At 38.2% G+C, this 144179-nt stretch overlaps 1 protein-coding gene across 1 annotated transcript; it reads left to right on the forward strand.

Annotated features, from left to right (window-relative positions):
* The first annotated feature begins 3778 nt into the window (after positions 1 to 3778).
* Positions 3779 to 106212, forward strand: LOC126372766 (neuropeptide Y receptor type 2-like). The gene is made up of 3 exons (XM_050018642.1): positions 3779 to 4078; positions 89791 to 91319; positions 103142 to 106212. Exon 2 carries the CDS (start codon positions 90019 to 90021, stop codon positions 91309 to 91311), a length of 1293 nt encoding a protein of 430 aa, XP_049874599.1. The 5' UTR covers positions 3779 to 4078; positions 89791 to 90018; the 3' UTR covers positions 91312 to 91319; positions 103142 to 106212.
* Positions 106213 to 144179: the final 37967 nt, after the last annotated feature.

The following is a 144179-nucleotide window of genomic DNA, read 5'->3' on the forward strand; positions in this document are numbered from 1 at the left end:
CTTAATTTTTTTTTTTTTTTTTGGGTAAGTTACCTTCTTGATTGCAATTTTAGAGATAATTGAAAACATTTCCATACAAGTAAAACATACATAAATAAGTAGGTTTTACCTAAATAAACTTTTTTATTATTATTTTGTGACGCCGAAACCAACTAAGTGTGGTGTGAACCAACCGGCGATTATCCCTGTATGCACTATGGGAGTGCACCCAAAGACCCGGTTCGTCCAGACTTTTAGAGATAATGGGAACAAAGGGAACTGGGCTATTAGGTTTGGGGGTTAGTGGACTTGAATACTAGGGCTATGGGGAACTATGGCGCCAGCTCGACCAACAACAATGACAAAGATACAATAAGCAGGCGATGACTTGCCATTCACTGGATGGGCCACCTATCTAGCCTTTTGCTTTATACATATACTCATGCTTTTTGCTTCGATCCTGATACACTTCTCTTGCTTCCTCCACATTCATCAATCGTTTCATACACGCACGCTGGTTCAGAGTAGATCGTAATGAACCTTGATCAAATTCGAACCTTTTCCAATTTGGTCAATGTACGTCCTTCTGGATCTTCTTCTGCCAGCCCTACCATCAACCTTCGCTTCACATACTGCTTTCGTAAACCTATTATCCTTCATCAACGTGTCCAAACCAACTTTAACATTCCCTTCTAAATCTTAGTAACTACATCGTCTTTTACACCACAACAAAAAATATATACAAGTACAAAATACGCAAAATTTATCAAGTTTCACAAAAAAATGCACTCGTAAATTTCGCTTTTATGGGTACCTATCTAATCTCTGTAAAAAAAACCGTTTACATACTGGTATTCATAACGCATCCTATCATCACAAAGCAACCGACGAAATTTTCCAAAAAAAAACTCAGCGAACAAAGACTAAAATTATTCAGTATTCTTCGTGCCTATGCATACGAGTAAAAGCTGTGGCAATCCAATTTTCTATGTAAGTATCCCTTTTATCTATGAACGTGTGAAACGTGTAAATGGATTGTTTTTCTTTGCATCTATCTCATTTTGCACATTTGGTGCGAAGAAAGGCGGTTCTACAAGTTCTATAATTTGAGTGGCATATTATATATATCCAGTGGCGTAACTATGAGTAGGTATACCTATTGTTGAGGAAGTGGGTTTCGGGATTGAAAACTCCGTCGCAAAAGTATGCAACTGAAAATAATTTAAAAAAATACAATAAAATTTTCCTGAATTTTCCCACAGGAAATTTTACTTGATATCAACTCAGAATTATTATTATGGTTTGAATTATACAAACTATTAGTGACATCGTAACGAAAACTTTGAGGGATGATGCAGGCCATGATTTTGAGTTGATATCAAGTGGAATTTTCCGTCGCAATCACACGCTTTGAAATTACTTCGTTGAAGAAGATATTGTTATGACAATATATATATTATATAAATATAAATACAGGGTGTTAGTGACATCGTAACGAAAACTTTGAGGGATGATTCCGACCATCATTCCGAGATGATGTCAAATGGAATTTTCCGCTGCAAAAGTATGGATCTGAAAATAATTAAAAAAATCGCAATAATAATCTGAGAGGAAATTCCACTTGATATTAATTCAGAATCATAGTCTGAAATTCTGAATCATCCCCCTCAGTATTCGTTACGATGTCACTAACACCCTGTATTTCTATATTACTGAATATGACTTGCTATATTTACAGACACTTAAATTGGATTGCAGAGCAGAATCTCGAAGGCCTTCTAACTTGAACATGCCCATTCTTCAGATGAAGATTGAGAACGCTATTTTGGAATCATTACAATAATGCTGAGTAATGTCCATATTATTTCCTGTGAAAACATTTCTCACTTCAGAGAAAAAAAAGGTAAATGAATATAGTCTAAAATAAAGTCAGACGCATATAAAAAGTATTAGGTACAAAACGTTGCAATGGTTTCTTTAAAACAAATTATTAATTTAAACTACCGGTTCTTGTCAACCAGGTCTCGAGGGTTTTTTTTAATACAAAAGTACACAAAAGTAGTAGTGTAGTAGTAGTAGTGTAGTAGTAGTAGTAGTAGTAGTAGTAGTAGTATACAAAAGTTCAGTCATGAGCAATATCATGTACCCACTTTAGAACCCTGTCGCACTATCATATTTGACATTTAATGAGACTTACGGTTTAATTTGTTAAAAAAGTTAATGTGACATGGTACTAAAGTGTATACATATAAACCACTGATATGCCGTTCTAAAAAGATCTTTATTACCTAGCCTTTCGACAGATAGCACCGGAGTAGAAGAAAGAATTACAATAGAAACATTCCCAAAAAAAAAAAAACCACTAACATTGAGAAGGGAATGTTAAGGTATGTTAAGGTATAACATTTTTTAAAAGAAATCATGAATATTCAGACTGAAAATTCCATTTGATATCAACTCAGAATCATGCTCTGAACCATCCCCCTCAGTATTCGTTACGGTGTCACTAACACCCATACCTATTTGTATGGCTACTGTATGTACTTGTGCGGGGTGTAAGTGACATCGTTACGAATACTGAGGGGGATGATTTAGCTGATTATTCTGAGTTAATATCAAGTGGAATTTTTCATCGCAAAAGTATAGAATTGAAAATAATTAAAAAAAAACTAAAAAAGAATCATGAATTTTGCGGCGAAAATTTCCACTTTATATTAACTCATAGTCTGAATCAGCCCCCTGAGTATTCGTTACGATGTCACTAACACCCTGTATTAATATTATACACACCTAATCCTTAGCAGCTATGTCCGAGTTATATAAAATTAGGGCGAGCCTATTGCCCATTAACCGGCCCAATCCTAGTAGTCACGTGATATTGATAATCTATGATCCAAAGATGAATTCAAACCCATAAAGTTGAATTCAGATCACTGGACAAACAAGCTTTAAATCTCGAGCCGGGATTCTAAACCGTGACAGTCTTTTATTTTATTTATTTTCTTTATTTTTAATATGTGAAAAATAGTTTAATTTTATCTACCAATACCCCTCATTTGTAACCTCTTTTTATTTTACCTACACGTTATGGATTCGCCAATCCCAAAAGCATAGAGAAACTTTGCAGAGCTATCAGCACTCTACTCCGGCGTAACACATGCATTTAACGGCTCGCGGTGGCCCTAACGTCCCTATCGCAAAAAACACCCCATTTTTCAAACCTCTCGGCTCACAGAAAAAGCAAAGAAATATTCACAATTTATTAAATTTTAGGACTGGATTAAAAAATATACTTTCATTGATCAAATAGCTACGACTCATTTGAAAATAGAAAATAGGCTACTTGACAACCTAGTCAAATTAGATACTTTTTACGAAACGTCAAAACGATAGTTTTCTTTGGAGTTTGCATGGAAATACTGTCCTGTGACGTCATCAGTAAAAGCGGTCAAACGTCATACTCATTGTTACTTAATAATAATTCATAAACAAAAATCGAAAATAAGTCGAAAAGTAAAATGAGATTAGTTTTTGATCATCTCAGACTGGCTTCTATTTCTAGATTAGCATTTTATAATTTGTCTTTGACCCTGTCAAATACCCTTTTGGCCATTAAATGGGAACCCGTCTTAAAAGTTGACTTAATTTTATATTGCATCTATATCAAAATGTTATCAAAACAAAACAAAAATGTACAAAGTGATTTCCTTGTACTATCAGTTGCGAAGTAATTTAAAAAACACTTGAACTATCTCGGTATCATTGGAGTGACGAGCGTTATCCAGTCTGACTCAGAACACTGAAGCGTGCACACGACTCGTATCGCTCTCGAAACGCGCGAAAACTCCCTCATTCAAAAAGTTTGTTCCATATTCAAAAATCAAATATCCAATTTCGATTTAAATATTATTCGGACCCCTTCGAAAATCCAAAGTTTTATATTCATAAAGCGAAGAACTTTTAATCAGTGCAGTTGAAACTTCTTAATTTTGATTTGAGTTGGAACTCCTTGGGTGTTTATTGTTTCGTTGTAAAACTGGCCGAAAAGTTTTAAGAAGTCGGAATTTTCAACCGATCAACAGCAATCGAATTGTTTTTGGTAAGTAATTCCAAACTTTTGTAATAAGAATTCGTTATTTTAATTTTGTTTTCTTTCATAATTAAATTAATATTTTATTTTTCATCAGCGAGTGGTGGACGCTCGCTGTTTTTCTTTTAGTAGTTAATGACGATGTTTGAGAATGTTTACAACATTAAAAGGTGCACTATTTTTAAATATCGTTCATAATGAATCTGGTGTATTTATTCCAGCATAACATCCCAATAGGGGTAGTCAGAGGAGGAGTAGGGCTAGGGGTAGCAAGATGAACACACATGATGCTGATGATGGTGTGTGCGATGATGATGATAAGTTTAAATAAATAAATAATGAACTTATTCTACAACAACATAAATTATGCACGTCTAGCAATAGGACTAACAAGTGATTGTAATTCAATACGTACCTACTTTCAATTTCTCAATAAAAATAAATAGCCTAATATACGTCCCACTGCTGGGCACATGCCTCCCATCAATCAACATTTATCTAAGTAAGTGTGTGTGTGTGTGTGTGTGTAAGTGTTGTAGTAGTTTTTTATTTATGTATTATTGTTTATTTGTTTGTTTGATTTATCTAAATGTTTTATAGTAATATACCTGCTTATTCATACTATTTAAAAGTACTGACATTTTAATGTGTCTTAAGCTGCGTAGACATCAATTTGGTGATGCACATTATCTTTTTTGATATAGTAAAAACGTCTACCTTGTAATAGTTTCTGATTACTAGCCTGAAACATTTTTATACATAAAAGACCTATTATTTTTCTTATCGTGTGGGTTTTGAGTCGGAATACCAACCTCATCAACTCTGGTGTCAGGGTTATTACTGAACCGCCAAAGGCCCCTGACATGACTCATGTAATGATTACATACTTACATCATAGTAACCGGGACCAACGGCTTAGCGTGCCTTCCGAAGCACAGATCATTTTACTTTCGGACAATCAGGTGATCAGCCTGTAATGTCCTAACCAAACGGGATCACAAAGAAATTTTTGTGATTAGCCCCACTGGGATTCAAACCCAGGACCTACGGATCGTGAGCACAACGCTCAACCACTGGACCATGGAGGCCGTACCTATTAACAATGAGCTATGATTACACCATCAATACTGATAGCTAGGTCAATCAGTGTGATCAAAAGAATGAAATTATCCGTATGCATTGGCCGTAGGGTTTATAATTAATTTATTAGAATTATACAATAAGATAGTTGAATGTTTTTCTTCCTTTTCATCAAAAAATATAATAATAAAAAAGTTTATTTAGGTAAAATCTACGACACACATATACATCTACAACATTAAAATATACACACATTACATTAATATTTAGTTGGAAAACAATCAACACAACAACAACAATCTACCAAAACAACAATCAACAACAACAACCAACAACAATCTAACAATCTACCGTTATATCACTATTACAGACGGCTTTATTACCTATTTATTTTTTATTTATCCCCTCCGGTTGATTGACGGGAGGCCTGTGCCCAGCAGTGGGACGTATATAGACTGTTTATGTACGGCTTTAAGCTGTTGGTCCGGTTACTACTTACTGATGTAAGTAAGTAGTCGTTACATGAGCCATGTCAGAGCCCAAACACAAAACACTCGTGGACGCATGAACGTGGGTGGATGCATTTTCTGTGTTAGACTGTGCATGTTTTCTATACAAACGGAGATACTTACAAGCATCAGAAGAACGCGCATCCACGCGCTACGCTGCATCGCGCTGGGCAGTGTGAGAATCGCCTTAAAATGTAATGTACATTTTATTTATAGGTAACTTTAATAATGTTTAACGCAACGTGCCGATACATAATGAAACATAAATTATTAGCATACTATCGGCTATTAGTGTATATTATTAGCTGTTTGTATTGTAGGTATATACCAGCTGACCGCGAGGTGTCAATCACATGATACACACGTGTATGGTATAATATGTATATTTTATCGTAGATAATGGCTTCTTTTTATGACATGACTTATTGTAGATTTGCCGCAAATGGCGGGAGCGCTGAGGGCTCTCACCCGGTACAAAATTTAAGACAACAGGCCTGAGGGTGCCCAATTGGGCGCGAACCTCGGCTCAGGGCGTCGTCTAAGAGGATGTTATTTGAAAGAATTAATCGACTCTGGTGGGTCAATAACGACAAGCTCTGAATGAGGGAAATCGTCGACCACGCCGGCGGAGCCGGTATCGGAAATATTTACTTACTAGGTATAAGAAATGTCCAAAAAATAGACAAGAAATTTCTTATTTACGTACATATATAAATAAACCCAAGCCCGTAGTCTTGGAAGGGATAGATAAGAGTACAAGCAACTAGAAAACCACTTGGCAATTTTGGTACGAACTCCTCAGATGGATATGACTAACCGTATGGCGACACGCCTGTCACACATCATCAGGGAGCGCAGGTCACTGGCTGTCCGATGTAAGTAGTCGTTACATAACATACCGCAGATTTGCACGGTGTACCGAAGAGGTTAAGGTAACGCTCTTCAGAGCATATTGCCAGTCCTTTTACACGTGCAGTCTGTGGGTGGATTACACGCGTCGGGCATACAGCGATCTGCGCGTCCAGTATAATAAAGCTTTCGCTTGTCGCCTCTCGTATGTTCACTGAGGCCCACACAGATGGTTTTGCAGCAATCATGCGGAAACGTTGTGCGTCGCTTCTCACGCGGACTCGAGCCAGCCCCTACAGTATGCTGAAGACGTTATGTGATAGGTGGGACTCCCCCCTTCTAAAAAGGTGGATGGAGCTTCACACCCTATAATTTGAACTTATGATCGCCCGAATAATGTCCTACTAACACTAGTTTATAAATCGTTTGTATACTAACATTCTATGGACTTTGTCCGAAATAAACGATTTTTATTTATTTATTTATTCAGCCCAACGGGACAAAAATGAAGCGGTCTTCCAGATCCCTATATATTTGTTAGTACTTATATTTGTATACTGCAAGCTTCACATCAAATCAATATTTCACAATAACCATCCAATTAAATCGTTCCTATAGTTTACAAAGTAATTGAAACTCGTTTCCATAGCGAATATTATCCAGCTAAATGATTAAAAAGTTGACTTTAATAACAAAATTGAATTTTAATCAAATATTTACTTGTTCTTGTAAACTCTCGTAATATTGAAATATTATCAAAGTGAAAGTGTTAGTACCTAAAAATCTAATGTATTGTTAATTTAACACATAAAAAGTATATCGTCATCTTATACTTAGTGAAAAAAACTACGTAAGCACCTTTTTGAAAAATCACTTGATTTCTTTCAATTAATTGAAATGCGGGTAAAAAATCAGACTACAAATTATTACCTAGATTGAAACTAGCGTGTCTATTGGGAGGTTTTGTTAACAGAAAGATATTTTTAATATGTTAATTTCTTTTGTTTGTTTTTTTATGCTTTGCTTGCTTGCTTTACGCAGGTTAAGGTCAGACAGGTAGTCACTTCTGTAAAATAATCGGACCTGGAAAATCTTCAGCTAAGGTAAGCGGACCCTGTGGAAACGGAATAAGGCTGCTAGAAAGATGGTGATAATAATTATGTTTTAAATTTCGATAGCTCTGGTACCATAGGTTTTACTTACATACGTACCTTAATAGGATCACGCCTTTTTTGGAAAGAAACCGCGGAATTCCATTTACTGTAAATCCTGACTTTAGCTTCATCTAGTCTTACTTTAGACTTCAGTGGTCTAAAATAAATAACATTCACTGAATTATTTAATTAAAACTTAGATAATTGCTTTTTAAAACGAATTCTTCAGTCATCTGCCGGTGAAATACCCAAAAGAAAATCGTGGTAAAGGCATGTGAAACACTAGATTTTTGCTTACCTTATAGGAAGGTAGTGTAAATAGGAAATGGTGTTATAATACTGATATGTTTCAGAAAATTTATTAAGTGGTGTTTACCTGAAGGGCACAGCTAGATGTTATAGACCGGTGAGCATGAGACAAAGAAAACTCCCTTGAATTGGTACAATGTATAATTTTCAATATACAGATTTGGTTAACCATAGGTAGGTCAAAAACCCTATGGAGGGAGACAGGTCGCGCTTTGGTCCGTCAGGTTAATTGTCACTCCGTAACAACCATGGGATATCACTATGTTTAAAACACTGCCCGTACACCTGTAGGCACCTCACTTACTCGAGGACCTCCGACTATCAGGCCTACCTGAGGCGTTCCGGAATACCATACAGGTGATGAGTTGAGGCCGGCTCAGGCCAGGGCGTGCTGGACGATGGCGGCGCAGCGGGCCAACTGTTACGCAGCTGGCGGGCTGCACGTCCACCGGTCAACCTCGCAGTCCTTCACCGGGCCTTATCCGGAGTGTTGACAAAAGGAGAGGCGCGGCACCTCCACATGCGCGCCGCACAAAGGAAAGCCTCGACGTGCAAACAACCAAGGCAAGCTCCGCCGAAATAAAGCTTGAAATAACTTGCAAACGCAGAAGAAAACAGTAGCAATCTTCATTCACAAAATTTGTTGAAATAGTCCGATCCAATCATAAACTTCTTCTTAGATTAAAACTTGCAAAAACGTTAAAACTTTAAAACGTTAAAACTTAAAGGAAAAACAAAACCCCATCTGCAACAAGGAATGGCAATGATTAGCATGTGGTTCAGCTGACAGCGTGGCAAGGCAACTCACGAGTGTAAAACAAAGAAAATAACTTACAGGTTCATCCGGGATAGTTGGGCATCGCTCGGATGAAACCTAAACCCACCCACTGGACCTTAGGCGATGGGATTTCAGTGATGTTGCTGAAAACAAGGACCTCGAGGTTATCACAAAGTTGGTGCAAAAATATGCACGAAGAATTGCGAGGACTCACCATCTCGGTTAAGTTGTTTATTTAAATCGAGACATCGGCTCTTGATGCCGCCGATAAATCGTGGCTTTTAATTTGCCCACATTATAGTTACGGCAGTGGAGTCTCCGGCGCTCTCGCGACGTCCCCACTTTCCATAACCTGTCTCTCAGCTCAGCCAGCTGTCAGTCTGACACAAGAACCAACAATGTTGCCAACCAAAATAAAATCTACCAAACCATAAATTCGCCGAATCAACGACAACAATCGATCGACTTGTTTGATCCCAAAATTTAAACAATATAATTATAATATAATTTCAATAAATGTTGCAGATAATTAAATATACCAAATTTAGAAGAAAATAAAATAATTAAAAATATTCGGGCCCATCGATAACCCTGCAGCGCCATCTGTGATTTCCTGCGGGTAAAATATAAAAACAACGTTATATCGCAAGAAACCACTAGATGTCGCTACAAGGCTCGTTGGTCCGAAATGCTTCGTTACAATACCCCCCTACCCACGAGAGGTTTTGAACTGGGTGAGAAACACGGCTGCCCTCAGCCATAGAGCCTGGAGCGCACAACCAGTCTAAATTTTATCAAATTTAAAAAAAAATCTGCCACAAAAGACAAGACAACTAAACAATTTATAAAAAAAACGTAACGAAGCACAAACCAACATATAAACAGCACAACCCTAAGCACAACAATTACCCCGACCTGTTATTCATCACCATTCATTGATCACCTTTCACTTCTTTCATATAGTAGCACCCAGTATCCATTTCACTGGGTGTCACCCACATTCATAACCCTGATGAGCTGACGACTATCTTAGTGTCACTCGATATCCCAATTCTAAAGACAAAGACAAAAAACAAAACAACAGTTGCTAGAGGCTTATTTAAGGAGTCACTACCCGCTCCGTCGAAAAGGAAAAAAACAATGAGTAATCTAATAAGGTTCCCTATCTAAAAATTAATTCCTAACAAATGGCTACTATAATGCCTAAAAAAAAAATGTTGACACGAGCAACATGAAAAAACTATACTTAAAACTTGGCTATAATCGCCTATACAAAAAAAAAACATAAAAATATGAAACGCTAAAGTGGGCGTTCATAAAAACGCTGCGTTGCAGACGCTAGTGTGTATGGGCCTTATCAGCGCACCATAAACACACTAAAAAAAACATATAACATAAAACATTTAATGGTAAATGTAGTTATTTTAAAATCAAAAGACTTAATTAATAGTCTTTAACTACATAAAAACGTGTTTGTTATAAAAAGGTTGTTACTAGGCCACTTACGACACAAGTAAACACACCAAAATTTTTTCTAAATTAAAATGTTATGAAAGCTAATTATGAAAAGGAAAAATACTGTAGCTTTCTTTATAAATGTAAATTTAGAAATTGAGCCAAAACAATGATCCAAGCCGGAAAAATTTGTTTTTAAAAAAATATGACATGGGGGAACACGGGGCAATTTGTAAATTAAATTTTTAAATCCTTTATATGCCAAGAACCTAAGTTCTTGCCACCAAATGAAACCAAATCGTACACCAAGGGTGATAATACCTTTTTAATTACGCACTGCTCGTATTTTGGGGCAAGTTTCGAGGCTTTAAAATTTGCGGCGTCACTCTGTACGTACGTTTTCCGCCACACTACTTGACCTTCGCGCAAAGTATTGACGTTACGGCGTCGCAGGTTGTAGTACTTCGCGTTCGTCGTGTGAGCCTTCTCGATATTAACTCGAACCTTATCAAAAATATCCCGAAGGACCCCAAATTCACCCGCATACTCGTCCCTTGGCATAGAGACCTCGTATTCCCTATCATCATTTTTATAAAAGGAACCGTTAATAATCGGTTCCCGGCCATGGACTAAAAAGAATGGACTAAACCCAGTGGTATCGTTCACCGCACTATTTAATGCAAACTGCACCTTAAATAAATTTAGATCCCATGTCTTATGATCGTCAGCTACATAAGACGAAACAGCTGTCATGACTGTTTTGTTGTACCTTTCCACCATGTTAATCTGTGGCGTGTACCTAGGCCCGTAGTGAACTCGTGGAATATTGTACTTCTTGAGAAGGCCACTGAATTCTGATCCCGTGAATTGAACCCCATTGTCGGTAATTACGGTTTCAGGAATCCCGTGAGCTAGAAGCACATAATTCTCAAAGTTTTTAGCTACTGCAGCACTAGTCGCTCGACGAAGTGGAAATAACATGGTGTACTTTGAAAAACAGCATGTTACTACTAAAAGGTGCATGTAACCCGAACGTGATCGTGGAAGAGGTCCTACCAAATCTACGGATACAGCTTGAAACGGCCTATAACACTGCTTAGGCTGACCCATGATCCCAGGAGTGAGTTTGGTCCTGTGCTTATAAGCGGAACAAATACTACATTTGTTGACAAAATCAAGCACGTCGCGGTACATTCCTGGCCAGAAATACCTCAAACACAACCTACGGTGCGTTTTAAACACTCCGAGGTGTGCCGAGGTCGGTGGTTCGTGGTTTTCGGACATGACCTGCAGACGGTTTGACTTTGGCACAACAATCTTCCAATCAAACTCCTGAGTCAGGGCATACTTACCCTTGCTGTATCGTAGAAGAGTACCATTTTCGACGCGATAATTGGGATAATTTTTGGGATAAGCCGTACAACCAGAGAAAACCTTATCATACCACTCATCACCGGTTCCTGCATTTGGAGCATCAATGGCATCCACATGCAGCAATCGTGAGAGGGCATCAGGGACGACATTATCCTTCCCTTTCCTATGCTCGATTGTAAAATTAAATTGGGATAACCTACAACCCCAACGAGCTAAGCGTCCCGTAGGATTCTCCAAATTCATGAACCACCTAAGTGAAGCGTGATCGGTTACGACGGTGAATAGTCTACTACCTAAATATGGTTCAAATTTCTCAACCGCGTACACAACTGCTAACGCCTCCCTTTCGGTAGCACTATAGTTACGTTCGTTTTTGTTAAGGGATCTGCTGATATAAGCGATAGGGCGGTCATGGCCATCAATATTCTGCGCTAACACACCTCCTACGCCAAAATTCGATGCATCGCAGTGAACTGAAAATGGTTTACTAAAATCAGGGCAGGCTAAAATTGGAGCTGAAACTAAACTGTTTTTTAAAGTGACAAAAGCGTTTTCTGCGTCTTTGTTCCAGATAAATTTAGTTTTTGAGCTGGTAAGAGCGTGTAAGGGTGCCGCAATGGTGGAGAAATTTCTGATAAACCTACGGTACCAAGAACAAACACCTAAAAAGGTTTTTAGTTCTTTCGGATTTTTGGGTACCGGGAACTCCAGAACAGCACGAACCTTATCGGGATCCGTCCTAAGCCCAAACTCATCCACTACATATCCCAGATATTTTAAAGAGCTACGGAAGAACTTGCTCTTCTCAAAGTTGATAGTTAAATTGGCGCTGTGTATCCTATCGTGAAGTCTCTTTAACAGAAGTATGTGTGTTTCCAGATCTTCAGCAACTACTATAATATCGTCTATGTATACGAATATCATGCCTTTAGTTATGTCACTGCAGAAAGGATGTCCAAACAACATGTCCATGAGCCGTTGTTGGCGAGCAGGAGCTCCGCATAGGCCGAATGGCATAACTTTAAATTTAAACAACCCCCTACCAGGCACTGTAAAACTCGTCTTCTCCTGCGAGCTAGGGTCGAGTGGAATTTGCCAAAAGCTCGATTTAAAATCCACAGAACTGATGTATTTGGCATTCTTGAGGCTATCTAATATCTGGGGTATGTAAGGAATGGCATAAGCATCGCCTTTCGTCACAGAGTTGAGCCTCCGGCAGTCCAGACAAAATCGCCATGTACCGTCAGCTTTAGGAACCATAAGGACCGGATTGTTCCATGGGCTCTCGCTCGGAGCGACGACGTCCAGCTCCAGCATCCTGTCCAATTCCTTATGTAGTTCCTTCTGCTTTTCCGGTGACATGGGATAAGGTCTACACTTGACCGGTGGCGCAACCCCAGTGTCGATGACATGCTGAGTAAGATGCGTCCTACCTAAACCCTTGCGCTCAAAAGAAATGTCATGAAATTTCGTTATCATAAGCTCCGCTAACTCCTTGTGATCATTGGGAAGACTGTCATAAGCTTGTATAGAGTTGACTGGCATTTCTACAAACTTTTGTGGACCTCTCATGTAGGAAACACTTTCAAAAATTTCTGGCATCAAATTGTATGCCTGCCAAAAGTCTACGCCTAAAATAACATTTAGTTTTATACTGGGTATTATAAAAAATTTCAAAATTTTGGTTACTCCATTAAATGTAATGGGCAACATTAAAAATCCTGTAGAGGTACACTGGGAACCATCCGCAACAGTCACATTAGTGTCTTTCCCAGATTGTACTGTGAAACCTAATGATTCAAAATATTTTTGTGCTCCATTACCTAAAATAGAAATTGCTGCACCTGAGTCCAGCAATCCAAAAATTGACAAATCCAGGACATTAAGTTTTAAATATGGTCGAACGTCATCATCATTGGGCTCGAACAAAACGGAAGCTACGTTGTTCAGCTTAAAATAATTAGTTACTACCTGTAACCATTGTTTCCAATCCCCATCTTCGACCTTCGATGGAGGATCGGCGTTATTGTCCGAGCAACCTAGTTTTTTGGGTTGTTACATTTAGGGCACGACCTTACCGTAAACCCTAAATGACCGCATTTGAAACATTTGACTGTCTTGTCCCTACACCTTGCGGTTGAGTGAGTAGACACCTTACATCTTTTACAAAATACTGATTTGTTAGCCGTTGATTTTGTATTATAACTACCAGGCTTTTCATTACTTGGCGGGTGTTGCTGCCTAAAAGTTTGAGCCTGAATTGGTGGCTGAACTGCCGAGACCTGTTCGGTTTCCCTAACATCAGGGGATTCGCTGACTGGCATAATAGGTTTTGTTTTGCCTTTGTACACGAAGTCATTGTTCAAACTAGACTGCTTAGGTGGTTCGACAAAGAGCTGTGTCATTTGTCGCGCAGATTCTATTTTTCGGCATTTTTCTTTTAATTCAGCTATCGTAGCTATGTCGTGCAGGTGCAATGCTAACTGCTCTCTAAAAACGGGCCTAATATTGTGCGTCAAAATTTCTAATTTGTCACTATCCGAAAGTGGTCGTTTCAATTGTGAAAACATACAGTTCATGACTGCAAAATAGATGTGTGTTGGTTCATCCTGTCCTTGGGTGCGAGCTCTAATCTCCCCCAGCAAACGATAATCGAAATCAACGGGTGCGAATTCCTGGACTAAAAGCTCACTTAATTCCTGCCAAGACGAAACCTGCTCCTTAACACCTCTGTACCATAGAAGACCTTGGTCCGAAAAGAAACAAAAGGCGGACTTGAAAAGTACATTGTCACTAACTCCGAACGCTGAGGCGCGTTCACTTATCGACTGCAAGAACGTATGCGGACTCGTACGGCCGTCGAATTTAATGTTCCACTTCATTAAATTAATTGCTGAACCATCTGTCCCTTTTCCCCTGTTTTCCTCTTCTGGGTCGATGACGTTTTTTGTTGACGACAATTTCTCCAATGAGTGACCGCAAGCTATAAGATTTTTATTCAGCTTCAATTTTATGTCCCTATCGACAGACTCCGTGCATACCACACGCTCAAGACGGTGATGAAGATGATTATATAAAGCCCTAGCACGCATAAGGTGATGACGTTCCCTAGACTTCACTGCTAAATCAAGTTTTGCCTGCAGCTCCTTCAGCTTTTCGGTGATGATTGGGAATTCTGCCTGTGGTCTTCGTTCATCATCCATTATTTCATCCGGAGAGAAACCAGTGATCAACTCCCTAAGCTGTTTCTTCAAATTGAGAACAGTATCTGCCGGTGCTTCTGCACGAATACTTACTTCATATATTAATTCATCACGGAGCAGTGAATGTAAATAAACCGTTTGGATATCCATGGTTGTGTTTCAGAGTTATAATTTCAAGATTGAAAAGAGGTTTGAAGTAAACTGAAGTAAATTTATATCTCAAAATGTACCCGTCTGCCTCCAAAACTTAATTTCTAAAATATATACAAAATTTCCATTAAATACTGATCAAATAAGTGTAATCATCACACAACATCAATTCTCAGTCTATCCCTGTAAATAATTTTCAAAACAATAAAAGAAACAACAGTGTTTTATATAAATTTTGTTTAAGGTTATGTTTACTATGAAGTAAATGTTTATTTTTAAGTTGTAATATGTTATCAATCAATATGTAAAGATGGTAAAGGAAATTTACTACTGAATACTCAATAAAGTTGATATTGAAAGACAGTTCTATAATTATTTCAATAAAAACAAATAAGCAAAATATTTGCCAAGCAGCGGCACAACTATCAATATGATGATGAAGCAAAGTTACAAAATATCTATTTCTACTCAATATCCTGTTGTAAATGTTATAAAATACTACCTTTATGTGTTTTAAGAAAGTGATAAATTATAATTGTTTTTAAATGTGAAATTGTTTTTTTAATTAAATCTATATGTTTACAAAACTCATTTAACATAGATATTTTTTGTCCAAATTTTACTTAAAAAAATAGGTACTCAATCCTGGTAAAAAATAATTGCTAGTAAGCATTAAAAAATTGGTTCAACCTGTAGTTTATACCTATAAAGGTTAAAAGAAAACACAAATGTAATACTAAAAATGACAATAAGCCCTAGACCAGTTTGGTCATAAAATTGGGTTTTAACTTATTGTACAAAAAAAAAGTATTTAAGTTAGGTCTCTGTATGAGGCCTAGAACCTTACTTATGCTAAGACAAAACACAACTTAACCTAAGATGCAAACAAAACACAAACAATTCACACAAAATCCCATCACTTTTAATAATAAAAAATACACTGTTTTCACTAAATTTAATCTTAAAGTTTATGCCAACACCACTTATATTCTAAATGGTTGTACAGAGCGACAATTTCACCAGAAGGGCGCCACTGAAACACTCTTCTTTTTACTTAGAGAATGGAATTCAATGAAAACTAGTGGGCCGTTAGGTAAAGTATCACTCTGTGACATGACCATGAGATAACACTAGGTTTTAAAATATCTTTCCGTCCATCTTGTAGGCACCTCACTTACTCGAGGACCTCCGACTATCAGGCCTACCTGAGGCGTTCCGGAATACCATACAGGTGATGAGTTGAGGCCGGCTCAGGCCAGGGCGTGCTGGACGATGGCGGCGCAGCGGGCCAACTGTTACGCAGCTGGCGGGCTGCACGTCCACCGGTCAACCTCGCAGTCCTTCACCGGGCCTTATCCGGAGTGTTGACAAAAGGAGAGGCGCGGCACCTCCACATGCGCGCCGCACAAAGGAAAGCCTCGACGTGCAAACAACCAAGGCAAGCTCCGCCGAAATAAAGCTTGAAATAACTTGCAAACGCAGAAGAAAACAGTAGCAATCTTCATTCACAAAATTTGTTGAAATAGTCCGATCCAATCATAAACTTCTTCTTAGATTAAAACTTGCAAAAACGTTAAAACTTTAAAACGTTAAAACTTAAAGGAAAAACAAAACCCCATCTGCAACAAGGAATGGCAATGATTAGCATGTGGTTCAGCTGACAGCGTGGCAAGGCAACTCACGAGTGTAAAACAAAGAAAATAACTTACAGGTTCATCCGGGATAGTTGGGCATCGCTCGGATGAAACCTAAACCCACCCACTGGACCTTAGGCGATGGGATTTCAGTGATGTTGCTGAAAACAAGGACCTCGAGGTTATCACAAAGTTGGTGCAAAAATATGCACGAAGAATTGCGAGGACTCACCATCTCGGTTAAGTTGTTTATTTAAATCGAGACATCGGCTCTTGATGCCGCCGATAAATCGTGGCTTTTAATTTGCCCACATTATAGTTACGGCAGTGGAGTCTCCGGCGCTCTCGCGACGTCCCCACTTTCCATAACCTGTCTCTCAGCTCAGCCAGCTGTCAGTCTGACACAAGAACCAACAATGTTGCCAACCAAAATAAAATCTACCAAACCATAAATTCGCCGAATCAACGACAACAATCGATCGACTTGTTTGATCCCAAAATTTAAACAATATAATTATAATATAATTTCAATAAATGTTGCAGATAATTAAATATACCAAATTTAGAAGAAAATAAAATAATTAAAAATATTCGGGCCCATCGATAACCCTGCAGCGCCATCTGTGATTTCCTGCGGGTAAAATATAAAAACAACGTTATATCGCAAGAAACCACTAGATGTCGCTACAAGGCTCGTTGGTCCGAAATGCTTCGTTACACATGGGATAATAAAACTGGTACAAAATTAATTACCAAGTATGTCTGCAAGTTGTAGTGAGTATCAACTCGTTAGGACTGCGGATTGCGGGCGCAAGTAAGCAGGAAGTTGCGCCGGCATCCTATCTATCAAATTATCATACCAAATAGACAAGAGGACAAGATTGTCCTCATAAATGTTTTGTCTTCAGAATCTTTTACGAAATTTCAAAACTATTTCTTTAGAATTTGCATAGATACACACGTAAGACGTGAGCGTCGTGGGCCGTGGTAGCCCAGATGATAGAACGCTTGCCTCTCGCTTTAGTGTCGCAGGTTCAAATCTAGCACAGACCTAAACCAATGATTGTCGAATTTGTTTTCGAATTCATGTTTAGAACATAAATGATTATAACGTGTTCAGAAGCGAAGGAAAACATCGTGAGGAAACCTACATTCCCGAGAAGTGTATTTTCGGAAATATGTAACCTAACCTCTATCGGTCTGCTATTTCAGTTCGCGAGTTGGAAAGTCAGATAGGCGACTGCTTATGTAAAAAACCGGACCTGTCAAATCTTTAGGTTAATTAAGTGGACTCTGTGAAAAACGGGATAATGCTAGGAAGATAATGATGACACACGTATGACGTGGGCAAACGTAGTATTCTTTTGTTTCGTAATTCTTAATGCAAATTCGTAAATGTGTCAAAAAGAAACATGAGATTGAATTTTTATTCATCTTAGACTGACTTCTATTTCTAAATTAGAATTTTATACTTTTTCTTTGACACAGTCATCGAGTCTAATGCTCTCGTTCTGTACGATTTACCGCGACTCCATTATACCATATTACAAGCTAACTTAATTAGACATTAATGTATTTACTATTAAAGGACGAAAGCCCTTCCATAACCTTATAGACAGAGACGCGGGCTGTCTTAAGATCGGAACTTGTTTAGCTAAGAAATGCCTCTAAAGTTTTAATAGTGACTGTCATCTCACCTTTCAAGCTCCCTGATTCAGCTCTTTTCGCTATCGACCCACTAGGGCCGATTTGAATCTTTCAAATAAGTAGGTATTCTCTCGGACGTCCTAAGCCGAGGTTCGCGCCCAACTGAGCACCCTCAGGCCTGTTGTTTTAAAATTTATACCGGATGATACTTTTAGCGTTTCTCATTTGTTTTGCCAAGTAGTTTTCCGTTTGCAGCAAATGTACAAGTACTTAATTCATGTCAAAAAACAATAACCTGGAAAAACGAAGGGAAAAGGTTAAGAAGGTAGGAAGGAAAGAAGAAGGGAAGGGATAAGTATTCGAAAAGTCATTTTTGATCATTTGTCTTCTAGGCACTTAAATCAATTTTTGACACATAACAAGACCTTAAAAACAAATTCGAATTCAGTAAAATAGTGTCCAGGATTGGACACTCTGTACCTTCGGAATTGACGATGAGTTCTGCTGACCACTGTGCGGCCACGTCAAAAAAAAATGCCCATGTGTAAATGTGTGAGTGTAAATGTCAGTGTTACAGTCAAACTAGTTAACATACCTACATACATAAACTGACGCCTATTTCCCACCGGGGGCAGCAGAGACTATAGAATTCCATTTGCTTCGATCCTGACACACTTCTCTTGCTTCCTCCACATTCATCAATCGCTTCATCCACGCACGCCGATTCAGAGTAGATCGTATTAAACCTTTTCTAAGGACATCTCCAATTTGGTCAATGTAAGTCCGTCTCGGTCTTCTTCTGCCAGCCCTACCATCAATTTTCGCTTTATATACCGCTTTTGCAATTCTATTATCCTTCGCCCGCTCAACGTGTCCAAACCAACCAAACTAGTTAAATTAGTGAACATCTTGGTTAGAACTAGAATTTGAGCCTCGCTGTTGTTATCAGCATACTAACCTAACCTAACCAATTTAGTAATAAATCACAACCTAATAGTATATCACAATTTTCACTAGAACTAACTAGGCCCATCCCCTTTCGTCATACGGTTTATCATTATTCACCTTATATATCAAAAGTGGCTGCATAGTTTCTTGATTATTTGCAGTTCTGCCCACCCCTTCGGGAAATACGGGCGTGAGTTAATGTATATATGTTTAACTAGAATATTCTAGTTATATCAAAAAGTATTTACCTAACGTAGACGGTGTAATTTATTATGTAAAGTAGAGCCATCCATGATGTCATTATTTGCCAAATTATAACCAAGACTCACTTAAACGTGATATGGTCTGATGTTACTATGTTTATACAGATTTCAAGTCATCACCATTAATATTAGAGCCACGCTCTTGTCGGTGTAACATCGCCATAGAGGCAGCCAATCAGCTCGCGATACCAAACACTTCAGGACCCCGATACCGACCCCGCCGGCGTGGTCGACGACTTCCCTCATCAGCGCTTATCGCTATCGACCCACTGGGATCGATTAATTCTTTTAAATATTTTTTCCTCCCAAACGACGCCCTGAGCCGAGGTTCGCACCCAACTGGGCACCCTCAGGCCTGTTGTCTTAAACGTTTTACCGGGTGAGAGCCTTCAGCGCTCCCCATTTTGTCCGGCCAAGTAGTTAATGCCATCTGCGGCAAATCTAGAATAAGTCACGTCAAAAAAAATGTCGGTGTAACATTCTCCATTCTTGTCTATCAAATGCCATTTCTTTGAAATTTCAAGTATCCACCTACAAAACTATTTTCCAAATACCAAAACCACAGATCATAATAATACTAACGTCCAAAACCAAGCTATCTCCAGAATGCACCAACTGAGTTCCGAAAGTCTAATTTGTAATGCAACTTTAGAAACGTTAGCTAAAACTGTTTTACAAGAACATTTATCCCAGGGATAATACGAACCACAAAACATGTTGTTCCGTAATGCGGAGTTAGACTAGCGTTTTGTATTAGCATAATTCAGTTGGTTAATATGTAACTAAACTTAACCTAAAGTGGGATAGCGCAAGGAAAAAGAAGAATAATTATAATGTAACTTCTTTAAAAAATATATTAACATAAACAGCCTAAATACGTCCCACTGCTGGGCACAGGCCGCACCTCAATCAACTGGAGCATACTCCACCACGCTACTCCACTGCGGGTTGGTGGAGGTATTTTTACGGCTAATAGCCGGGACCAACGACTTAACGTGCCCTCCGAAGCACGGAATCATCTTACTTTTTCGGACAGTCAGGTGATTCAACCTGAAAAGTCCTTACCCAACAAAGGACAGTCTCACAAAGTGATTTTGACAATGCCCCCATCGGGAATCGAACCCGGATCTCCAGATCGTGAGCCTAACGCTCTAACCACTATACCACAGAGGCTGTTATATATATATTATTCAAACAAAATGTTAACATTTATTGACGAAAATCATAACACGTAAGTAGTATTATTGATCACCCAATACGTTTCGCAGTCGTCAATGCAACTCTGTCATTATCAATCTAACCCTTCTACAGGATATTCCAGATTATTGATTGCCGCTCCAGATTTTGATGTGGCCAAGAAATTGTTGGTATATTTTGATGAAACATGCTGTGTGTGTCAACGGCTTGGTTGGGTGATTAATAGCGTGGTATGAAGGTATACTAAGTTACTATAATAAGTTAATAACATTAAGGACGGCATAGATCGAAAAAATTCGCATGGATAGGATGAGGACCCGCTGGTGTAAAACAAGTGGACACCCTCAGGCCTGTTGTCTTAAACGTTTACCGGGTGAGAGCCTTCAGCGCTCCCCATTTGTCCGGCCAAGTAGTTAATGCTATCTGCGGCAAATCTACAATAAGTCACGTCAAAAAAAAGAAAATGAAAAAAAAAGCTGGTGTAAATGTTCTCGTCCCAGTTTGAAAAAAGCTGCGGGTTCGAGTCAGATTTGTACGATTTAATTTTTTTAAAGTTACACGTAGCTGTGGCTGCGAGTTGTCTTCTGAGTACTTGTGATTCTGCCTACCCCATTAGAGATTACGGACGTGAGTTTATGTGTGTATGTAATAGAAACTACCGAATACCCTTGGCCCAAAAAGTACGTAAGAATTCATTCATACATAAATATTTACATGACACGAAATATTATTAACACTCTTATTGATATGCACAACAAACTCTCTTGTTGAGTGATGGTTCTGACACACATCACGCTGAGATATATCATACCCTTTCTGCCCCAGCAGCATAGGATACGCTATCGCGCGACGCGAAATGTATCAAACGTAAATAAAAATACATAGACTGACAACGGACCATAAGTACAGTGCTAACATAAGCAACCACTTGCCCTAACGTACCCTAATAAATCTGTATATATAGTTATTTCAGTTAATCTACTGGCAATAGGCACTACTCGTACTACTATACTACTCGGACTTTTGTCAAAATAAACTAGCATCTGCTACGTCTGCGATAACGTAACCCGTGCTGTGGGTGATCTTCACACTTCATGCATTAACGCGTGTAATTATTAATTACACGTGAAAATGAAATAAAATTGTTTTAGAATTATATTTCATTTTCGTAAATTAATCTACTGGCAATAGGTACTACTCGTAAATTACTTTTGTCCTAAATAAACTAGCATCTGCTACGTCTGCGATAACGTAACCCGTGATCTTCACACTTCATGCGTTAACGCGTATAATTATTAATTACACGTGAAAATGAAATAAAATAGATTTAGAATTATATTTAATTTTCGTAAATTTTTAGGTACCTATAACACTTTTTGTTCATATTTTTATGTCGCGTCGCCGCCATTACTGTGTCTCATTTGACGTTTATGACGGTTTTACGTTAATTTACCTTGGATGTACACTACTTGATTCTTCCATGTATCTGTACCTAGCGATTGACCATGGCCTGCGTTTTAACGAATACATTAAATAATTAGTTCTATATTTGTTTTATCGAAATATGTATAATACACAATTTGTTCCGTTTTAGTTTATATAAAAAAATACTTCTCCTGTAACAGTTAGCCAGCGATGTACTTTTGAATTACGCACTTTGAAAAAACAAAATCTAGATAGGCTATTAGTTCTACATTAACTCTAATTACTTATCTACTTTTTACTTATAAAATTCATTACTTTAAGTTAAAAAGAAAATATAAAGGAAAGTAAAGCTAGCGATGTATTGTAAAATAAATTATTATTATTATAATATGAATGATCAAAATTGTCTGTACGTTTTTAAATTATTTGTTTTTTTTTATTTATAAGCACACATTTTTAACAGAACCTGACAGTAGAAACTACCTACGCATAGAAAGAAGATTTTGTTTTTTGAAATTTTGTGAACTTCGATATATTGACATAACAAATATTAAATTAAAAAAATTGAAGCAAATCTAATTTGATTTGTAATGGGGACAAAACTGTCCCATTATAAGCGAACGAAATTCATTTACTTAGAAATACATCGCTGGGTTTAGTTCTTTGTATTTTCTTTTTTAACTTAAAGTAATGAATTTTATAAGTAAAAAGTAGATAAGTAATTAGAGTGAATGTAGAACTAATCGCCTATCTAGATTTTGTTTTTTCAACGTGCGTAATTCAAAAGTACATCGCTGGCTAACTGTTACAGGAGAAGTAATTTTTTATATAAACTAAAACGGAACAAATTGTGTATTATACATATTTCGATAAAACAAATATAGAACTAATTATTTAATATATTCGTTAAAACGCAGGCCATGGTCAATCGCTAGGTACAGATACATGATTCTTCCTCACCTCTGTAACTACTCCGTCGTCATTGTAATCCGCTTTTCTATGCAACTTGGTTAAAATTACGTACATACATAGTAAGAGAGACTTCATTTGCTTGACACACTTCTCTTGCTTCCTCCACATTCATCAATCGGTTAAATTAAAACTCGAATAAATATATTTTTTATTATTATAGACAGATTGTATTGTGTAGTGTGTATACATATTGTTTATTTGAGGGTGAATATGAACCGTTCATATTATTTTATGCATGCAACCTATTTGTTTGGTAGCTACTGGAATATTCCACTAACGTCAACTAAGCCTTTTTTTCCATAAACCACCATTATGTTGTCACTCGCAAATCCAAAAATCTCCTTATCTGCAATCAATAGCCTGTGTTGAAGTGAATGGGGCGAAATTGACAAAAGCCATGTCGTGTGTGTTTACTGTTTAGTATCGTCGAAACATACGAGCTTTTGTGGACCTGATGAACATTGGCGATTTTCATAGAATACGCACTGACGCGTTTGGCGACGAAGCGGTCGGCAAGGTCGCATTAACTTAGGGGATTCTCACACTCACAGTCAAACACGCACAGTCTAACACACAGAAAATGCGTCCGCATGAACGCGAATGGATGCATGTGTGTTTTGTTTTCTATACAAACGGAGATACTTACAAGCAACGGAAGAACACGCATCCACGCGCTACGCTGCACCATGCAGGGCAATGTGAGAATCGCTTTATGCTGTAACCAGTTGAGTGTAGCACATGAACACCCCGTCTCGCCTCGCTGTGTACCGCTACAAAATCTGCGTCGTGTGAGAATCGCTTTGAATCCGTCCCACGGAATAGAAGAAAGGAAGGCCCAGTGAACGCGAAACGCGCGCTATACAAGTATGAGCAACGAATACATTTTAAATACAAATGAATTTTAAATTTCATCGGAAAACTGAACGTAGCCCAGTCATATAACGCACCGAATTCTTCTGATGAATTTTAGAATTCCATCAGAATTTTTCATAGTCACAAAATATTTCACATAGTGCGTTAGGCCGGCTACACACCTTCAGTTTTAACTGTGCGTTTTAACTGTACAGTCGAACTGTACATATACGAGTAAATCGTTAGGTGTGTAGAACAAACAGTTGAACTGTACAGTTTAACTGAGATCTAATCAAAATATGAATAGATAAATCTGTACAGTTGGAACTGTACAGTTCAAACTGAGAGTGTGTAGTCGAAAACTGCGCAGTTTCGTCAGTTTTGCCCAAGTGTCGTCGAGTGAGCACGTATTCTGTTTCAATATTTTGGGTGTGACTAAATTAAGCAAATGCAAATAAGTTTCTTCATTCATTCTTAAATAATTATTATAATCATCTGGAGAAAATCTGAGTTCTTTCAATAAATTATTATGCGTTATACTGTTGTCTCAGTAATAACCAATGTTTACACCACATTTTTTTCCTTCTTTGTTTTCTATTTTTCAAAATGCACAATAGTCCAATTATTGCCACAACATCATCCGATGAAGTCATGTTTATTCCGAGAACGTGCGACTTGCGAGAACAGATTATTTGAACTGAAAAAACTATCGTGTGTAGGCACTAAGGACATCAGATTTAACTGAACAGTTAGATCGTACAGTTAAATCTGTACAAGGTGTGTAGCCGGCTTTACGCGTATTGTGTAAATACTACGTCAGCCATGCCAACTTAGCTGTCAGTCTGCTACCATGGCGGAATAGACTTGGACCTTAAACAGAATTCTGGTGTAGGTCATTGCGCAGTTACGCTACGCTATCGTTTTTATGAATTCTTTAGTTACTTACTCCTAAGTATCTATTATTAAATTGATTTATAATGTAGCTAATATTATACAATTTAATCCGCATAATTAATTGAAGAGCGACTGTTGATTTTGTAGAGACTTGGAAATGTTAAACTAAGATTCAAGAAAACGGATGGACTCAGAAACATACAGAATTAGATTAAATTATACTGTAGTTGATAATTATTTATTGAAGCACGCGAATTGTGTGTCGTGAGCATAGTCATGGCGTGTTTATAGTCAGTTACAGAAAAATGCTATTACTTATTTTGAATAGGTCGTGGTCTTTATACGACGCCTGCGACTTGCTAGGTTAGACGAACATTCTAAATTCTCTTTTACTCTCTACCCATACATACCACGTTTCGAGAACAAGCTAGCGCTCTATCAACTGAACTCGTTAGTTATCAAACTCCTTACAAAGACAAAGAACATGGTTACTTTCAAGTTACTTTTCTTCCAATTTCGCGGAGTTCTGCTTTCTACGGAGCAGTTAATTTTGTCTAGATACAAATTTCCCAGCCGTGACTTCATCCGTGTAGACTTCGGTTAGTTATATCGTGCACTTAGTCCGTCTCTGGAAATTATTCTAAAAGGCCGTATCTTGGATTTATATATCATTATATCTTGGACACCGCCGTAACACCACCACAGGCTTCTGGTGGTCTAAAAAGGTCAAATTGAAGCAATTCATCTGAAAAAGCAATATTGTTATTTGACATTGTAGACATTTCGCACTTTGCGTATGCGTATCTTTCAAATTGCAATATAGTGTCGCCTTTTTAACTGGTTTTTGTTGATAGGGCCACCAATAATTATTGAGATAGGGCCCTAAACCCGTCCCCAAACATTTTTCGTAGGTATACATATATTGTGTTAACAAGTTCACGGTGTAACTGAAAATTAGATACCAACCACTCACGTGCAATGTTATTTTTTGATAAACACTTGGTTCTTATGTACATAGACACATATGGCAAGAAAACATGTGCCCCACATATGGGACATGCGCGTATGAGTTTCTAAATTCCTCATATTATGTGGTTCATACAGAGTGAACGTGTTAATTCAGTGCTTGATCTATCGACATCATTATTAAAATTCACTCACATCCGTTCAGTTGTTTAGTCCTGAAAGCAGGACATGATGTTTACACGTTAATTAGACTATCCATTAATAAACTCTGTGCAGTCGTCCATCGTCATTGATTCCACATTCAATCTTTCAATCACAGAACACAAGTATAGACGCGGTTTGAATGGTTCAATCATAGAATCAAGCAAATATTGCAGAAAAATAGTAATAAATTCTTCTCAAATCTCAAGGGGTAATAAATAAGATATCGTCAATAGGTTGTGGATTGATAATAATGATGTACATTGAAGCGTGGTCGCGACAAGTGGTTGGAATTGGTCAACAAAAGCCGTAATGGTTCAACAAATACGCGGCGTAAGGTCGTTCGTCTGATTTATTTGCCTTATATGCCATTATATTCGACACTTTTATTTACCAAGTTTTATATCCAGTTGGATGGTTTGGTAAATAGTAGTAGTTCGGTTTGTGACATTCGATTTTACCGAATGAAATATTTACAAAAGTTTTTCACGTCGTCGCTTGTGGTGTTGAAATAGTTTTACGTTACAAAGTTGTTCCGTTTTTCACAGGGTCCGCTTGCCTAACCTGAAGATTTGACAGGTCCGGTTTTTTAATGGGTCTACAATTGGATAGTTTCCTAGGTCAAAGATAAATTATGAAATTCTGATTACTAAATAAATACAGATCTAAAGATGACAAAAAACTAAGCTTATTAGCTTATTTATGATTATTTATTAATAAAGAAAAGTGTAATAATAAGTGCGACGTTTTGTCACTGTTTTTCTATGACGCCACAGGTTGATTTTTCATACAAATTCTATAGTAATTTTGTGTTTTGACGTTAAGTAAAAAGTAACTGATTTGAATACTTGGAAACTACCCTATTCCCCTATGACGGTTGTATTGAATGACCTCAGACATAGGGGGTTAAAAAGCCACATCGAAGCAATTCATCTAAAAAAGCAATATTGCATTGCGCACTTTCTTTTATATGCGCAAATATGTCAAATTGCAATATTGCTTTCTTCGATGAATTGCTTCAATGTGGCCTTTTTAACCCGCCTGTTAGGTAACAGGCGGAGCGTGGAGGTCCACGAAATATAGGTAAAGATCCATAAAACCCATTTTCTAAGAGATTCCAAGACGCATTAAGAAGATTTATACTAATCAGTATGGTTATATTAAGTAGTAGGAGGAAAAACACAAATTGATTGTAACCTCATTGCTTGACACTGATAGAGTGAAGTTTGTAAAGTAAACGTTTTCTTTGCGCGAGTATTGGTATATTGATGCTGTATATGTTTTCAAGTTTGCAGACGGAGAAAACTGTCTAGAGCTGGACCATGTTTCTCGCTCAAGAAATGAAGGACTTTCCGTGCTATGTTTCCCAGAAACAATGTACTTGGCGCAATATGGATGGTGATTAATGTATGTATGCCTTATGGTGAAAACCACGTTAGCGCCTTTTTGAAAAATCACATGAAAAAAAAGAAAAAAAAAAGAAAAATGATTTTTTTACCAGAAAACAATGGGTACTTGTATTAAAAATATATGCAAAATTCTGCTGATGTTGATGAACAAAACTGTACAGTAATATTACATAAAAATTAAAAACTAAAACTCGTCTACGGAAAAATCAGGCTCATAAAAGTATAGTATAAATACTACGTATAGAACGGACACTCCGCCCCGCACCACTTTGTATCGTTGCCGAGCTAGATTTACCTCACCCCCGCTGGGTCTCATAAACATAACATAAACTGCCTATATACGTCCCACTGCTGGGCACAGGCCTCCCCTCAATCAACCGGAGGGGGTATGGAGCATACTCCACCACGCTGCTCCGCTGGGTCTCACTTTAGTTTATTATAATTTTTAATCTTTAGTTATTTTAGAGGTTAATAATAATAATAAAACACTTTATTGCACACACATTCACAAAACATTTACAGGGTAAACTTATTCTAAGGTGGGCAAAGGCGGCCTTATCGCTAAGAGCGATCTCTTCCAGACAACCTTCGGCAGAGGATATAGTACACTTGTACAGCTGCAGTGTAGCGCGCAAAAAAGTAAAATAGATTAAGAGAAAAAACATAAATAAATAAATAAAATATAATTATATATATAATATATATACATTACTATAAATATATATAGAGGTTTTTATCTATGTAGATATTTTATGTCAAACCCATCGTATCTAAAATTATTAAAATAGCAAATACAACTAGAACTAGAATATTATACACTCACTCTGAAAGGGGTCCCTGAAAATATTTTATTACCAAGTTGTAAAAAGCCACAGCCACCTCGGAAGTTGGATCACTAAGGTGGGCTTGTATTTAGTTTATTATTTTAAAACAACAAGTTAGCTTATACCATAGAATAAATACTACGTGTAGAACGGACACTCCGGGGTCTCACTTTAGTCTAAATGACCATAAGTCGTTTAAAAGTAAAGGGAGAGGACTGTCTGGATCTTGCATTATCATGTTTCAGTTCGTGACATATAATACAAGGACACGATAACGTCAATACGGCTGATTTATTTGCACGGTTCCATTTGCGTGCGTATTGACATGATTACGCGCACTTTCCGAATATATCTTTAGGATATTGTGCTAATAAATGAGGGATGGCGGAAATAAAACTTTGGTTTCGCAAATACGTAAACGTCTTCTTCTATTTATTCCATATTTAAAATCCGACCTCTGCACGCACACTCATCTTCAACCGCCATCACACTCCCTGTCCCTTTCGCACACAGCTCTCTTTCTTCCACGTTCCATTCAAGTTACGTTCCATTCCCATATAAATAATTAAATATTACGACAATGTGACACGAGAGTGTGTGCTATATTTTGAGCTAGTAACCGTGTCACCATGCGGATAAAAGAGTAGCAACACCCTCAGTGCCTGGACATATATTTGAATAAATAATAAAAAAAATAATATATTATTCAAAGTAACAATAAACATTTTACAATAAAAAATATGGCGTCTCATAAACCATATGGGTTGTCTATGTGATGTTATGTAATACACCGTCATTTGTCCGACCTAGTAGTATGTCGTCTAAGGCAAATCTACATGACCACGTAAAAAAAAAGATAAAGGCCCATATACAGGTAACGTGCACCAGAATTATCTATACCTTATAACGGGAAAAGTTTAATGAATCAAAATTTTATCCAAAGTAAACCGGGCGAGCTTATAATGGGAACCTTTTTATTTCATATTAATCATACTAATTAGTATAAATGCGAATGTGTACACATACACGTATCTGTCTGTTTGATTGTCCGTTTTTCACGGCAAAACAGAGCGACGAATTGATGTGATTTTTAAGTGAAGACAGTTGAAAGGACAAAGAGTGACATAGGCTATTTTTTGTCTCTTTCTAAGCCCTCACTTCCCTAAAATGGGGGGTGGATGTTTGCATGGAGCATTCCCCAATTTTCAACGTATAAAGCGAAACATTGATATACAGACTATTTGTGACTAACAAAAAAAAAATCGTGCATCATTTTTTTTTTCGGTAATCTGTTCCCAACCCCTTCAAAGATGAGGCGAAATTTTATGCGACATTTCGCAGTTTTCAAGTAGGAAGCTAAAAATTTGTACATTAACGCGAACGAACCCGCGGGAAAAAGGTAGTATAACATAATCCGGGAAACATATAATCCTCTCGCTGAACCCTAATGATCCTAAAGTTTCTCCTACTAACATCAAATCGTGAGCAAATTGTTATTAAAATGTCCCCATCGTACTCTTAAACTTTATTTTAAATTCCTTTTGTATTTCATTAGTGGCTGGAAGTTGTTTTCTGATTACCTTTCGCCCTGTTATCCCCATTTAAGATTACGGGCGTGAAGTTACATAAGGAAAATTCCACTTGATATCAACTCAGAATCATGGTCTGAATCATCCCCATCAGTATTCGTTACGATGTCACTAGCACCCTTTACATGTTTGTCGTTTACGAAATTTATGAGACCGGTATTCTAATCTGACAGCTCTGGGCAGCCCTGGTGCCCAGCCGTTAAAAATTACATAAACTGCCTATATACGTCCCACTGCTGGGCACAGGCCTCCCCTCACTCAACCGGAGGGGATATGGAGCATACTCCACCACGCTGCTCCACTGCGGGTTGGTGGAGGTGTTTTTACGGCTAATAGCCGGGACCAACGGCTTAACGTGCCCTCCGAAGCACGGAATCATCTTACTTTTTCGGACAATCAGGTGATTCAAGCCTGAAAAGTCCTTACCAAACAAAGGACAGTCTCACAAAATGATTTCGACAATGTCCCCATCGGGAATCGAACCCGGACCTCCAGATCGTGAGCCTAACGCTCTAACCACTAGACCACGGAGGCTGTTGAACATACCGGAAACATAAACTCACGCATACGTTAAACATACCGGACACATAAACTCACGCCTATATCCCACCGGGGTCAGCAGAGACTATAGAATTCCATTTGCTTCGATCCTAACACACTTCGCTTGCTTCAACAAACCGGACACTTCATATAAAAATGACATTTTTACCGTGAGCCACCTAATGCACTAGAGCGAGCAAGAGATATTTAGCCATTGCTCCTTAGCAGCTTACGTCCGTTTAAAACTAAAGCAAGACCCAGTAGGGGTGAGGTAAGCGACCGATACAAATTGGTGCTGGAGAGAGAGTTACCGTTTTACAGAAATATCATCCCACTAGCAATGTCCCGTTTTTCACAGGGTCCGCTTACCTAATCTGAAGATTTGAAAGATCCGGTTTTTACAGAAGCAACTGCCTGTCTGACCTTCGAACCCGCGAAGGGAAACCAGCCCATTATAGGTTAGGTCATATGCCTCCGATAATGTATTTCTCGGGAATGTGGATTTTGTCACGATGTTTTCCTTCACCGTTGAGCACGTGATAATCATTTATGATCCAAACATGAATTCGAAAACAAATTCGACAATCATTGGTGTAGGTCTGTGCTGGATTTGAACCTGCGACCTCAAATTGAGAGGCAATCGTTCTACCAACTGGGCTACCACTGCTGTTACCCCGCAAACATTACTTAATATACTTACAAAGACTTATTCCACCGCAAAACCGACAGACACTGCTATAATCAAAACGCTTAGTCGTTCAAATTCTCATTACATTTCCTTGACGAGGAGGTTATCATGGAGATATAATCCACAAGTAATTTAAAAGCCTGTCACATTTTGGCAAAGTTTCATTTAAATCTTAATGATCCGATGCCCCGGAAAGGATTACCTACGCCCTCCTGTAAGCAGGTGTGTTTCCGACTCAAATTATAATTGATATTAAATTTCTACCTTTGATCAATTAGGAAACAGCATTAATAAGCAAAAGTATAATGAGCGAATCTCCAGAACTTTAAGACGGTCATAATTATTAGAATACTTATTTAATTAGCGCGTTTTCAATTAATTTAAACCTAAGTTATAAATAGGCTTCAGCCACAATCCACGCTGCGTAAGGGTAAGCAATCGCGCGCGACTTGATAATTAATCACGGAATGAAAGAAGCGCTGAATGCTATCTACGTAGATAAACACCATTCGTCTATTTGTCGAAGTTATCGTATGCTGACATCTGACAGTGTGTAGGTATCCTAACCTAACCTAACCTAACAGTGTGTGGAAATCATCAATATCTATGGTTTAGTATGGTCTCTTTCTTATCGTGTTGGTTGTTAGGTAGAATACCAACCTCATTATCCCTGGTGTCAGGGTTATGATTGAGCCGCCAAAGGCCCCTGACATGGCTCATGTAACGATTTCTCACATCAGTAAATAGTAACCGGGACCAACGGCTTAGCGTGCCTTCCGAAGCACGGATCATCTTACTTTCGGACAATCAGGTGATCAGCCTGTAATGTCCTAACCAAACTAGGGATCACAAAGTGATTTTTGTGATATGTCCCCACCGGGATTCGAACCCGGCGCCTCCAGATCGTGACTCCAACGCTCAACCACTGGACTACAGAGGCCGTTTAGTATGGTTGCAAGTTTGAAGTTAATCGAAAAGAAAATCAGCACTTTAACTCCTTTATTTTATTTGATTATTATGGTAACTAGCAACATAGATTTGGATCTTTGCCAAGGAACGTTCGGGCGATCTTAAGTCTAGATCTTATCACTATGAACGGTTTCCTTACTAAAGAGGTAATATATTTTTCAGCTTTATCCCTCCTGGTGGCATTATATTAAATATTCCATTCTATATTGTCGAATGAAAATTGTGTGCCCATCAGAAAGACATTATATAGGTCAGCGGTTCCTAAAGTGGGTTCCGCGAATTCTACGAGTTCCGTAGAAAAGCCACTACGGTTCCGCAAAATGATTGACTCTCAGACATAACACTGAACAAAAACATAACTATTGACAAAACAGTGAATCAATTTCATTCATCACATTAAAATTTAAAAAACTAAAGGTTGCACTTTCAAAATGACATTATTTAGTTACTTATCATTTATGTGCAACAGTCATGAGCAATATCATATACCACACTTTAGAACCCTGTCGCACTATCATATTTGACATTTAATGAGACTTACGGTTTAATTTATCGAAAAAGTTAATGTGACACGGTTTCAAAGTGTATACATATTAGTACTCGTGACCGTACACGACCCATTTTAAATAGGGCTTCATAAAGTAACAGGCATTTGTTGGATATGCGCCGTTGCCTTCAAAGTTTGGCAACCTCTGGACCTGCTTATAAGCAGGATCGGATATTCGGGCGCTTGTTTACCTAAAGCTCGCTGGTTGACTGATATGAGAAGCACTTTTGTATTGAAAATATCTCGCAAATCCGGATTTGAAAAAAAAATATAGTCTCTTCTTCTTCTTCTCTTATCTGGTTCATTACTAAGCTGCCAAATGCAAGGCTCATGTCATTGATTCAAAAATGTTAAATTGACCTTCAACACCCCCACCAACCCGCGTTGGAACAGCGTGGTGGAGCATGCTCCATACCCCCTCCGGTTGATTGAGGGGAGGCCTGTGCCCAGCAGTGGGACGTATATAGACTGTTTATGTTTTTATATTTTATGTTTACGACCTTCAACAAGTTTATCTATGATAATTAAGTTGAATAAATATTCTGTTACTGAAATGTAGAGAAAGCAAGAGAAATATGTCAGGATCGCCGATCGGAGTAAATGGAATGCTATAGTCTGCTTACCATGGTGGAAAATAGGCGTGAGTTTATGTACCTATATATGTATGAAATTTATGTAATTAAACGCGCGAAGTCTTCTGTCGTGTGAGTTGTGAGGGTTATTATTGGGCCGCCATAGGCCCCTGACATGACTCATACTGACTTACATCAGTAAGTAATTAGTAACCGAGACCAACGGCTTAACGTGCCTTCCGAAGCACGGTTCATCTTAATTTTTGGACAATCAGGTGATCAGCTTGTACTGTCCTAACCAAACTAGGGATCACAAAGTGATTTTTGTGATTTGTCCCCACCGGGATTCGAACCTGGGACCTCTGGATCGTAAGCACATCGCTCAACCAGTGGACCACAAAGGCCGTCAGAGCGCACGAAGTAACCGACAGCTACGCACTGGTTATTACTGCTTAGGAAAGTTTGTGCCAGACAATGACATCAGACGTCTTTAGTGAAATTGCTACTTTCATTTACATAAAAGAAGTAAAGTAAAATATTTATATTCAATTAGAATTCTGTAGCAAAGAATCTACAGTAGAAATCTTCGAAGTAGACGATTGCCATCATCGACCTAAGTATCGGTAAACACTAACTTTATGACAATAAACTAAAACTAAGTCATTCATTAGGCCCTGCGCAGACGACAGACTATCCGTGACGCACTTTTTAGTCTGTGAAAATATAACCTATGCAATTATAATGCAGTAACGCACACGACGCGCAAAAAGTCCGGCGCGTCCGCCACCATCAGATGGGAATAATAAATGCCAAGGAGAGAGAGAGAGGACTGAGGGAATTATATACTTTATTGAAAGAAAGAAAGAAACGTACGTACGTACGTATTGCACTTAACAATTATAACTATAACATCACAAACATGAAATCGACGTTTACAAGGAAGGACAACAAGGGGGGAATTACAGAATTTTATTTAAATTCACATTCAAATTCAAATAATTTATTTCAGAAAATATAAATTCCATAGGTGTTAGTAATATGACTTATTCTATATTAGTATCATTAAATTATGCGAATAGTAAAAGTTATTGATTTAGCTCGTCTGTTTAGGGAAAATAATGAGTTTGAAACTAACTAATTAACATTTTATACAACAACACAAGTCAAATAAAATGTCAACAACAGCGAAAAAACAAAGAATTGCATTTTTTTACAACAAAATGTTTCAACCAAAAACATTATTTATCAAAGAGAAAACTTTGAATTAGCAGTTTACACAGAAACAAAGATAATTAACACACACCTACAAAGGAATGTCGGCTTGACATTCTTTCCTCATATTTTAATTATTTAAATTGAAAACTTTTCTTTAGAAAAAATAAATTGTCTAGCGAGAATTGGTATTTAGGTCATAATATTATAAAACTTTTGTTTAAGTACTTGTAATTTTATTTTCAATTACATTTTCTACCGAAGCAAAGTTTTTAGGTACCTACTGTGGGCACTTGCTATATTTGCTATCAAGATATCTTGCAGACACGTTTGATTTGAAGTCCTGAGATGGATATAATGTTGGCATATTATAACGGCCTAATCTCGACTGACGCATCACTATGCTAATGAACGACACAGCTACTTTGACAGATCTAACTAGTAGGTACTGCGCACTGAAACTATATTGTAAAACATTAATATTGAAATATAATATACGTCTCATAAGTAGTTTCCTTAACAGGGTTCTTTTCCTTAACATTTAAGTACACTTAGTTCATTGTTATTTATTTACATAACAGCCTATATACGTCCCACTGCTGGGCACAGGTCTCCCCTCAATCAACCGAAGGGGGTATGGAGCATACTCCACCACGCTGCTCCACTGCGGGTAACGGCTTAACGTGCCTTTTTTAGTGTCAAGTGAGAGTAATGAAGTACGTTAGTCAGTAATTCGCTTCATTTTCAATAATAAAAATTAAATATTTGAAATTTAGGAGACACCAATTTCATGGTAACGCTCATGTAACACTTACGTCAAGCGGCCGGCAATGGCGGCTTTTCATAGGATTGAGCAAACCTGGTTTTGTTAAGCCATGTTCTGTTCATTCCAAGTCCAGTAAAGAAACTTTTTAATACCCACTTTAATTAAAAGAACGGAAACTAATAACTAGAACCAACCAAAATATAATCCATAAGACTATCTTCAAAGTTACATCTTTGCACAAACTTGCCAACTTTCCCCCCGTACAAAGGATAATATTACTTACCGCAACAATCTTAATTACTAAATTGAATTGCAAAGGCTTCGCGGCTTATTCGGCCAGAGTTACTTACTTAAATAACTTTTGATGGAAGTTAAATGGAGCGTTATGGAATGATGGAGTGTGTCAAATATGACAAAGGGACTTTGAAGATTTGGTTGTTAAGAAGTTTGTTGTCTCCTCTTTGTTAATTTCAGACATGATCCATGTTTGGCTTTTGTCTTCTCTTTTCCGTCTCAAGCATGTCATAAAAAAAGTTATTTTTATCTCTTGTGACTTGTGAGATCAACAACCAACGTCATCAACCATCAACAGGGTTACTATATATTCTCTCTGTAACTATAGGGTTACCATTTTAATATTACTCTTCATTTCATTATTATTTTAATCCATCTAAGCACCGCATTTATTCCGAATCACCTTTCCTGTATTTAAAGTGTCAAAATGTATTAAACAATCACGCTAATTTCGCATTCATAATATCAATCTCATCAGTCATCCCGTGATCATGGCACTTGCAACAGTGTCGAAATATCGGGAGTCTCATATCCCCATTTAAACGCGGAAAGAACCCGTTATTATGTGTTTTAATTATTTTATAATATCAGTAAGGATAGATTCAAAATTTTATGCCAACTAAATCAGCAAACATAACAGATGATCGAAGCGGATACACTTCAAAAGCATATCCATTTTGGACCCGATAGCGGATAGCACGGACGAACTTTGTCAAACGAAGGGATTGCAAAGCATTCTTTCGGATTACCAACATAACATAGATTGGATTTCACGAGAAAGCTCCAATCACAAAGAGAAGTTTTAAATCCCAAACGCATACCCTTATCCCTGCAACTCTGTCACACTCCATATTTTGTCAAACGTATCTCGGCACAGGATAAAAGCGCGCTTTTCTTCATTTTTGCGTAATAATTTTGACTCTAAAAGCTATGCCAAAGCGAACAGCTGCAAAATTCAACCAATCACAGGTTTTAAACTAGAAGCAAATATTTTAAGGTATTTCTTAGACGAAGTGAAACGTGTTACAAAATGCAATATTGCAGAGAAGGAAAATTTATAATTTGAAATTCTGCAGAAAACACAGATGTGCTGGCAATGTCGTCTGTAAAATAATGAACTATCTATTTAGACGATAAATTGATAGCTGTCTCTTTGTCTGCGTGTGTGATGTGTTGCTGTGTCTGGCTGTCTGTGTGTGTGTGTGTGTGTGTGCTCTGTGTGAGGTTTATAATATCCATCATCATCATCTGATGGAGACAGCTATCAGTTTGTACGGGATGCAATTTATCTATTAGATTAATTAAGGTTCTTGTGATGTTACGAGTAAGTAGTTGCAATGGGCTAGTTTTCTCTTCGCGGGTTGGAAGGTCAGGCAGTCGCTTATGTTAAAAACCGGACCTGGCAATCTTCAGGTTAGTTAAGCGGACCCTGTAAAGGCTAGCGAGATGATGAAGATAAGCATCTGAACTCGTTCTGATGTTTTTACTCCCAGTCTATTAGACACATAATTATAGAATTTAGTACTAAAAACAACATAACAGTCATAAGCTCACGACTTTATCCCAATTTGGGTAGTCAGAGGTACATCCTTCGCAAAAATATCTAGGAGTGATAGTAATAAACTAATTTCAGCTGAGACTGCCCAAGTCCCTGTTTTTATTTAAGAACTGTCACATGGACATGATCTTGAGAGCAGTCTCGAAGCTGAGAATAAGTAGTTTATTAATACCTAAGTACCCAAGACCAATGTTGTTGTTATTTGTAATAAAGATAATTATATATAAATAGGAGGAGCTCGGTGGCGCAGCGGTTAACACGCTCGGTCTGCGATTGTTGAAGTAAAGCAACTTTCGCAAAGGCCGGTCATTGGATGGGTGACCACAAAGAAAAATGTTTTCATCGCGAGCTCCTCCGTGCTTCGGAAGGCACGTTAAGCCGTTGGTCCCGGCTGCATTAGCAGTCGTTAATAACCATCAATCCGCACTGGGCCCGCGTGATGGTTTAAGGCCCGATCTCCCTACCCATCCATAGGGAAGGCCCGTGCCCCAGCAGTGGGAACTTAATGGGCTGATGATGATGATGATAAATAAATAATATACTTATTCATATTTATATATTAAAACAAAATAGCGTCACAAAGACTTGAATATATGCAAGTACCATAACGAACAACGAGTATAGTGTTCGACAAACACGTACAAAATGATTCACTTCCAAACACTGTGCAAATCCCGACTGATCTAAAGTTCGGAACCTATGTTTGTGTTTGAAACTTGTAACAAGAGCGAGCCGAATAGAATGGCCATACAAGTCCAAAGTTCCTCTACTTGACCAGAGATCTCTCAATTAGAAACTTTGTTCTCACACAAACATCTCTTGTTCTTCTTCATTCCAATAGATTAAGGATTTTGATGGTAAAAGGAGGGAAGTCGTAGTAATGGAGCTATTCGATAACTCATAATAATTCTATGCTATATCTGCTGCACTGAAGCGGGACTTCTTTCATGGTCATCATCCCATTAACGTCCCCACTGCTGGTGCACGGACCTTCCCTATGGATGGATAGGGAGATCGGGCCTTAAACCACCACGCGGGCCCAGTGCGGATTGGTGGTTATTAACGACTGCTAATGCAGCCCAACGACTTAAAGTGCCTTCCGAAGCACGAGGTGCGGACTAATATTTAAATTGGGTAATTCAGTGAATGGGGCAATGCATGCAGTTGTTAGTAGCCAATGTATCTCGCAAGAATGGTTGTCGAATGGTCGCAAGGATGGTTGTTCACAATGCAGTACTTATCCCTACGCTGAAGTACGGTAGTGAATGTTGGGTAAGGCAGAAGAAGCGTTAAAGTAGGATTCATGCCGTAGAAATTAGGTGTTTAATTGAGTGATAGAGTGAGAAACAGTCTGAGAAAGAGATGTGCTGAAAAGACGACACAATGGTAATTTTAAGTTGGTTTGGACACATAATTATAGCGGATGAAGGATGATAGGATTACAAAAGCGTTATTTACGTCGAAGGTTTTGGTAGGGCTGGCAGGGGAATACTTAAGAGGGCCTGTGCATCGACCAAATTGGAGATGTCCTTAAAAAAGGTTCAGTACGATACTCTGAACCGGCGTGTGTTAGTGAAACGATTGGTGAATGTGGAGGAAGCGGTGTGTCAAGAGCGTTCGATTTTTGTGTCATATTCGTTCATTTATTATGTGTTAGTTTTTATTGTGCAGTCTTTTAATACCTAGTATTTCGTTCTTCTGATGTGCTTTTCTCTAACCTTGTTCACTATACCAATTTTGGACTTCGCAAGCACACGACAAAAAGTCAATATTGCTTTCATAAAGCGGCTGTGTTCCAAAGCTCGGCATTAAACGTAATAGTGCATGCTTAACCCTACGTTTTATGATCCCAGACTCACATAAAAGAGATCCAAAAGGAAATTAAACGGTTTTTTCCTTCGCCATCTTGCGGAACATATCTCATGGAGCTGAATATCAAAATGTAAAAAAAAAGTTGTAATATAGGGCTGTCGGAAGTGTCGTAACTTATTGGTTATTTGTGATATAGATTTCAAGGTTGATACCGGGTGAGCCCTCAACGCTCCCCATTAGTCCGGGCAAGTAGATAATGCCATCCCAAAGAAAACTACAATAGGTCACGTCAAAAGAAAAAAAGGATTAAAAAGTGAAAATATCTAAAGGCGTAACAAACATTTTTTTTTAAGTGGTAACTTACCTCATACTTAAATAAAAAGATTATTAGGTTTGAGGTACCTAAGTGTAGTTGAATTCTCAAACTGGTACGTAAAAACATCGTCACAACTTGGTAAACCTGAAAAAACAAAATATATATCTCTATAAACAGTCACCAGAATTATAATGTACTTGGAATACTTTAGAATCCTATCGCAATAACATGTAGATATGGCAAGTAATGATACTATACCTAAATTCAATTTGTCAAAAAGTTTAAGCTTTTGACTATACCTGCTTGAACGTAGGGCAACCCTATTATCATATTAGACGTTTTTATCCTCTTACTGGTGCTAATTCCTGTAAATACCATCTAATTTTATTTTAAGTTATATCTGTCATTTTCTTATCCGCCGAAAAGGAAAGGGACGGGTAATCGACAAGCATAACATTTATGGAACACACGTCAATTTTAAGCACAAATCTAAACCAACCGTCTAAAATTTTACATCCGTCAATAACCCGACACAGTTAAGTAGACAGCACGTCAAACGGATTGCATACCAGCGACGTACCTTTTGATTCGCCCGGGTTATTTATTCATTCACTCATTCTTCCTAAAATTAAGAGCTGTGAATCATCCGTCCCTTTCCTTTTCGCCGGATATGAAAATGACGGATATAACTTAAAATAAAATTAGGCAGTGTCTGCAGGAATCGGGGCCAATACCTTTCTATTGTACGAAAAATGATTTCTAGATAGTAATACTAAACTGCGGCACGCTATGATTGTCATTTTGATGTTTATCCCGCTCATCAAGTTTTGTATCTACGTATTCACAATCACAATTTATTAAATTATCTACGTTTAATCAAAAAGCTTCACTTTTTTTAATTTTTGGCCTGGTTACAAAGACCTTTAGACCACGTCTTCAATGTGAATTGTTTTCAATCTAAGTATTTATCTTTACATTAAGAAGACATTTAAAAAAATATAAGTGTTCAGCACCAGCTTTACTTTATTACTAATAGTAGCGTGCAGTCAGGCATAAAATACTCGTATATCAAAACTTTTTGAGCAATACTTGTTCTAAATTCAAAAGCTTACAGAGTACCTAGTCAACAGATATTAGAATTCTCGTCGAATTTGGTTATAATTTTTACAATACATTTTACGGCACTATTATAATGTGTCAAAACAGCCATCATAGCTTGCCGCTACTTCAGCTTACGATACTTAATTTGAATAATGTCAGATTATAGCTATCAAAGAACATGTCTAAGAAAAGGGAAATCCTTAAAAATGTCGCGAGAAAACTTCGCTTAAAAGATATGCATATAAATTACGTTTTCCTTGAAAGTAGTTTATGAATTATGGCGCTTAGAGTACTTTTCCGTGTACTTACTAAATATTAAAAACTTCTTAGGAGATAAGTACATTATTCTAATAATTCAAGTTTAAAATTTCTCTAGTGGATAAGGGGTCAAGAGCAGTAACTCACCGAGACGCCATGGCCGATGACAGTTGCCAAGTTATTCATATTGAAATGTATGACAGATAGGTAATTTACTTGGCGATACTTCGGCAACTTGGCGACGCTTTGGCAAAGCATTGTCAAGATTTATTCTGGCGCTTATCATCCGAGTTATGACGTAAATTTGAATTAATGATAACCATCATCTCCCTAGCGTATCCAGTTAGTACAGAGTCCGCTTACCTAACCTAAAACTTTGACAGGTCTGGTATTTTACAGAAGCGACTGCCTGTCTGATGTTCCTACTCGTTAAGGGGAATGCTAGCCCTGAATTGGTAAAGTCACATAATTCCGAAACGCCTTTCTCGGGAATGTACCAACGTTTCCGCGCGATGTTTTCCTTTTACCTTTGAACATGTGTTTGTAAACATATTATCTGGTAACTAGGCTGTGTTCACTCCGCAAGGGATTTCATGCGGCATATCAATAAAACGCACAAGACGACGCTTCTCCTTAAACGCTCGTATATAATTCATTATGTTTAATTTGTCCGCTCGTCCCTTTATAAAGGCCAGCCAAATAAAACCTGTAAAGAGTATGATAGAGGAGGTTCGTAATATCCACAGACGCAACATCAAAATTTTACAACGGAATTCAAATAAAGTCCGTATTTAGTACGAGTAGTCATTAAACCGTTTTATGAATAAAGCTTGTTGAGAAATTAATAAAATTTTAGGGTTCCGTTTCTAGAACACTCTAACTAGGTAAGTAAGCAAAATTAATAAGAAAATTATTAACTTGTCAAGAGGATCCGAGCTACGTGTCTCTTTATATCTGACACTGAGCCGTCGTAGTACTGAAGCAAAATAATAGTTATGTCCTTCTCTTCCAATAAGAGCAAGAAAGAGATAGGGCTAGTTTTGAAACTTACAAACTAAAACAAAATTAATATAGGTACACGAATACATGTTACATGTTGTTGTAAGCTTTTTGTGTAGATATCACCCGCTTAGTGACGGTACTGAAAAGTATCGGCGTCCTAAGGACGTAATATACGATCCCGACGACCCGATTACTCTAGCCATAGAGGCGGCCAATCAGCTCGCGACACCAAACACTTCAAGACCCCGATACCGACCCCGCCGACGTGGTCGACGATTTCCGTCAATCAGCGCTTATCGCTATCGACCCACTAGGATCGACTAATTCTTTCAAATATTTTTTCCTCTCAGACGACGCCCTGAGCCGAGGTTCGCGCCCAACTGGGCACCCTCAGGCCTGTTGTCTTAAACGTTGTACCGGGTGAGAGCCTTCAGCGCTCCTCATTTGTCCGGCCAAGTAGTTAATGCCATCTGCGGCAAATCTACAATAAGTCACGTCAAAGAAAAGTGTAGATATCACCAACACTCATCAAATCATGTACCTACTTACAATACTTATTTTTCTTTACTTACATAATTAATTACATCTACAGAAATTATCCAGCGCAAATCCAAGTATTTTTTTGTTCACAAAAATATTGTATACCACCTACCAGTTGCCAAACGACAGTTTTATGTCGTTTTTATTATCCCTTGTTTTGTCTTATTGTTTCTGATTTATAAGTTGCAATAATTAGCTTTGTACGTGCCGGATTAACTTTTATTTTCTGTTTTACCTTCATCATCGTTATAGGCGTCAGTCGTTTGTTTCAGTCGGCTTATGACATCACTAACTATTAACCGCGACTGCGCTTGCTTGAAAACCTACTATTAAAACTATAGAAGTTAGTGGGTTAAATTTCGCAACAGTCCGTCTTAGTGAACACCTTTTCAAAAGGATCCCCCATGCAAAATGTCTCAAATGTTGTCTGAGTGACGTTTTGCTTTTTTTTTTTTATTATATATAGGGTGTAAGTGGCATCGTAACGAATACGAATAGTGAGAGGGATAATTTTATTCAGACTATGATTCTGAGTTGATATCAAGTGGAATTTCCTGTCGGCAATACATGTCAATTTTAGTGTTTTTAGGCATGTTAAGCCGTTGGTCCCGGTTACTACTTAGAAGTCGTTACACGAGCCATGTTAGGAGCCTTTGGCGGCTCAATAGTAACCTTGACACCAGGGTTAATGGGGTTGGTAATCCACCTCACAACCCACACGATAGAAGAAGTGTTTTTTTTAATTACTTTAAGTTCCATACTTTTGCGACGGAAAATTCCACATGATATCAACTCAGAATCATGGTCTGAATCATCCCTCAAAGTTTTCGTTACGATGTTATTAACACCCTGTAAAGATAGATTACAAGGTGGACCGACGATCTGGTGAAGGTCGCGGGAAGCCGCTGAATGCGGGCAGCGCAGGACCGATCGTCGTGGAGATCCTTGGGGGAGGCCTATGCCCAGCAGTGGGCGTCGTGCGGCTGATGATGATGATGATGAAAGATAGATTGCCGCGAAGTGATGTACTTTTTTGGTAGTTGTGCAAGCTAATTCTGGATCGGCAAATTTTACCGAACGGCCTCCGTGGTCCAGTAGTTGAGCGTTGGGCTCACGATCCGGAGGTCCTGGGTTCGATTCCCAGTGGGGACATATCACAAAAATTACTTTGTGGTCCCTAGTTTGGTTAGGACATTACAGGCTGATCACCTGATTGTCCGAAAGTAAGACGATCCGTGCTTCGGAAGGCACGTTAAGCCGTTGGTCCCGGTTACTACTTACTGTGTAAGTACGTAGTCGTTATAAATGAGTCATGTCAGGGGCCTTTGGCGGCTCAATAGTAACCGTGACACCAGGGTTGATGAGGTTGGTAATTCGCCTCACAACCCACACGATAGAAGAAGACCGCACACTCTGTAGAAAAAGTCTGTGACAGGTCTATCTTTAATACTATTAAAGTTCATGGTAAGTTAAACCGTGACTTGCCTGTTGTATTGCTCGATGTGAATGTTATTATGTGTGTAGGTATAATTTCCACGTGCGCTCACATAAGTTCGGATAACTTTATCAAAAAACCTCTTGGTATTTGAAATTTTTCCTTTGTTCTTTGATTAATAAATAATAAAGATACAGAGTGTCAGTGACACCGTAACGAAGACTGAGGGCGATGATCAGCTCACGAGTCTGAGTTAACATCAAGTGGAATTTTCCGTCGCAGAAATATGGAAGATAATTTTAAAAAACAAAAACATTTTTATAACTTTTGCGACGGAAAATTCCCTATGAGCTGAATACCCCTCAGTATTCGATAGTGTCTATAAAAACTATATTGAATAAAGAAAAAAACTAGTAAAGTTTCAATTAGCTGTGGTAGGTAAATACTGAATCTTCTAACTAAAATTTATTAGAGAGCTAGACAGATTCAATTGTCTATTAGGTACCTACAAAATCGCAAAATGTATAAACAAAGTCGTTGCTCATCTTAACACAAATCTCCATCCCCGATCACACCATTAATATCCACATGTTAAATCGCATTCAAGCAGGTTAATCCAATTAATTAGTGGCCAATTCAATTAAATTCCATTAACTACTAATGGAATTGAAATTGTTCGGGTAACCAATAATAGGTAGTTGGTCAAACTCTCTTATTGTTAATCATTAAATGTAATTAACATATTGTTAATTTGTTGTTTGTAATTTGTTGCACTTAATGTAACTAATTTATCTATAGTAAACTAGCTACTTCATTCCCTTAAAAATTTTGATAGAAACCCTACCTTTTACTCTATACTATTATAGAAAGAAGTTACTTTACAAACTTTCAAACAGTTTTTCAACTCCTTGGGGAATGAATTTCCAAAAATCGCGTCTTAGTCCTTACCGTTGGTCTAAGTACGTAGTCGTTACATGAGTCATGTTAGGGCCTTTGGCGTCTCAATAGTAACCCTGATGGGTTGATGACGTTGGTAATCCAATCACAATCCTTACGATAGAAGATGTCTAGGAATACGTAATAAGATGGACTGCTATTTTAGGATATTTCGTCGTTTACGTAATTTTGCCTTTCCAGTGAAGACATAAGCATCTCTTCATCACACACCCTCTCACAATCACTCACGTTCACTTACATCTTACACAAAAAGAGGTTCACAACCTTTTGTTTGATAATAACTTTATTGTAACTTTTTTGTTGACTCTGTCGGAAACATAGGATTGTATGTTGGCTATATTTTTGTGTCTTTCTCCAGGAGAGAGGCATCATAGACTGAAATACAAGTATTTATATACTTCGTCGGCTATGGTACCTACTCAATTATATTCATGTCAATTATGCTTAACCTAAGGAAAACTATGTACCGATATTTTTGTCAATAAATATTATTATTATTATTATCTCTAATCCATCTTAATGAGGTTTATACAATCACAGACTAGATTAATTGCTGCGTTACTGAAGCACAAAGGATTAACATCGAGCTTTGGCTACGTTGGCAAATTGGATTTACTATTCATTTTCAATACCGAGATTATGGTATAGTTAGGCTGTAGATGTGATTATTACTTATATCAAATTATCTTCGGTTCATTAACCTCTGGCTTAAGGTAAAGGCGATACTCACAAAGAGAATCTATTTGTAACTTATCAGCCTACATTCCAATATTTTCAATAGGTGAGTGCATAGGACTAGCGGGCAATATGTGTAATTATAAGTAGGTAAGCACGTATCTAAATAAAAACAACACCATAACATAACAAAAGCTCATGGCCATATCCCAATTGGGGTACTCAGAACAACATCCAACGCAATGATGAACTAAGTACCCACACTTCACCGGGCACTGTCTCTGGAAGTCGATGTCTACTGTTTAAATCCAAAGTTCTAGTAAAACTCTCTTTTTCAGTATTCGGCCTCCGGAATCCAGTGGTTTGAGCGTTAGGCTCACTATCCGGAGCTCCCGGGTACAAATCCCGGGGGGACATATCGCAAAAATCACTTTCTTGTTCCTAGTTTGCTTAGGACTTTACAGGATGATCACCTGATTGTCCGAAAGTAAGATGATCCGTGCTTCGGAAGGCGCATTCAGCTGTTGGTCCCGGCTACTACTCACTGATGTAAGTAAGTAGTCGTTACATGAGCCATGTCATGCCTTTGGCGGCTCAATAGTAACCTTGACACCAGTGTTGGTGGGGTTGGTAATCCACCTCACAACCCACATGATAGAAGAATATTAGAGCCATACACAATCTATTTCTGGGTTTCTGAAGGTGACAGATATATTTTTCCTCTCACCGCACTCTACCGTTGTAATCCATTTCTTACGGTCCGTCTGCAATAAGCATTTAATAAGTCTGAATTATACGAATAAGTATATGGTACTGAAATATCTTTATTCCTTCAGTTTTCCCCGATTACTTTTAGACCTGAGGATTCGCACGGTTAAGCTTTCGTCCATGCTCCCCGCCTTTTCTACATTGACAAGAGACGCAGACGCGCAAGCGGGCGTGGGAGCTGAAAACATCAAACTCTTCTGCTTGTTTAAAACACGTTGATAATATAATATAAATAATGCTTATGTATTTCTTTTTACCTGGGTGCCAAATGAGGAGGGTATAGTTTTTCATATGTATGTGGAAAACATAAGGTAATGGAGCGAAAGAGAGGTGTGTTGCGTAGGGAAGGAGATAGAAGGGGCGCCATTCCCCTTCGAGACAAGTGCGAGCGAGATGCCGCCGAGACGTGTCCACTTACTTGGAAAGGCGGGGAGCTGAAAACATCGCGCGGTGAATTCAAACATTCAGCGATGCACAAGAGCGTTCACGCAAACACGTTGTAACGCGTATTTTGAATGACATTTATTGACGCGCCGCTTAACTTGTCGCGTTTTTAAAAAGGAGAAATTACTTTCAATAGAAGTTTAAAAGAATATATTATATTATACCGCCGTTTGCTCGGTACCGTCCTTTGAAAATAGCCCGAAATTGGCTTTAACTACGGTTACTACAGAACAAATTGTCATAGCTAGATAGTGATTGAATTTGATAGGCTTCTAAAGATTGGTTTCAGTATTGGTATAACAGCTGTTTAAATGGATACTTACTCCCTTTATAAAGTAAAACATGTTAAGAATTGTAACGTGTTGGCCCACGGAATAGAAGAAAGAGGATGGAAAAGCCCTAACGCATTTCGCCGGTTCAAACCCACTCTGTACTGTTAGTCCTGCAAACAGATAATTACGATAGCCCTACTTCTCAAATTCCATAGCCACTTTACCGCCAATATATATTTATGTGATAGGCTGTAATTTTATCATGCAAACAGAGGTACTTTTTTGATAAATAGCCGAGTATACTGAGGTTTTTAGCTTTCCTATGATAAAGATGCATAGCCTGCTTTGAATGATTGTCGATATTTGACTTCTTACTCAATGACAGAAGTGGAGAACCACTCAATGACAAATCAATTTACAGACGCTCGTTAATAAAGCCCTTTAACTATTTATAATCTAATTCCTTGATTGTCACAAATTGTTTGAAAAGGAGGATTTTTCCAGTATTCGCATAAAGGATTACAGTTTCCTCTCAAGTTAAGTGGGAGTTCTTAATTGGCATTTCAGAGAAATTGGAATAGAGACTTGATAAAGCCAAATTCAGTTGAAATTATATCCGTTTGGTCCTCAATTAGGTACTCTTTGAACTTTTGAGGTTATTTTCGGACGTAATGAGGAACAGCGTGGGTTGCAATGGAATTACGCTATTTAGTTCGTAGGTGTAGATACATTCATCCGTTCGTTAAGGGTGCAGGGACCGGGTTCAGTCCGTTATATAAATGGCGTACGTAGAGCGGATTCAGTGTAAAACGCTAAATAATTTAGTTTTTCTATTTGCGATTGAAGTGACCTATTTTCTATTTTGTGATTAAGGTCAGATACCTCTTCCTAAACTGAAGATTTTACAGGTAATAAGTACTGCTAAAACTTAATATTCTTTATTGCACTTAACAACTAGTTACATTACAAACAAGAAATGGACGTTTACAAAAACTTGTCCCTTAGTCTAAATTAAGTCACGCTACAAAGAGCTACAAAACATTCCATTATACATTTATTTTTAATACGGTACTCCTACCAGTAATCCTAAAATCTCCATAAACATTTGCAAAATACATTTGAAAATAAAGAAGATATTTAATTCATAAATAAGACGACATTCAAAAGATGTTTCATTTGTCAAGATTTGTATTCAAAACGGAATGCTCGAGGTAAACAATACTTAATTGCTTTAGCGTTTCTTTTTATTTTTCATGCCAAGAGACATTCTGGTTTTCCTTGGAGCTTGATTTATTAATATAATAATTGTATGTTATTACTTAATATAAGATTTTCTGGTTCGTAAAGACAGACTGCGCCGAGTTGCTCCAACAGTGTAAAGGTTATTCATTAAGAAAACCACGTGGTTGGTTAGTAAGATGATCCGTGCTTCAGAATGCACGTTAAGCTGTTGGTCCCGGTTATTTCTTACTGATTTAAGTAAGTAGTCGTTACATGAGCCATGTCAGGGGCCTTTGGCGGCTCAATAGTAACCCTTACACCAGGGTTGATGAGGTTGGTACTCCACCTCACAACCCACACGATAGAAGAAGAAGATTCATCAAGAAGGAAGGACATTATTCATAGCCATTTATTCGTAATACTTACGGGTACTTACAAACATAAGACCACGATTATTTTCCGATAGGATAGGCAGAGGCCGTGGAATCCTGACGCACCACTTTCGCAATAAATTTAAAGGTAAAGATATTTATTCTGATGATGATTGCATCCAGACTGGACTGCCCTTTTCTTCGGCATTGCTGTGACAGACACCTCTCTGTGCCAGTGCCGGAAAGGCGCTTCTAAATGGATTTTATTATTATATTTATTTTTAACTCAATATCAATCATCATATCCATCTTTGGACTTCGTATCAACAGTGGCTGCAAGTTGTCTTTGATTACTTGTGGCTCTGCCCACCCCATTAGGGATTACGGGCGTGAGTTTATGTATGTATGTATGTATGTATGTAACTCAATATTAATTAATTTTTCATTTTAATAAATATGATTTTAATTTTAAGTTTTGATTTTAATAATTTTTAACTTTATTTCATTATTATTATTATTATTTTTAATTTTAATATATTGGACATAATTATATCTTACAATATGGGTGCCTACCTGAAATAAATGCATTTTATTTTATTTTTTTTTATTATTTTTTTATTGTGTATTAGGTACATTTATAAATAAATGTTGCAGTTGTAGTTCCAAATACGTCTCGCAAAGTTTTACCATTGCAAGCATTTGCACATGTCGTCGCTTTTGTTGCTAACCGACGTATTTGCAATTTTTGCCGAAACTGATGTGCACCTTTTTTTAAGACACAAATTATTTTAACAAAAATATACAGATGCGTCAGTTGATAAAATAAACACAGGCAGTGATAAAATAAAACAATAAATGTTTCTTTTCTTTCTTTTTTCTCTTTCAGTTTACTCATCAATTTAAGAGCCACGCTCTTGTCGGTGTAGCATTTTCCATTCCAGTCTATCAAAGGCCAATTCCTTGACTTCCTTAAAAGACACGACGTTAACCTTTTCTTTAATCTTATCTGATCAGATTTCTTTTTCCTTTTTTTTTCTTTCAGTGATATAACTTTAAATATACAAGTAACATAACAATAACTTTATTATGATCAACAGAAATTAAATTAAAATTAAGAATTGTGAGATCATGTTCACACCCTCACTAATTTAAAAGCCACCAAAGCCATGCTCTTGCCGGTGCAATATCCATGCTACTTTTTAGGAAAAAATGCCGACGACCTCCGTGGTCCAGTGGATGAGCGATGGGCTCACGATCCGGAGGTGCCGGGTTTGAATCCCGGTGGGGACATACCACAAACAATACTTTGTGATCCCTAGTTTGGTTAGGACATTACAGGCTGATCACCTGATTGTCCGAAAGTAAGAGGATCCGTGCTACTGAAGGCACTTTGAATCTTAGTTTGATAATTTTTCGTCGACTACTGTTCGCATTAAAAGTGTGTAGCCGAAGTAGGTACTTAGCAAGCATTTAAATACCTACCTTACGCATTCAACAAAACACACTACAACAAAATATGCATATTTTCCAAGATGAAATTATAAAAAATCAAATTTCGTCGCCCATATTCGCTATCAAAGATCAGTTTTATCTCGAGAGAAGATTACAATGCTTAGTTCTGGCGATAAGGATGGTTTCCGTTTGCGAGTCAAATCTTATTGGGCTCAAGTAGTGATGTAACGCCTCGAGGAGGTGGTCTGATTATTTTGCACAGTCCGTCTGATCGTTTTTACGACATTCCCGGAAGAGGAATTGCTGAATGCGTTCTATGATTTTTATTGCCTCCAAACTAGCATAGACGCATGAAGCTTAATCCATTTCACTACGCATACCTACTGTGGTATATCTATATAGGCCCCAGACCTCTTCTTCTTATCGTGTGGGTTATGAGGTGGAATACCAACCCCTTCAACCCTGGTTTCAGAGTTATTATTGAGCCGCCAAAGGCCCCTGACATGGCTCATGTAACGATTACTCACTTACATCAGTAAGTAGTAACCGCGGCCAATGGCTTAACGTGCCTCCCGAAGCACGGTTCATCTTACTTTCGGACAATCAGGTGATCAGCCTGTAATGTCCTAACCAAACTAGGGATCAAAAAGTGATTTTTGTGATATGTCCCCACCGGGATTCGAACCCGGGGCCTCCGGATCGTGAGCCTAACGCTCAACCACTGGACCACGGAGGCCGTTAAAAGGTCGGTTTGAAGTCGGTTAAAAATAGTAACGTCACTAGAGACATTTGAGAAAAAATCAACCTAATTACGTAAGCGGAGCAGTCGTTATTGTTTTCGTCTAATTTGAATTTCATCAAGTCGATATCCCTTCAGTATTAGAATAAATTAATGCACAGAGCTTCACAGCGATTAAGGGACTCTCACTAAGACACCATAGTGGCACCACCACAATCGTGCCAGCAACAAAATGTATCTAAATAATAGGTAAAAGGAGAAACTGACTGACTGACATATCAACGCACAGCCTAAACGGCTAAACGTAGGCACTTGAAATTTGGAAGGGACATAGCTTAGGTACCGTAGAGGTGCACTAAGAAAGGAATTCCCGGAATTCCCACGGGAACGGAAATTAGCGGGAAAATCCTTTTGTGTGAAAAATCTAAACCGCTTAAGTTAGACGCTTGAAATTTGGCATGCAGGTACCTTAGTTAACTGAAAGCTTAGTTGCAACAGAATATTGCAAAATTCCCACGGAAACGGGAGTTAGCGGGAAGAAACATTTGTATGAAAAAATCTAAACTGCATAAGTTAGATGCTTGAAATTTGATATGCACTCCCACACACACAAAGATCTCTCTTTTATAACACGCCACGCGGACGAAGTCGCGGGCAAAAGCTAGTGTAATATGTACTTGCAACAGATATTGCATATACAGTCGTGATTATATTATATATTTATTTGTTTTATCTTCCAGCCTCCGTGGTCTGGTGGTTAGGGCGTTAGACTCACGATCTGGAGCTCCGGGTTCGATTGTCGATGGGGACATTGTCGAAACCACTTTGTGAGACTATCCTTTGTTTGGTTACTTTCAGGCTTGAATCACCTGATTGTCTGAAAAAGTTAGACACCGTGCTTAGAAGGACACGTTAAGCCGTTGGTCCCGGCTATTAGCCGTAAAAAACACCTCCACCAACCCGCAGTGGAGCAGCGTGGTGGAGTATGCTCCATACCCCGTCCGGTTAATTGAGGGGAAGCCTTTAACATAACATAACATACAAACAGGAAAAAACAAAATACAAAACAAAAGAGAAATAGAACGAGTACAATAGGCGGCCTTTTAAGCCTTTGCCCAGCAGTGGGATGTACGTATATAGGTTGTTTATTATTATTATATTGTATAGAAAAAGTGCGGTCATATTTTTCGCTTTAAACTGCATTATGAACAATAGAGGACCTGCCTAGAAGTGGGTTGTCGAATCCGTGGCTAGGTTAGTTGAAAAGCATAACATGAGGTCAATTAAACCTAGCCGGAGGGTGACAAAGTTGGCAACAATAGAGGGATATGGCTACCGTGGTATAGAGGTTAGGGCGTATCGGCTTACGATCCGCATTCTAGGTCCGGACATGTCAAAATTACTGATGGACAGTTCCATTAGTCATAAAATAAACAATAACGGTACGTGTGGAAGGGACACTCCCCCCTTCTCCTTCCCCCCGCGCTCCAATACGAGCTTGGAGCAAGCTTGATATACCTCACCCCCCGAAGCGGGTCATTTTGTTAAGGAGTAAGGGAGCGCGGGAGCGAACTATCTGTCTCTCTCGCACGCACGGGGTAAGGCGACACATGATAACATTTTTGTATGAAGTGTCCGGGCTGCACTCTTCTTGTCCTGTAATAAGGATGTGATCCATCTTACATGGATTAAGTACTTTTGTACGTGGAACCTTCTCTTCTTTTTTTTGACGTGACTTATTGCTACTTGACCGGACAAATGGGGAGCGCTGAGGGCTCTTGCCCGGTACAAAATTTAAGACAACAGGCCTGAGGGTGCCAGTTGGGCGCGAACCTCGACTCAGGACGTCGTATGAGAGGAAAATATTTGAAAGAATTAATCAACCTTAGCGTGAATAAGGGAAATCGTCGACCACACCGGCGGGGTAACGGGGTTGTGAAGTGTTTGTTGTCGCGAGTTGATTGGCCGCCTCTCTCATTCACCTTTTCTAGAATCCATAATGAATAAATCTGTATTCTCGTCATTCAAATTTTATCGACAGCTGATTATTATTATTCATGTAAAAATAACGTAAAATTTTCGCTCAATATGCAAAGCTTATTCACAAACAACGCTTTTGTATCGCTGACGGCAATATACCGATTGGCGCTAAGCTGTAAATAAACGATTGTGTAACGAAATTATTGATTTACTTACTACTTTTATGTTACTTAGAGATTATTTTCATTTATCTTTATAACGCCGCTTCTATTTTTACGCCATATTTAGATGTTCACTACGTAAATAAGTACGTAGAACTATACAGGGTTTTAGTGACATCGTAACAAAATATTTGAGGAATGATTCAGACCATGATTCTGAGTTGATATCAAGTGGAATTTTCCGTCGCAAATTATGGAACTGAATATAATAAAAAGAAACACAAACATTTTCATAAATTTTCCGACATGAAATTCCATTTTATTATCAACTCAGAATCATGGTGTGAATCATCCCCTTCAGTATTCGTTACGGTGTCACTAACACCCATACGTACTTGTATGGCTACCTGTACAATACTTGTATGGGGTGCAAGTGACATAGTAACAAATACTTAAGGGGCTGATTCAGCTCATTATTCTGAATTAATATCAAGTGGAATTTTCCATCGCAAAAGTATAGAATTAAAAACAATGTTAGTTTTATGTAATAGGCCATGAATAGGACGGAATAAGAGATCTTTTTACCCAATTGCTCATGTTTTCATTCGCGGATTTGTGTAAATCTTGTTAGCCCTTAAAGAACCACAATCCCAAGAGTACAATTCTCGGATTACATTCAATTTTCTCTCGTATTTTGTGACTTTTTCCCGCTGTTTCTTTTAAGGAATGTGCTTTGTAATACACAGACATTTCTATACAAATTGGCTCGTGTACTAGGTTAAAGATAAATAATGAAATTACAATACAATACAATACAAATACACTTTATTGCACCAAACTAAAAATAAATAATTACAACATACATACATACATAAACTCACGCCCGTAATCCCTAATGGGGTGGGCAGAGCCACAAGTAATCAAAGACAACTTGCAGCCACTGTTGATACGAAGTCCAAAGATGGATATGATGAACCTTATGGTGATAAGGGATCAGCCTATCGCCCATAACATTAGTCCATCATGTTAGAGGACACAATCCCTCTGTCGGTTTTTACGACATGCCCGGGAAGAGAAGCAGCTGAACGTGTTGTATGTTTTTTATTATGCTCCCAGAGCAGCATAGAAATAATTACAAAAAGTCTCTTAATTAAGTACATGGCAAATGGCGGCCTGAAAAAGTAACCTGCCCCTACCCTGCCCTGCCCTGCCTGCCTGTAAGTGGCCTGAGAAATTCTGATAACTAAATAAAGACAGATCTAAAAGTAACGAAAAACATCTTCTTTTTTCTATTTAACTTACTTATGAATTTTAATCAAGTAAAACGTAATAATAAGTCCGACGTTTTATCACGTTCTTATATGACGTCACAGTGTGCTTTTTCATACAAATTCCATGTCGTGTTTCGACGTTTAGTAAAAAGTAACTGATTTGACTAGTTGGAAACTACCTTATTTTTATTCGCCACCTTGCTATTTAGAAATTGTAACAGTTTCTGGTAATCAAGATAGATAGATAGATAAAATACTTTATTGAGCACAATGGACACAAAATACAGAGATAAGGACAACATATACAGAAAAGCACAACAGGCGGCCTTATTGCTCATGCAGCAATTTCTTCCAGGCAACCTTTGGGTACAGGAAAATTTTGTACAAGTATAATAATAGCGGGTTAGTGCATTCTAACAAAATAAATAATTAAAAGAACAACCTACATAAAATAAGTACATTTAACTACATATATATATTATACATAAATATATAAACTATACATAAATATATAAACTATATATATATATGACTATTATACATAACTAAATAATTATACATACATATAATAACACTATGGAAAAAGGAAGGATGGTTTACATAGTAGAAATCAAGTTTCTTAGAAATTAATTATAAAGATAATATTCTATCGATTAAACTAATATTTACTGTTTCTAATACCTATTTGGAGAGAGATCAAAGTTACAAATTTCTAACTTCTACCTACTTAAACAAGGAAGTACGTGTAATCTTATGTTATGTTAATAATAATCATAACTAATAAAACAACCTCCGTGGTCTAGTGGGCTTACGATCTAGAGGACCGGGTTCGATTCTCGATGGGGACATTGTCGAAGTCACTTTGTGAGACTGTCCTTTGTTTAGTAAGGACGTTGCAGCATAGCAACGTGGTGGAGTATGCTCCATACCGCGTCCGTTTGATTGAAGGGAGGCCTGTGCCCAGCAGTGGGACGTATACAGGCTGTTTATGTCATGTTAACTATTAATATGACAAATTCATTCAGTATTATTATTTATGTATATAAAGTCACGCCTAAGCAGAGACTATGGAATTCCATGAGCTTCGACCCTAACACACTTCTCTCGCTTCCTCCACGTTCATCAATCCTTTCATACACGCACACCGGTTCATAGTAGATCGTTCAAAATCTTTTCTCTCCCTCGAGCTCTTCCATTGAAGATAAAAATTCGATAGATATTGTTTGCATTATTGGTGTCATTTTTCATATAGGTCCTCTGTAAATATATATACTATAACCTGGTAGTTCTATGTTTTAATAAGGAAATAGAATACCTCACTCAACTTAAATCTGAGCGTCAATATTTGTTAACAAACCCTCGCAACAGACAAGCTCGTTTCAATCCAAGTAAAATATACATAGGGGTCATACACATAACTCTCCTTTTTGGTTCGTCGCAGTCGTAAATAAGTGACAGAAAAGGATAGAAGGATAGGAAAGTGGTGCGGCCAGTTGTGGCATAGAATAAGGATTAATACTAGGTATAGAAATGAGATCGTGGAGATCCTTGGGGGAGGCCTATGCCCAGCAGTGGGCGTCGTACGGATGATGATGATGATAGAAATGCAACTTTCTGCTCAAACCAGCGTCTGTGCTAGGTTTACCCCCCCCCCCCCCCCCTCAAACATAGTAGATTTGAATCGTATGGTATGGTCTAGCTCCGCGGTCCAGTGGTTGAGCGTTGTGCTCACGATCCGGATGTCCCGGGTTCGTATCCGGTGGGGACAAATCACTTTGTGATCCCTAGTTTGGTTAGGACATTACAGGCTGATCACCTGTGGATTACCAACCCCATAACCCTGACACCATAACCATAACCCTGACTCACAACCCACACGATAGAAGAAGAAGAAGTATGGTGTCAGACGTCTCACACACAGATGCGCGTGTTCGATAATGTCAATGTGTAGTGTCTGTGTAAAACGAGGTTGTTTGTATGATGTGTCAGGGTGGGGTTGTACGAGGGGAGGTCAAAAAGTTCGCGGAATGGAGGGGATGGAGGGGGTTGGTTTGCTCGTACAGGTAGCCGCTAGTTGCACACCTCATTAACAGTATATGTACCAAGTTTAAAGCAAATCGGGTCATTAACGTTTGAACTATCGACCAGCAAACAAGTGAATCGGGAAGAACTCAGCGAATATGGAGAAAATTGAACACCGCGCCGTCATTAAGTTCCTCACCAAGCAAGGAAAATCCGCTCAGACGATTTTTCAAGAGCTGTTAGCAGTTTACGCGGACTCTGCCCCTGGTAAAACCATGGTTTACAAGTGGCATAGTCTTTTCAAGCAAGGAAGAGAGTCGATTGAAGATGACCCCCGCTCCGGACGGCCCATTGAGGCCACCACACCGGAAATCATCGAAAAAGTAGAGAAACTTGTATTAGAAGATACCCGCTTGAAGAAGAAGCAGCTTGCAGCAATGGTCGGTGTATCCGAAACAAGTATTTTAAATATCCTACATCAACATCTTGGGATGACTAAGGTCAGCGCAAGATGGGTTCCAAGAATGCTCACGCCACTTCAAAAAAGCGAGCGTGTCGAGTGTTCTCGCCAGTTTTTAGAGCTCTGTGGAGAGAATAAGGAAGAAGTTATGGCCCGGATTGTTACTGGAGATGAAACCTGGGTTCACCACTATGAACCTGAGTCGAAGCAAGAGTCGATGCAGTGGCATAAAAAAGGCACACCTCCTCCAAAGAAGTTTAAGGTGTCACAATCGGCCGGAAAGATCATGGCCACTATTTTTTGGGATACAGAAGGTATTTTGCTGATTGATTATAAAGATCGTGGTGTGACTATAACGGGACATTACTACGCTTCTTTACTGGATAGATTGAAAGAGGCTATCAAGGAAAAAAGAAGAGGAAAGCTGTCAAGAGGTGTGCTCCTTTTGCACGACAACGCACCCGTCCACACGTGCCATGTTGCGACGGCTGCCATTCACCGATGCGGGTTCGAAAAATTAAACCACCCGCCTTACAGTCCAGACTTGGCCCCCAGCGATTATTATTTGTTCCCAAAAATGAAAAAGGAACTGCGTGGACGAAAATTTGGCGATGATGAAGAAGTCAAGTCTGCAATTTCGGCCTATTTTGACAGCAAAGAGAAATCTTTTTTTTATGATGGAATAAACAAATTATTTGATAGATCCGGAAAATGTGTTAAGGTTAAGGGAGAATATATTGAAAAGGAAAAATAGTTTCGTGTTTAATTTCGACCCCCTTCCCCCTCATTCCGCGAACTTTTTGACCTCCCCTCGTAGTTCGACCATAGAATAAGGAAAATAAATAAATACTGCGTTTAGAACGGCTACTCTCCGTTCCCCACCAGCGGCTGAGCTAGGTTTACCTCACCCCATACTTTAGTTTTCAATCGTATCGGCGTCAGAAGTCGCACACACAGATGCGCGTGTACGATAACGTCAATGTGTAGTGTCTGTGTAAAACGAGTTTGTTTGTATGATGTGTCAGAGTGGGGTTGTAGTTCAACCATAGAATAAGGAATAATACTGCGTTTAGAAAGGCTACTCTCCGTTCCCCACCAGCGGCTGAGCTAGGTTTACCTCACCCCATACTTTAATCTTCAATCGTATCGGCGTCAGACGTCGCACACACAGATGCGCGTGTACGATAACATCAATGTGTAGTGTCTGTGTAAAACGAGCTTTTGTGTATGAAGTATCCAGGCTGTGCTTGAATCCTAATAGTGACCTCAATCCTAAGATAAAATTGGTCTCCTAACTATAAACATCATCTCATCATCTTCATCTTCATAATCTATCTACTCCTTTTCTTCCATAGTATATGTAGTAGTTTAAGTAGTGATATTTATTTATTATAACAATTATAATTATGTGTATTATTATTATGTAGTTTATGTAGTCGAAAGTGTATTTATTGATATATGCACAAGTATTCCCATGCTGCACTATCCCGCTATATTACATAATATTCAATATCTCCTATACTTAAAGGTTGCCTGGAAGAGATTGCTACTAAGCAATAAGGCCGCCTATTGTACTAATTCTATTTCTCTTTTGTTTTGTATTTTGCTTTTTCCTGTTTGTGCAATAAAGTATTTGTTATGTTATGTTATGTTATGTTATGTTATGTTATGTTATGTTATGTTATGTTATGTTATAAAATATATAAACTATAAAATAATGTTTTAGAAAACCTAAATACACTTCGCCGAGGGGTTTGATAATATACTTCTCTACTTACGATATTGTTAATACAAGTAAGATTTCCAATCACTCGGTAACGTATTTACCTTAATCCTACTTTCATTCAGTATAATGCGATGATACGAATCTTAACCCACATACAATATCCCTGAAAGCCGGCTTACCTGCTCCGGTCTTTAGGCTTAAACATACATGTCGTGGCCAGATCTAAGAACTGATCATTTCATGATTTCATTTCATGAAATGGTCATATGTCATGAAATAGAATACCACTCGTTGGCCACATCATGATGTAGTTTGGCCAGATCAATGAACACAAAACGCTTAACGACATGAGAACTAAATGCACGATAAATGCAGATTGGCAAAAATATCGTTAATTGTAACATTATCCACCGGTAGTGGCGCTCGTGTCGAATATATTTAAAACTTGATTGATATTAATACACGGAGTGCATACAGCGCCTTGATAGTTCAATACAACAACGCGTTCACCGGGAACCCATTCCCGGTCGGGTCATTTGACCCAACCGGGAACAGAACAAGGATCCTTTTACTTGGCGGTCGAGGTGTATTTAATATCCAAAAAGTCAACAAAGTGTGTTTTTTTTATCATCAGTTGGTATCTTGTCGGAGATTTTATCATAAATTTATTGATGTTATCTTTTATCAACTTTGCAATAACCCTTGTAAAGATTACAATTATATGTTCAGATAGGTATACCTAAGTAAGTAGGTATATAAAGTTGCTTTTCTTTTCAGTAAAAAAAAATGTCGAACAAGTCGATCGAGTGTGTGAGCATTTGAATCGTTAATGCCATAAGTTCTATTGAATAGTTTGTATAGTTCTATTGAATAATAATAATTGTTTATGTTAGGTCTAAATACTGAGTATACACTTTATTTACTATTCAAACAATTAAAAACAAAACAAACACATCGTATAAATAAAACACCTCCTCCAATGCGTCACACTGAGGCAAGGTGCCCAACAGGCTGGCAGCATTACCCCTCTGAATCGCCAGGCTAATTCTCTGACAGAAATAACTACCAGCCCTAGCATCTCCCGAAGCCCCAATAAGACGCATTGAGAGATCCTTAACAAATATTTTTGCTTCTGGACCCCAAGGACCCATCGTTTCAACTGCAAATGGGACAAAAAGGAATGATCCCGCCAGACCCGAGAACTTCCTCCTCTTCAAGGACTCAGCCGCAATAGCCGCTGCCGCAGGGCGAGATGAAGTACCGTCCAGATGCGACGACGCCAGGGTATCCACACAAGTGGCATCCCATACCAAAGATCTGCCAAACTTCCAAGGGATCAGCGTCATTCCATCTGGACGCTTACCGTCCGAACGGAATATGCCATTCGGCTCCCGCACCGCCGGTACATTGGCCGCAACGAGTGCTCTGCGAATAATATCGTTGTCGTTGTTGTTAGGTTAGGTTTATAAATTAATAAAAAGTCGTCGCTAGAGGAAATCTCTTTGTATAGAGATAAGCTTACCTATACTATCTGTTTTCTTTGTATGTTGCTTGTGTCTGTTTTGTTGCGTACAAATAAATAAAAAAATACAAATAACAAAAGACACTCGAATAAGAAATCGGACCTTTATCAAGATAAGTAGACAAATAACATATTGTTGCGGATGAATTTATGAAGCACATTGCAGAGGTTGGACCCATTGTGGACCCATTATTGTAGACCTTTGAGGGTGCTTCTAATGAGGATAAAATATAAAATAAATTAATTTAATTTATAGGCGCCCGAAGGATGTAATATACGATTCCGACGACCCGATTACTCTACCTATAGAGGCGGCCAATCAGCTCGCGACAACAAACACTTCAGCCCCAAAAGCTTCACCCCGCCGGGGTGGTCGACGAATTTCCTCATTCAGCGCTTACCGCTATCGACTCACTAGGGTCGATTAATACTTTCAAATATTATTCTTTCAGACGACGGTCTGAGCCGACGTTCACGCCCAACTGGGCACCCTCAGGCCTGTTGTCTTAATTTTTGTACCCGCTGAGAGCCTTCAGCGCTCCCCTTTAAAATTAGTCAAATCAAAAATAAAAAGTTTATTTTACAAAGTCCAATCCGGGATCCGAAGCTATGACCTTTGCAACTGCTCCGCCTTTCGAGAACTCAAGTAAAAGAGACAAAGAAATGACCAAAGTAAATTGTACTTCACAGTTTATTTTTTACTTTGGTCCGCTAGCCGTATTGTCAGCAGTCTAAACTCAACAACGCCATCTGTGTGAGTTTCAAAGAACTTCATCTGGAAAGTCCCTCACTATATAACAATATATAATGCCTACCTATTGAAATCAGGTCTAATCTAATCTAGCCTACAAGATCCCACTGCTGGGCAAATGTCTCCCCTTCCTCTTTCCATTTTTCGCGGAATGAAATCAGGTAGGTATATAAAAAGCAAGCTGTAGGTATACTTATCAGATTTACATTAATTTATTGTTTGTAGAAAATAATGTCGGAAAAAAATCTTTTGTCACACTTTTAGAGCGCGGTTTCTTCACTACGTGTCGACCACCGATGAGCACTATGATTGGTTAAAATATCAATGACATTACAGGGGTTGTCAGTTTCAACCAATCAGAGGATAGGATTTCAATATAGAAACAGATATTGATGTATAAATCAGAAATCAGAAACATTTATTCAACGTAATTGGGTCGTGTACTAGGTTCAAGATAAATTATGAAATTCTGATTATTAAATAAAGGCAGATTTAAACCTAACGAAAAACATTTTCTTTTTCTATTTAACTTGTTTATGAATTTTAATCAAGAAAAACGTAATAATAAGTTCGACATTTTATCACGTTCCTCTATGACGTCACAGCGTGCTTTTTCATACAATTTCCCTAGTAATTTCGTGTTTTGACATTTAGTAAAAAGTGATTTGACTAGTTGGAAACTAGCCTATTATGGATAATATTGTTGAAGGTCAATGTTACAATTTTGAATTTACGTCATTTCGCAAGGTGTTATGGCTGAGGAGAAGAAATGACAAGAAACTGCAACAGCAACACATCTTTTAAATCAATAAGGGTACATTACAAGTTATTTAGTAACTAGTGGAACACATTTAATACGAGATATTTTTATCATTTAGGTAATCATTATACCTACTTATAATAAGCTTTTTTATTTAAAGATGCTTCACATGAGATTTAAATTTATTTTCTGACAAATTCAATAATGTTACTTAACTATACAGGGTGTTATAACTACGTTATAGTGTGTTTACAGTACACCGTACCGCATGAAAATTCCACTTGATATTAACTCAGAATGACGGTAGGATCATCCCTTTTAGTTTTCGGCACAGTGTCACTAACACACTAGTTTGGAAACAGGCCTCAGTCTATCACCTTTTCAACAACACGATTTACTTAGACCACTAAGTGATAAATAACTCTAAAAGCACATTATGGTGTGAAAGTAGAATTTTATAGAGATTTATAACTAAATGGACTTCTTGAGAAAATGTGTCATCAGATCCTATGGGAAAATACGCTAGCCTTTATGGGCAATGAAGTAAACCCACTTCAATATCTGTAGTGAGGAGACTTTCCCGCTGAACTTAGTACAACATACATACATAAACTTACGCCTATTTCCCACCGGGGCAAGCAGAGACTATGGAATCCCATTTCCATCGATCCTAACATACTTCTCTTGCTTCCTCCACAGTCATCAATCGTTTCATACACGCACGCCGGTTTAGAGTAGATCTTACTGAACCTTTCTAGGGACATCTTTAATTTGGTCAATGTACGTCCTTCTAGGTCTTCCTCTCTCAGGATCGTCTCAGGATCGAAACAAATGGAATTCCATAGTCTCTGCTTACCCCAGTGGGAAATAGGCGTGAGTTTATTTATGTAAAAATAGAAATACTCCTTATTTGCCTTTGAAAAGGGTACATTAATAGATGGATGTACCTACATTAGAAGGTCCTCCTTATCAGCTTTCAGCAATAGCATGCAAATATGATTCATTGTTCCAATTTAAATATACTTGTATGTATGTATATTATAAAACCCAGTTTAATAAAATGTTTTGACGCATTTTACATTTTGTTGCAGGTAAGTAACAGTCGAACGCGAAATACCAGTTCATTTTCATTGGCAAGTAGCGGGCATTCCATGGTGAGCTACGTTCCCGCGTTTCACCGAGCTACTTTTTTTTTGACGTGACTTACTCGTATTGTAGATTTGCCGCAGGTGGCATTAACTACTTGGACTGGCCTGCAAAAATATATAGAAATTAGAGATTTAAAATAAAAAACTTTTTATAGACAATTTTATCAGCTTTCTTTTTAACTATTAAACTGCAGATAAGTAACATTTCGAGTCCTTTTACTTCGAAAGTCGTGTACCTAAAGGTAGACTGGAAGACTGCCTGCTGTACTGCCTAACTGTTTATAATTATGTATTTTTTTTTGTTTGTTTTAAGTGCAATTAAAAGTTTTTGTATTATACCTTGTATACTTTAAAAGTTATTGTAATTTTAGCAGTGCAGTGCTTAGTCATTCTGACCAGTTAGATGAAAACGTGATACGCGATAAGTCATATCGACGTCTGTAATATTCTATATAAAGTATATGAAATAACTACTAAAAACAGTATCCTAGTATTTACTAGCTAGTGACGGCACTAGCTATCCTAGTGGAGAAGATTCCACTCATATGGCTGTTACATTTTATAGGGTCGCCTGTATAACTTACAGAAAGTGTTTACGACTAAAATAAAACTTTGAAGACAACGTTTTTGGACAAAGCTAGTTTTAAATCGAGTTTTAGGCTCCTAGCTAGATAAGTTTTGAAAGTTTTATTGCGAGAAACCCGAAGAAGAAAAGAGCAATATATGGAAAAGGACTTCTGTACAAGGTGTTACTGACATCGTAACGAAAACTTTGAGGGATGATTCAGACCAAGAAGAATTTTCCGTAGACGCCTCCGATTTTTATTTTAAGTTATCACTGTCATTTTCTTATCCGACGAAAAAGAAAAAGAGGAATCAAATAAGAATTTCTCTGGTATGCAACAAGTTTCATGTGTGCTGTTAACTTAATTCTGTCGGGTCATAGGGTTGTTTCCGCTTAAAATAGACGTGTGTTCCCTAAATTTTATGCCTATCGGTTACCCGTCCCTTTCCTTTTAAGTGGATAAGGTAATGACAGTGTTTTCTGGAATCAAAAAAAAATGCAATTTATCTAATTCTCTACGGAGATAGATTGTCTGCCAATTTACTTTAAAACTTTTTAGTATGCTGTCCGGCAAGCCCCTCAATTTATATACTTACCGGAGTGGGTGTGGTCACTTAGTACATTGGTGATCAGATAATGGTATTCAATTCGATATTTTACGTGCTTTCGAGATATTAGAAATACGTAATCCATTTACATCTCACTACTGGATGACACGCCTCCTCTCAATCAACATACTGGTCCGCCGAAGGTCAAAATCAAATCAAATCAAACGCATTTATTGTATATCAACTATAGGTTAACAAAAAACAGGCCTTATGCTAATAGTATGCATACATCCTCTATGGTTTACCTTTTTAGGTGTATAATATTTACAAAAATAAATGTTCATTCACTAATTTAAGAGTCACGCTCTTGTCGGTGTAGCATTCTCCATGCTACTATTTAGGGAAAAATAGGGCAGTGGTTTCCCTCTTTCCTTCTGCACAACAGTACTCTGTCTGACGCAATTAGGATGGAGCTCAGAGTAGATCAAATCCATACTAGGACTCCTGTCCTCCGCTTCTGAATAGTACTGACAGTTTCCAAGTCACAGTTCCTGTGACTCGCCTGTTCCGTCCTGCATTGCCGTACCGATGGCTCCCCGATGGCGCCTCTGCAACCGTTGAGTAGGTCTGGACCCCTATACGAACTCAGCCACCATCTCATTCCGGCCTACTGAAGTAAGAAGCGCCTACCGCAAAGTCGCGCCGAACAGGAATTGCCCCAGTGGAGGGCAGAGAAGATTTCTCTGTCCCCCTTGGGGCCGGGTTAATGGCCTTGTAAAACCAAAGGCTAAAGTAAATGTTAGAAGAGATTTAGTAGAAGCCACGTATATATATGTCTGTCGCGGGTATTAAAAGATTATAGTCCGAGACAAAGGCCGGCCCAAAAATGTTGATTAGTAACGGGGCGGTTTGGGAAAGTATGCTTTGTGGCGTGTCTACCTGATGAAAAGAGGTCACATCGAAGCCTGCAGGTATACACAACATCATAATCATAGGTGTTGTCGTAAACTACCTCTAGGTATCTTTCTTTGTTGAATCGTTTCTCGTGTGTAAAATAAACTTTTGATATAAATCACATCACTAATTTAAGAGCCACGCTCTTGTGTGGCACTCTCCATTCTTGTCTATTGAAGGTCGATGCTTTCACTTCCTTATAAGACACGACGTTCGCCTTCTCTTTAATCTGTTCCATGTAAGCTCTTCTTGGTCTTCCCCTTCCTCTCTTTCCTTGTAGCCTCCCTTCTAAGTTGTTTTTAATAAATAAGTCGTGTCTTATTAAGTGTCCAATCATATTGCCTTTTCTGTCCTCAATAACTCATATTAAACTAACTCACACTACTATTTTTTTGAGGAGCTCAGTGGCGCAGCGGTAAACGCGCTCGGTCTGCGATTGTTGAAGTTAAGCAACTTTCGCAAAGGCCGGTCATAGGATGGGTGACCACAAAAAAAAGTTTTCATCTCGAGCTCCTCCGTGCTTCGGAAGGCACGTTAAGCCGTTGGTCCCGGCTGCGTTAGTAGTCGTTAATAACCATCAATCCGCACTGGGCCCGCGTGATGGTTTAAGGCCCGATCTCCCTATCCATCCATAGGGAAGGCCCGTGTCCCGGCAGTGGGAACGTTAATGGGCTGATGATGATGAAACTAACTCAATATTTGCCTCTATTACCTTTCTCTTACTAGCACTTCCTCATTAGTAACTCTTTCTGTCCAACTTATTCATTCTATCCTCCTCTAACGCCACATTTCAAAGGCCACAAAAAAGAAAGAAAAAAGGTAAAAGAGACATTATAAAGGTGTATCTGAACCTTCCATTATAATGTAACATTATAATACAATTATTCCATTTCATTATTATAAACCGCTTGTCTTAGCTCCGCAAACCCCTAATTAGGTTCTTTAGACCATTAAAACTGTACAGAATTAAATCCTTTCGAATAAATTTAACCTGTTTCCCGTAGCCCGAAAGTCTAAAGCGGTTCTTACCTAGTCATAAAGTGTACTCGTTTTAAGAAATACTTCTTGTCTCCATTTATGTTTAAATTTAAATATAGTTTTCTAACGTGAAAGAAACCTTATTCGTGCACTTTAAACGATATAAATATTCTTTCAAAATGTCGCTGTTGTTATATTACACATACACACATAAACTCACGCCTGCATTCCCTCATCTAGATAATCAGAGCAGAACTTACACCGACATTTGACAGGAAGTTTTAGATTTATTAATTATTAATAAAAAAAGTTTATTCAAGTTACTAGGACTCATTTTGTTGATAACAAAACTTATATACGAGGTTAGTAGATCAAGGAAATTATCAATCCGCACTGGGCCCGCGTGATGGTTTAAGGCCCGATCTCCCTATCCATCCATAGGGAAGGCCCGTGCCACAGCAGTGGGGACATTAATGGGCTGATGATGATGAGATCAAGGAAATTAAATTACTGAGCGGAGTACGCACAGGACCGCGAAAAATGGAATGAAGAAGGGCTGAAAGTAAGTTGATCCGTGCTTCAGAGGGCACGTTAAGCAGTCGGTACCGACTACTTTTTACTTCAGTAAGTAAGTAATAGTCGTTACTTGTTGTTATGTTTTGCCGAGATTTTTCTTGCAGCTTCTTTTCCTCGGCTATACAGGTTGTGAGAAGCTGCAGTAGTTTTAGGCGGATGAGACGTTCGCTTTTTAAAAAATGACGATTCATAGTTTAACTATGTTACCTACCGAATAAAGATATTTTTGAATTTGAATTTGTTAAGTTCGATCTACATAAGTATAACTGTCGAATGACAGTGAGTACCCGAACTCCCATTCTCACTACGGGCAGTTTCTTTATAGCGAGTGGCTCTACGTCGCGTTTGTCATTTGTTTGTATAGTTCAAAATACAATTTGTACACCCTTTATGGTCCCATCATAACCACGTCTATGAATATATGAATACGTAATATGAATACGATGTTTGTATCGGGAAAATGATATAGTGGACCCAATGTACCTAACCGATACAATTCGTTTCGATGATAAGCTCAAGTAATGAAAATACTTCCCACCCATCAAAATTCCAGTATTGCACAAACAAAACACATCTGTCAATGCCCTTTCAGCGGTTTGATTATTTCGAGGATACCCGTTTGATCTATTGGCTTTTGAACGGAACAAAACCATTGATTACCGAAAAACCAGTGAATCGATAACCGAAACACGATCAGAATGAACTCGGTTGTCAATCAGGGTTGATTTATTTTGTTTTCGAAAGCTGTTTCGATGGAATTTTGTTGCGAAATAAAGTCGAAACTGACACTTTAAAGGATGTAATCGGGCGTATAACGTACTTACGTTTACCGCTTACAGGCGTATTGATACTTCCTTATGTAGCACGGATTTTATATCTCGTGGCAACGTAACAAATATCGCAAGTTTTGAAAACGCTCATCTATGTTTACTGTTTACGTTGTGTCGACTTGTTGAAGCCCGCGTGATTTTTCGTGTCGAAGACAATAGCGTTACCCATGCAGCGGGGGTGTTATACGGATTTGTTTTCAAATTGCTTCTCCAGATATATGGTCCTCCTTATATTGAAATAGAAAGCGGTTTTATAAGTAATCACTAACGTTATCCGTCACAGAGTCGGTAGAGTCAGTCAGGAGTAAACTTACCGATATTACACGGGGTATTTAGGTGATTTTCCTTCACAACAAAATTGAAAAATATATTATATATGTCGGCGGGCGGTCGGGCGGTACGATAGGCGGCTCCTCTCCCAGGTCTCGTGGTAGGTTGTCCATGTTGCAGGTGAGTCGGGGTATCCAGTGAAAGCAAGCGAGGTTTGCAGAATCAGAAGTTATATTGGTCCAATCCGGGTTACAATAAGGGTTCGCAGGGTATAGTGAACGTGACAGGTTCGACGGCAGGTGGTAGTAGTCTTTACTCGGCGCTCGTCAAAATGAAAGTGCGGGAAAAAGTCGTGTCTGCCGTCGACTCTGTCCCCATGTGGCGGGAAAACGATAGTGGCGCCACCACAAGGTGTTCACCATACTTAACAACCAATCACATAAAAGGTTACAAGATTCACTAGTACTGTGGTATCAATTGACTATCTTATTATCGCTAATAATATCGCTAACGACGACACGGCCATTCTGATATTCACACGTCCTCGTGTGTCGAATCTTGGTTATCTGGTAGGCCTGTGAACAAAATACCACAGCTAAAACAAACTCGTTCGGCCAGCCCTGACTACAGGGTTATTTTAAACACAGAATAAACAATTTGAAAATAAAAATTATCTTAGGCTGTTCACTATACACACACACATACACGGGCACATAAATACTCGGTGATAAGTCAACATTGGCAACCATTTGCCACTTTCATAACAGACCACCATTGGTCAACTCAACAAGGTAATCATATACCACTAAAACCAGGTCCCCATGGACCTAAACAATCACCACACCTCCAGTCGCACACCGCGCCCTGAACAGCCTCTAACGGAACTGCAGTTACGACTACGCTGGAAATGCGGGACAAAATAAAAAATCAAAGAATGATACCACGGTATGTGTGTTGTATAACATCTTATTCTAAATCAATAACATAACTGCAATTCAAGGCACGCTTCGAGGCATTTTTCTTACACGATCATGGGCGTACTTATAAGTTCTGTTACTAGTTAAAGATTTTAATGTATAGCGATTTCCATCCAATACTTCAATAATTTGAAAAGGGCCTTTGAATTTTGGGTCTAATTTAGTTTGGTTTCTCTCCTCATTTTCGATGAGAACCATATCTCCAACTTTAAAACTAACAACTTTAGCCTTATTGCTATCAAACCGGGACTTTTCGTAAGTAGCACACTTTTCAATACTGTGGGCTGCCTGGTCTCTCACTTCACCGATATTAACCTCTACTTCACAGTCGTCGGCAGTCAACAAGTTTAAGGGCCGCGCTACACGACCGATCATAAGTTCGAGAGGGCTAGCTTTAATAACACGATTCACTGTGCAATTTAATGACAATTGAACTTCATCTAGAGCATCCTGCCACGATCGATCAGATGTTTCTACAGCCGTAAGCATTCCTTTTAACGTGTTCATCACACGTTCTACCTGTCCATTTGCGCGGCTTGAACCTGTTGCGATCAAATGCAACTGGATACCATGTGAGTCGCAAAATGACTTAAAATCTTTACTTGCAAAACAACGACCCTGGTCAGCAATTACACGTACGGGTGAACCGAAAAGAGAAACCGAAGATTTTAAAGCTTTGATCACGTTAATCGTGTCAATACGAAGCGTGTGGTAAAGGAGTACGAATTTGGTAAACGCATCAATTAACACAATTATGTACTCCTTTTGGTCATTCTTACCGCTCAGTTTACCTGTAATATCAACGTGCACTGTGTGCCATGGTACGGTTATTTTGGGGATGGGGTGAAGTTCTGCTTGTACACGTCCAGAATGAGATTTTGAAATTTTACACGTGATGCAATTATCTACGAATTTACGCACGTATTTAGCCATTTTATCAAACCAATAATGTTCGTACATTTTCTCAAGCGTTTTGTCTGCCCCAAGATGCATGATGGATTCATGTACGTGATTAATAACTGACCAATGAAAAGCTCGCGGTACTATAGGCAAACAACGTGTACGTCTATTTCTCTGCACGCGACGATGTAAGACACCTGACCGAATTTCGTACGTTTTTGCAATATCAGAAGGAAGCTGGTTGTCTTTTAGTTTGACGACAAGAGCTTGGATCTCATCGTCTTGTAATTGCTCGGCCAACAGCCAATTCTCTGTTAAAGTTGCAATGTCGACACGTTTCTCTTGTACTTTCTCAAAAGTAGGCTTAGGTTCACCCGGAGACTCTAGAGTAAATAATTCGGGTAAAGGATTGCGTGACAAGAAATCCACATGGCCCATACGCTTACCTTCTCTGTATTGAATTTCGAAATCGTAAGCTTGTAAAAATGCCCAATGGCGATGGACCCTTGGCGACAGATTGACCTTGTCACGGGACGCTTTCAAGGAATTACAATCAGTAATAACAACAAAATGACGTCCTTGTAAGTAGTGATGAAAATGTTCTACAGCCTTCACCACCGCCAAAGTCTCTAACTCATAAGAGTGGTATCGAGACTCTGCATCTGTGGTTCTTCGGCTGTAGTACTCCACAACACGTAATTTATCATCAACTTTTTGAAAAAGAATAGCACCATAGCCGATGGAACTTGCATCAGTGTGCAATTCAACTGGAAGGTCCGGATCGAAAATAGTTAACACAGGTTTTTCAGTTAAAGTTTTAATTATTTGTTGTCTCACTTGTTCATGGTCAGGCTTCCAGGAAAATTGAGCACTGTTGTTTAGTTGAAACAAAGGCAGCATAATTTGAGAAAAATTTTCAATGAATTTTCGAAAATACGACGCCAGGCCTATGAATTGCCTCAACTGTGTGGCACTTTCGGGAGGAGGAAGCTGTGTGAGTGCCTTAATTTTACGCGGATTGGGCCGAATCTGTCCTGCAGAAATATCGTAACCGAGAAACTCAACACGTTGCATGAGAAACAAGCACTTGGAAATATTAAGTGAAAACCCAGCATTGGTCAAAGCAACTAACACTTCCCGTAGGCGAACCAGACCCTGTTCTACGGTTTGTGATGGTATTAAAATGTCATCCATGTATAGGATCACATAAGATTTAGCCAAATCACCTAAAGCGTTAGATACGGCCCTTTGAAAAACACTAGGTGCATTGCGCAACCCGAAGGGCATAGCCAAATATTCAAACTGCCCCTCCGGTGTTACAAATGCCGTCCGTTCGATACTTTCAGAATCTAGGATAGGTATCTGATTAAATCCACTAGCACAATCTAAGCACGTAAAATATTTAGCACCGTGTAAGCGAGCTATCTGGTCATCGATACGCGGTAGCGGAAATCGATCAGGAATCGTATTCGAATTTAGTTCGCGATAATCAACCACCATACGTTGTGAACCGTCACGCTTGTCAACAAGGAGAATAGGGCTTGCAAACGGAGAAATACTCGGACGAATTATATTGGCACTTAGCAATTCGTTTATTTTAGTACGTACTACCTCTCTCTCTTGTGGGCTTAATCGATAAGGGCGACGATAAACTGTGCGAGTCGGATCTTTGAGTCTTATTTTTAATTCGCCTGATGTCACTCTTGTCGACGGTAAACCCTTAATAAACGCAAATGAAAACTCGCCTAATAAACGACTGAGACTATCAATAAACGCGGGCGAAATATCGGTAACGATTGTAGTCAAATCGATTTCCGTGACTGCACTCAAACAGTTAATCGATTTGGATATTGACAAACGTCCATTACTCAGAATAACAGTCATATCCAAGCCAAGAATATCGGATCCTATCATAATGTCATACGGCATATAGTCGTCTGGTAAAATTAGAAAACACAATTTTAAACAATGACCGTCTATGACTACCGCACATGAAATTTGTTCGGTACAGTAAACACTACCGTTACCTACACCTGTCAATCGTACGTTAGTATTGGAACGCACTCCCGTAAACCTAGACGCGACACTTCGTTTAATGAGAGAACATTCAGCACCACTGTCAAAATAAAAAGGGTACGACTCACCGGTTTGTGTCAATTCCCCGCGTACGCCGCGTACTTCGCAGAAGTTGACACGTCGCTCGTGTGCAGCGCTGCCTGGCGCGCCCGCGCCAGCGTTGTTGCCACCCGGTCTTGTGCAGTGTGGTGCTATGTGGCCGTTTTCTCCGCAGCGGAAGCAGGTAACAGGCTTCTTGGCCTCCGTGGCAAGATGTTTGGATGATGACGATCCTTGTGAAGCAGGTAATCCTTTGTTTTTTTGTGTATAGCAGTCCAAAGATTTGTGTCCAAATTTGTAACAGTAGTGACACTGTAAGTGATTTTTGGTGCCATCTCTTGGATTGTTGTTCGTTTTCATACGTTTCGTATCGGGAGCGAAGTTGTCCGTACCACGTTCTTGTTTACGCTTTAATGAAAAGGCTTGAACTTCTTGAATTAATTTCGTCCTTGTTTTAATGTCCGTCGTAAAAGCAATCCGATTAATTCTAATGTCGATGTGTGCAAGATGAGCGAGAACATAGGAAACGGCAATTTCTTCGGACTCCATATCCTTCCATTTTGCCATGAGTGAAGTTAGCAGACGACTAGCGTACGCTGACAGATTTTCTCCTTCTTTGGGCCGACTGTTATTTATTTCAATAATCGTAGCGGCGCATGTCTCGGCAATATCATAGCGTGCCAGAAACATGTCCTTAAAATTGTTCCACGTCATTCCAGAATGTGATGTGTGCGAAAGCCAGGTTGACGCGGTACCTTTTAAGGATTTGCTGAGGGCGATGATCAAGGCTCCACCTTCGAGTGGCCGTTCCGTCAGGCAGATATCCACGGTCGAGCACCAAGCTCGTGGATCGGAGTCAGGTAAGTCCGGGTTGAAGTCTGGGAGCGTGATTGCAGTAGGTATCGTACTCGGTGATCGCATGGCTTCAATAAGACGTAACATGTTCTGGTTCTGCTGTTCGAGCAGCTGCCGCCAATGGGTATCAGACGTAGAAGGTGCCTGAAGTGATCCCACTTCTGATGTCGGCGGGCGGTCGGGCGGTACGATAGGCGGCTCCTCTCCCAGGTCTCGTGGTAGGTTGTCCATGTTGCAGGTGAGTCGGGGTATCCAGTGAAAGCAAGCGAGGTTTGCAGAATCAGAAGTTATATTGGTCCAATCCGGGTTACAATAAGGGTTCGCAGGGTATAGTGAACGTGACAGGTTCGACGGCAGGTGGTAGTAGTCTTTACTCGGCGCTCGTCAAAATGAAAGTGCGGGAAAAAGTCGTGTCTGCCGTCGACTCTGTCCCCATGTGGCGGGAAAACGATAGTGGCGCCACCACAAGGTGTTCACCATACTTAACAACCAATCACATAAAAGGTTACAAGATTCACTAGTACTGTGGTATCAATTGACTATCTTATTATCGCTAATAATATCGCTAACGACGACATATATATGTTGGAGAGCAGACAAAACCTTATAACAGCAACACGATATTCCTAATGCGCTATGCACACCAAAGCTGTGGACCCACTGGCACAACACGTCGACACAGCCCGCCGACATAACCCGCCGGGCGCCGACACAGCCTCCCGGCATAATCCGCCGACACAGCCCGCTGACACAGCCCAGCGGCCTATATGACAATAATCATATAGGCAGCACGTACCCGCCGATTATTTTTATATAAGCTTTTTTATGATGGGAATAGATTCATTTGTACTGTTGCTAAATTGTGTGTATTAAAGTACCTATATTTGATTCGATTTGATTGACTGATAAAACTGTCTCACTGAAACCCTGAATGTTACTTAATTATTTATAGTCCTTTCAACAATATTTATGCGACAAATATAATTGTAAAACACCAGGTGTTGTACCGAACCAATAATTCGTTTTTATTGCTCCACACGATTGCTCATTCAATACAATATATTGATATATCATGGTCCATTTATACAATTGTATACAGATAGTTGTTGTCGCCAAACGAAGTAAATACTCCTTTGGCCGAAACTCTATGGTCCAGTTCTTTAAAAAGAAACATGATGGCGGACATTTTTTTTAGAAAAATACAATAAGAAAAACAGTTGACGATCGGGATAACGACTATTCCCAATAAGATACTGTCCAGGCTACGTTCCTCCATAACAAAATAGATGGCACTGCACATATTTTTCTTCATTTGACCTTCTAATTTCATTGATAACAGACATGGTGCATCTTTCTTTGTTTTTGGATGAACCTTTTCATTACACCCAGGCACAATTACAATATCTTCCACCCATTATTATTCTGATCCAAATATAGAGAAGCAATGGTGCTAATTCCTACAGACGCCATCTAATTTTATTTTTAGTTATACCTGTAATTTTCTTATCCGCTGAAAAAGAAAGGGACGGGTAATCGACAGGCATAAATTTTATGGAATGCACGTCAATTTTAAGCAGAAACCTAAAACAACCTTTTACAAATTTTACATCGGCCAATAACCCGACAGAGTTAAGTAGACACCACGAAAATGACGGGTATAACTTAAAATAAAATTAGGAGGTGTCTGCAGGAATCGGGGCCAATAGCAACGTAATTATATACATAATGACTGTGATCCAAATATCAAGCAACAATTATTTTATATATGCTTCTGCCATTACATTATCATCATCATCATCATCATCAGCCGTACGACGCTCACTGCTGGGCATAGACCTTGGGGGACCAAGGATCTCCACCACGATCGGTCCTGCGCTGCCCGCATCCAGCGGCTTCCCGCGACCTTCACCAGATAGTCGGTCCACCTTCTAGCGGGCCTACCCACTGAGCGTCGTCCGACACGTGGTCGCCATTCGAGAACCTTTGCCATTACATTGTATTTTGGAATAATTATGTAAGCGAATAATGAGAAAATCGGTTATTATCACGTTAAAGATGTACGACGCCATCTACTTATGTTGTTTTTGGCCAAAGTAGCCTGGAAATTCCCTCATTGGTCAATGAAATAAGGTTTAATGAAATTTTAAAAAGCAATCGTCTATGTAAAGTACCGAATCAAAGAAAAAATGCTCACTGGAATATTATATTTTGCAATAGACTTTTATAAAAGTTAAATTGCTGTAAGTACTTTCAATTCAATAACACATTTCACCAATGCACGAGGCCTTTGTACAAAACGATCGTGATTCAACACGATTGAAGCGGTGCAAAATGTAGTCTATTGACTACATCGCATTCGAAATTCAAAATCAGAGTTATTCAGGCAGTCGGGTATTATTTAGGTACCTCACGGTGTGATCGGTTATCGCATGGATATGCGATTTTGGTGTTTTCCAATAGACTTGGCCATGGGGAGTCCATTTAGGACGTCGTATTAAAAGTTGTAATTGCAAGTCATCTTCTGAACACTTTTGACTCCGTAGAAATCATTGGAAATTACGCTAATCAGTCTAATTTATTTTTACTTCATTCGATGGGCTTAGACCTACCTACAGCTACATTCACATAATTACAATGTAAATTCTTAATAACTAAAAGCTATTAACAAGGTTCCAACAGATTGGAAGAAAACTCTTAAGCTAAATTAGGTAACAATAAAGTAAATTGAAAAATAAAACGTAATGCTTATGTCCAGTTCATTCTGAAGTAAGTAGGTAGGTAATGTGTGCACTTTTATTCAATTTTCCATACCATAATCAGGTTTTGCGTGCTCAGCGGCGAAAGAATACATCGTGAAGAAACTTGTGTTTCCGAGAAATGCGTTTCGGTAGTATGTGATCTAACGTGTAATATTGGGTTGGTTTTCCGCCCGGGGGTTTGACTGTCAGGCTTAGCACGCATTACGACACACATAGTGTGTATAAACGCATGCATTAGCGACGTATTGCAGTTTTTTCGGAAAAATAAACCGGACCTGTTAAATCTTCAGGTTTAGTAAGCGGACCTATCCCAAGCGTTGATGATCAACGGGTACCAGGCTCGCAACAATAAAAAGAGTTTCCTAATTCTGTTTTTATAGTCTCTCTCAGGTGCAGGTGATTGGTTCGACACATAAAAGGGACGCACGTGTTCCGCTAGATATGTCATTTAGGCTTTTATTACTCTCTTTAGTATTGACTGATTGGTTCCGGAGATAGAATATCTAGAACATTGAACTATTATTACCTATGTACAAAACAATAAAATACTAAGAATGGTAATTCTCCGCCCCGCACCAATTCATATCTGGCGCCGAGCTACATTTACCTCACCCCCTCTGGGTCTTACTTAAATCGTCAATGGACGTCAGCCGGTAAGGAGTAAGGGAGAAACGCGTGCGGACTATTTGTCTCACTCGCACTTACGCAGTAAGGCGGCACACGGTAAATATGAGATTTTTATATTATAATGTCACTGTGCTTCTGTGCTACACCGGTTTGCTTCTCAATCGGGGAGCGCCAGTTCGAATCCCTGATACCAAACTTGCACCAATGACTTATTAATTCATCTTAAGTACAGATTTCACTGACACAGTTATGTTGGCTCGACCATAATAGAAGGCGATACGGCTTACCAACTGTCACGTTGGTCTAATAGAAAGCTCGGTGAGGTGTGGGTACTTAGTTCATCTTGCGATAGACGCGTAGCTTTGACTACGCCAATTGAGATAGTCTTTCGCGGAATTTGTATGAAAGAACAACCTTTGACGTCATAGAAAAAGTGTCAAAATGTCGCACATTTTTATTTGTTGTTTCCAAATTGGAGATGTCCTTAGAAAAGGTTCAATACGATCTACTCTGAACCGGCGTGCGTGTATGAAGCGATTGATGAATGTGGAGGAAGCAAGAGAAGTGTGTCAGGATCGAAGCAAATGGAATTCTATAGTCTCTGCTTACCCCGGTGGGAAATAGGCGTGAGTTTATGTATGTATGTATGTTTATTTATTAGAATTCAGAAATAAGTTAAATATAAAAAAAGAAAACGTTTCAAGTCACCTTTATTATCAGAATTTAATAATTTATCTTTGACCTAGAAAACTACCCAATTGAGATAAAGTCGTAAGCTTAGTTTTATTATTATTGTTTTATGATTTTGGTTTGTTTTTCTTTTTGTTTTGGATATATTTTTTTATTTTTTTTTGTCTGTGTACTTATTGATTTCCGTGTGGTTTCTGTCCTGTGTTAAATGTAATGTACCTGTCTGTCTGTGTCTGTGGTATCCGGAAGTAACAAATGTTTCTTTCTTTCTCTCTTTCTTTATTATGTTATGTTGTGTCCAGGGCGTGCTTATCTATAATATTCCTTACTTATACCCATCATAATTAATAATTACTCACGTCCCCTATTCATTAGCTTTTCAAACACACAATACGCCCTTCCACAATTCATGTCATGTCCATGGTATTCAAACAAACGTCATTCGCAATGTGAATAAAAAAACGAATATTGGAATGTTGTCGTTCCCATACATTGTAATGACGTCATCCATACTAATAAATTCGAAAGTTACTCTGTCTGTAGATTAACTATGAAAGTAAACAAGTAAAAAAGAGTAGGGTCGAACCGGCGCGGCGGCGACAACGGTTCTCATACAAAATGCGCGTTAGGGCCTTTCCAACGTCTTCTTTCTATTCCGTGATCACTGCTATGCATGTTACAGTGAAGAAATAAATCATCGATGCGATGCAGGGGCAGGAGAAGACCCAAGAAAGTATAGTTAGATTAAAACACATAATAACGGGTTCTTACCGCGTTTAAAGCAGGGATATGAGACTCCCGGTATTTCGACACTGTTGCAAGTGCCATGATCACAGGATGACTGATGAGATTGGAGTGGGTTGGGCTTGCAACAGTGACTGAGTGAGTGAGTGTGTCGGGAGTCTCACATCCCTGCTTTAAACGCGGTAAGAACCCGTTATTATGTGTTATAATTATGCTAATAACCGCGTAAACTTAAACCACAATGAATAGAACAATGTATAGTTGGATTGTGTAAAATAAAAGCGGCCAAGTGCGAGTCGGACTTACCCATGAAGGGTTCCGTAACAGCAAGTAACATAATGTAAAAGATTTTTTTAGTTCGTAGTAACTTTTGATGTTTTAACTATGAAAGTAAATTAGGTTTACGATTTATGATGTATCAAAAAAAACTACATACTAGATCTGGTTCAAACCAATTTTCGTTGGTAGTTTGCATGCTAATCTACATCATATATTTTTTAGTTTTATCCTCCTCTTATTTTAGAAGTTACACATTTTACCACTTTGGAAGTGTCTCTCGCGCAAACTATTCAGTTTAGAAAAAAATGATATTAGAAACCTCAATACCATTTTGGAAGACCTGTCCATACGAGTAGATACCCTACACGTATGGGTTTGATGAAAAAAATGTTTTTGAGTTTCAGTTCTATGTATGGGGACTCCCAAAATTTATTGTTTTTTTCACAGCGGTTCACAGAATACACATATTTATCAAGTTTTAACAGTATAGCTATTATAGTTTCGGAGAAAAGTGGTTGTGACATACGGACGGACGGACAGACATGACGAATCTATAAGGGTTCCGTTTTTTGCCATTAGGCTACGAAACCCTAAAAAGGATAAGTGTGTGAAAGGTGTGAGTACTGAGATGACTACTGACAGAAATTAATGGAAGAGGAATGCATGTTGTGCCAATCTCACCTAGAGTGAGATGAGGGCAAGAGGATGATGATGAATTCCCCATTCAATATCCTTTCCAAGAAATACGAACTAGTGAAAGGAATAGATATTATATATTTCAATCTTTTACCAGATCTTTATACATTTTTTACCTTTCAAACCCGACCCTTAGGCGCCTTACTAAATCCTTCCCAAGAAGGATAATCCACTGTCCTATAGCAGACCTCTAAATCAAATGGATTTTCATAAATTATTCCGGATATAACAGGTATTTTAGTAGTATGTAGCTACTTATAGGTGATTTATGTCCACCGGGTGAGAGCCTTCAGCGCTCCCCATTTGTCCGGCCAAGTAGTTAATGCCATCTGCGGCAAATCTACAATAAGACACGTCAAAAATAAGTGTATTATGTAATTTGATACCCCAGTTGGCACAACGCTTGACTCTCACTGTAAAGTCGCAGGTTCGAAGCGCGGGCTTAACCTACCTATGATTTTCCAAACTGGTTTTTCGAATTTATGTTTGGATTATAAATGATTATGACGTGCTCAGCGGTAAAGCAAATCATCGTGAGGAAACCCACATACTGAGCAATGCGTTTCGGAGGTATGTGACCTAACCTGTGTTGGGCTGGTTTTCCCTTCGGGGGTTGGATGGTCAGACAGACAGTCGCTTGTGTAAAAAACCTGGCAAATCTTCAGGTTAGGTAAGCGGACCCTCTGAAAACGGAATAACGCTGGGGAGATGATGATTGTATGATAATAAAAAATATACCTAATGTAGAAGCCATTGATTAAATATTTGAACAAGGAATCCTCTATTGATTATATGTATAGTTAGGTTTAGGTTTTTTTAGTGTCTGCTCTTTATCTTACATAGATACATTAGCTCACGATTATACACCAATTGGGGTAGTCAGAGGTGATGAACCATATACCCACACCTCACTTCTTTATCTCATAATGTTCTAAATAATAAATGTTTATTTTTTTATATTACCCACTTTACACGTTTCGAGACAACAGCCGACATCGCTGTATTTCGTGCCCCTCGATGCACAGAAGAGCGCCGTGGTGGAGTATGCTCCATACTCCATCCAGTAGATTGAGGGGAGGCCTGTGCTCAGCAGTGAACGTGAAACCTGTAGAAGCTGTTTATATTATGTTTACGTTATGTTAAGTCTTCTTCTTATTGTAGATTACCAACCTCATCAACCCTGGTGTCAGGGTTATTATTGTGCCGCCAAAGGCTCCTGACATGGCTCATGTAACCGGGACCAACAGATTAACGTGCCTTCCGAAGCACGGATCATCTTGCTGTCAGACAATCAGGTGATCAGCCTGTAATGTCCTAACCAAACTAGGGACGACAAAATAATTTTTATTATATGTGCCCACCGGGATTCGAATCCGGAGCCTCCAGATCGTGAGACCAACGCTCAGCCATTGGACCACAGAGGCCGTTATGTTAAGTTATGTTTATCTTTTGTTATTATAAATACACCAAAGGAGAAAACAATTGCAACCGTTTAACAATAAAAAAAATAATGTTTGAATTCACAGAACATTCTTTTAATCCAAGCAGAATAGATATTCCAAATGAAAATATCTCACTTATTCGAATGGTTCATTTTTAATTATTTAGTGTTCATTTTTTATCGCGTTTCATTTTGTTATGTAAATGTGTGTATATTTTAATGTTGTAAATGTATATGTGTGTCGTAGATTTTACCTAAATAAACTTTTTTTTATCGTCCAGCGATATAGATGTCGCAACTTTATCATTATGACATTTATTGGAATAATTATGATGGCAATAAAGCGATAGTAAATATAATTTGGATATGATTATGTTTGTAGGTGTCGAAATATTAAGTATTAAGTTTTATATTAAGTTTTCTTTAGATTATGGTTAGGTATATTTTTAGTATATATGGATTATATTAAATTGAGTATTTATTAATATATGTACGTATAGTATAGAGTATTTATTATATTAACTTTAGTTTTACTTTTAGGTATTTATTTATTTATTTTTTGTTGCACCATCCCGCATCCAAGTTGTAAATGTTTGTTTCCTTTTGTTGGTTGCCTGGAAGAAATTGCTCTAGAGCAATAAGGCCGCCCAAATTGTACTGTATTCATGTGTTATGTCTGATTGTTGAAATTCTAGTTCTGTGCAATAAAGTATATTTGATTTGATTTGATTTAAGTATGTGATGGTATTATTAATTTCATAATGTTTAATTATATTATTGTTTATATTTAAAGTTTCACGGCGCTTTGGCGCCTCTGCACTGTAAAGTCGTGAAATGTAAATAAATAAATAATTAAATAAATAAATAAATAGATAATTAAATAAATAAATAAATAAATAAATAAATGGTGGGGTTGAACGGGAAATCCAGTATTTTTAGACGTGACTTATCACTTATAAATATTTTCCCTTTTTTTTTCTTTTTTTTTTGGTATCCAATATCGCACCCTCAGGTCTGTTGTCTTCAATTTTGTACCGGTTGAGAGCACTCAGCGCTCCACATATTATCCTGCCAAGTAAAGAATGCAATACGCGACAGGGAAACTAAGTTTCGCTTTTTTGTTATAGTCTCGTCTCTCGTATGTTATCTGTAGCAGGGCAGATCAAAAAAGAAAAAGAAACTACTACTACTTATCATGTGGGTTGTGAGGTGGAATACCAACCTCATCAACCCAAGTGTCAGGGTTATTACTAAGCCGCCAAAGACCACTGACGTGGTCCAGTGGTTGAGCGTTGTGCTAACAATCCGGAGGTCCCGGGTTCGAATCCCGATGGGGACAAATCACAAAAAATCATTTTTTTGGTTCCTATTTTAGTTAGGACACCAGGTTATTACTTACTGATGAAAGAACATAGTCGTTACGTGAATCATGTCAGGGGCCTATGGTGGCTCAGTAATAACCCTGACAACAGGGTAGATGGGGTTGATAATCCACCTCACAATCTACACGATAGAAGAAGAAAAGACTGAATCAAATCAGTGTGTTAAGTGTTACGTTTATTCACTCAATAAAATAAAAAAAACAAAAGTGTAAAAAGTGTTAAGTTTATTATTATTATTAAAAATATATTTTGAAGTCGGTAAAAATCAAAATTCCCGTTTCAATTGTAATAAGTACCTACTTCACTGTTTTTTCTTCTTTCCTAATTTTATTTCAAGTGTGCGTTAACGATTGATTCCAAACACAAACATAATTTACATTACGCCACATCAGCTGAAATATTTGCGTATATTTCCGTCACATCAACATCGTATTTGCGTACCATTCGTTATCTTTATGGTAACAGCCAGCATTGATAATGACGGGTGAAAGAACTCGTACACTCACTTTTTTCTGTTTGTTTTTTTTTTTCACATTATTGTAGCAAAGAAGGTACTGATCCGAATTAAGAGACTCGTCCTACATTCTTGTAGCCCATATGTGATGTCCATCAAAATTTATAATAAACTGCCTAACATATTAAAAGAAAAAAAGTGACAAAATCTTTATTAAAAAAATAAAAGAACTTCTCATTAATAAATGTTACTACAGCACTAGTGAATACCTTAATGATACTGATGTTACTATTTGAAAAGCTTCCTCCTCTCTTTTAAACTTCTATTTTGTTGTGGCCGAAAGGGTCTGTGATGTGAAACTCATATATGTAACTTACAAACTTGTACACCATCATAGTATGCAAATAAAGAATATTGAATATTAAGAGGCGACATTCACTCACCTGTCGGTTAGTGAAACGAATTTTATATTACTGTGAAACTACACGGAGGTTAAAATGGCCACATCGAAGCAATTCATCTAAGAAAGCAATATTGCTATGTGACATTTGAAATTTGCGCATATAATTGCATTGGGCACCTACCTTAAGTGCCCAATGCAAAAAAATGTCAAACAGCAATATTGCTTTTTTAGATAAATTGCTTTGATTTGGGTTTTTTTAATCCCCCAGATCTTCATGACGTTTTTATTTACGGGATTTCCCCGTAAATTTATTCCTCTTATCTTGTGCAGTAATCGTTAGATAACACTTGTCAAATATTAAAAAAAACCTTGCTACTAAAGTTATGTTCGACATTCAACTGCCATAGATAATGTTATAAGTCAGATGGTGGTCTTACGTGAGTCATTTTAATATATTGCATAGTTTCCTAGGTCAAAAATAAATTATGAAATGTAAAATCTAAATTACTACAAGTCTATAACGAATAATAAACATTTCCGTAATTTCTATTTAATTTATTTCCTAATTTTACTTATATAATAAAGCACAAAATTAATTCGACATTTTATAACGACCTCTGTAAGTAATTTTTTTTATTCTGTTTAAAGCTTATAATATTTATCATTAATCTGTCATTTTCACAAACTACTAACCAGACGGGAGCAAAGTAGTTTCCTAAGTTCGATGTAAACAAATCAACTGCGCAGCCTTCCAAGTTGGTAGTAAGAAACAACAAACTTGGCGCAGCACTGAACAGTCACAGTCAGTCAACACAAATTGCATTCTTGTAGGAACTTACACAAATGTCGTCAAGCTTTCCATTGTTCGGAATGCGACAAATGTTGCTACCAAGCTAGTGTTAACCTTATTCCATACTAGCGACAGGCTTCGCACGGGTAGCCAGAACATATGCCTACATTCTTTTTTTGTCGACCGTCCCAACTGTCTGAACTCAGGGATGTTACGGATATGAAATTTGGGATACGGATTGGATACGGATTTAAGAATGATTATTATGTTGTGTAATATGTTAAACTTAGGGAATCGTCAACAGCCTATATACGTCCCACTGCCGGGCACAGGCCTCCCCTCAATCAACCGGAAGGGGTATGGAGCATACTCCACCACGCTGCTCCACTGCGGGTTGGTGGAGGTGTTTTTACGGCTAATAGTCGACGGCTTAACGTGCCCTCCGAAGCACGGAATCATCTTACTTTTTCGGACAATCAGGTGATTCAAGCATGAAGAGTCCTTACCAAACAAAGGACAGTCTCACAAAGTGATTTCGACAATGTCGCCATCGGGAATCGAACCCGGATTTCCAGATCGTGAGCCTAACGCTCTAACCACTAGACCATGGAGGCTGTTACACTCAGGGAATATGTAATGCAAATGCTTCACTATTCACACACACTACACAAAGTATATTTGCTAAATGTATTCGCACGACCTTTACTTTTCTCGAACAAAACGGTAAGCGCTACACACATAGGAGCATAATCATCTGCCACTTTATCTTATCACCAAAAACCTTTTTTATGTACGGGCTGTTAATACAGTTAAACCTTTAAGTGCTAAACAATGCTCGTCGGATCCAAGTGATACTGTTTGACGCAAATTCCTTTCAGCCAATAGAAAACTGGGAACCGTGCATAATTTGTAAGTATCTCTCTCTCTCTATTTAAGAGCTGCGCTCTTGTCGGTGGAGTAACCGCCATTCCTCTCTTCTTCCCGCCAAAACCTTCACCTCCCGATACGACACGACCTGCACCTTCTCTTAATTTGTAAGTATAGATACTTAAAAATATTCCTTTATACTACACTTCGGAAAGTAACTTCTCCATTATTCAAAAGGAGGCAAGGGCCTTTGGCGGTTCAATAGTAATCCTGGCACCAAGTTTCACCCACACGACACTGACACAACCCACACGATAGATGAAGAAGGGGGACGAAAGAATGTGTACCTACTTACTATGAGTTTCAAATCTCATTTGTTTTTCACACAACATTTTATTATAATACATCAATAATTCCACTATTTAAAAGTTCTAAAATTAAAACATCAATGTCCCAATCTAGAGTGGTAATAGACGTTTGGAGTTTAAAGACGTCCGGATTTTTCCTTCAGATTCAGAAGGCTGATTCAAGTATCGAATCGCGTTTGTTTGTTTAAACAAATCTAAACCACGTGTTTAGATATCCATATGTCGTCGACATTTCTCCCCTTCGAACCGCTAGATTCGAGCTGCTAAAGAGAGGAATTCTCTCCATGCGTTCTTCGATACATATACAATCTGAGGATTTTCAACGTAAGAGTGAATAGGCACTATTTAAGACTGCGTGCTCCACCAAGATGGCTGGTTAGCCATCTAATAAGAAATAAGAAGCCCGCCCGCATCAGGCGGGCTTATGGTCAAACGCACTCAAATCTTTAATAAAAATCATCTCCTTGGCGTTGTCCCGTTTTTACGGGATCCGCTTACGTAACTTGAAGATTAGACAGGTCCCGTTTTTGACGAAACGACTGCCTGTCTGACTTTCCAAATCGCCAAGAAAAAACCAGCCCAATACAGATTAGGTCACATACCTTCGAAACACATTTGTCGGGAATGTAGGTTTCCTCACGATTTTCCTTTACCGCTGATGACGTGATAATCATTTATGATCCAAACATAAATTCGAAATCAAATTTCGAAAACATTCAATCTTTTCAATAAAAATAATAATAGAATAAACAGTCGAATCAGCGTCCCGGATTAAAGTAGCCAATGGAAACAACCTGACGTACATTGCCGCTCTGAAACTGATTACTTCGCTCTCAATGCAGTATTAAGTTCCTTACAAAATGACTTCTTAAGCAATTACGGAAGTTTTTCCGTTGAGCTTTACTCTAGTTAACTGATCAATGTGTAAAGTATAGAATAGTAGAATAGAGCTCGTTTAATAGGATCGCGATCGTGATTTCTTTGTAAACTAACTATGCAGTGTAAAAAGTTTGCTGGACTATAAGTTTAAACAAAAGACTATAGAATACGTTCAAATTCAAATTCAAAAATATCTTTATTCAGTAGGTAACATAGTTACACTTTGAATCGTCAATTTTACATAACGAACGTCTCATCCGCCTAAAACTACTGCAGCTTCTCACAACCTGTATAGCCGGGGAAAAGAAGCTGCAAGAGAAACCTCGGCACAGGGCCCTAGACGTTCTTTAAAAAAATAAACATAAAATATTGGTATTCAGCTGCTTATTCATTTATTTTATGATAGCAGTTTCGAAGCTATAATGAAGCGGTTTACAAATGACTACAAAAATAACTAGCAGAAGGCCAATTACAAACTTCCACATATTATAGAAGTGAAATAAAATAATCTTATGAACTCGTACTTTTTCTATTCTTTTATATATTTGAATTTATATTTTGTCATCACACGAAAGTTTTACAATTATATTTATTCGTTTACAACGCAAAATAGTCACCCTCACAAATTCTTAAATGTTTTTGTTTCCGTCTCCTGCGTCTTCGGAGTAACAAAACAAAAAGCATTGTTTCGTCGTCGGAATCCATTTTGTTACTGAGGGTATCGTACGTGATCACGCTGCGACCACTCGACGAAAACGTTGTGTATTCGCGACGTCTCCGCTGCGCATCCGCGGCGTAGTCGCGTCGTATTCGCTGCGCGCCCGTCCCGCTTCGAATCCACCTGCAACCCGCTAGTATGAAAACGCCCTTAAAGTCTTCTAGAATATTTACCACAAACCAAGTATGTAGGTAAGTACTTAACATAGCTTTCCGATGTAGCGTGAAACATTGTTATGCTCGATGTGGTAGATATCAAATATTTGGCAAAATGAAAATGCTATAATGCTTCTGTGCTGTTCTGGGAGCAAATAAAAAACATAGAAAACGTTCAGCTGCTTGTCTTCCCGGGCATGTCGTAAAAACCGACAGAGGGATTGTGTGCTCTAACATGATGGACTAATGTTATGGGTGATAGGCTGATCCCTTATCACCATAAGGTTCATCATATCCAGCTTACAACATCGTATCAACAGTGGCTGCAAGTTGTCTTTGATTACTTGTGGCTCTGCCCACCCCATTAGGGATTACGGGCGTGAGTTTATGTATGTATGTATGTAAAATGCTATAAACGTGTCCGAGACATCGCAAAACGATGAACGTAAAACAGATAAGGTAGATTTATGTTAAGAATATTGTTAAATAATAACTGCATTTTTACGTGTTTGTTTTACGTGATAAGTCGGTAGATATAGGATATGTTATTTAAATACGGCTTAGCAAAGCTATGCGTCAAAATTTTATATTCAAAATTGCATAATAATTTCTCATTTTCGTAAGAATCTTCATTCATCCTTCAATATAGTTTCATAACACATTCAAAAGAACTTTTAGATATGTGTTCACAGACAGAAAATAACAACTATTTAGAAAATATAAATAAACATAATATCACGTCAGCCATAGAACTGTTTGACGTAACTGAGAGAAAAAAAAACAAAATGTGAACTATAAAGGTTGGTTTTCAATCACTCACTGAATCGAGTTTTTGGCGCATACCCAAAAGTGTTGAAAATTCATCAGCCACTCTTAAAATATCTGGATTTTTACCTTTACACATTGATAACTTAATATAAAGCGTGCGTGCGTGTAAGCGTGTAAAACGTTAAAACAGAATTAATAAACCTATTAAACAAATTAAGGATGTTTAATGTTGCATTGGTGCCTATTCTGGCAGACACAAACTTAACGTAATTTTAGTTTGACAGCTCCTAAATTAGTGCTGTATTTACTTACAATAGGTACAAGAAAGATTTTTTTTTGACGTGACTTATTGTAGATTTGCCGCAGATGGCATTAACTACATGGCCGGACAAATGGGGAGCGCTGAAGGCTCTCACCCGGTACAACGAATAAGACAACAGGCCTGAGGGTGCCCGGTTGGGCGCGAACCTCGGCTCAGGGCGTCGTCTGAGAGGAAAAATATTTGAAAGAATTAATCAACCCTAGTGGGTCGATAGCGATAAGCGCTGAATGAGGGAAGTACAAGAAAGAGATGGAGCTAGTCTTAGTCCTGTCAAATCAAATTAAGTTGGTGGTTGCCTGACTGGTATTTTAGACAGCTCTTAAAAATAATGCCGTCCTTCGCTTGTCAATTCGCTTGTTGATTTGAATTAAGAATTATTTCCAGCCAGAATGTTAATTTAAACGAGAACATTGACCAATGAGGTTGACGCCACTACAGCGTTTAGATCGTCTAATTCGATATTTTGTTTACATAGTCAGTGAACAAGGGCGGATCCTGGGGGGGAGGCATAGGGGTTCCCCCCCAGCGAAAGGTTGGGTCATAGGTGGCCACTGTGAAGCTAATAAAATCATAATAACTCATGATATATTACAATTTACATTATTATCGCCAATTACACTTTCTAACAACATATTTCATCAGACAGAGATGAAGTATGATTAAATTGCCTTTATCGCGTTATGAGCGGTAATAAATTGCAGAATACGACAGAATCAGAACGGCATATTGACCCAATACTCACTCTTAAAGTGATTACATTCCAATAAAATCGATATATCACTGACAATAGATAAATTATTACTCTGCCTACAATAAGGTCGGGTCGCGAACTTAATTAATTATGAAATTAATTATTCTTACAATTGTTAATAATGATAATTGATAATATCGATATTATAAATGAAGTTTCCCTAGAAAAGGTTCAATAGATCTATTATGAACCAGCGTGCGTGTATTTAACGATTGATGAATATGGAGGAAGCTAGAGAAGTATGTCAGGATCGAAGCAAATGGAATTCCATAGTCTCGGCTTACCCCGGTGGGAAATAGGCGTGAGTTTATATATGTATGTATAACTGAGAATTCTACAAACGACTGTAGGGAGCGCTGGTTATTATAACTAAAGCCCACGAAAATATTCAAATGAACTCTATTACTTTTTAAGATTATTAAATTGATACAGACGATGAAATTTTCGTTTGCCCGCACTAGAGATATGATTAACCACCACCCTTGTAAACGTCCATTTCTTGTTTGTGATGTAACTAGTTGATAAGTGCAATAAAGTATATAGTATAACCATAGATAATAGATTTTAGGTATGTCTCCGTGCTCCGGAAGGCACGTTAAGCCGTTGGTCCCGGCTGCATTAGCAGTCGTTAATAACCACCAATCCGCACTGGGCCCGCGTGGTGGTTTAAGGCCCGATCTCCCTATCCATCCATAGGGAAGGCCCGTGCCCCAGCAGTGGGGTCGTTAATGGGCTGGTGATAATGATAATAATGTCTCATACAACGGCGCATCTCATAAAATGGATGGAAAAAAAATACAAGCTACTGGCGATAACCGAAATCCATGCGTACGGAGGTAGGAACGGATAGCTAGCTATCTAAATTAATACACAATTAATTAAAATATATGTCTGCCCTCGCCGCACGCGAATTATATCGAATTATATTTTTTCTATCCATTTTAAGGGATATGGACTTTGGGGTATTTCCGAAAACATAAGAACCTAGAACGAACTCACGGAAGAACGAAAGTTCTTCGCATCGTTCCTTAGATATGATGTAATTGTGTATCTTGTATGTTCCTTGAGTTCGTACAACTTCATAATACAATTTACGCTAACTCACAAGTGTTAGCTAGGCAAATCGTGTTTTAAGTCAATAAAACTTTACCTCAGTTTACAATTACGTAACGTGTATTATACACATACACACAAGCACACTACACTATACATTTGTATATTCCTGTACCTAAGGGTTGCCTGGAAAAGATTGCTGCGGCAATAAGAATGACAAACACACACACACACACACACACATATAATACACGACGACACATAGGCCGAAAAAAAATCGCATGGACCCGGACCCGGACCCGGACCCGGACCCGGACCCGGACCCGGACCCGGACCCGGACCCGGAGGACCCGGTGGCGTAATGGTTAACACGCTCGTCCCGGCTTGACAAGACCTGCGGGTTCAAGTCCCGTCCGAGTCAGCTTTTTTTTCGATTTAAATTTTTTCTTTAATAAGAATCTATACAACAGTGGACAGGAAACCTGTCATATATACGATTCTCTTCCGGTAACTTGTGCCACCCTAATAGACAATAGAACTCACCCACACACCATAGCCACGTCGCCAGCAACGTCGCCAAACGATTTGTCTTGAAGTGACTTCGTTGCCAAAGCGTCGTCAAGTAAATTACCTACCATACATTTCGAATGATTTGTTTGGCGACCGTCGCCAGCGACGCGATCATGGCCTTTTGATGAATTATGGCCATTAAATATGTGATGTATGTCTGTCCGTTTGACGTATGAAAAAACTTCTGCCGCACCGAATTACATACGTAAAATTAAAATTTAAAATTGCCGTAATCGTAAATCAAAGTACTTGCGAGTAATTGTTTAATTTTCGCCTATGTCTGATTGGAATCGTGCCAAACAATCTAGGACCCCTGCCATATATTCCGCAGGTCAGCAAATTGAACCTTGTTCGGTAATAATTGCACTTTTGTTACCCTTATCTGAAATATATATTTCTATATCTTTATAAGCTTACACGCGTAATAACTAATGAGGCGGACAGAGACCCAAGAATACAACTCACAGCTCATGGCTATGATGAACCGTACCTATTTCATCTCCCTAGCATTATCCCGTTTTTCACAAGGTCCGCTTTCCTAACCTGAAGATTCGACAGATTTTTTACAGAAGCGACTCCCTGTCTGACCTTCCAGTGCGCGAAGGGAAAACCAGCCCAATACAGTTTAGGTCACATACCTCCGATGTGGGTTTCCTCACGATGTTTTCCTTCACCGCTGAGCACGTGATAATAATTTATGATCTAAACATGAATTCGACAACAAATTTGACAATCATTGGTTTAGGCCTGTGCTGGATTCGAACCTGCAACCTCAGAGGCAAGCATTCTACCAACTAGGCTACCACGGCTCATGAACTGTACCAATATATTCGTAGAATTTATATAGTACTACGTACAGAACGTACGTAACTGTCATCTTGAGATCCGCCGAAATATCTCGTAAATCCATAAATATCTTGTAAAGTCATCGTAAGTTATAACGCACAAATCGTTATGATATAGTAGGCAGTACGCGATAATTAATTAGTTTATCGTCGACATAGCAATCGACCCTACCTATTTACCAGCCATATAACAGTCTTTATGAAGCGATAAACCAGCTAACGAAACACATTTGCATCGTAATATAATTTTATTGGTTTTCACTAGAATATCCGCTCAATATGCAAAGGTTTCTTCGAACAAGCTTTACTGACCTGATAAAACAGCTTCATAAGATGGTATTGACCTTAAGCTCAAGACTTATTTTGTAAAATATAACATAACATAAGCTGACGTCTTGACTATATCCCAATTGCGGTAGTTAGAGGAATATTAATTTCAAGGTGAAGAAAGTACCCATCTCACTGAGCTTTCTGTTAGACCATAATGTGGTGACCCGTATCACCATCTATTATGATCGAGCCAACTGTGTTAATGAAATAAAGAAAATCAAAAAACTATAATAACAATGACAAAGCTAACTTATTTTTATTTTGTTACAGGTCCAGAAATAAGACCCAGCATGTAGAAAACAACCCAGGATGGAAGTCCATACAATAATCTGGTCTAACAACTCACAAAAAGAACGAAGTTGATCAAACAATAAGAACACTATGAAAGAAACTGTCATCAAAAATCAAAGAACACATCAACGAATGAAACACCGACTACTCAGACATGATAGTGCTCAACCTGAAAAGGTTATGATGCCAAGTTAAGAATCTAGAATTATGCCTGCCGAATCATGGATCGATGAACTGTACAATGACACTAACAGCAATTCCAGCGACTACCAAAATGCCACCAAACCCCCAGACCCGATCGAGGATAAAGCTATTCAAGCAGCTTTTTGTACAGCATACACACTTATCTTCGTTGTTGGAATATTTGGAAATGCACTAGTATGTTACGCCGTCATAAGAAACCGAGCCATGCAAACTGTCACTAATCTTTTCATCACGAACCTTGCGTTATCAGACATATTACTATGCATATTTGCCGTACCATTTACTCCTCTTTACACCTTCTTAGGTAGATGGGTATTCGGAAGTCTACTGTGTCATATCATGCCTTATGCCCAAGGCTGTAGCGTCTACATTTCCACTTTAACTCTGACTTCTATCGCTATTGACAGATTCTTTGTCATTATCTATCCGTTCAAACCAAGAATGAAAATTAAAACATGCATTGGTCTAATCATTTTCATTTGGGTATTTTCTCTGTCAGTCACTTTCCCATATGGTTACTATATGGCTTTAGAACAAGATATTTATTGCATAGAAAAATGGCCGTCAGATCAAATTCATAAAGCATTCGGAGCTGTCACAACTATAATGCAGTTTGTAGTTCCATTTATAGTAATGGCTTTCTGTTACACTTGTGTTAGTATAAAACTGAACGACCGGTTGAAATCCAGGCCGGGGAGTAAAAATAGCAAAAAGGAGGACGCAGAAAGAGAAAGAAAAAGAAGGACGAATAGAATGCTAATAGCGATGGTTGCAATATTCGGTCTTTCGTGGCTGCCGCTTAACTTAATGAACATTAGTAGTGATTTCTATTCATTTGCAGAAGACTGGACTTATTACATGGTTTTATTTTTCATAACGCACTTCATAGCTATGTCTTCCACGTGCTATAATCCGTTCCTCTACGCATGGTTGAATGAGAATTTCCGTAAAGAGTTCAAGCAAATACTTCCTTGCTTAGGAGCACTAGTGACTAAGAAGCCGAAGCGGAATTTCAACCAGTCAGAGAGGACTGGAATGTACCGTTCAGAGAAAACTTGTAACGGCAACGAGACGGTTCAAGAATCGTTGATTTCCACAGCGAAGATGCCTTCAGTAAAATATAGGATTGAGTTTAATGATAATTTGAAGGTGTTCGAGGATGAAGGGGAGAATGTGAGTCCGGATGAGAAGCCTGAAGGCAATCCGAGTCCCAATGAAGACTGCGTTAATATGTATATGTTCGTAGATAAGTCTGTAGTCAACTCTGATAAGGAGCCCATCGTCTCAGCACTGTAGCTTTAATGGTAAGTTACAATTTCATCGTCTATCATTTTAATTTATTTACTGATAACCAATTAAGTTGTAAATATTATACCCTACTATTAAATCACTTTGTAGACCACTAACCGTCCGTCATGGCAGCTTAGCGCGGATAGCCAATTTGTCGACTACAAATTACATTGTTAGATAGCATAGGGATGGGATATGCTTTTCTTGCAGCTACTTTTCCTCAGCTATACAGGTTGAGATTAAGAAGCTGCAGTAATTTTAGGCGGATAAAACGTACGATAAAAATATTTTAAAGTACTTATATATAAATTTACAGTTCAAAGTATAATTATGTTACCAACTGCATAAAGACATTTTTAAGTTTGATGGGATTTCTATGGCTTATCCAGTACTTACCTATATTTATTTTCGTATTTGTATACCTAAACACACGAGATGCGGAATATAATGTGAATTTGTAATCTTTTGTCATCGTTAAAATAAAAAAAATCTAATAAAGAACGTCTGACGGTTTCGAACGTCATTATAAATTATATTGGATCTCCACTGCCAATATCATTTTGATGATTTAACTCGGTTAAAGAACAATAGAAAACATTTGAATTTTCAAAAAAGTTTATGAATTGCGTAGTTTCCTAGTTCAAAGATAAGTTATGAAAAATTTTGATTTCTAAATAAAGACAGGTCTAAAACTGTCTGTTTCTTTTTCTATTTAACTTATTTATGAATTTTAATAAAAAGAAAAATGTAATAATAAGTGCGACATTTTGTCACGTTTTTCTATGACGTCACAGGTTACTCTTTCATACAAATTCCATATTAATTTCGCGTTTTGAGGTTTAATAACAAGTAACTGATTTGATTAGTTGGAAACTAGCCTATTCCCAGATCAAGCAAAGCTTGACTTTCAAAACAAACAGGAAAACTTCACAAAAACATCGGAAATGAATCGCCGGAGTAGTTTGAACGTGAAATCTCTTGTTGGCTCGTTCTGTGAATCCATTGTTTCCGAGTTCTGTCCTATCTCGGTCGTTTGTCTTTCAACTGTTCACTGGTTGGGAATTCCAAAAGATTATTTGGATAAATTTTAGTTTTAATATTGTGGTAAATTACGTCATTTCAACGAAAATTATGCTAATATTGGTGCTAATTCCTGTAAATACCATCTAATTTTATTTTAAGTTATATCTGTCATTTTCTTATCCGCCGAAAAGGAAAGGGACGGGTAATCGACAAGCATAAAATTTATGGAACACACGTCAATTTTAAGCACAAATCTAAACCAACCGTCTAAAAATTTTACATCCGTCAATAACCCGACACAGTTAAGTAGACAGCACGTCAAACGGATTGCATACCAGCGACGTACCTTTTGATTCGCCCGGGTTATTCATTCATTTACTCATTCTTCCTAAAATTAAGAGCTGTGAATCATCCGTCCTTTTCCTTTTCGACGGATATGAAAATGACGGATATAACTTAAAATAAAATTAGGCGGTGTCTGCAGGAATCGGGGCCAATAGCTATTATTTTAAAACTTAAGACGGACATTGAGTGAAAAATTATAATGCAGAATATTTGTTATTTATTTATTATACCTTCGACTTTTGATTTATTGTAAGTAATACATAATATATATAAATGAGAAAATAGGTAATTATCACGTTAAACCTGGAGAGCGCCATCTATATTATTTTTGGGGAACGTAGCCTGCAAAGTCTCTCATTTATGATAGGAGAAAATAGTTCATTAATTTCAAAGAAAAGCTTGAATGATAAACTAACAGTATATATAATATCTTTTCTATTATTTTTGTGCATGGTCAAGCATAGAACGAACGATGCGTTATTAAAAATAAAACGAGTATTTCTTTTTTTATAAAAATAGAACGCTGCCAGTAATGTCTCGTTTCGAACGAAACCAATCAAAAGAAACCTTTCAAAGGAAATTAAATCCCTCGAATCTACCTTAGATACTTACAAGAGATGCGTCGAATAGTGGTTTAACCGAATACTTACTATACCGAATAATATTCGGTCGCGCTATTCTTTTTTGTACGAGACTTATTGTAGATTTTCCGCAAATGGCATGATCTACTTGGCCGGGCAAATGGGGATCGCTGAGGGCTCTCACCGGTCGCACTATTGGGTTTCACGTTACGTAAACGTTAACGTTCATAAACGTTATGGTAAGTCTTCAAAGAACGCATAATTTAGCTGAAACCATCTGAGGAAATAACTATAGTTACATCTTTTAAGTTCTATTTTTAAGTTTTATTGTTCAAGTATGTTTGTTTGTTTATATACTCTATATTGGTTTAAAATACAAAGGAAATGTACACATGATATTTATCCTTAGTCTGTTTTTTGCCATCATGGTTTTTAATTTAGTAAAAGAATGATTTGCGTTTGACGTTTCTACGTTACTTTTAATATAATAATTATTTTTATTTGCGACACCAATTTCGAATACCGAATATTCGGCACATCTTTAATACTAATAAAGCTTTATTCAGCCCCGCAGTCCACTTATTAAGCTTAAAATAAACTAATTATTATTAGCAAACCAATTCATTTCCTTTGAAAGTAGGTACTTACTTGTTAAATTAAATGAACATTACGTTTGTAAGGATAATGATTAAAATGTTCGTCATTAATTTAAATTACTTTGGATTACCTTTTTGTGCTTTTAAGTAATTCATCAAGTTGACAAGATGGACTAATAGCTGTGGTAAATGAAAACAAATTGTCTGTTTTTGCACACTCACTGCTGGATTGGATTGGAAACAAAAAATAATTAAAACACGCTTCAGTCACATTTAGAAACTGAAAAACGATTGAATTGACTTATTGCTTTTGTTTTTAGGGTTCCGAACCTCAAAAGGTAAAACGGAACCCTTATACACTTTCTTGTCCGTCCGTCCGCCTGTCCGCCTGTCCGCCTGAAATTTCAGCTTCGATACTGCCCTCAAGATTATGTCAATGTGAGAGTTGTTATATAAAAACAGGGACTTGAGCATGATCTTGAGGGCAGTCTCAGCTGACCCTTACTGTCATATACCAAAGAATGCCCACTTTATTTATAAGGCTAGACTAGTGACTGTAACATATAACACAGCATGACGCCTGTATCCTTGTAGGAGCGGCAGAGGTGTAAAATATACAGGGTGTTAGTAACATCGTAACGAAAACTTTGAGGGATGATTCAGGCCATGATTCTGAATTGATATCAAGTGAAATTTTCCGTCGCAAAATGTATTAATGTGTTTTTCGTGTATTATTTCGAACTCTATAATTTGGCGATGGAAAATTCCACTTGACATTAACTCAAAATAATGAGCTGAATCATCCCCCTCGGTATTTGTTACGATGTCACTAACACCCTGTATACAAAGAAAGAAAGAAACATTTATTACTTTCGGACACCACAGACATAGAAAGACAGGATTCCTCGCCAGCTGTGTTTAAACAATAACCGGGCAAAAATCCTGGAAACCATGATATCTATTAAGTACCTATCTATGATATAAACATAAATTCAAACTCATAAAGTCGAAGTCAGAGGTTTCGAGCTTGAACCGCGATTCGAACCCGAGACTACAACATAAGTCACGTGTCTCCGAACTGAGATATCACGGATTATAACTGTATCCACCTCTTATGTCTATTTTTTATAGAAATTTATGGCAGATCGACAAAACAAACAATCCAAAAACTTTATCTACAGTGAAACTATAAAAAGGCAATAAAAAAACTACTGTGTAAACAGGGGAACACTTTACATTCCGTTTTAAAAATAATTTTATTTTGTTTACTATATACGCGTAGTGGTCATGAATCACTGCATTATAAGCGTGACCGATCTGACTGATCCATCGTAATACCCCGACTTTTATATAAAGCCTAGCGCCACACCTTGGACACTTCATACAAACTAACGCGTTTTACACAGTTACTACACATTGACATTATCGTTGTTCGAATCACGAACAAAATGTAAAAATGTCTATGGTTTTGGTTACTATAAAAACGGTATTGTCATAGACAAAGGTAGAGACTTCCTTCTTAGCATCAAAAATGGATGCATAATTAATATTTTCTTGTGTTAAAAAGTTAATTTAAACAATACAAAAAACACGGTGATTTATAAAACATTACTTAATAATAATAAAAGTGTAAAATTTGTAAATATGTGAGAAAATAATTGTTAGGACACCGACCATGAATCCCTTCCAAAAACTCCTTTGGTTCGCGCCAAAAACTCCCGCCACCCCAAGCCAGGAAAAAAGAAAAATAAAGTGGACTCGACTACCGCCGTCGCGCGTTTCTATACAAGAAATTTCTAAAATAACATAAAAGTGTATTAATTCAAGTTGTGCTGTTTAAACTTAATCTGAAAGTGCACTAGCAGTCTCCAGAGCACCCCGGGGTCGGTGTTTTGTATGGGCAAGTCTACTTTTCAGATTCAAAAATATCACTAATCTCAGTTATCCAACATTTATGGTCCTTCGAGCCGGATTCAGTATATCAAAATAGGTATTAACAGACTATTTCATATATAATTTATGTTATTTTATTCAAAATATTAAAGTTACAACATCACATTTCATTGTGCAAGTATTTGTTCAATAGTTCTATTTGTCACAGTGTAATATCATATTTAATATATTTTTTATACGTAGTCAAATACTTAGAATCTATTTCTACAGTGTAAATTACTTTTTGTTCGGTTTTACATAAACAGGCAGTTGTAGGGACGCGTTGTTCTCGAAGTTTCTAGTACATTTTTCTTCAGTTCAAAATGGCGAAAGAAACACCTACAACTCCATTTTTGACCGATCTTGATATCAAAATAAATACGTTAATAAATAGAAAAGAACGTTATTTTAGGCGTGTTCAACAGATGTACGATTTATCTAAAATTGTCGAAAGTGATTCCACGTTAGTTAACAAATTGTTGGTGCGGGTCAGTGAACTCGAATCTTCTCGCGAATCATTCGAACGAATTGTTGATGATATTTCTGCGCTGGAACTAAAGCGTAACCCGGCGTATATAATTAACGACCAGGAAATAAAGGCTTTCGATGACTTGTATTACGAAGTTAAACGTATTTTTCATCAATACGAAACTGTTTCGAATACGTCAAAAAGTGGCGGTGAATTCAAATATGAGCGAAGCGGCGGCTCTCAGCCTCGCTTACCTAAAATTGAACTTGTTCATTTTGACGGAAGTTTAGAGAATTGGATTACATTTCGCGATACATTTATGAGTTTGATTCATACAAATAATTCGATAGGTAATGTCGAGAAGTTCCATTATTTACTTTCCGTAGTAACCGGGCCAGCACTTCAAATAGTGAAAAGTTTGCCTGTATCGAGTGACAATTATAATATTGTCTGGTCATCTCTGTCGGACAGGTATGAAAATAAGCGTGCTATAGCTACCCGCTATTTGGATAAATTGTTCGCGTTCAAACCTTTGCCGAACGAATCTGTTAGCGGATTGAATTCCTTTTTAGAGACATTTCAAGAATGCGTTCAAGCGTTAGAATTATTAAAAATCGATGATTTAGCGGGATTTATTCTTTGTTATATCGGTTTACGTAACCTGGACCCGGTTTCTAGACGAGAATTTGAACAAAAAATCGGTATAAAGGAAATACCTATTTTTAAAACATTAAGCGAATTTGTATCGAATCAGGCGCGTATGTTGGAAATGTCTAATCCTCCTGTTTCAAAGCCCGTTTCAAATAAACCCATTCTAAATGCGGTTCAAAACAAAACTAATAATAATAGTAAACCTATTACAAAAAATGTCAATTCAAAAACCTGTTTGGCGAGCAATGCGGGCCCTGATAATTCTAAGAAGGCATGTTTGTATTGCAATAAGCCATTTCATTCGATTTATAAATGTTACGAATACATTGCGCTGTCTCCTAAGCAGCGAATTGAAAAAATAAAAGATTTGCGTTTATGCGAAAATTGTTTGCGTCAAGGTCACACATCTAATGAGTGCCCATCGAAGATAACATGTACGGTGTGCAAAAACAAACATCATCACACGTTGCATTTAGATTCCAATGTAACTTTGATAAGCACGGGCTCTGATGACAGTTGTGATAACGACTTTAATAACGATCAACAGAATCGGGTCTCCTTGGCATCGTCATGCTCGTCTGGGTCGACAGTTATGCTGGGTACTGCGGTTGTACACGTTACGGATGTTTCAGGCAAATATCAACCCGTGCGCGTAGTGATCGACAGTGGTTCTCAAACCAGTTTTATCACAAATGATTGTGCACAGCGATTAGGGCTTCCACGTCAAAAGTGTAACACTCAATTGTCGGGCCTAGGCGGAACAGTAGTTCGCGATCACGGTATGGTGTCCTGCACTTTAAAGCCGACCATGTCTAATGACCCTGTTTTTAATATAAAAGCTGTGATCATTCCGAAAATATCTGGCGATATGCCATCTGTCACTTTGTCACAGGATTTAGTCAACGAATATAAACATTTGGTGTTGGCTGACCCTACTTTCTATCGCTCGAGTCGCATTGACATGTTGCTTGCCAGTGACGTGTTTCCATTCATTTATGATGGTGGCAAGTATCATCCGTCACGTCAAGGGATACCGCTCGCGTTAAGTAGCATTTTCGGGTATGTCATTACAGGCCAGCTGTCAGTGAATACCGGTGCTGGCGGTGTGTCGACTTGTATGTTCACTAGTAGCACAGTTAAGGTGGACGATTTAATTAAATCTTTCTGGGAAACCGAAAGTTTATCCTGTGACGTACCTAAAAATCCAGATGACGTCATCGCTGAACAGATGTTTGTCAGTGACCATAAGCGTGATAATACCGGTCGATACATTGTGAGCTACCCATTCAAACCTGACGCGAAACTGGGCGATTCTAAACAAATTGCATTAAAACGATATCAAAATTTGGAACGCAAATTATCTCGTTTACCCGATCTAAGGGGCGAATATAAAACGTTCATGGACGACTACGCGTCGCTCGGTCATATGATCTGTGTCGGTGACGTATCGGAAGTGGAATCGGCGTACGTCATTCCCCACCACTGCGTTCATAAGCCTGATAGTAGTACGACAAAACTTCGCGTAGTTTTCGATGCTTCGTGTCAAACTACAAATAATCAATCTTTAAATTCCGTTTTATATACGGGGCCCAAACTGCAAGCTGATCTTGTGGAATTATTAATACGTTTCCGTTTACGTAACGTTTGTTTATGCGGTGACATATCAAAAATGTATCGTAATATATTAATTGACAAATCACAACGTCAATTTCAACACATATTGTGGCGAGATTCGCCCAACGAGCCTATAAAGATGTACGAGTTGTGCACAGTCACTTACGGGGTAGTCAGCAGCCCGTTTTTAGCCATTCGCACGTTACAGCAGTTAGCCGCGGATGAAGGCGATCGTTTCCCTGATGCCGCCCGTGCTCTGCGTGAAGGTTTTTACGTTGATGACTTGCTTTGGTCAGTGGATAGTGTAGACGACGCGCTGACACTTCAACATCAGTTGGTAGAATTGCTAAAGCTTGGCGGTTTCGAATTGCGCAAGTGGTCGAGTAATAGTGCTCAAGTTTTAAATAAATTGCCTAGTGATCAACTCGAACCACCTGTTCAGTTCGATGACGGCAAAACTATGGCTATCAAGATTCTCGGCCTGCACTGGCTACCTGAAGAAGACGCTTTCTCCTTCCGTACCACACAGATGGAAAGTAACGTGACGAAGCGCTCCGTGTTGTCGGAAATAGCTAAGTTATTTGACCCTTTGGGGTTCGTTGCGCCTTGTACTTTTCTCGCTAAAACTTTTATGCAAAAGTTATGGTGCGCCAATTTAGGTTGGGATGACGCGCTGCCTAATGCGCTTCTCAATGAATGGCGTTTGTTTTCATCTCAAATACCTTTATTATCGAAACTAAAACATGACCGACATGTTTTTGTGAAAAATCACATTACAGCTCAAATTGTGGGTTTTTGTGACGCGTCGACGAATGGTTTCGCTGCCGTCGTGTATATTCGCAGTCAGGACGGGCATGGCAATGTCAAGGTTAGCCTACTGTTATCAAAATCTAAGGTTGCGCCCTTAAAAACAGTATCGATTCCGCGTCTTGAATTAATGGCCGCTCATTTGTTATCGAAAACCCTACAATATGTCGTATCGATATTAGCCAAGGAAGTACTGATCAGCGAAGTACTGGCTTTCACCGACAGCTCAGTGGCGTTGACGTGGATCAATACACCTGCATTCAAATTAAAAACTTTTGTTGCGAATCGTGTGGCTAAGATTACTGAATGTTCAGCCGGTGTTCAATGGTATCACGTCAACGGCACTGACAATCCTGCCGATGTATGTTCGCGCGGCGCCACGCCGGCCCAGTTGCTGCACATCGCTGATCAGTGGTTCCGCGGCCCACAGTGGTTGTACGATCCACAACATATGTGGCCAGTGAGGTCTCTAACTGAGTTCAAAGGAGAACCCCTGGAACTAAAACCTGTAAAGGAAAGTACGTCATTACTCACTGAAGGTGTCTCTCTAAAAAATAACTTTGATAATATAATAAATAAATATTCGAATTTTAACAAACTGCATCGCATAGTCGCCTGGTGTTTCAGATTCTTACACAATTCCAGGGTTTCTCGGCCTGATAGAATCAGGGGCGCATTGCTCACCGCAGAGTTAAATAAAGCTCACGATAAACTTATTCAAATAGTTCAATCCGAACATTTTGGTGATGACATTGAGTCATTAAAACGAGGTAATCGATGCTCTCAAAGCCTACGTAAACTCGACCCGTTCATTGATAGCCGTGGTCTTCTCATGGTGGGGGGTAGGCTTTCACACGCAAACTTACCATTTACTCAACGTCACCCTTTAATTTTACCGAAAAAATGTCATTTTACGAACATTTTAATTGATTATTATCATAAAGTTTATTTACATGTCGGACCTAGGACTTTACAAAACATATTAGTTCAAAAATATTGGATTATAGCCGCTCGCTGTGTTATACGGTCTCGCCTTTCCAAATGCGTTACATGTTTCAGAAATAGGCCCACTGTAAATCAACCTAAAATGGGCTCTTTGCCTAAGTGCCGCTTACAGGACGTTTACCCGTTTCACACGGTCGGTGTCGATATTGGAGGTCCATTTTATACAAAAGAAACAAATAGACGCAATGCCAGAATCTCAAAGTCTTACTTATGTCTATTTGTTTGTTATTCGACTCGTGCGGTTCACCTTGAGGTCCTTTCGGCGTTGACTACTGAATGCTTCCTAGCTTCATTCGATCGGTTTACGGCTAGGCGTGGTCTTCCACATACCATGTATTCGGATAACGGTAAAAACTTTGTCGCGGCCGGTAAACACTTAAACGAAGTCGTTCAATTTTATAATGCAAGTCAACGGCAGCTTATTGACGGTTTTACAGTCAGAAAAGTGACATGGAAATATAACCCCCCGACAGGTAGTCATTTTGGGGGCATTTTTGAAGCTGGAATAAAATCGGCAAAGTACCACTTGAAGCGCGTAGTAGGTACTCGTGCTTTATCTTTCGAAGAGTTGGGTACTCTTTTTGCTAACATAGAAGCGATTTTAAATTCGCGCCCTTTGTGTAGTTTGTCTAATGACCCGAGTGAATTCGACGTCCTTACGCCAGGACACTTTTTAGTCGGTCGTCAATTGGTATCGGCTCCCAATTACGATCTTTCAGATATACCGTTGAATCGTTTAACACGATGGCAATGCATTACGCAGGCCGCTCTGCACTTCTGGCGCCGGTGGAAGTCGGAATACTTGCACACACTGCAACAAAGGCAGAAGTGGTTTGTTGATACACCTAACTTAAACGTAAACGATTTGGTTTTAATTCATAACGATAACGTACCGTGTCAACAATGGAGTTTGGGTCGTGTAGAACAGATTCACCCTGGACGTGATGGTAGAGTTCGCGTTGTTACATTACGTACACAAAATTCACGGTTACAACGGCCTGTTTCCAAATTGAGTCCTCTCCCAAAAGAGCAGGACCAATAACTTTGTTATTTATTTCTATCATAATAATATAATTCATACACTTAATTATTTATTATACAGTCCATTAGCTTATCTTATTATAAAAATATATAACTTAGTTTTCTTTGTCAACAATAAAGTACATTATAAGTAGTATATTTAATAATTCTACTCTTGTGATGTTATTACCTATTTTGAAATCACTGTTGATTTCGGTGGGGGGTAAATGTTAGGACACCGACCATGAATCCCTTCCAAAAACTCCTTTGGTTCGCGCCAAAAACTCCCGCCACCCCAAGCCAGGAAAAAAGAAAAATAAAGTGGACTCGACTACCGCCGTCGCGCGTTTCTATACAAGAAATTTCTAAAATAACATAAAAGTGTATTAATTCAAGTTGTGCTGTTTAAACTTAATCTGAAAGTGCACTAGCAGTCTCCAGAGCACCCCGGGGTCGGTGTTTTGTATGGGCAAGTCTACTTTTCAGATTCAAAAATATCACTAATCTCAGTTATCCAACAATAATAAACCTTTAAAATATTACTTTATGTGGTAATTTAATTACTAGCACAGCACTCAACAATTAAAATTAGAACGCCATAATCGTACACGCGCATCTGTGTGTGTGTGATATCTGACACCATTCGATTCAAGTCTAAACTATGTTCGAGGGGGGGTGAGGTAAACCTAGCTCAGACGCTGGTGCGGAGCAGAGAGTTGCCGTTCTATACGTGGTATTATTCCTTATTCTATGCTAGCGCGCCAGTATGGCGGCTAATTGTTCGAGAAACTTCCAAGACTACGGATCAGTAGAGGACTATCACATGAGTCATTTTCCGTGCTTGATTTTCAAGCGAGGTTATTTTATTGATTTTGATTTATATAAGTTACCGATAAAGTTTAAATTCAAATAATCTCGTCTTCTTTTTTATTTAAATTATTACCACTAAAAGTACATCAGTTAACTCAGTTCCGTCATCTCCCTAGCATTGTTCCGTCCGACTGTTCAACAGGTCCGGTCTCTATAGTAACGATTGTGTGTAGCGACAACCCGAACGGAAAACCAAACGAGTACATATTACATGCTATAATACATACATACCTATAACACACATAATTATTCTACTTCATTCAATCTATCCACACTTCGATGTGTCGTCCCCTATTTAACCCCCTGTCCCTACTACACCGTATCATACCAGGACCGTGCTAGGACCATGTCAGGCAAGGACGGACGCTACTAAAGTGAGTATCGCTACAACCGACACGGTACTGAAAAGTATCGGCGTCCGAAGGACGTAATATACGATCCCGACGACCCGATTACTCTAGCCATAGAGGCAGCGAATCAGCTCGCGACACCAAACACTTCAGAACCCCGATACCGACCCCGCCGATGTGGTCGACGATTTCCCTCATTCAGCGCTTATCGCTATCGACCCACTAGGGTCGATTAATTATTTCAAATATTTTTCCTCTCAGACGACGCCCTGAGCCGAGGTTCGCGCCCAACTGGGCACCCTCAGGCCTGTTGTCTTAAACGTTGTACCGGGTGAGAGCCTTCAGCGAAAAAAAAAGCTACAACCGAGCAACCCCGTTCTATCCCCGTGTTGCTCAATAGAAATTCAAACAAAGAATACGTTTTTGCCTGTGCCGGGATGAACACCGTCCTAGTATGATACGGTACCGGTGTAGTGGGCACGGACCTTTATCCATTCACATTTAAATTATTAAGTAAAAAAGTAGCTTATTGTTACTTTGTATGATTAATGTAATATGTTTTCTTTGTTTCAGATAAGCAAACCACCATCTGCGAAATATGATTAAAAAAGTTTCATGCCATATAAAACGAGACAATTTGAAAGTTACGGCTGAATTCACACAAGCGTATTTGTGGCAACTTTGAACATAATTGTATAGGTATTGTAAACAGATTGAATGCTCTGCTTACAAATTATACGAACTGTTGCCCGTGATTTTGTAAGCGTTAAAATGTTTTTCACCTCAGAAACGTATTATTATAATATTCTATGCCAGAGGCACAAATGCTCGTATTTCTATCCTACACTCGCTAAGGTATAATCCGTGCGAATCGAGACGCCTCGCTGCTACGCATCTTCCTTCACGTAAGGTGTTCACTCAATTCTAATACGCTAATATGTTAGCAAGTGTAGAAATAGGAACATCAGTTACAAGGCTACGCTCTCTGATGCTTAATTTTCAGTAATCCGTTTGCCGCCTACATTACAAAAAAAGTTTGTGTAGGTAAAATTACAAATTTTAATCCCAACTGACACGCGCAATGATTATTATTATACCAGTTACCTAATGTATATAAAACTATAGAATATAACTTCATCGGGCACTAATACAGCTCATTATTCTGAGTTTTATTGTTAATATCAAGTTGAATTTTCCGTCGCAAATGTATAGAATTAAAAAAAATAAGCATGAATTTTGCGACACAAATTTCCACTTAATATCAAATCAAAATCATGAGATGAATCATACCCCTCAGCGCAATGTCACTAACACCCTTTATTATGACAAGCGCAGACAAGAGCGGAGCAGTAACAAGCACTTCAGTGTACAGTCATGAGCAATATAATGTACCCACTTTAGGACTCTGTCGCACTAACATATTTGATATTTAGTGAGACTTACAGTTCAATTTGTCAAAAAAGTTAATGTGACATGGTACCAAAGTGTATACATATTAATGCTCGTGACCGTACTTAATTCATATAACGACAAATACAAAGCCGGTCAAAATAATTGGAAACTTATACGACCGAAAACTGAAACTCGTATGACTTTATCGTTTTGTATCCACTAGACCAACGTGTCAGAAACAAACTACTGGTTTTTGTTTTAAAGTTTTAACCGGATCTGTGTAACTCCAAAAATTTGTTTGAAACAGTAAACATTTTGTTTTACTTTGTATTGTGAAAAGTTTGATAACGCTTAGTATTCGCCATTATTATGTTCACAACAATCGTATGTTTTTGACTTCCTCTTTGAGCACACAGTATTGTGTTTAAATTGCGTAGTTTCCTAGGTCAAAGGTAAATTATGAAATTCTGATAACTAAATATATCCCCATATCTAAAGGTGCCAAAAAAACGTTTTCTTTTTTCTATTTAAGTTATTTATGAATTTTAATAAAGAAATATGTACTTACGACAAGTGCGACATTTTGTCACGATTTTCTATGACGTCACAGGTTGCTTTTCCATACAAATTCCATAGTGATTTCGTGTTTTGACGTTTAAAAAAATGTTACTGATTTCACTAGTAAAAAAACTACCCAATTCAATAGAAACTGAAAAACAAAATAATAGCTAAACTTAAGATAAGTAATATATTTTTTTGTTTTTAGTACTTACTCATTTTTGTTGCCTTATAGAGCGACATAGTTTCTGTTTGTGACTAAGCTCTTAAATATAGAAAAAAAAAATAAAAAAAATAATAGCTCGTACTCCGTATGACATTATACTTTGGCCACAAAAAACCTGTGGCATATAAAGCGTTTGTAAAACTATTCGTAATGCCAGTTTCGGACAGTACGTTCTAAAAGAAAAATGTTGATATTTTTTTATTTATTTTTTTTCTCCTTCTCAATATAGGCTGTAATAAAGTACCGAAAAGAGATTTTATGTATAAAAAATAAAAGTCTATCAACTGTGTTGACGGTCCATCGATTGCACAAACATTTACCTGCGGTCGACTGGGGAGTGTGCTCTTATAAAGCCGTTACGGTTACCTCGAAGGACTTAAAAATTGAGAGAATAAAAATATATCTTTCTAAGTCACACCTTTATTTTATTTATTTCTGATTTTAAATTAAAAAGTTGTTACAATTAAATGCTAAAATAAAAAAGACTATTAAACAAAGGAAAAAAGTACAGGATCAGTTTTATATTAACGTTTGTACAAAATCCACCCGCGTTTCCTCTTATCGAAAATTGTATTTGTGGTTATTATTACTTATTCATATCAACATAATCTAATCACAAGCGAAAATTCCTTACCGCAAGTAAAACACCTCGCAAACCTTTGACTGCTCCGTGTAATTATTTTCCTTTTGCAACCGATATAGAACCCCGCATCCTTACTGGTTCCGTGTTGTAATTTATGTGTTACACTCGGTATTTAAGGAATGCCACGGTACAAAGGTCCCTTCTATCCATAATGCTTTTAATTAATTAAAGAGTCCGCCACGCTCAAAAGAGCAGAGAAAAGCCGTAAATACATATACGGCGTTCGTTGTGAATACGCATGTGTGAATCTAACTTTGTATTTTTTTCTTTTTTACTTATACGGGATTATGCTGCATTATTTTTAATCGAAATGCACACGAAGCATTTTCAATTTATTCACATTTATGCATGTAACATAACGGTTGTATTAAGTCGCAAAATAGAATATCTACCATTTTAAAATATATTATATAATGTAAGTAAATCTAATATTGAATCTATCCTCCAAGGATTTTTTATTATAAATAAATGTGTATAAAGAGTAAAAAACATATTTGTGTAGTGATTTAATAAGTATACGAGTAAACTTGTAAATAACTTGTTAGTAGAACAGATTGATGTAAATAAAAAAAGTATTTCTGTCAATTAATGGTGTGACCATTTGAGCCCATTGATACAAGTACTTTTTTACCTAAATGTATAGTTAAATATAGTATATAGATGTGCATATGATAGTATATAATAGTGTATGTAGGCTACATTATTTTTTTAATTTTATTAATTGTTATGAACAAATGTTAGGTAAAACGGCCTTGTATCCTATGTCAATGAGAAAATACGTGCAATTCGCTGTCATTACATAATTAAAGTGTACCAAAGAATTAACTGCGGATTTTTATTTTAGTATTATTCACTTACACAGTTGGCTGGACCATTACAGACGGCGATACGACTCACCACCTATCACGTTGGCCTAACAGAAAGCTCGGTGAGCTGGCTTCGGTGGTAATTAGTTCATCTTGCGATGTATGTACCTCTGGCTATCCCATTGAAATATATTCGTGAGCTAAAGTTATTTTAGAATTCTCTTTAAAAAATACTTTATTGAACTCAATATTTTATATTGTGATTGATAGACCTCTTTATACCCAAAAAGCAATCACAAATACTTGTTTCTTATACAACATTTGGCCGCTACTGTCGCTCTCGCATTGGACTTTACAGCCACTTTAAAAGCTGCCACAGAAACGCTGTTTGAATCATCTGATAAAGATGTAAAGGCCTGAGATGATACAACATAGATACAAGTGGATCGAGTACAGTGGGTCAGTACTATTCAGAGGCGGAGGACAGGAGTCCTAGTATGGCTTTGTAATAGACTACTCTGGGCGCCATCCCACTTGCGTCAGATATAGTAAGTACTGCGGGGCGGAAGGCAAGAGGCAAACTATGCCCTATTTTTCCCTAAAAAAGTAGCATGGAAAATGTTGCACTGACAAGAAATATTTCAAAAATATAAGTGTACTTATTTTCTTCCTATTAATATTGCTATTAACACTAGGAGCCCTATCTGCGCCATCAACCGTAAATGATTTCTGAGTTTCTCAGTTTGTAAAATTTAATTAAAGTTAAGTAACTTCTTTCTAAGTTCAGTTCTCGACTGTGCATACTTTGAATTTAACGTACTAAGAATAAAAGCTTTTGCAAAATAGTTTTAAATGCTATTCTTTCTTAGTATTCAAAGTTTCTAAGCAAGAAATTAAAACTTAGCTAAGAGTGCTAAGCTAAACTATAAGAAGTGAAACTTAACAGAATGTCACAACCAAAATAATTGTCGAAACTTTGCCTACAAAAAGTACTCTTCTAATGGCTTTAACAAGTAAAGGAACGTGGCGCATACTAAATGTATTAGTATTCGAGTAAAACTTAGATAATATATCAGTAGTAGGTATGGTAACTTGAGGAGCTCGGTGGCGCAGCGGTAAACGCGCTCGGTCTGCGATTGTTGAAGTTAAGCAATTTTCACAAAGGCCGGTCATAGGATGGGTGACCACAAAAAAAAAGTTTTCATCTCGAGCTCCTTCGTGCTTCGGAAGGCACGTTAAGCCGTTGGTCCCGGCTGCATTAGCAGTTGTCATCAACCACCAATACGCACTGGGCCCGCGTGATGGTTTAAGGCCCGATCTCCCTTTCCGTCCGTAGGGAAGGCTCGTGCCCCAGCAGTGGAGACGTTAATGGGCTGATGATGATGATGGTAACTTCAAAATTTATATTGAACGCATTTTCGTACGAATTTGCATCGTACTAGTGTTTGTAACAAATTTGTCTACGACGACCAAGTATCGCTTAATGTACGCGCTCTCATAGTACGTATTGGCATAGTATTGGCATACCTACCATAAATAAGCCATCGATAAAAAAAGGATTATTCACTCAAGATGAATTCGTACAAAAAAAACATCCACGTGAGAGCTTAAGTTCATGTTGTGGAAATATGAAAACCTGCAAACGGTGAAAGAAGGAAAACTTCCGCCACGATAAAAGTAAAAGTTCATACAACTGCTATGTTAAGTTCAATTAAATTCAATTTATCTATTTCTTAAACAATGTCACATTGTGTTCTAACTTACAAGATCCCACTGCTGGGCAAAGGCCTCCCCTTCCTTTTTCCATTTTTCGCAGTCCTGTGCGTACTCCGGCCAGTCCCTCCGGCAAGCATCCAAGTCGTCACGCCATCTCTTTCCAGGTCTACCCCGACGCCTGTACCCGTCATGAAGCACCCAATGCGTGACGATCCGTGCCCACCGCCCTAGGTCTGCCAAAGCGCGATTGAGCGTAGTGTGTTAGGTGTCAAACGAATTGATCGAGTAATTAAAAACACAGACTATCAACATAAGAATTATTCAAATTATGATAAATAGTATAAATAACTAATCAATTCACGTTTATCTTATTAAATTACTTAAGTTTTCCAAAGTTAAATGAAGCTGACACACTGCTCGCTAGTATACATTGGCACTTCACAGAGCTCAGACTTAGGAGTTGTATCACCTGGTCTGAAACTTAGTTACAAATGGCGACGAGACGGTAACTAGCGACGAACTGTGACCATTGGCTTGAACAATTTGGGTCACTATCCACCTACTCGTTGGTTGAATAAAGTTTTATCTATCATGACATACTTAAGCTTCGTTCACACGGCGACTGTACAATTAGATATTTTCACGTGTTCTTGTGTAAACAGTAATCAGTTTTTTTACATTGCCACTGCTAAATTCGATAAAATCTCATATACGTTATACGGGAAATACAATGCTCTGTGAACGTAGCCTTAGTCTAGAAACAGCCTATTATGTATAATAGTCAATTTGGATTGTCAAAATAGGAGGAAGTCCATGCACGCACGCCCGGTTTTGACGACCTTAACGATAACATTTACGTAAGTACTTTACAACATACAAAATAAATCATTTTTAAGTTCTAATTTTTAATCAAAATCGTAAGTCATTGCCAGGGTTTCAACGGCTTTAAAATCGTGGGTAAGTATATGGATTTCCTCTAAGCCGATTTTTCCCGCATTGACTATCATCATCATCAGCCCACTAACGTCCCCACTGCTGCGGCACGGGCCTTCCCTATGGATGGATAGGGAGATCGGGCCTTAAACCATCACGCGGGCCCAGTGCGGATTGATGGTTATTAACGACTGCTAATGCAGCCGGGACCAACTATAGCATTATAGCATTGGCATAAACTGCCTATATACGTCCCACTGCTGGGCACAGGCCTCCCCTCAATCAACCGTAGGGGGTATGGAGCATACTCCACCACGCTGCTCCACTGCGGGTTGGTGGAGGTGTTTTTACGGCTAATAGCCGGGACCAACGGCTTAACGTGCCCTCCGAAGTACGGAATCATCTTACTTTTTCGGACAATCAGGTGATTCAAGCCTGAAAAGTCCTTACCAAACAAAGGACAGTCTCACAAAGTGATTTCGACAATGTCCACATCGGGAATCGAACCCGGATCTCCAGATCGTGAGCCTAACGCTCTAGCATTGACTATAACAAACAATAAACACGGCATATTCATTTATGGTACATTTTATCCCTGAAACTATTAAGGGGAAAAACTACCCAGAGAAAATCTTTTTCACTTCAGTCTTAGCACTAAACACGCTTGTAGTGAAACTGACATGACAAATTTGTTTCTCTAGACATGACACAAACTGGGTTATATTCATTTATTACAAAATGAATTAGACCCGGCAAAGGTACCTACGTAAAATATGCTGGATTATACTAGGCAAATTAAAGATACGTTGTTATGATAACTGTCGCAATATCAAGTATAAAGTAAGATGATTAATTGTTTTTGTAATTGAAATTACGAATGAGTATGTTTTTGCCACCTCCGATACAACACAGTGGCAAGTATTCAATCAAAAGGAAAACATCATGTAACACGATAATGATAAAATTTATCGACCAGTCATAATGGACCATATTGAACAGCCCTGTAATATCCGTTGTATCGGCTCGTAAAGAAAGCTCTATCTGCAATAACGTTCACAATTCTTTATACTTACCTTTTGTACGAAGTACAAGGTATTGTAGTACTGTCATGGTCTCCTTTCTTCCATAGTAATGTATGTAATATTTACGTATTTATATATTATTATAATCATTGTTTTTAATATAATTTATCTAGGTATAAGTATTTATATTTTTCAACATTTTATTTTTTATTTTGCACTGTCTTTACCGCTACACTTTTCATTAAATATATATCCTATACCTAAAGGTTTCCTTAGCAATAACGCCGCCTGTTGTACTACCAATTTAATTATAGTACTAATGTATGTTTAATGCGATTTTAGTGCAATAAAGAGTCTTTGTATTGTATTTTATTTGTAAGTACTGTTAAAGGCTCATGCGTACCATATATCCACGTCACGGCATCGGAACGTGGATATTAACGTCGATATTGTCGTGAAACGTCACTATTCGCACTAGTCTTTGGCAGCTCATGAGTGACAGATATAAAATAGATATATCAACTGGGCTAATAATATACGTATATATCAGCATCATCATCATCTTCTCCCTAGAATAATCCCGTTTTTCACAAAGTCCGCTTACAAGATTAAGACAGGTCCGGTTTTTTAAAGAAGCGACTGCCTGTCTCCTTCCAGCCCGCGAAGAGAAAACCAGCCCAATACAGGTTAGGTCAAATACCTCCGAAAATGCATTTATCGGGAATGTGGGGTTCCTCACGATGTTTTCCATCCACCCCACGTGATAATCATTTATGATCAAAACATGAATTCGAAAACAAATTCGACAATCATTGGTTTAGGCTTATGTTGGATTCGAACCTGCGACCTGAAAGTTAAAGGCAACCGCTCTACCAACTGGGCTACCACGGCTCCACGGCCGGTCATATCTCACCATAGAATCAAATATATATCTTCAGATCACTCCTCACTTGCTGAGCGAGAACCATTAGAATAAATGACAGCTAAAAAGGAGTTGATAGAATGAAATGTACGATGTGAAATACAACGTGAAAAAGAGAGAAAGTAAGAGTCCTTTCATTTCGTTGGTCTATGTTTATATGCAAAAATATTTTTACTACGAAGCCAATTCACATAAAATCAAATATATTTTAATAATATTTTAAAGAATTAACATGTGCATTATTATCTAGTATGTATGTGGCTTAATGACGATACATAGATCAAAGAATTTCGCATGGGCAGGACAGGACTTAGTGGTGTAATGGTTAACACGCTCGCTAATGATAAGTGCGAATTTCGCACTACACCACGTCGCCGGTACCATAGACTTCCACGTCGAGGGACCCGTGACGTGGAGATGTAGAGACGCCCGCTGGCTGTAAGTTCCTATACATGAGAAAGTACTTACGACTCACGTGTAGAATGACATTTGACATTAGCAAAGCTACAAATCGTTATATGACCTTCTGTAACGTAGATTTTTATTACTTATTTATTTGATTCAGGTTACTAAGGCCCATACAATATATAGCTTAACATAAGAATACATACAACATTATAATTATAATTAAAATAAATTATTTAAGGTCGCACGTGTGTCGGTATTCTACAGACTGCACTTCGGGGAGTGTGCCCGCGATCTAGACGAGCTCATTCCATCACCTCCCAATTATCTTTCTATTTGGTGGATATCCCAACTATTCACACAAAGCGCTTCGCATCGTCCTTCATTATGCGCACTGCTATGGAGTGGAATTCTCTGCCGTCTTCTGTATTTCCGAATGCATATAACCCGGGCACTTTCAAAGCCAGAGTGAACAGGCACTTTCTGGGCGAGCGAGCTCCATCGTACGTATCGTCAATGCCTTCGGGCAAGTCTGGGGCCAAGAGCAAACCCATCAAAAGTAAAAAAAGGGAATTTTTTGTTCGTCTTCGCCTCTCTGAAGCGTTGGAATACCACTCACTCTGGCCAGAAGTCCACGTGAAGCAGATCAGCAGCGAGTGTGGTGAAGACACGAAACTTAAAAGACCTAAAGCTTGTAGGCCTCTCAAACTTGAGGAGAGTAACCTGCACCCGCATCGGCTTCGCTACATCAGCCGCTTGGCGTCCTCGGCGCGTCTCCTTGATGTGTCGGATGATGTCCGCGGGTTCGGTATCCCGAGGGAAGCAACCACGAAACCAACCAATCACGAAAATGTCAATTTTCACCATAAGATTCATCATAGGTATCTTAGAAATTCGTATCAACAGTGCAAGTTAGGTTTGATTACTTACGGCTCTGTCCACCACATTAGAGGTAATATGCATGTTCATATATGTATGACATAGTTCAATATGCAATTTTACCTAAACAATAAAAACCATCTATTGTCCCTATAGAGGTTAACCAAACGACCTCATTGTATCGACTGGAACCACCTGCGTTACGATACCTTCAATAATGTTCCCACATTTCCATTGTATTGTTAGGGATTCAGCAATAAGCCGACGTAATTAAAGGTTAGATAAGACGGATTTAGGCACTGAAACCTAGTTCTTTGTGTATACTAACAGATATGAACTATACTTATTAATGTCATGTATACACAGTGAAATAGTTCATCATAAACAGCTTATATACGTCCCACTGCCGGGCACAGGCCTCCCCTCAATCAACCGGAGGGGGTATGGAGCATATTCTACCACGCTGCTATACTGCGGGTTGGTGGAGGTGTTTTTGTTACCAACGGCTTAACGCGCCCTCTGAAGCTCGGTTAGGCAGTGAATTAGTTAAGAAATAATAAGTTACTTCTATGCTGGACTAAAAGTAAATAAGTGAATAATTTATTATCAAAGTCCGCATACATGAAGTCTTTGATGAGAGTGGAGGAAGAGAAGGTATTACGATTTTTGTGACGTAAATAATACGTATATAAGACGTAGACTACACTGTTAACCGTCTCGAACAAGGAGCGAGTATACTTCTGCGGTATTTGCCTATCCCAACGGGAAATAGACCTAATCTTATAGATATGTGTACATTCCGTAAAAAAAAATATCCTACGTCCAGTTCTTCCTAAGAACTCCATAACGACACGGCAATACTTTACTCCAGTCCGTTACAAAACAAAAACATTCTTACCATGTGCCGCTTAACGCGTAAGTGCGTGCGAGACGCAATCCGTACGTTCTCTCCCTTACCCTTTACTAGAGCAAGACCCAGAGGGTAAGGTTAGCGACCGTTACCATTCTAATTCGTAGTATTATTCTTTATTCTACGCCCCAGTAGTTACTTAAAATAATGATAAGTACTCTATGGTAACACAATCTCCATTTTTATCATAATGTAACAAGAATATAACACTAACTCCGACTTGATATGAGTATGACATACACTTAGCAGTACTTAGGTGTCAGACACACGCTTTCTCGCCAAGTTCACCTTGTAACTAGAATAACAATTATTCCACCAACTTAGTGTCTAATTGGTTAAGTTTCCACCGACATGAAATGGCTACTCCGAGTTTAGTGGAACAGACGTTTTAACGTTTCTATGGTGAGAGAAACGTTGTATATTTATAGAATACTTACCACCTTACATATAAAAAAAATAAGCCAAGGTTGCCATGGACGTAGGTTTAAGTATTAGACAGCCAAGCAAAATTGAATCCAATTATCATACAATTCGACAGATTATTTTTTATTTGTAAGGTGGTTAGTTAGAAAAAGAGTTTTTTTTTGACTTGATTTATTATAGATTTGCCGCAGATGGCATTAACTACTTGGCCCGCAGATGAGTTAGAAAAAAGAATGTTCGAAAGAAAGGCCAGGTCAAGGGTACTCCGGCTATCGTGCATGAAGACGATGATGAGAGTGGGTGAAACACAAACTCCTCGTCAGCTATGTCTGTCCCATATAATAGAGGGCGCGCCTATCGCCATTCATCATCACCAGCCCATTAACATCCCTACTGCTGGGGCACGGGCCTTCCCTATGAATGGATAGGGAGAACAGGCCTTAAACCACCACGCGGGCCTAGTGCGGATTGGTGGTTATTAACGACTGCTAATGCAGCCGGGACCAACGGCTTAACGTGCCTTCCGAAGCACGGAGGAGTTCGAGATGAAAACTTTTTTTGTGGTCACCCATCCTTAACTTCAACAATCGCAGACCGAGCGCGTTTACCGCTGCGCCACCGAGCTCCTCTTTTGCCATTAACCAGGCATAAATCTTGGAAACTACGTGATATCATCTATCATTCAAACATAAATTCAAACTCATGTAGGTAGTTCTTTTAAGTATTTTTTTTTATGTTAGAATGCACTAACCCGCTACTATTATAAATAGTAAAGTTAAAGTAAATACGTGAATAAACAGCAATTACTCGTAAAACGTTCTCAGAGAGGTCTTTTCTCGCCCTCTTTCGGACCCGTCATTTGGGCCAAGGAGGCAGTCCATTGAATTAATTCAAATTGATCCACTTCCAAAATGATCGTCTGTTACCCTTAATCCCAGTTTAAATGATAATTAACCCTGGGGTAAAGACTCTTTTGAAGTTAGACCAACCATTTCTGCAATGCCTCTTATAAGAAAACTATTTGTGTAGTAGCTTACACACTACATTATTTTATTTTAATTAACAACTTGGCCGGAACTACATCTGATATCTGTCATTCTATCGATATCTGTAAGTCTTCTTCTATCGTGCGGGATTACCAATCTCATCAGTCCTGTTGTCATTAGCGAGCCGTAAAGAGCTGACATGGCTCATGTAACGACAACTTTTTTACATAGAGGGGTTAAAAGGCCACATCGAAACAATTCATCTAAAAAACAATATTGCTATTTGTCATTTCGCATTTACTTTTATATGCACAAACATATCGCAAAATTGCTTTTTAGATGAGTTGCTTTTAACTGGCCTTTTTAACCGGAACAAGGAAAACAGGACGCATTTCCGCGAGGTGTCAAGTTGACTCGAATGAGGAGTATAGCTCCTTTAGTGAGGTTACACTGAGGATATCACGGGTAAATCTCCGGACACAAACGACTTGAACCCTCATAACCATAATATTATGAAGAACACTAAAAATTGAGTACGGTTATCTCACAATGTCATAAATTTTCCTATAAGTATTATTTATTTCGTTGACCAATGTGAGTTGGTGACACAATAATTAAGTAGTTACTTGGCTTTTACATAATTGTGTGTCCCTACAAAGTGTTCACCAACAACTGGAGGTCTCTCTAGTTTGTATAATTGCTTCTCTATTCTTAAATTACTTCTAATTCTGGAAATTGCTCATTTAAGGAACTTTAGGGGCATGACAATGTTAGAAGCGGCAGTGGCCCCGATTCCTGCAGACACCGCCTAATTTTATTTAAAGTTATATCCGTCATTTTCATATCCGTCGAAAAGGAAAGGGACGGATGATTCACAGCTCTTAATTTTAGGAAGAATGAGTGAATGAATGATTAACCCGGGCGAATCAAAAGGTACGTCGCTGGTATGCAATCCGTTTGACGTGCTGTCTACTTAACTGTGTCGGGTTATTGACGGATGTAAAATTTTTAGACGGTTGGTTTAGATTTGTGCTTAAAATTGACGTGTGTTCCATAAATTTTATGCTTGTCGATTACCCGTCCCTTTCCTTTTCGGCGGATAAGAAAATGACAGATATAACTTAAAATAAAATTAGATGGTATTTACAGGAATTAGCACCATTTTCATTTAAGTTAACAAACAAAAGAAAATTAAAAAAACACAACTTTTTTTAGTAATTTTTTTTTGTTTGCCTTTTATGACTTACAAAATACAGATAAATACATCAAAATCAACCGCCTTATTAAAAAAAAACGTGACAAAATGTCGCACTTATTAATACTTTTTTTATTAAAATTCGAAAATAAGTTCAATTGAAAAAAAGAAAACGTTTGTTGTCACCTTTAGATCTGTCTTTATTTATTAATTAAAATTTCATAATTTATCTTTGACCTAGGAAACTGCCTAATTTGGAACGAAGTACCTACTTATAAAATAAAAATAATAAAATTCTTTATTTTGCGTTGAAACACTATTATTATTCACAGTAGTACTATAGGCATACTATTTGGACGACCGACCACAGCCCACTTTCGCACTAGGATCTAACCTGTATTGCGGAAGCAAAAGCGCGTCAGGCTATTTAGATGGATATGATGCACCATTATGGTGGTGACCAGCCCGTCGCCCATCATGTAAGAAAGGACACATACATTAACATTCTCCACGTATATTAAGAGTTAGCAACGTCGCCAAGCATTGTATTGAAATGGCTACGTTGCCAAGTGACTAAAGCATCGCCAAGTTACCAGCTATACATTTAAATATCTCTATATATATTAAGAAATTATTGTTTGTATCTCCCTATCCATCCAAAGGGAAGGCCCGTGCCCCAGCAGTGGGGACATTTATGGGCTGATGATAATAATGTATATTAAGAGTTGGCAACATCGCCAAGAATTGTATTGAAATGGCTACGTTGCCAAGTCACCAAAGCATCGCCAAGTTACCAGCCATACATTTAAATATGAACTGTTTGGCGTGCCGTCACCAGCGACTATGGCACATTCCCTAGAACATAGCAAAGAAATATAATCAAAAGCGGGTTTTACTTCAATTTAAAAAGCAAACGTATTTCTACAGAATAAACTTCATGTTATATTGCTAACACAAACCTCTTAGAGCAATATCCTGCCATAATATAACTAGCCAGGACGTATGAATAGCAAATTGAAACTGAATAAGTTAAATACAAAATATTGCAGGGTAGTTGCATACTTCGTATCATAATACAAGTTTATTTTCGTTGAGGATATGAATGGCTTTATAAACAGCCTCCATGATATAGACCTTCGGTACTTACCAAGTTTGATTCCCGGTGAAACACGTGAAAGAAGACCTGATTGTCAAAAAATAATATGTTTTCGTATTTCGAATTCGCTCCGTATTCCCGAATTTTTTTCTAAAGTGGGAATTTTCACGTTGTAATAACCCTTTAATAGTAAGGACAATAGCTATTTTTCCAAAAAGCCAAATTAAACATTTCATTTACAAAAATTCTGCTATTTAGCATTTGTTTGACATAAAACGATTCCAAAAACAGTTTTCTAGTTCTTTCTTCCTGAGTTTAATAAAGTTTTCTCCAGCTGCGATTGAGCGCTTGGAAAGGTACGTTATGTTAAGGGTGTAGGGACCCTAGTCTAGTTCTAATCCATTATCTAGATGGTGTACGTATAGCGGCTTCAGTGTAAAACGGAAATAAATTAGTTAACAAAACTTTTTTTATATGCAGTTTAAAATAATAAGTAATAAAAAGAAAATTTAGAGTACTTAGCTGTGGGACGTATACACAGGTTGTTAGTGACATCGTAACTAAAACTTTGAGGGATGATTCGGGCCATGATTCTACACCGACAAGAGCGTGGCTCTTAAATTAGTGAGTGAATGTGAACTGGGAGTGAATATCCGCCGCCTTGTAGTAATAAGGTTGATTGCATTCGACATAAGGGACGTATGCAATCGGGTAAAATAGCATAATGACCTTCTACGAGATTGGAGGACTTCGTGTTTTATTTAATGTATTTAAATTTCAATTTTGAGTCGCTTGTAGCAGTGGCACTTGTATCCGACTAAGCTAAAAGGAAGGGTTAGAATTTTAGCTGTCTATGTATGTATATTCACGGCTGTCCAATACCCGGCTATACAGAATATTCTCTTGTTTGGTAGTTTTTAACAACGCAATTATTATCATAATCCGTAAAATCCGAATCCGGCACAGGCCAATGATTGTCGAATTTGTTTCCGAATTCATGATTGGGTCATAAATTATAATGACGTTCTCAGCGGTGAAGGAAAACATCGTGAGGAAACCTACATTCCCGAGAAATGCATTTTCGGAGGTATGTGACCTAACCTATATTCGGCTGGTTTTCCCTTCGGGGGTTGGAATGTCAGACATGCAGTCGCTTCTGTAAAAAATCGGACCTGTCACATCTTCAGGTTAGGTAAGCGGACCCCGAGAAAAACGGGATAATGGTTGAGGATGCTAAGGGATGATGATTATTATTTCCGTAATCAGGAGTCCTGTGCCCAGTAAGTTTATACTGTAAGTATAAATTCTACTTATATAGATAGTTATGTGTTTTTTTTTGTATAAAAGTTTATCTCTCTCTCTATTTAAGAGCTGCGCTCTTGTCGGTGGAGTAACCGCCAAAAAAATAAAAAAAAAGTTTGATAAAAGAATAAATATTTATGATAGAAGGACACCACAGCAACAATACCAAAACATCAAACCGAGAAATGAGTTCGATAAAAGCACCCATTAATGAACAATTTACGTAATTTATTACGCAATGTATGCACATTCACTCTCGAAATACATTAATTAATTTCATAAAGCGTATCCATATATGAATAAATAAATCCCCATATTGCTTAAATTAATCCGAAAATAGTGTTTATTAGCAAACATATTCATGCATCAAACAGGACATGCAAATGAACACATATTGTGACGATGTAAAATATGTTTCACAGATTGCCTTTTGCATTTAATACGTAATTTATACTTTGTGTGCGGACACCGAGGTAATTTGCTAAAATAATTGTATAATTTACATACTTATTTACAATTTTCAACACAAACTTTATTAATCCATGAAGTGTGAACTGGAAATTATACAGGTGTTAGTGACATCGTAACGAATACCAAAGGGGACGATTTAGACCATGATTCCGAGTTGATATCAAGTAGAATTTCCTCTCGGAAAATTCATGAAAATTTTAGTGCTTTTTTTTCAATTATCAGTTCCATACTTTTGCGAAGGAAAATTCCACTTGATAACTACTCAGAATGGTCTGAATCATCCCTCAAAGTTTTCGTTATGATGTCACTAACTCTCTGCACACTAATTACAATGTTTTTTTAGGTTCTTCTATCGTGTGGGTTGTGAGGTGGACAACCAACCTCAACAACCCTGTTCACTGTTGGCGGTGCCTGGCAGTGTCATGCTCGCTGTAAATAACGAGATATATATAAACTTATTTCAATAGCTCATAACTAACATGACAAATAACGCGACCATAACACTCCAAAATGAGCGAATCAAGTTTTATTTATCGAGGTAGCAATGAAGTTGGTTCAGTTATCGCATCCCGCGCGATATATTTTGCTATGACGACAGCGAAGCTGTGTCTACAACGATAATATCGTACGCCTATTGGTCGCGAAATTCGCCGCGACGCGACGCGTGCGATAAGTATCCCATGCCGCAATGTCAGGTAACTACTTTCAAACCGGCGAAACAACTTGTTTGAGACTATAACTTGCAGTATCATTATAAGTTTGAAGTTTACATTCCCGTGTACAATAGGGATGTGGTACAGAGTAAGGATGCGACATCGTGACTACACTCATTACTTCACTCCTGAATTAGACAAGTGATACCTAATTAAAATTAGCGAATAACTCTAGGACATACTACATAAACATAAACAGCCTATATACGTCCTACTGCTGGGCACAGGTCTTCCCTCGATCAACCGGAGGGTGTATGGAGCATACTCCACCACGCTGCTCCACTGCGGATTGGTGTAGGTATTTTTACGGCTAATAGCCGGGATCAACGGATTAACGTGCCCTCCGAAGCACGGAATCAACTTATTTTTTCAGACAATCAGGTGATTCAAGCCTGTAAAGTCCTTACCAAACAAAGGACAGTCTCACAAAGTGATTTCGACAATGTCCCCATCGGGAATCGAACCCGGACCTCCAGATCGTGAGCCTTACGCTCTAACTACGAACTACGACTAGACAACGAAGGCTGTCACTCTAGGAAACTAAAATAATTAATCAAGCATTATTAGGCAAATATCTGATGTGCACTTTATATAAAACACCTCGGTTTACATAGACATTACACATTGACGTTATCGTACACGCGTATCTGTGTGTGTGACGTCTGACACCCATACGATTGAAGACTAAAGAAAGAACGACGGGGGTGAGATTAACCCAGCTCAGCCGCTGGTGGGGAGCGGAGAGTTACCGTTCTATACGTAGTATTATTTCTTATTCTATGCTACTAGCAGCACTAGATAAGGTGTGCTCCCCTCAAAAATGTATTAAGTATGTATTTAACAACCCAATGCGCATTACATACGATTCTTAGCCGATCCGAGTCCGTCAATGACGGATCCGATGTGGTCGTAGGACTATTTTTATTGCAGCTCACGCACTTCATCCGACAACCGTCATCTGATATCTCTAAGTATTTTTCTACTATCCGTCGTTCTCAGACCCGGTTCGGATAGGAAACTGGCCAAGTCGAACCTTAGGCTACAATATATTATCTTAAGTTATACATAAGAAGAAATTATACTTTGTTGTTATAAATTTTCAGGACTGGCCGTTGAACTTGGCAGCCATTTAGATCTCGCTTCTTTTCTCGTTGAAGTCAATAACCAAGGCATAGGTATATCATAATATTTTGAATAGTATCATAATACTTTAACGGCCTCCGTGGTCCAGTAGTTGAGAGTTGTACTCACGATCGAATCCAGTTTGGTTAGGACATTGCAGGCTGATCACCAGGTATGTCCGAAAGTAAGATGATCCGTGCTTCGGAAGGCACGTTAAGTCGTTGGTCCCGATTACCTACTACTAAATAATGTAAGGGCCTTTGGCGGCTCAGTAATAACCCTGACACCAGAGTTGATTAGGTTGGTCATCCACCTCACAACCCACACGAGAACTTGGCTCTCATTTCACATTTATGTTTTTGGTGGGGTATTTATTACTCCATCCAAAACATAAATTGGTGGGAAACCACTGCCCTATTTTTCCCCAAAAAAGTAGCATGGAAAATGCTGCACTGACAAGAGCGTGGCTCTTAAATTGATGGTGGTGGTGATTTATTACTCCTAGTCCCATCCTTAACCCCTAACTCCAAGCAAGTGAGATCCATGCTGAGGGATCCACGTAATACTCGTATCACAGATAAGTTACCGGGCAACTAATCATCTCCTATCTTTTGAAAAATTCCTAATTATAACTTTACCTATTTCTTCAAACCGAAGCGAGGATAATCTCAAGTATGTGCCAAATTCGGAATTTGAAAATTTTTCCTTTGAAAGTGAGAGCAGTAAGTACGTGTGACGTAATCTTTCGTGGAGTTACCCAGGGACAAAATGGATTCGAGTCACGAGGACCCCTATCCAACTTATTTGCTATCCTAATAGGCCTCCGTGGTCCAGTGTTAGAGCGTTGGGCTCACGGTCTGGACGCCCCGGGTTCATATTCTGATGTGGACATATATTTTGTGATATAGTCCGAAAGTAAGATGATCCGTGCTTGGGAAGGCACGTTAAGCAGTCGGTCTCGGCTACTATTTACTTAAGTATGTGTAGTCGTTACAGGCTAAGAGTCGAATTTGTTTTCGGATTCATGTTTGGATCATAAATGATTATCCCCACATTCCCAAGAAATGCATTATCGGAGGTATGTGACCTAACCTGTATTGGGCTGGTTTTCCCTTCGCGGGTTGGAAGGTCAGACAGGCAGTCGCTTCTGTAAAAAACCGGACATGTCGAATCTTCTGGTTAGGACCCTGTTAAAAACGGGACAATGCTAGGGAGATGATGATGTGTAGACATTACAGGAGCCATGAGACGGGCTTTTGGCGGCTTAATAGTAACCGTGACACCAGGGTTGATGAGGGGTTGATGTCTCTGGTCACCGACTTCACAACCCACACGAGATAGAAGCAACTGCTCAACCGATATAAATGTAAGTTGTCATAGATAGATCGAAACTCAGACACGAACATAGAAATAATCTCTCAAATAAGTGTTTCAAACTACGCAGTTATAACCGAACGGCACAGTCTCACAAGAAGAAATTATATTTTTGACAAAATGTCCCCACAGGAAATCGAAATAAGAGCGGTTATTGTAAGCCGAAAGCTCTAACCGCTAAACTACAGAGGCCGATGATTCTTTAATAATCTGTGGTCGATACTAATATATTTATAGGGTAAGTATGAACCTTAAAATTATTATACCTATTTACAATCATTATTGCAAAACCTTATCTTTAGTCATTGCTTTGAAATAAGACGATATAAATCCTTTAGTTACCAAATTTAAATTCAAATTCATAAATATGTTTATTCAGTAGGTAACATAGTTACACTTTGAATTGTCATTTTTTACATAACGTGCGTCTCATCCGCCTAAAACTACTGCAGCTTCTCACAACCTGTATAGTCGGGGAAAAGAAGCTACAAGAAAAATCTCGGCATAGGGCCCTAGACGTTGCATAACCTTATGCCAGCACTGGTAAGTTCACGGCGTTCGTATGAATTATGTAACTTTGAGGAAAGTGTACGCATGGCCGGATCAGGGTAACCACAGAACGGAAGCGTGGTTAAATTAAATTGTTATTTTGAATCTTAGGGTTGAATATCAAAATACAGTTTAGAGAGACGAAAATAGAATGGGAAAACTGGTAAAGGCGTTTTCGAATGCTTTTTTTTAATACCTCTCTCTGGGCGGTTGAATTTGCGATTTAAATATGTTTTAAAGATCAAGAGTACTCTAAACCGACGAGCATTTATAAAGCCTGATGAGTGTGGAAGAAGCGAAGGTGATGTGTCAGGATCGTAGTAAGTGGAATTATGTCTCTGCCTACCCCAACGAGATATAGGCGTGATATTTTGTATATGTGTATGTACTACAATAATTCATTGACAAAAAAAATGGAGAAAAAATATTTTATCTGCGCAAAATAATCGCAGACGACATCATTCTATTGCTAGACTTTTCGAACATGCTCGCAGTGATAAGGAACTTTACTAGCCTCGTTCTATATGTTTTAATTCCCCTAGTCTAGTAGAGAAGGGTTCTCCAAATCATCATCATCATCATTATCAGCCGTACGATGCCCACTGCTGGGCATAGGCCTTCCCCAAGGATCTCCACCACGATCGGTCCTGCGCTGCCCGCATCCAGCGGCTTCCCGCGACCTTCCAGATCCCACCAGATCGTCGGTCCACCTAATTGCGGGGCTACCCACTGAGCATCGTCCGACACGTGGTCGCCATTCGAGAACCTTTCCGCCATCGGTTCTCCTCGCTATGTGTCCTGCCCACTGCCACTTCAGCTTGGCAAATATCCGAGCTATGTCGGTGACTTTAGTTCTCCTGCGGATCTCCTCATTTCTGGTTCTCCAAATATTTAAACTTAAACACTCTATATTACAGTTAAGTGTAGTGTTGTACCCGTCAACCCAAGGCATTTGATCCATCAGACAGATTTCCAAAACAAATTGAAAGCTTTTGTTCAACGACCTTCTACTAATCGCATCGTTTGTTTGCCACAAGCGAACTAATCCTTCGCTAAGTTACTCTCCTTTGTTTCACTTCTATTGTTTAAGAATTACAATTTGAAGTTTGATTGTTGAAAAATAAATCGTTTAATTATTTATTTCAAAAATCGTATTTAGAGCAAAGGCTCATTTATTTATTAAGAAAGAAAACATAGAATCACTCCTGGGGGGTTAAAATGGCCACATCGAAGCAATTCATCTAAGAAAGCAATATTGGAATTTGACATTTACGCATATAAAAGTGTCACAAACAAATGTCAAATTTCAATTACCCGAGCAACGAGTCGCTTTCCTCACGTGAAAACGATTGTAGCTAAAATATGGCACCATTGTCCAACCCGAAAGTGTCATAAAACACTAACAATATTTTTACGACACAAAAGTGTCCACTACACAATAATACATTTTAGAAATAACAGACAGAATGGTTGCCTAAGAAAAGATATTCTTCTTAGTGATGAAAAGTTCTCACTTGTTTCGTCGGGTTTAAGGTCAGATAGGAAAAGGCAAAGTAGATAAAAGAAGACATTATTGTATACATTTTTTTTAAGTCGTGGACCCAGAAGATGCAGCAACTGGCCGCACGTTATTAAGACTCCCACGTGCGACCTTTAAGGCGTGTTACAGCACCCTGCTGCGGCACGGTGGGTGATGAGGATGGTATCCCAACGTGCCGGCAGAGTAGAGAAATGATTGGTGATAACGATGATAAATTACAGGCAAGCAGCAATATTTATAGTTTATTAATAACACTTCACAGACAAATTCAGAAGTAGAGGGCACAGCCAGATCTAAACAGTATAATACATTTATGTTGTTCTTATGAAGGTCGGGGATGCAATGAGTCAGTGTAAAATGAAAGGAAATGCGGAATAGAATGAGAATTTCGTAATTTAAAATGATTGACGGTCAGAACGAAAGGCCAGATATGTGCAGAGTTTGTACTCTGGTACACTGATGTGTCGCTATGGAGCCGGAAGCGTTTGCCTATCGACGGTGCTCACCTGCCATACCCACACAGACTTTGGTACGATTTGGAGATACGACCATCTAGCTGTAGATATACTATAGCCCCCTTCATTAGGTTTAGCCCACGGAGCACCGTGGTGTCCAGGGTGTGGCCGCTGTAAGTACCATACAGCTTTGGAGCCTTTTTTTGGACGTGACTTATTGTAGATTTGCCGCAGATGGCATTAACTACTGGGCCGGACGTACGAGGAGCCACTAATGAAGAGATTCAGGAGCTTCGCACTACTATAGTAGCCATGCGAGCCCCAGTTACACCCCAAAAAAACGATAAGGTATCTTAGAACATGTTTCTACGAAAAAGTAGCTAATAAAATACAAAGACAAACGTCATTAACATTAGTTACAAATACAGACAGACAAACCTGATTCTAAAGAAATAATGTGATTTATTTTATACACTTTCTAAATAAGTTATTCAGATTAGATATTTCTTATTTTTAATTAAATTGTCGATGAAAGAGTGGCTACGAAAATAGCTTTGCAAATGACATGGCGATCAGTCTGTAAATAACAACCGGGGTCGCGTTGCCTGGCAACCAGTTACCCTTCGAAGTTTGAAGACGAGACGGCCAATTTTATTATTTAAATTAGCATTAGATATTTTTTTATTCGATTTACCTCTAATTATTGAATAAGGAATAAATACTACGTATAGAACGGCAACTCTCGTAGTTTTAACTCAACCCCCCTCCCCCGCGCCCACACCCCTCGCTCTTACTTTAGTCTTCAACCGTATGGGCGTCAGACGTCACACACACAAACGTGCGTGTACGATAACGTCAATGTGTACTGGGGGGCTAAAATGGCCACTTTAGCAATTCATCTAAATCCAAATCATTTCCTGAATTGCGAGCATTATTGAAGCAATTCTGCTATTTTTTGGTAAAATGGTCGCATTCTTTAGAGGATCTGCAACAATTCAATTTATCTTTGATTCATCTGCTGAATCAGATTGCACGAATTTATTGCCATACGAATAAAATAAAACCGTAACTTTACCGGAATTTTACCGGTAAATTTTATTCTATTTTTTTAGATTATTTGAACAAGGTGTACATTAAAAATGTGTTAAAAAGCATTAAAAAAACATATTTATCAATAAAAGATATTAATATTAATCAAAACAAACGTAATTATGGATTAAAACAGGATAGGTACTCGAAAGAGACTAAATACATTATTTTTATTTTTCTTTAAATGGCAATAATTTTATTACATTTTTAAAAAATGGTTGTCAAATATGGCGGCACCGGAAAGTCAATGTCAACAACAAAATGTTTTACTTTCCATGTACCTAATTTCTAGGTTTTTAAGTTCTAAGCGGCTATGTTTTAATACAAAATAAATAGTAAATGTAACGGTTGTAAAATGAACACAGAAGAATTTCATGGAGTGGCGGCATTTCAAATTGTATCTACCTAAACAATATTCAAACCATATAGGTAGTACAAGTTGACGGAATTCAACCTGTATTTAAAAGTAAGTATCCTATTAATTATACATACTGTTTCCTATACGAATATGTTAAACAATATCTATCAGTATATCTATGATACCTCAAAAGAGAATACTCACAACAGTGAGTACATATTGTACGTAATTTTTTTGTTAAAGTGCACGTAACTCGCGTCGAGTAAAAAGTTGGGTTCAGTATTGAAAATTATTCGATATAGTGAGCTGAGATGGGTAATAATCATACATAAATAGCCTACCAATATACGTCCCACTGCTAGGCACAGGCCTCCCCTCAATCAACCGGAGGGGGCATGGAGCATACTCCACCACCCTGCTCCACAGCGGGTTGGTGGAGGTGTTTTTACGGCTAATAGCCGGGACCAATAGAATATATTAGGTAATAATCAGTCATAGAAAAAAGAAACTATCATGTCTTGACTGGCTTTTTTATTCATTTTTATTTTTGCTGGCTGTTTGATATTTATTTAACTGTCATTCAGTCATTAAAAGGTTTCTCCTTTGGGGTTCTCTTCATAAAACACCACAGATAGATAGATAGATAGAACGTTTATTTGCATGAACAGAAAGGAAGGAGTCGGGCTCAGTTCCTATGATTGAAGTCAAAACAGTAGGTCTTAGTAGATCACAGATAACTTAAAAACCACGCTGTTTCTGTTTCAGCTTGGTGTAGCAGCTTGAAGTGAGTTTCAAGACTTATGTGGATGAAGTATGTGGTTGTTCTACACAAAGAAGTCATGATCTCCCCCACCGTGGCCAGCCAAAACATTTAAAAGATTGTACTCCGCATCGCACACCTGAAATTAAATAGTTTTAGTACTTAGCTTAGTGGGTTTATTTGCAATTGTTTAATAAGGAACTAATTAAATAAACGATTAATATAATACATTGTTTTATTTTTTGTATGAAATAGCTATATTTGGATATAAAACAATGAAGTAATATTACTTAGGATATTAGCATATTAATGCACACTTTTGGAGTGTTGATAGAATGTTACCATTTTCTATTAAAACACTGTACTGACAGTGTTACTTGTGATTCTACCTGCCCCATACGATTGTTGTTTAAGGCCAGAGTCACCACTCTTATGCAGTTTGACACACTGGCCTGATGCATGGAAACATGTGCACTAGCTCCTATACGCCTCTAGTATGAGCCATAGGCATACAAACTCAAGTGTACTTAATAGGTACCTATAAATAAGTAAGCACTTAGGTACAATTTTTATATCGAATCTTTTCACTTACCTTATAAATAGGGCTTATATCACACCGAGGCACTGGCAGATAGTGTTCTTTTTCACTCATTAACAAGCCGTATCAAGCCTAAATCCGCCGTGATTAAATTATTTGTTGATTTTTTTGCAAACACTTTCCCGCTTTTTACAAGATGAATTGAAAAAAGTTACTCTTGACTAACTTCTAAGAATTCAGCTATTTGACGTTTGCAATTCATCTTAAAGTTGGCCATTTTACGACTTTCCATAGAGAACTGTCAAAATGGGCAATTCATATTATGAATCGTAATATGAATTGAAATATGAAAATCTATAAGTGGCCATTTTACGATTTGCAATTCAATTCCTAATATGAACATATTATGATTCATCAAAAGTGGCCTTTTTAGCCCCCCTGTTTTTAAAACGAGGTGTTTACCTAATAGGACGTAGTCTACCTAATAGGACGGGAGTAGAAGCGAGAGGTTGGTTATCTTTTGCTTCTTACATTTCTTGTATGGGTTGTGACCGATGTATTACTAAAATCGTTCATCGTTGATGTATCATCATGCTGTCATATCGATGACCGAGTTCACGAACCGACGGGTCTTTATTAACGGTTGGGTCAGGAAGCAAATGATTGAGAAGTATTTCCCGTTGTAGGTTTATATGCCGTCTCTATGTTAAGGAATACTGGATCGACGTAATATAATCACAATAAAGTTATTTATTTAGGTAAAAACCCAACAACCACCTTAGAATAAAAAAAAAACAATAAAAATAATAAAAATAATACGTCATTATAGAATTAGTTATTATGTACCATCATCTACCGTTCCCGAGTCGGTGCACGCTCGACCAGTGTTTTTTAAACCTCTCATCGAGGTCATCGTTAATACGCGATGAGATATTGATCTCATTCTTGGCACCACTCACCCGGACCCAGTGTGACGCAATCCGAGAGCGAAGAACTGCAAAGAAGTCCGGGACCCTGGCAGACGCAAACATGCTTTTTGCGCTACAAAAACGGGGAAGATATACTTATGACATCACATTATAAGCACCACCACCACTACATTTTCCAGCAAAGGTTTCCTATAATAACAATATATTTACTGTACTGTTTCGGCAATCCCGAATTAACCTTTTCGGGCTGACAGCTCTGCCTTCCAATAAACAGGTAAGTACATTAAATATTCTTGGGGTTTGAAAAAGATTAATGGAAATTCATGATTTATTATCTACGCTGCTAATGTGAAATTTACTTTAGTACCTACCAGGAGATTTATAAACAAATTACTCGTATTATTAGTTCTTTCGTATAGGTACCTACGCAGATAAATTATTATTGTTAATAATCATCATCATCACCAGCCCATTAACGTCCCCACTGCTGGGGCACGGGCCTTCAATATGGATGAATAGGGAGATAGGGCCTTAAACCACCACGCGGGCCCAGTGCGGATTGGTGGTTATTAACGACTGCTAATGCAGCCGGGACCAACGGCTTAACGTCCCTTCCGAAGCACGAACGAGCTCGAGATGAAAACTTTTTTCTTTTGTGGTCACCCATCCTATGACGAGCGCGTTTACCGCTGCGCCACCGAGCTCCTCAATTAATAATAATAAAACACTTTATTGTACACAAATTTACAAAACATGGAACATACATAACACAAGCATACACACAACATACATGTTACAAAAAACAACATAACAACAACATATATGTTTAAGTACATTGTTTTCATTAATCTTGTGATGGATGTAACTTTGACTACCCAAATGGGATATGGTCGTTTATGTTATGTTACATCGCCTTGTGGTGAGCTTGTCGAATGATCCCATAATGTGGGTCAACCTTCCGCAAATTACATGGACTTGTTTTGATTTGAAACCGAGTGTGGGGGCAAACACTTCGGTCGATTGAGTGCGTAGAATTTTCCGACTCCAAACCATTTCATTTCTCTATGTAGACAGAGATGGAGTCATGTGTAAAAAAAAACGAGATTATCTTATACAAGTTGACTCACAGATTAACAAAATCCACTTTGCGCCAGAGTACTCATTAGGACAATTCAAACAAAACGAAACTCGGAGTTCTTGCGTGATTTCATTTTCGAGATTCTATGATCGCCTGGTACCATCAGACCCGGGATTCTAAAGTCATGTCTAAGAACCTTCTCGCCAATACCACCTAACAAACAAAAAGAACCGCATCCAAATCGGACCATCCGTTCTGGAGCTACGATGGCACAGATAGACCGACAAAGGTATGAAATTTATAATAACTCTCGTAGCGGAGCGTCGAAAAATAATGTTCCTAATGTTAACGTTCATTTAAGATTATTTTTTTTGAGTTTTGTTTTTTTTTGTGTCGAACGGCTTTCCGTTTTCTCCTACTATTGGGATATTTTGTTCCATTAGTTCTGTTAATAAGTAGTTATGTTTGACAGTATGAATTTAGGGTTGAATTTAAGGTTCATAATCATAATTGATAACAATACAATCAATTAGTCGAATCTACTATATGTCCTATTTATTTAAAAAAAAACAATAAAATACAAAAACCTAATATACATGGCGACAGAAGGCTACTTCATTCAAACAAATACCTCAACAAAGAGGCATTCTACTGAGTTCGGGACATTTAGTTCCTAGCTAGATTTAATTTCAATGGATCCCAAAAATACCAGGTGCGACCTGCAAATCCGGAATTTTAATTAAAGGTCCTCTTTAAACAAGAGTGTGGAAACTACGCACAACCAAATAATACACTACGCGAAGCACTACACAATAAATTTAGCTAGTGGGTTAGGAAGTAGGCTAGTTTCCAACTAGTTAAATCAGTTACTCTTTACTAAACGTCAAAACACGAAAATATTATGGAATTTCTATGAAAAAGCCTCGAAAAAGCACACTGTGACGTCATAGAAAAACGTGATAAAATGTCTGATTTATTATTACGTTTTTCTTTATTAACATTCATAAATAAGTTAAAAAGAAAAAGAAAATATTTTTGTTAGTTTTAAATCTGTCTGTTTATTTTGTAATCAGAATTTTATAATTTATCTTGACCTAGTACACGACCCGACGACGACGATTTAGATTATTTCAACGAAGAAAGCAACCATGTCGTTCTCGTTCCCGCCAAGAAGCCATGTCAGAGATGTGAAATGTCATTAAAACGTACGTCATCTCAAAACTGTCACACGCGTAATGCCTATTTGATTTGGTTCAGCGTTCGTCGTTCTGATTTGATTCTGTGATTTCGATGAAATATCTACCTAAACTTGATGATAGCGCATAATACTCGTATAGAGATGATAATACCATTCACCGCGCCTTAACTGAATTCTCAAATAAGTAAGTATAATTTTGTTACTTTTTGCGAAAATACTTTCATATGGTACTGTGGCATATCTCTTCTTCTCAGACGACACCCTGAGCCGAGGTTCGCACGTAACTGAGCACCCTCAGGCCTGTTGTCTTAAATTTTGTATGTATCAGGTGACAACCCTCAGCGCTACCCATTTGTCCGGCCAAGCAGTTAATGCCATCCACGGCAAAACTACAATAAGTCTCGTCAAAAAAATAACTGTGACATAATATCTTAATTTGCATCAAGAGAAAAGATTTTTCTTACTATTTCAAAACAATATTTCAAAAATAGCATTTAAAGATTTAATTATTAATATTATGCAAAACATTCGGAAAAGCCTTATTAAGTACTTACTTTATGTATTTTATTTATTGTTTTGATAACGAACAAATTAATTCCTATTTTAAAAAGTCAAGTAAGGCAGTGGTAAAGTAAAGTAAGTGGTGGCGATGGCATTAATTTAAGCTTTAAGGAGTAAGGGTGTAAGTGCACTGTCTGTCTGGCTCACACGCACGAAGCATATTATGGTTAGGTTTTTTTTTATAATTTATAACTTTTTTTTAATATAATCATAGTTTATTTATTTTATTTATTTATTTATTTTATACTTATACAAACTTATAAACTAAAAACAATAAATCTCATCAATAAACCCCAAAGGGGTCTTGATGAACATTCCGCTTTAAAATTACTAAACTTTACTGAAACTAAAATTATAATTATTATGTATTTACTTAACTAATTTAACAATATTGTAGATTGATACCCACTACGCGCCACAACAGATACCGAGTGCGATCATCAGGCCGGCTGCAAACCTGTTTCGCACTAGCTGCTCACACCATATACAGGGTGGTTTGCGCAATAATGTTTTTCGGCCCACTGGAATACAACGTATACAACTTAATTTTTGTATGCGGTGTCCGGGCTGTGCTCACGGTCTGCAACCCGCGGAGGTCCGTGTTGCTCTATGTCTGCAACTGACATTAAAAGAGCAATAAGTTGTCTAAGTTTTTGTAGACTTGAGAGATTCCGTGTATTTTCTAAAGCCCTATAATTAGTACCTATATAACTTTCTTTCATCTTTATAAAGCTTTATAATACCTACATTTTAGATATTTTGTCAATTGATATAATACACCACTTTTTTGTAAAAATAATAAAACATAGTTACGGATTGAATAAAAAGGTACTTATGGGTTTGTTTATGAGTTTTATGAAACATATACGTCTCACGTTCTGGGCACAGGCCTGGGTAGGTTTGTAATACCTACAGCTCTGTAATATGTGATAGATAATCTGACAACATGATATTTTTATAATTATTTTTATATTATTACTTAATAACATAACCGTAAAAACACCTTCACCAACCCGCATTGGAGCAGCGCGGTGGAGTATGCTCCATACCCCCTTCGGTTATAATAAAATAATAATAATAATAATAAAATATATTTATTTACCAAAAACATTTTTAACAAGTTACACAAAGAAACAATATAAGTTGAAGTTATACATAGTCAATGCTTTCCTGCCTTCTAAACTAGGGGAACCTGTGTCTTAGGAGGCAGGTTGTTTGAGGGGAGGCCTGTGCCCAGCAGTGGGACGTATATAGGCTGTATATGTTATGTTATGTATGTTATTACGTAATGAGTATTTAGCTATCTTTCTTAGGTACCACACTTTGATGTTAAATTCTACATTTTGAGGGTTCATTTAATATTACAAACGCGTAGAAAGGACTTGAGTAGAGTACACGTGCGAAAATAGCTGGAGGTAGTATTTGAGAGGATTTAGAACCTTAAGGGAATCTTTGTAAACTATTCGTGAACTAACTTTGATAGGTTAGACATATTCATGATCAAAGTTGAGATTGTGAGCAACTGAATAAGTGATGCGTACGCTCGTAGATATCCTTTATAGGTTTGGAACCGTGGTGGTATGTACATACATATACGCCTGTAATATAGAATAAAGAATACTTAATACGTAGGTATCAGGCCTCAGCAATTCGTATTATTTAATATTACGAATTTTTTTTTTTAGATTTGAGTCCTAACACACCCCGGACACTTCATGCAAATAACCTCGTTTCACACAGACACTACACATTGACATTATCGTACACGTGCATCTATGTGTATGACTTCTGTCACCATACGATTCAAACAGACACTACACATTGACATTATCGTACACGTGCATCTATGTGTATGACTTCTGTCACCACACGATTCAAGTCTAAACTATGTTCGAGAGGGGGTGAGGTAAACCTAGCTCAGACGCTGGTGGGGAGCGGAGAGTCAAAAATTTAAAAATTCAAAAATATCTTTATTCAGTAGGTAACATAGTTACACTTTGAATCGTCAATTTTTACATAACGAACGTCTCATCCGCCTAAAACTACTGCAGCTTCTCACAACCTGTATAGCCGGGGAAAAGAAGCTGCAAGAAAAACCTCGGCACAGGGCCCTAGACGTTCTTTAAAAAATAAAAATAAACATAAAATATTGGTATACAATTGAGTAATTTAGCTGCCTAATATCAGTTCTCAGACAGTTAATCTCATGCATTCATATCTTCTAAATAATCACTAACTTTATAATAACCTTTTTTGTAAAGTTTTTGTTTAACTACTGTCTTAAAACAGTTGAAAGGCAAATTCTGAATGTCAATGGGAATCTTATTGTAAAAACGTATACATTGCCCCTTAAAAGATTTAGTAATCTTATGTAATCGACTGACTTGTAAAGCAAGTTTATTTTTATTCCTGGTATTAACAATGTGCCGATCGCTATTTTTTGCAAATAATCCTATATGTTTGGAGTTGCCGTTCTATACGTAGTATTATTCCTTATTCTATGGTCCTAGCAAAATAATGAGACGAATTGAAGGAAACGTTTTACCACAATGCGATGTTATTTTAGAAATGAGCATAATAAGCTTATGTTCAGTGGTAAGATGGTACATTACCATCCATATTTGAACTATGAGTCTTTTCTTTTTGCGAAAGCATTTTTTTTTTGGAACCGCTTACTTAACCCTCAAAACAAGGTACTTATCTAACCTAAAACATTGTTTTTTTACAGAATCGTCTGTCATCTAATCGTCCAACTAATGCTGAAAGCACAGAACCGCGTATGTACGTGCTATCAGAATTTTCAGTTTTGTATGGAATTGTAATCACTATCTCAAAACAGATAAGGTTGATTTTGTTTTGTTAATATGAAACATTCTGATGATACATAAAATCTTTCGGCTTAAAAGGGACAACCAGCCAATTAATTAATTATAGAAAGTTCCTAACCTCCTTAAATTGCATGAAAAATTTGTTTTTTACTGCACCTGCTTACCCAAAACAAGTAATTTGTGTTCTAGAGACTTATGATTACTTGAAAGTTTTCGTTTGTTCTTTATCCGCTCTTGCAGCCACTCTTGGAATTCTTCATATTTCGGTGTCGTCTTATTTCAAACTGCAATATCAAAGACACATGTCCCCAACAGGAATCGAACCGAGGACCTAAGGATCGTGATCGCGATTAACTACTACGTCGTGTATAATGTTAAATCAATTGAAGTATTCTGTACTTACCATGCCGTGAAATGTGACAAAGATATCACAATTTCCGCTGTTCATTGAGACATCGTTTATAATTTCCACTCGACCTTGACAGAATATTATATTAAAGTAATTTGGTATTATATTATAATGTACTTATATACACCATTAACACATGTTTATGGAACACGATGATCGTGCGTCGCCCAACAGGGTCCACATAATATCAGCGTCGTGGTTCACGCCTCGACTTATGCTGAGTGAGGCCCTTTTATTTGATCATTTGATCATTTCGACAAACATCCGTCTTGATTTTTTGTAATGTTTTAGTGGAAATTTGATATGATTTTGTTGTCTTTTTTTTGTGTGTGGCGCCCTTTCATAATAAACTATTTCTATTCTATTCTATTGTTAACATTGATGTCAGGCATGACATTATAATGACGCATGTATTAGAAACGTAAATAAATTCCATCAGAGTGGGGAAAATAATGGATATATACATTTGGCAGGATCAGCCACATTACTGGAATCAATTGTCGTTTGACTTCAGGTGCTTTTTTCAGTCCATCTTGGAAGCGTTGCCCCTTTTCCGACTCACTAGCTACGTCAATGGATTTGGTCTACTAAAAGTTCACTTTACCTTTTCCTATATAAGTGTACCGAGACGTATTGTTACCTAAAGTAGTATGACCTTTATGTAACGTAGTATAAAAGTTCACACTTTGAAGTATCAGTATTCATAACATGACATAAGCATAGAATAACGACGTGTAGAACTCTCACCTCTCCGCTCTCCACCAGCGTCTGAGCTAAGTTTACCTCACCCCCCTCGAACATAGTTTAGACTTGAATCGTATGGTGTCAGACGTCACACCCACAGATGCGCGTGTACGATAATGTCAATGTGTAGTGTCTGTGTAAAACGAGGTTGTTTGCATGAAGTGTCCGGGGTGTGGAATAAGCTCACAATTATATTGGGCTAGTCAAAGGTACATCCATCGCATAATGAACTGAGTACCCGCGCTTTACCGAGGTTTCAGTTAGGCCAACGTGGTGATAGATGTTATGGTGAGGTGTATCGCCGCCTATAATGGTCAAGCCAACTGTGTTAATGAAAATGACACGTAAGATAAAGTAATAACTCATTAGTGCAAATCCAGTACCGGGGAACAAACCGTCACTCCCCGTTTAAGAAGCAAGCCGATGAATCACAAGATCACACTGACTTATTATCAAGTTAGTATTCAGCTACGTTAAAAAAATGTTATCGATCATTCTAAACAATGTTATGTAAACCAACACAGACGAGTCGATTTACAAAACGTCCCTTCTTTTAAACTACAATAGGGGTTTCCAACTAGTCAAATCAGTTACTTTTTTACTAAACGTCAAAATACGAAATTACTAAGTACCTATGGAATTTCTTTGTAAAACCGGACAAAATGTCGCACTTATTATTAAATTAGAAAAAAGAAAACATATTTGTCACCTTTAGATCCGTAGATTTTCATAATTTATTTTTGACCTAGGCAACTACCCAATTTTGCAAATTTTATAAAATTGCGAACGAACTTAATCCAAGTACAATTCAAGAGCAACAGGATGCGGTTGTAATTGAGTATCAAACCAGGGGCTTTTATTATGTTGATGTTTAGGCATTACACCAGAGAAGTCGTAATCTCAATACTCTATTTTGTAACTCGTTAGATAATACTTTATTTTTCCCTTACACAATCATGATATAACACCAGTAGCATTGTAAACATGGTAAACAATCTTCCTGTTACATAACTGATCGAATTACGGTTGGAAATAAATCAAAATTGGCCATCGAACCGTCAATCCACGGCTCAAAAGACTTTGACGTCATTCGCGGTGATTAAAACGTAACTTTACACCAAAACGGTACTTAGCGTGCAAACACTGTCACTCTGCTGTTATGAGATGGTTTTAGTAGTCATGCTTTAGCGGGAAATTCCCAATCACTAGTGTGGTTGCAAATGTCCTCCTAATATTAAGAATTGGTGGCTCACCTCTCCTTCCCCGGCACTTAATTAACGACCCCCGTGGTTCAGTGGTTGAGCGTTGTGTTCACGATCCAGAGGTCTTAGGTTCGAATCCCGGTGGAGACATATCACAAAAATCACTTTGTGAATTGTGATCCCTAGTTTGGTTAGGACATTACAAGCTGATCACCTGATTGTCCGAAAGTAAGACGATCCGTGCTTCCGTGCACGTTAAGCCGTTGGTCCCGGTTACTACTTACTGATGTATGTAGTCGTTACATGAGTCATGTCAAGAGCCTTTGGCGGCTCAATAGTAACCCCCACCTCACAACCCACACGATAGAAGAAGAAGAAGACTAAATAATTCCCACCATTAGTGGGGTCTGCCTTTACGTTTACCTCTTCCATTTCTCTCTATCAAACGTGAGAGTTTCAAAACCTTGCAAAAACACAGGTCTTTTTTTTCTTTTTCGGTTTTTTTTTTTTTTGACGTGACTTATTGTAGATTTGCTGCAGATGGCATTAACTACTTGGCCGGACAAATGGGGAGCGCTGAAGGCTCTCACCCGGTACAACGTTTAAGACAACAGGCCTGAGGGTGCCCAGTTGGGCGCGAACCTCGGCTCAGGGCGTCGTCTGAGAGGAAAAATATTTGAAAGAATTAATCGACCCTAGTGGGTCGATAGCGATAAGCGCTGAATGAGGGAAATCGTCGACCACGCCGGCGGTGTCGGTATCGGGGACCTGAAGTGTTTGGTGTCGCGAGCTGATTGGCTGCCTCTATGGCTAGAGTAATCGGGTCGTCGGGATCGTATATTACGTCCTTCGGACGGTTTCTTTTTCGGTAGCCTACAGAGCCTGTACCCTTTATGATTAAAATATCCATGTTAGGACTGCACGTTGCAACCCAAGTGCCGCAAACGTCTTTTGCGACACTCTGACTGCCTACTACGGTTTATCATTATCAATGTTAGGACGAATATCAAGAATTTCTGCAGCACATGTACCAACCCCGCTACTCGCTAATTATTGCAACATGCGCCTTCCAGGAAGGAGTGGTCATGTTTGAGCAGCTAATTGAGACCCGCAGCCTTAGCAAACAGGTTACGTAGGGCCTCTTTTTGACGGCCATCATGATTGATGTTTTCTGGCCGTAATCAACAAGTTACATGGTAGAAACCATTGTGCAACGTCACATTAAGAAAAAACTCTGTCTATGTCCTGACTGTCTCGAAATTGATATTGATTTTTGAGATAGATAATTGGTAAATTTAAAAGAGCACTGGTTCTAAACTGGTTCATTTATTACTCATATTGACCAACCGATATATCCATGAGGGAAGTCAGAGAGAATATAGAATATTATTATGATTTGAATTTAGAATTATAATCAGCGATAAGAACGTTCTGTCGATGGAAGTTGAGTTTGACCCCGTTACAACTTATATCAAGTACATTATTTACTTTAAGTACAAATTATTTTCTGCTTTTAGAAAATAATCAGCGCTACGCTATTCACCGATAAGTTCGTTTAGTCCACTTTTGTTAGATACTACTTTTGTCATCCATCACAGCTTACGTTTGACACATTCTACAATTGACAGTTTCTACGTTTGACAGCTTCTACATTTTTGACAGATTCTACTTGATAATGTGACGTGTAGCAGCGACTTACATAAATCGCTTTGATATAATGGCTAGACACCTTGACCACCAAACCAGAAAATGGGATCCCTGATTTTGAAAGTAGCCATTATTAGGAGAAAACTTTTTGTCAAATCTTAAATTTGTTTATTATAACTTAATTGTTGACAATTGTCCAGTGAATTACTCTAACAATAAAGATAAAAAAAGGTCTATAGAAAGTATTTTTTCACAGAAAACATTACCTGTCCTTTAAGAAATGTGTCAAATAATAATTTTTCATATGAATGATTTGTAAAAGCTCTCAGAATTCGACGCCCAAATACATGGAAATGCTATCAAAAGAACCCCTTCAATTCTAAGACATGGTTTGCCACATTCAAATGAAAATTTCCATCTGAGATGTTTTCACTCGAGGATATTGAAAGATTTGGTTTAATCAGAAAAAGTCGTTGGAGTAAGAGGGAGCGCACGCGGATATTCTGTCTCACTCGCACTTACGGTAAGAATGGGATTAATGTATGGAGTGTCCGGTGTGTGATTCCGGGCATGAAAATCGATCTGTAAAAGTCGATAAAGGGATTGTATGCTACAACAAATATGTGTGTTAGGCTCATCACTTGTCCACTTTAATATTGTTCATCATTCCACCGTTTGAGATTCCGTACCATAAGTGACGGCAAGTCTTCTTCTTATCGTGTGGGTTGTGAGGTGGAATACCAGCCTCATCAACCCTGGTGTCAGGGTTACGTATGATTAAGCCGCCAAAGGCTCCTGACATGGCTCATATAACGATTACTCACTTACATCAGTATATAGTAACCGGGACCAACGGCTTAACGTGCCTTCCGAAGCACGGATCATCTTACTTTCGGACAATCAGGTGATCAGCCTGTAATGTCCTAACCAAACTAGGGATCACAAAGTGATTTTTGTGATATGTCCCCACCGGGATTCGAACCCACGCAACGGCAAGTTGTATTATTCTAATTGCTTGTGAGTCTATCCATTGGCATCACGGCACTCACGGTCTTGAGTCATGTACAGTCGTGAGCAATATCATATCACGTTAGAACCCTGTCGCACTATCATATTTGACATTTAATGATACTTACGGTTTAATTTTTCAAAAAACTTAATGTGACATGGTTTCAAAGTGTATACATGTTAGTACTTGTGACCGTATGTAACTCACTTATGGAATACTTAATAGAAAAAGAATAGAAATAGTTTATACAAAAACAAAACAATAACATCATTTACAATTTTCACAAAACAATTACAAAAAAATCAAAAGTGATGTTCGTCGAAATTGTCATAAAGTGGTGGTGGACGTCCTGAGATAAAAGAAAGTCGCGGCGTGAACCACGACGCTGGTATTACGTGGACCCTGTTGGGTACTTATCAAAATCGTCCATTAATGTGAGAAATAGATCTCTTCAGTAAACTAGGCAAGAGTTAAATAACATTTCTGTGGAATTTATAAAGAAATATCAACAAAAAAGACGATGTAACTAAGTACTACGTTGTCGTTTTTTTTTTATGTAACTCTTTGTTATATAACTCTTAATTAAAGTAAGTCAAAAAAATATATTAGAGTGATTTTTAATAATCTTAGTCTGGCTTCTATAGGTTCTCTATTTTTAGTCATAAAATTTTATGTAATAATTTACCATGGCATACTGTTACTTGTCCTATTATTAGTTACGCATGGTATTAATTTGTCACAACCTATTAAGCATAATTTTGAAACTCATAACTACTATAAGCATAATAATTAATGCCAATAATGATATATAAGCATAATTATTACAAGCATAAAAACTATACTCCGAATAAGAAAAGTTTTGGCAACATTGAACATTTTTTAAACTTACTTTTTCCTTGACTGCATTTGGTTCATGATTGTGACTTTTTATATTTTTTGACACTGTTTCATGCTGTTGGACATCATTCAATACACTTTTTGTATGAGAGATAAACATGCTGGCGGCGTAGGGGTGGCCCAAGGGCCACCCCCGCCGCACCCTAACCTACTGTTATGGCTTGTAAAAATTATGACAAAACACTATTATTCTAAAAAAGAATTATGGATACCTATTTATATGCGAATCAAATTTATACCAACAAATATTAGTCCAAAAATAAGTTATACCTAACAAACCAGTATTTCTAGATGTTATTATGGGAAAGTACTATTATGCTAAAAAACGTTATGCAAAAAGGATTATGATAATTAAAATTATGACAAAAACATTTATGCATTTTAAGAGAATCCCGCTTCTATAACTATTTCTATTTGCGAAAAGTATACTGTTTTATACCGTATTCTATGCTGTTAGATAGAAAATAATCTAATGCTAATGAACGTCACAACACTAGCTTACGTACTTTGAGAGATCTAATTCTTACCGCACATTGAGACGTCTGTAAAATTTTATCTTATTGAAATACAATCACTAAATGAATACTGTTTAAAAATAATACCTACAAAACGGCTATTTTTCTATCGTCCAGACAAATTAACAGTCTAGAAATTAGATTAAATTGCACCGAATTACGGATGGGAATATTTTCCACAAAACATCCGTATTAACAAAAGCGGAGTGAACATCCAGTCTCCGGGGTTTTAAGGAAAATACCTCAGTTAATTACTCCGGATGCAAAGGACTCCGGCCCGTTCTGTCCGGAACGGACATTGTCCGGCTACGGACGTAGTACGTGACATGTCCCCGCGTACATTTCCGCTCTCGTGCTCATCTAAGTAAAAGCCTATTATGAGACTCTAGGGGTGGGACGCGAATGTTAAGGAACTGGGTAGGGGAAGAAATTTTTTTTTCTGCCTTTTCACGAATTTTACTTTTATATATTCATAAAGTCTTAGGTAGTTCAAGTATACAGGATGTTATTGATTCAGACCATAATTCTGAGTTCCAACATGAATATTGTGACGGAAAATTCCACTTGATATCAACTCAGATTCATAGTCTGAATCATCCCTCAAAGTTTTCGTTACAATGTTACTAACAGCCTGTATAATGTAAGTCTCAATATTTAAACATTGAAAAACAGTTACTTACAGTAAAGAAATAAACAAATCAAAGAAAATAAATAATAAAAACAAATTAAAATTAAATAAAACTTAAATAATGAAACAAAACTAAAAATAAAATAAATTATTTACAATTAACAAATAAACTAAACCTTACTTAAAAAACCCGCCTCCAATCGTACGTGGCGCAAATGTACCCATAATGCTGGCTGCGTTTCCGCGTTGTATAGCCTCAAATAACTTAAATACTTCATTGTTTAGCTGAAGTTAACATTCTCAAATACACAAACAGCTGATTTTTGACTGAGTTGACTCATCTCGACGTCACTATTAGCCAAAAAGTTCATATTACCAGGAGTGTAGGGTAATGTTGCGTAATAGACTTACCACCGCTAATCTGATGGTACCACGACGGTTGAAGCCTGTGTTGGAACTGGAGTGCTCATGTGTCCAGGGAATAGATAATATATTTCATATTACCTTTTTGAAGCTGAAAATACCTTCAACATACATACTTGAACTAGACAATGTGACAAAAGTAACATTCTGACAACATTGTGATTAAGCCTGATGGTTTCACCATAGCAATGTTTAGATTGCTAATCTTTCAGGCGTATGTGTTGAAAATGATTAACGTTATAAAATTTCATAATTTGTGCTTATTTAACAAAAACAACAAAGAAGTAAAAAATCGAAATACAAAAGTTTTCACTTACTTATACATAATTGTTTCATATACAGGGTGTTACTGGCATCGTAACAAAAACTTCGAGGGATGATTCTGGGTCGACGGAAAATTCCACTTCATATTAACTCAGAATCATGGTCTAAATCATCCTCAGTATTCGTTACGATATCAGTAACACCTTGTACTTATATTAAACCTATATAAAGAAACGAATAATGATATCATCATCATCATCATCAGCCGTATGCCGCCCACTGCTGGGCATAGGCCTCCCCCAAGGATCTCCACGACGATCGGTCCTGCGCTGCCCGCATCCAGCGGCTTCCCGCGACCTTCACCAGATCGTCGGTCCACCTTGTAGCGGGCCTACCCACTGAGCGTCGTCCGACACGTGGTCGCCATTCCAGAACCTTTCCGCCCCATCGGCCATCGGTTCTCCTCGCTATGTGTCCTGCCCACTGCCACTTCAGTTTTGCAATTCTTCGAGCTATGTCGGTGACTTTAGTTCTCCTGCGGATCTCCTCATTTCTGATTCGATCGAGCAGGGAAAAACCGAGCATAGCTCTCTCCATTGCCCGCTGAGCGACACCGAGCCTCCTTACGAGACCCATAGTAAGCGGCCACGTCTCACTGCCGTAGGTCATCACTGGCAACACGCACTGGTCAAAGACTTTCGTCTTGAGACACTGAGGTATTTTGGACGAGAAGATATTCCGCAGCTTCCCGAACGCTGCCCATCCGAGTTGGATCCGACGAGAGATCTCTTTCTCGAAGTTGGACTTACCTAACTGGATTATTTGTCCTAGGTTAATGTACTGGTCTACAACTTCGAGTGTAACGTTCCCAACCTGAACTGGAGTGGGTGCGACATGGTGGTTGGACATAATTTTTGTCTTTGCCATGTTCATGCTAAGACCCACTCGTTGGGATGCGTTACTGAGATGCTCGAGCATGGTGTTCAGGTCTTCCAGGGTCTCAGCCATTAGGACTATATCATCGGCAAATCGAAGGTGCGTCAGGTACTCGCCGTTGATGTTGATGCCAAATCCTTTCCAGTCCAGAAGCTTAAAAATATCCTCCAATGCAGCAGTGAACAGTTTCGGAGAGATGACATCTCCCTGTCTCACTCCTCGCTGCAGTTGGATCGGATTAGAGCTCTGGTTCTGTACTCGAACTGACATAGTGGCATTTTGGTAGAGGTCCCTTAGCACTTCGATGTACCTATGGTCCACTTGGCACCTCTGAAGAGACTGCAACACCGCCCAGGTCTCGATCGAATCAAAGGCTTTTTCATAGTCCACAAACGCCAAGCAAAGTGGCAGATTATACTCTTCGGTCTTCTGTATAACCTGCCGCAGCGTATGGGTGTGGTCTATGGTGCTAAAGCCTTTTCGGAAACCGGCTTGTTCGGGAGGCTGGAAGTCGTCAAACCTGCAAGCGAGACGATTCGTAATGACCCTCGAAAACAACTTGTAGACATGGCTCAGAAGCGAGATAGGTCTGTAGTTAATAATAATAATAATGATATAGAAACAACTTATTTCAATGTTTGCAATTGGTTCAGGGCGGAATATTACTAGTGATGAATAAAAAAAGTTCATTTCCAAAGTTTCTCTTCATAATATATTTCGCATAGCAAATCCTGTTAGAACTATATACTATCAGTACCACTCTGTACCTACAAAAAGTGTTAACGACATCAAATCCCGGAAAAAACTAGCAGAAATTCTACCAATGAAACACTGGTCATTAAGCAATTTAGAAGAAAAGAGTGTGTAATTCATTTTCAGACGTTTTGTCCTTTTTTCACTTGTTCTTCGTGTGTTTAGTGCTCCAGAGCTTTTCTTCTCACTGATTTAATTATCTTTTTTCATGTTAATGAATATTGTCCCTTGTACAAAGAAAAAAACACAACAGTTAAGGTATACGAATATTATGCGAAAAATTTACTTGAGCGGCGAATATATTATGAAACTCAAGCTCAACATTTACTTTTAATGTCTTTTATGATTTCACAAATAGATGTATAAAATTTATGTTAATACTATAATTTTACATTATTTCACGATTTATTATAACTTATAATCTCTTCTTCTTCTTCGTCATTCCCTCACTGCTGAGGATCGCGACCACAGGTTATGGTTTTCCACTCGGTACGGCTATATGCTGCGTGGACCGCCCTCTGTATGCTGCCGCCCACCGTCTTCTTCACGATGTCAGACCACCTCACCAACTAACTAACTAACTTAAAACTTATAATAGTGAGGTGTAAATACTTATAGACAGAAAGAAACATCTTGCAGATATTAAATGCGCCGCCAGTGAGTCAATAAATACTTTTTATTCATATAAATAGTAACCCTGATCATTGGTTTCGCACGAGAGACAAAGAAAAAAATGTATACGAATGAACTAAATAAAAAAGTCGTAAGAATAGATTACACGACTTACTTTGACCATTTTGTCATCTTAGTTTTAATGAAACTGTCTACCATACCCTTTATTTAGTTAAAACAATTATCGCCCAGAAAAAACGTTGGACCCAGTTAACGGCTGAATCTACAAAGCTCGACGGAAATGACGTAATTTACATAAATTCAATATCTGCTTTAATAGAGATTATCGATGATAAAACCAGATAGATACCTAATGTTTAATTTTTCGCTTAAAATTCATTGCCTACTAGCTAAGGTAAAGGGGAGAAAAGGCAAGCGAGATGCCGCGTTCTGATTGGCTCACTCAAGAGCCCAAACACGTCTATAGATCGTGGAAGCGGTCGCGATTGGTCGATCGTCGGGCATCTTATATCTGACCTATTAGACAGATGTGTTGACAGAACCCGTTTCCCTGTTATTATGTGTCTAGTAGTTG

The sequence above is a fragment of the Pectinophora gossypiella genome, chromosome 14 (assembly GCF_024362695.1).
Source record: "Pectinophora gossypiella chromosome 14, ilPecGoss1.1, whole genome shotgun sequence".
Lineage (NCBI taxonomy): Eukaryota > Metazoa > Arthropoda > Insecta > Lepidoptera > Gelechiidae > Pectinophora > Pectinophora gossypiella.

Coding starts and splice junctions, on each gene's coding strand:
- LOC126372766 (XM_050018642.1), top strand. CDS start 90,019: ATGCCTGCCGAATCATGGATCGATGAACTGTACAATGACACTAACAGC.